At 35.4% G+C, this 144,179-nt stretch overlaps 4 protein-coding genes and 1 long non-coding RNA gene across 8 annotated transcripts; 3 read left to right on the forward strand and 2 right to left on the reverse strand.

Annotated features, from left to right (window-relative positions):
- Positions 1 to 50,737: 50,737 nt before the first annotated feature.
- On the reverse strand, positions 50,738 to 53,347 carry LOC143555402 (uncharacterized). 4 transcript variants are annotated; one of them, XM_077044967.1, is made up of 4 exons: positions 53,136 to 53,347; positions 52,873 to 52,957; positions 52,274 to 52,376; positions 50,738 to 51,067 (listed from the first exon to the last, which is right to left on the reverse strand). In XM_077044967.1, exons 1-4 carry the CDS (start codon positions 53,298 to 53,300, stop codon positions 50,986 to 50,988), a joined length of 435 nt encoding a protein of 144 aa, XP_076901082.1. In that variant the 5' UTR covers positions 53,301 to 53,347; the 3' UTR covers positions 50,738 to 50,985. The 4 variants fall into 4 exon arrangements, with proteins under 4 accessions (XP_076901082.1, XP_076901080.1, XP_076901081.1 ...); XM_077044965.1 differs by having other exon boundaries at positions 52,873 to 52,969; XM_077044966.1 differs by having other exon boundaries at positions 53,127 to 53,347.
- A 19,495-nt stretch (positions 53,348 to 72,842) lies between these two features.
- Positions 72,843 to 73,745, forward strand: LOC143555411 (uncharacterized). Its single transcript, XM_077044974.1, has one exon. The coding sequence runs from the start codon at positions 72,843 to 72,845 to the stop codon at positions 73,743 to 73,745; it is 903 nt and encodes a 300-aa protein (XP_076901089.1).
- Positions 73,746 to 78,953: 5,208 nt separating this feature from the next.
- Positions 78,954 to 80,010, forward strand: LOC143555412 (F-box/FBD/LRR-repeat protein At1g13570-like). The gene is made up of 2 exons (XM_077044975.1): positions 78,954 to 78,975; positions 79,377 to 80,010. The coding sequence occupies exon 2, from the start codon at positions 79,396 to 79,398 to the stop codon at positions 80,008 to 80,010; it is 615 nt and encodes a 204-aa protein (XP_076901090.1). The 5' UTR covers positions 78,954 to 78,975; positions 79,377 to 79,395.
- Positions 80,011 to 80,042: 32 nt separating this feature from the next.
- On the forward strand, positions 80,043 to 80,887 carry LOC143555403 (uncharacterized). The gene is made up of 3 exons (XR_013139195.1): positions 80,043 to 80,185; positions 80,272 to 80,424; positions 80,507 to 80,887. It is a non-coding gene; the product is annotated as an uncharacterized LOC143555403 (long non-coding RNA).
- Positions 80,888 to 83,047: 2,160 nt separating this feature from the next.
- On the reverse strand, positions 83,048 to 87,774 carry LOC143555413 (protein HEAT INTOLERANT 4-like). The gene is made up of 14 exons (XM_077044976.1): positions 87,631 to 87,774; positions 86,949 to 86,987; positions 86,808 to 86,861; positions 86,623 to 86,686; positions 86,408 to 86,466; positions 85,607 to 85,731; positions 85,454 to 85,513; positions 85,184 to 85,242; positions 84,989 to 85,068; positions 83,934 to 83,972; positions 83,741 to 83,803; positions 83,612 to 83,659; positions 83,343 to 83,471; positions 83,048 to 83,252 (listed from the first exon to the last, which is right to left on the reverse strand). The coding sequence occupies exons 1-14, from the start codon at positions 87,772 to 87,774 to the stop codon at positions 83,205 to 83,207; spliced, it is 1,011 nt and encodes a 336-aa protein (XP_076901091.1). The 3' UTR covers positions 83,048 to 83,204.
- Between the last annotated feature and the right edge of the window lie 56,405 nt (positions 87,775 to 144,179).

Raw genomic sequence — 144,179 nt, forward strand, 5'->3', positions numbered from 1 at the left:
CATACAAATAGGTAGAATCCAACTTGTCGCACCATAGTGTGGGTCAAATTTTAGTTTTAATACCGGGCTCGTGTAGGAGAGCTTTTAACCAAATTATATATGTTCCTGTATCTGCAAGAACTTTATATTCTGATTCAGTAGAGGAGCGGGAGACCGTACAAGGTTTGTGAACGGTCCACGAGATAATATTATGTCTCAAATATATAGTGACCCCCCCTTGGACCGACAGTCATTTGGAAAGCCGAACCAGTCGACATCAGAGTAAGCTCGAAGACAGGTTAGTAAGCGAGCATCCGTGAAAGCATGGATGCAACACCCGAACACTTCGATGTCATTTATGACAACTTTAGAAGTTGAGGGAACCTTTGGTCATTTTTTCAAACTTGAAGTACAGGGTTCAATTTGTAATTTTCCAAAAGTTAGAATGAGACGAACCGTCTTATTATTAGACGATCCATATCAAACCAAACCCAGACCCGAAGATTTCCAGATGAGATGGGGTATCTTATGCACCGTATGGGGTGTCTCACGTGCCATATTTTTTAGACGAGGCAGGCCGTAATTATGAGATGGGCTGTCTCATAATTAAACAGTTCGTCTAATCCCATGTGTCAGCAAGAGGTGTCAAAACTCGAACCCGACATGTCAAGTACTCATTGCTGACTCACCAGGTCATATTGGCCTATAAAAATTCATGCTTGAGCGTCGATAACTTGCACACTGACTCAGTTTATCATACCACACTCGCAAAGTAAGTTAGTTTAGTGTTCTTAGTGTTTCAAGTGTTCATAAGCAAGTTCAAGCAAGACCAAGAGGTTTTTACCAAGTAGGAGGCTTTGACCAAGTTTTCGAGGTGTTTTAGAAGCAATTTCAATTCATCCCTAGGTTTTTTTCTAGCTTGGAGGGAAGGTAGGTACATTAAGCATTCGTTAAAGTTCGTTTATTTAGTTTAAACAAGTATTCAAACTTTAATCGATCAAACTTATGTCAAAACTATATTTAGATACAATATACATGTTTCATACTTGTACATGATCATACAATGTTAAACAAATCACAAGAAATGTTGAAATGATTTTCACCCTTAACGGGCCAAATAGTGAGATTAGACTGATCGTCTAATCATTATACAGTCCGTCTCATCTCAAACTTTGTTATAGATCATAATACAACTTGAGACGGCCAGTCACATATATATGGGTCCTCTAATAGTTATACGGTCCGTCTTAAATAGATTGCAGTCAACAGGTCAAACATGATGATACATACCGTCTCATCATGATACGGACATCAAATAATAATATTTAATATTTTATTTAGAATTAAGTTTTAAACCTATAAATCGAACCATCCTTTGCGAGGTTTGAAATGATAAAACCAGGCAAGTATAGTCTGCAACTTGATCAAGAAATACAATCCATGTATTTATACAAACCTATTTTATTATATGTTAACATCACACAAACAAGAAATGTTTTCAAATGGCACACGAACAAACAATTTTAGGTGAAACGTTAAACCTTTACACACAGACAAATATTTATGCTATATGATACACAGGTTATTTATCATAAAGAGTCAGTGAAACAATAAATGATATTACCTAATGTCTAAAATGTTACAATACAAAATAGAAAATTAAAGCAACTTAGACCGATTACATATATGTCTAGATCCAAACACAACAGACCAAGCAGGCATGCTATTAAGTTAGTCGTAACATTTTTTCCAACAGGTTACTAAACTCAGGGAACCTTTGAATTGTGGAATAAATCCCGGGAATGACAGACGTTCCAACTGAGTTTGCAACAGAAAACTATTTGTGTATTTAACGACTGTTATATAATCTTTTAAAGTCAGTCAAGGTTTCACCAGCATATCGATGGCGTATTTTTCTCCCACATTGCAAGTAACTAAGTACAATAGCCATAGCATAACACACCCCAACCTAAGGCGGAAATGCTGGGGCGCGAACTAATTGTTCACAGCCCTCAAGCTACTATCATGCAATAATTCAAAAGTGGCAATATCTATTTGTTTTAATTAAATATTCAAACAAATCCTAACAGTTGTCAAATAACCAAATACAATTCATTAAAGCAAAAATAGATAAGTTCAAAATTTGAGTCTTGTATATTATGTCTTGATAATACTCTTCTAACATAAGCAACCTTAATTCTTCACCAATAATGCAATCAACTCATTCTAAAACATGCATATGCGTATAAAATAGATATATTTTTGTCAACCCTAGGTTGAGTGAGTAAAACACCAGTTAATTCAATACAATATAATATGAGAAAAGAAAAAAAAAACATCAGCAAACTGTCCTTAATGCGGTATACAATTAAGCCAAAGCATGTAATATTGTAAGCAAATAACGATGAGTGGGCACGTTGCCATGCAAATCGGGCGTTGGTTACTATAATTGAGTTGTCGGTGAAACCATTGTCATGCGACTGGAGCCGGCCACTACGACAGTGGTATGATCATACTAATAGGTGAATATAATGGACCTCTCTGAATGCGTTCAAATAAACAAATCAATAAGTAGCAAGTTAGGCACATAATTGATAGCACACAAGGTTAATAGGTGCTAATGTGAATACTAATAGTATGTAAATATTGTAAGTACGCATATGTCCCCAAAAGTTTGGAAAACAAGTAAAAAGAAGGGGAGTGATTACTCACCTTATCGAATAAGAAAAGGTATGAGAATAGTAAATATTATGCATCACGCTCGTCGAGAGTTAACAAGAACAAATCCTAAAGAAGAGTGATAATTGAAGAATACTACGAATTAATAAATAGACTAATAAAGATTTTAGATATGAACGAGTATATGAGAGTTTAAAATAATTTATTTAAAATTAACTTTGTAAAGGTTATTAAAAATATATAATAGTAACAAAACTAAATCCTTTTAATTATAAGTATTAATTTTTATTTAACGTTGTAATAAATAATATATATTAATAATGATTTGAGATCGATCGGTATTTGTGAAATAATAATTTAGTTAGATTTGTTATTTATTAATAAAGATTACCTTTAAACTAATATTTTATATAATAAATAATAATATTTATATACAATATAATTTTTTATAAAATACTTAACCAATTTTTAATTTTAACATATAAAATAAATCTATATATTTTTAATTATATAATTTTAAACTAAAACCTTTTTAAGTCTTTATTATTAAAACTTTTATCAATACTTGCCTTCTTTGAATGTGGATTTTATTATTATTTGGATGGCTCCAACGTGAACCCATCCTAAAGTATTTCTTATTTCTGGTCTTACCTTTTGTATTTTTTCTTGAATATCCTTTTTAGATAATAAAGGTATCATAACTTTATTGGATGTTATATTAATATCTAAAGCCCTTTCTTGAATGTTTAATCCATAATATAAATGATGATCTCTAGGTCTTATTCCTAAATTGATTGTCAAAAATTGATTCCTAAATTCATCGGATACAGCCTCTAGTAGTAAAATAAATAACAACATAATCGATTGTCAAAATGAACAATTAGGAGAATATAAACAAGAAATTTTAATAGATAAGAAAATAATTTTAAAGAAAGATAAGATATTTAGTTTTGATAAAAGCTTAGAAGACCAAGTGAAAAATATAAAAGAATATTGTAGGAACTTACCAAAATTACAATTACCTAAAGAAAACGATGATTTGATATTAGAAACAGATGCTTCAGAATATTATTGGAGTGGGATACTTAAAAAAATAGACTATGACTCCGAAAATAAAAAAGTTGGTGAAAGCATTTGTAGATACTGTTCAGGCACTTTTAGTGACACTGAAACAAGATATCATATTAACGAAAAAGAGCTTTTAGCAGTTGTAAAAAGTTGTCAAAAGCTTTATTATTTTCTATTACCAGTTAGATTTTTACTAAGAACTGATAATACACAAGTAAAAGCTTTTATAAAAAACAATTTACCCTCTAAACCTGAGTATAAAAGGTTAATTAGATGGCAAACTTTACTATCCGAATATAATTTTGATATAGAAATAATTAAATCTGATAAAAATGTATTAGCAGATTTTTTAACCAGAGATGGAAGATCATGAGGTAGCCCAAAAAATGGATAAGCATATTGAAGACATGGATAGGCAGGTGGTGTCTATAAAAGAAACAATGAAAGATATAAAAGAGATGCTAAGTTATTTTAGCACTCTCCCTGAACAGGTCTCAGACCTAAAAGATTTGATCACAAGAAATTGTCTTCTTATAGACTCAAAAATAGTCTTTTATGAATATGATAGCATGATATTGAAATCTTTGGTAAAGCACCAAATAAAAGAAAGAGTGGATTTATCTCCTATATATAAGTAGGTGAAAATAGAAAAAAGAGATATCCCGTCATCTTCAAAGGGAGTTCAAACAATAGATGTTACTTCTGATCAAGATGAACCTAAAGAAAAACATTATAATTTTAAACCACATTCTGGGCAGACTTCAAATTTTGATAATACTTTCCAAAGGATACCAACTCAACAAGATCTTGTTGAGCAACAGTGGTTTAAAATGAGAGATTTATATAACCTTAAAAATACAGATATAAGATATGTTGATTGTACTGGGGTTTACCCCAGAATTAATTACTTACAAGGTAATTCCCCTGAAGAAATAAGATACTGGTATGATTTTGGATCAATAAATTCAATATATCTTACATCACCAAATTTCCCAGAAATTTCCTTTTTACCAAAATGGGTTAGGGACGGAGTAAGGGACAGTTATCTATATAACTCTACTATTACTCCAAGTGATGTTATGGTGTTAAAACTATTTTCTGCAGGGCCTGATTTTTATAAAAACAATAATTACCCTGCATATCATCTGATTATAATAGAAAAGGTTCATGCATCTCTTTCTTACAATATAGAGACAGAAAGATTAAAAACTTTTCAAAGTTTTAATGAAAATGATATTCATAACAGAAGAGCACTTGGTATGAAGATAGTTCTTTGTACTTTAGAAAATATTTTTAAAAGAGAATTTAGAACTTATGGAGGAAGTAAGATGCATTCCTCTGTTATGATAGCTCCAGCAAGGAGAACTCCTCCAGCAGCTAAAAAATATATAGAGGATATGTTATATTTCTTTTGTCTGTGGTGAGTCATCTTGTACGATCTGACATAACATAAAATGCAACTGGACACCTATACACGGGGGCGTGCCTCCTCCTACACGGGGTCGTGCTCGATCACCCAGACAGTCTATAAATGTAGGGGCATGTTGCACTCATTTGGTGTGCTTGAAGAAAACTTCTATACGGGTTTCTCTTGTAAAACACCCACTTTACACTCATATTGAAGGTCTTGTAGAGAGTTTGAAGGATTAGAGGCTATCATCATCATCATCATCCATCACCATTAAAGAAGAAAGATTCATCCACATTTTGTTAGATTGTTCTAGTTTGTTCAGTATGTGTTTGTTATCTTCATCTCTTTTGATGTTCATGATGATGACCGTCGTTCAAGTCAATCAAAAACCTAATTAAACTAAATAGTTAGAGCAAGTAGGGTATCGTATCACAAGGAATATGTGGACAATGCAATTCGTGTACAGATTTAATATTATGAAGTAACTAGTGTTTAGTGCTGATCACACAAGCAATTTAAGTAAATTTAGAGAACTAAGCAACGAACAAGTGAACGAGTTTTAAGCAGTAAACAAAACAAATCACACCCGGGAACTCAAGTAAGCAACCTACAGTTATCTCATGCAACCTAACAGATTAATTATTAACAATTAACTAAAAACTGATCAATCAGACAAAACCTTAGACATCAACAATTACTTTAAACACGACACTGGGTATCAAACAGTCCTTTCCAGTGTGACTCAGTTAAGGGCAATCGTATGTTTTATCGTATTCAATCTAACCAAAAAGTTATATGATTAATTATCTAGCAACTGGTAACAGATCGTTCAGACCAACGTAAACCTAAACCGATCGAACACACATAAATACCAAACATCAATAATCATATATCAACCATCAATAATTATACACAAGTGTTCTTAATCACATGAGAAAAACTGTAAGATTACAAACTATACATCCCTGGTGCGATTCTAGAAGATTAGCCGAGCCTTGACATCATTGAATCTTGGATATGGATGATATGAATCATATGTAGAGTCTTGGCACAAGCTATGGTGGTGAAAATCACCTCTTGTAGCTGCTGGAATCGCCTCTTGGTCACAAAAACGGAGTTAGGGTTCTTAAGAATGAAAAATATTATTTAAACCTAAAATTCCCGTCTGCACCCCCTATCGCGATACGCGATGGGTCCTCAAGCGAGCCCTTCGCGTATCACGATGGGTCTCGTCACCAGCAAACATCATTAAACTTCCTCGTTTCGCGTGCTGGACATCTCGGGTCTTCATACCATGTCACAACAGGTCCAAATTGAGTACTTTAGCATCTGTGACCTGAAAACCAATAATACACATATGAAGTATCGAAAGTTCTAGAATAAACAATTAAAACTAAATAATAAACGAACTAAAACATATACAAATTAACCGACCATCACATCCCCACACTTATCTTTTGCTTGCCCTCAAGCAAAACTCTAAAGCAAACATCAACCTCCATCATAGGTATGTAGATTATCGCCATTAATACTAGTAAGGTTTAAGGTCATACCCAGTTAGCCAGACTGACACTGTTTTTAGATTGACATCTCACAAATACGGTTAAGTGCTATAAATAAAAACAATAGAGCCGCCCAGACAAGTGTACTTTGTTTCCGGTTAAGGCACACATGCTCATACCCCTCGTAATATAACATCTCTCCTCTCGGTTTAATATATGGACTAGCAAAAGATGTGCCAGTATCACTCTGCTCTCAGTATCACTCATAAGCACATATCAAGCTGCCTTGACACAAATGCAAATCAAGAGGTCTTAAAAGGGTTGTAACAGGGCCAGGTGTAAGGGTATGGAAGGGAAATATTTAAGTAGCTCAAACGCTCTGACCCGGCTTATTACATTACGTCTAAAAACGAAACTACTATACGAACTAACTGACTTATTATATAACCTCTAAATAAGCAAACTAACATACAAACTGATTTCAATTTTTTTTCAAAAACGAACTTAGACGAACTAATGAATACATAACTGAATATAAACAGACATCCTTTTGGCTTTTTCCTCATTTTTTTAGCATAATAACGTGATGCTTAATAATGGAACAAATACAAATACAAAAACAAATACAATTACAATTACAAATAAACCTAGTAAGCCGGATCATCTCGTAACATAATGTCGGGGTTAAACAAATGAAAAATAAGTCCAAGAAAGGTTTTCTAAGGGACCCAACCCCCCGCCCCTCACATTAACCATCCTCATACGTATAATGTATAAGGCCCCAACCCCCCAGTACCCACACTCACTCTCATCCAGACGAGGCTTAACCTAATTGCCTCTATCACTTTTGAATTTTGCCAACTACGATCCCGTAATCCATGAACATCAATGAAAGCACTCAAATGACATGTGTGTACTATATATTATATGTGTATTATATATATTTGGGTCAACTCACACACGTACCGGAGGAATAGGGTTGGCGATATAAACATGTGTACTTGTCCCCATGACTCGTTATCCCCGCCTAAACGACCCCATTTTCAACTTCTCGCTATAAAAACATTTGTGAGTAAGATGAATGAGAAGCTGAAAAACCAACCATGACCAGAAACCTATGACTTGGCATTAATGGCAATAATTAACAGTTAACAACTTTGATTTCTGAACACTTTTCGAGGTACTATCGGGCCAAAATTTTTCAAATTTCCCCCATCCCCACACTTGAGGTTTACATTGTCCTCTATGTAAGAATACTTAACATTGTCCTCAAGGTTAAAATAGATAAAATTATTAATGAACATTTGAGGGACGGGGTTGAAATTGACTTTTTGACTATTAAGCAATTTTAAAATTCGGGGCTCAAATGTGGCGGTTCAACTAACAATTATACAATTACACTTTTAACGTTTAAAGTAATAAAAACAAAATAAATTATGAAACTGAAATCACCTGATATCAACGGGACTGGAGAAGGACCTGTCAGCTCGTGAACTCTTATAAACACTCGTATTCTCTCGTCTCATCCAATTACCAAACTGACAATCGAACCTGCAAAATCTCGAGATGTGTAGAAGCAAGCTTCTCACAAGTGTAAGACATAGGTCTTTTAAGAGTTATGAAAATGAATATTTTTTAATTTTATTAAAACAATTACCGAGCCAAATTAAGTAGTTTCATAATAAATTTTTGTTAAACAAGTTAAAGCATTAAAAGACCTAACTAACTTTCGTAGGAATCATGATTGCATTTAGCGTATGCAACAAGCCCTTTAAACCTCCCGGTAGCCCGGGATGACGAGTGGGGTCTCGTGAGGGTTTATAGCGAACTACACCCACAAAGTTCGATTACAACAAAATATACAAATAAATCAAACACAGCAGCAATCAAAAGATATATAAATATAAGCACCCAACCGGTTACCCATACAGTATTCCCCATAATATAATATAATATAATATAATATAATATAATATAATATAATATAATATAATATAATATAATATAATATAATATAATATAATATAATATAATATAATATAATATAATATAATATAATATAATACAGACCATGAGAATAATAATAAAAACAAAATAAAGTAAAAAGGTAACCAAAAATCTACTGCTGTGGCGGATCGTCCTCTGCAACGTCCTGTGTGTCCACTGGCTGCTCAACTGTAATAATCAACGACTGTGGGAGCGGTACATGTGAAGCAACAAATAACAAACGAAAATAGTCATCATGTCGGGCCAGGTGGGCCCACGTCTCCTCTCTGTGTGCTCTAGCCTCCTCCCTCTATGCCCAAACCTATGCTAAAATCTGCTAACAGATCGTCTCAAGTGTGCCTGGCTGCTGCGGAGGTGGTGGCTGTGAAGATGACGATGCTGATGCCTGTCTCAGTGGATGCTGCTGCTGAGGGCGCTCAATGTGCGGGATCCGAATGCGCTGAAGATGAGTCGGGATCCCCTTTTGCAAGGCCACAGCTGTAGCAGAACCCTCCGGCGGTGGTACCTGTGGGCCCTCTCGGATCGGGATGAGCCGAGGTGGATCGTCCATCTCACAGATCGTGGCTCTCCGAGCATCCAACAGATCAAACGTCACCGTGGGCGGTCCAGGGTTGAAGTAATCCTCTGAATATCTATCGAAAACCCCCAAACTCCTTGCAATCTGTGTAATATACGGCCCCAAAGATAACTGGGCCGACGCTCCCTGTAAACTCCGGCCTCTGTCGATCGATATGAGGAGCAGCATCGCAATGTTGGCCTCCCTGCGACTGATGATAGACAGGAGGCACAACAAATCGAAGTTGCTACACTTATCGTGGCTTGAATGACGGCCAGCGATAGTGTAAGCAACAATGCGGTGTAAGTATCGGTGGACGGGGTCCCGAATAAAGGATGCCACTACAGCACTAGAGTGGGCCCCATCCGCGATCTGCTCCCAGAACTGATCCAAATCACGCTCTGTGAGCCAAAACTGTCGGTCCCGCTGCTGCTGCGTCGTGTACCCGCGACTGCTCTGTAAGAATGCGGGAGTCTGAACATACTCCCACGTATAAAAACCAGTCGCGACAGCCAAATCGGGAACCGATATCTCATACAAGTGTCGTCCAAGCGAGAACGACACGGCATGTGGCTCGTCAAAATCGGGGGCAGTGTATGTGAATGTCGAGTAGAACTCGAGTGTGAGCTGGACATATGATCTCGAGTCACACTCGAGTACTGCCCGCCACCGATCTGACAACAATCTCTAGAGCGTGGTCTCCGCCTCCAGAGTACGTAATAAAACCCAATCAAAAGTCCTCAAACCCAAGAGCTGCATACCTCGAATTCGCATATACCTGGCGTACTCCTCGGTCGTAATCATAAATCGCAGCACCTGGTGCGGTCGGCGTCCATCGCCCATGATATCCGCTGGCTCGATGCTAGGGACAATCTGTACCTCCTCGCTGTCGTAGCGTATGACGCGAGGCCCAGTCCTCTGCCTCTTGCGCCGAGAAGACTCTGGCGCATCAGACATATCTGCAAAATCAATCAAGTAAGTTAGATATGTCAACGGTCGATGTGGCGACGATCGTATAGCATTTCGGTCGCGATCGTCCCACATAATAAAATAATATTAAAATATTAATAAAATATTAAAATAAAAATAAATAAAGACGAAAAATTCGGGGACACCCTTTACGTATTTCTCAAAACCGGATTATCTCGCCCGAATGGAGATTGAGTACGGGCGGGTAATAAATTTGCAATTCAAAAGCATCAAATTCAAACTATCAAAATGTTCCCGAGACTCGACATGACTCGATTAAACATACACAACCAAACAAAACGAAACAAACCAACTGACTCGAACTAGCTAACATACAAACTGGCAAACTGTCTCGAAAAACGTACAAAACAAACAAAAGATGTGTCGGTTCGGGTTTTGAAGTAGTAATAAAATATTTTAAAAATACGTTCACATAAATCGTTTAATATCAAACCAACACTACCATTAATTTTATAATAAAATAATGATTTTTAAGTGTGAACATCAGAAACCCGACTCGTCACATTGAACAATCTTAATTAATCAACTGAACAACCAACCCGAACAACCCGGTAACCATAAGGCCAAAGCAACAATTAATAACCCGAACCAATGTCTCGATACACCCAATAAACCCAACAAACCCGGCATCCCGACTAACCAACCCGAATTAACCTGATAATAACCCGACAACCACAATGAACCCGATAGTCCCGCTAACCTAACATCGACAAGATAAAATAATAATGTTACAGTAACATACCTCAACGTCGACAAACCAAAATCACTGGAATAATAATGACGGTGTATCGGTGGCTGTGGTCGATGGTGACAGTGGCGACGGTGGTGTATGGTGGTGGTGACTGTGGTGCTACAGTGGACGGCGGGTGGTGGTTGTGTGGGTGAGGATGGTGGTGGTGGTAGACGGCGAGACAGTGGTAGTGATGTAAACGGTGGTGGGTAAGTGGGTGGATGGTGGTGGTGATTGCTTCACCGGATAAGGGGGAACGAGGATGAAAGTGTAATGGCGGTGGTGAGGGATGGTGATGACGGAAGTGGTGGAGTAGTGGTGGTTGTTGATTTGGTCGCCGGAGAAGAAAGGAAGACGAGAAGACAGAGAAGAAAAGAAGAAAAAAGAAAAAGAAAGAAGATCTGTTTATATAACCATTTTTTCGTGTCAACCACGACCCATTGCGATACGCGATAGGTCAATTGGGTGGCATCGCGTATCGCCACCCAAATGTGGTTCAATTAGGGTTTGCACCCCATCGCGTATGTTTGCACCCCATCGCGATACGCGATGGGGTAGTTTGTGACGTCATCGCCTATCGCGATGACGTCACTTGCCAGGGATGCCAACCTCCATTGTGATACGCGATGGAGGTAATAACAAGCCCATTGCGTATCGCAATGAGCTCTCTTACAGAATCAAAATTTTTATAAAAATGCAGCTTTTTGGCATCCCGACATCACCTTGGACACGTACAAAATTCAAAATACCTTTACATATCTGGAATGACGTGTGCTTAACCAATGCTTACCGAACTTCTATATCTTCCAACTCTTCAACGAGCTTCCCCACACTTGGCGTTTACTGCCCAAAACTCAAGACGACACTAAGTAAAAGACTCAACAAAAAAAAAACAAAAAAAACTGGACAGACACTTACAAACCCGGGTTGCCTCCCGTAAACGCTGAATTTAAAGTCTACAGCTCGATGAATGCCTCGAACTCAGTTATCTACATAAACCAGTGAAGTCACAATAAAATTCACCGATTCCTCATCCAGCTCGTGTATGTCCTTCATCTCCAAATATGGCTTCAGTCTATAGCCATTTACCACTTGTCTCAAATGATCATCAAAATCTTCAATCTCTTACTGACTATGATTCCCGACTTCTACAATCAAATACGGGTCCGTCCACTTACTTTTCAACTTACCTGGGAAGAGCTTCATCCTTGTTTTGTACAGCCACACTCGTTGACCAACTTCAAAATTCTTCAACCGGATATTAGCATCATGAACTTTCTTCATCTTTTCCTTGTAAGCGGATGCGCAATCGTATGCCTCGTCTATCAACTCCTCGATCTCGCACAAAGCCAATTTTCTCGCCTTACCTGCATCATCATAATCCATATTAACCTGTTTTGTAGCCCAAAACGCTCTTTGTGCAATTTCAACCGGTAAATAGCAATCCTTTCCATACACAAGTCTATAAGGAGTGGTTCCAATTGGCGTTTTATAAGCGGTTCGGTAGGCCCATAGGGCATCGGTCAACTTAGTTGACCAATCCTTTCGGTTCGCCCGAACGGTTTTCTGTAAAATCTGTTTGATTTGCCTATTGGAAACCTCAACTTGTCCACTCGTTTGTGGATGGTAAGGAGTTGCAATTCTATGATCAACCCCATATCGTTTAAGCAATTTCCCGAATTTAAAATTTTGAAAATGAGATCCCCCATCACTTATGATGGTTCGGGGGACTCCAAATCTCGAAAAAATATTACTTTGAACAAAATTGCAAACGACTATGTGATCATTTGTCCTAGTGGCTATCGCTTCAACCCATTTAGAAACGTAATCGACGGCCACTAGGATATACAAATTACTGTGTGAATTCGGAAACGGGCCCATGAAGTCGATCCCCCGGACATCAAACATGTCAACAACTAGGATCGGGTTCAAGGGCATCTCGTCCCGCTTAGAAATACTCCCGAGTTGTTGACACTTTAAACATTGTGTCGCAAACTCATGAGCATCCTTAAACACTGGAGGCCAAAAGAAACCACTCATTAAAACTTTTCGAGTGGTTTTCTGGCCACTAAAATGACCACCACACGCAGACGAATGTGCGTGTTCCAACACCGATCTGACATCTTCCTCGGGTATGCATCGTCTGATCATTTGATCTGCACCAATTTTAAACAAATCTGGATCGTCCCAAATGTACTGTTTAGCTTGGGACATCAACTGTTTCTTATTTCTCCTTGGCCAATGCTCTGGTAAATTACCTGCAACTTTAAAATTAACAATATGAGTAAACCAGGGATTTTGTGAAACTGCCAGAATATGCTCATCCGGGAAGGACTCGTTAATGGGCCCATCTGTGTTCCCATTTTCCACCATAATTCAGGACAAGTGATCTGCAACAACATTTTCACTCCGTTTCTTGTCCCGAATCTCTAGATCAATTTCCTGCAGTAATAAAACCCATCTGATGAGTCTCGTTTTTGCATCCTTCTTATCCATGAGGTACCTAACTGCAGAGTCGTCAGAATAAATGATTACTTTACTTCCCTAAATATATGACCTGAATTTATCTAGAGCATATACTACTGCTAGTAACTCTTTCTCAGTTGTTGTGTAATTCAAGTATGCATCTGAGAGAGTTTTACTCGCATAGTATATGGCAACGGGTTTCTTGTCAACCCGTTGACCCAAAACAGCCCCGACCGTATAATCACTTGCATCGAACATTATTTCAAAAGATAAACTCCAATCGGGTGATTGCAAGATCGGGGCTTCAACTAATTTCAATTTTAGAATGTCAAAGGCCTTATCACATTCATCGTTGAAATCAAACGGGGCATCCTTAAACAATAAATTACATAAGGGTTTGGTAATGTCACTAAAACCCTTAATAATCCGTCTATAAAAACTGGCATGCCCCAGGAACGATCTACTGCCTTTGACATTAGTGGGATGAGGTAGAGTAGAAATGACTTGGACCTTAGCCCGGTCCACCTCGATCCCACGACTCGACACAACATGGCCCAATACAATTCCCTCTTGGACCATAAAATGGCTCTTTTCCCAACTAAGAACCAAATTTGTTTCGACACATCTTTTCAAAACCCTTTCGAGTTGGTTTAAGCATGACTCGAAAGATGTGCCGAAAATCGAAAATCACCCATGAAAATTTCCAAAGACTCCCCCACCATATCTGAAAAGATACTCATCATGCACCTCTGAAAGGTGGCGGGGGCGTTACATAACTCGAATGGCATTCGCCTAAACACGAATGTGCCATACGGGCACGTAAAAGTGGTCTTTTCCTGATCTTCAGGATGAATAGCTATTTGGTTATACCCGGAATACCCATCTAAAAAGCAATAAAATTTCTGACCAGATAGCTTTTCAACAATTTGATCAATAAACGGAAGCGGAAAGTGATCTTTCGATGTTGCCGCGTTCAGTTTACGATAATCAATACAAATGCGCCACCTGGTTACCGGGCGGGTGGCGACCTCGTTACCTGAGTCGACCTTGATGACTTGGATGCCCGCCTTTTTCGGTACTGTCTGTGTTGGGCTCAACCACGTGCTGTCTGATATGGCAAAGATAATGCCAGCATCTAACCATTTCAGCACTTCCTTCTTCACCACTTACCTCATATTCGGGTTCAACCTCCGCTGAGCATCGTGAGTGGGTTTGACAGCCGAATCTGTTAAAATTTTGTGCATCACAATTGAGGGACTAATTCCCTTCAAATCCACTATCGTCCACCCGATTGCTTCTTTATATGCAACCAGCACCGCCATCAAAGCATTTTCCCGTTCAAAAGATAAGTTAGAAGCTATAATAACAGGCAATGTATTATTCTTACCAAGAAAAGCATATTTTAAATGCTTTGGGAGCTCTTTCAGCTCGACTTTCGGTGCTTCCAGCATTGATGGTTTCAACCCGGTATCAATCTTCTCAGGAAGCGGTTCCACCTGAACTAACCATGGTGGACGGTCTCCTCGCACAACTGCGATCTCCATCTGTTTTTCCTCCTCTTCCTGCAACTTATCTGTCTCCACCTATAACCTGTCAAACAAAAAACACTTCTCCGCTGTGCCATCCGTGCTAACGACAGAGTCGTATAGCGGGATGCACTCGTCAATGACATCAGCCATGAAGCACTCGTCATAGGACGGAGAATTATCTCAACGTGTGAAAACATTAATTCTCAGCTTACGGTTACCGAATGCTATGTCAACAGTACCATTTATACAATTAATGTTGGCATTTGGTCCTTTCACCCGAAACATAATCGAGGACCAAAAAGTCAACTGGAAAGTAGAAGTCTTCCACCTTGACTATAACGTCAGTCAATATTCCTCGGGGCAATTTCGGTGTCTGGTCAGCCAAGACAACCGTGGTGGTAGCCGCACGAAGCGGTCTAAAATCGTATAGGTCGTATAAACTGCCCGGGAGAATACTGATGCTAGCTCCAAGATCAAAGCGCCCGAGTCATTTTAAAATCACCCACTTAATGGGTATAATGGGCGTTCCCGGATCTTGTAGCTTGGGTGGAAGAGCACCCGAAAGGATTGCACTCACATTATCGGTAAAATCAATCTGTTTAGGAATATTATGACTCCTTTTCTGTGTGCACAACTCCTTCAAATACTTAGCATATGCGGGAATTTGTTTTATGGCATCCAAAAGAGGAATATTAATTTTTACTTGTTTAAACGTTTCCCACATTTCTTCTTGTTGTGGGCCTCGTTTTGATGCCATCTTCGCCTTTGATGGCGCCAACAAAGCATCGGGATATGGAATGGTTTTCACCTTTTCCTTATCCTTAGAGTTTTTGGTGTCATCCTTCGGAACCGATTTGTTATTTTTAGTTTCACTTTTGTTAGGTTCATTTAATTCAATCGGTTCTGGCTCGTCGTCGCTGACGAGAGTCTCATCAATTTCTTCCACCACCCCATCAACCAATGGTGGTGGACTCCCAACCTTGTTATCATATTTCTTACCACTATGTAAAATACTTACCTGATCGACGTGCTTCTTCGAACTCGAGCTGTAGTGGTTCGGGTTGATTGTGGTGTCGCTCGGGAGTTGGCCCGCGTTCTTCTGTAACTTCGCCATATCCGTAGAGCTGACCAATCTGTTTCATCATTGCCTCTGACGACTTATCCCGTAACTCGGACTGTTGTTTCGTTTCGGTTTATGATTAGTCATGACTTTCAACAACGCATCCAACTTAGAGTGTACCAACTCATCCGAATTACCCGAGGACCCTTTCTGCTGTTCCTAATTACCCGAAAAATTTCCACCCTGGTTACCGTCTCTGTTATACCCCCGATTCTGATTATTCGAACCCTGCTGATAACCGCCCTGGCGGTAATTACCATATGATCTGTTCTGGCTCGATCCCTGAAAGTTCGGGTTCAACTGAGAAGACGCGTTCCTGTAACGAAAGTTCGGGTGGTTTCCTCAGGCCCGGGTGATATATGTTCGAATTGAACCCTTGGCCTTTGGAATCCCCGTAAGCATAATTGACTTCCTCGGTATCATCCTCCTCGTCATCATAAAACTCGAGGCAATTTTCTGTCTTATGCCCGAGTTCACCACAATCTTCACAAACCGGGAATTTAAAACCGACTTTCCCGACTTCTTTCTTTTTACCCCTTTTTAACCCAGCCAGCTCACGCTCTAATTCAGCAATTCTCTCATATTCACTCGTGACTGACTTAACTGGCCTGGATGAAGTACCCCGTCTTCGTCTCTCAGCTGCTGCTTCTGCCTTGGAATCTTCACACATAAACTCTAAAAATTCCCAGTCATCTTCCTTAGGCTGATTCAACAACTGACCATTACACGAGGCCTTAAGATGCTTTCGGTCCTTATATGTCAAACCATCAACAAAACACTTTACCAGTTCCCACAGTTCGATCTATTGACGTGGGCATTTTCTAATCATGTCTTTAAATCTGGTGAAGGCTTCATGGAAAAATTCGCCAGACAATTATGAAAAATTGCGAATTTCCGAACGGGCCTCGCTAGTCTTCGACTGTGAATAAAACTCGTTTAGAAAAACTTGCTGCATCTCGGCCCAATTTCTGATACTGTGCATTGGCAGCGAATTAAACCAGAGTTTTGCTTTGTCTTTTAGGGAAAACTGGAATAATCGCAACCAGATTTCATCCTGATCAAACGTACCATCACCAATAGACCCACAAATAGCCGAAAAATCAGTCAAGTGTGAATACGGGTCTTCCGAAACCATCCCGTGGAAATGAGGAACGAGGTTAATGTAAGATGGCCGGGACTTAAAAGTTTGTTGTCCCCGCACTCGTTCCTGTGGTACCAACGAGGATACTCCGTCCGAGATAGCCGGTCTGAACCGACTGTTAACACCATGAACTGGGGCCATATAATTCCTCATTGCCCCCCCCCCCCCGGGGTTCGCCAAACCGCCTCGGTTAACTGGAATACCACGAACTCTTTCGGGTCGTTCCGCCCGATTCACCCTGTCTCGACCACTTCTGTTTCTGTTAACTGGTTCAGCCCATCTTCGATTAATTGGTTCTTCTACCTCTTCATCCCAATTATCATCACCCACATCTTCCTGATCAACACCCTCGTTCTCGAGCTCAACTGCCCGATTACCTCTAACCCATCGGTCTACCTTGTTATCAATCTCCAAACCTTCGTTTCCATTATTATTTTCCCCCTCGTCTTCATCTTCTGTCGGAATACTGGGTTGAACATCATCGATATTTATCCGAACTCCGCGGTTGGGGTTATTATTTAGAGCTGATGGTCCGGCTTGGTCAAAGTTGAGGTTTAGGTTTCGGTTTCGGTTTTGATTTCGGGTTCTGGAAGCACGAGCTAAGTGATTTTGGTTATTGAAGTTTGGTGGGTCAGGTATGTTGTCTGGGTGAAACGTGTTATTTTGTGGAAGTGGGTCTTGGTTTTGATTATTGTTCTGGTTCTGTTTTCGTTTTGGTTCTGGTTCTGGTTCTCATGCAACCTACAGTTATCTCATGCAACCTAACAAATTAATTATTAACGATTAACTAAAAAATGATCAATCAGACAAAACCTTAGACATCAAAAATTACTATACACACGGCACTGGTTATCAAACAGTCCTTGCCAGTGTGACCCAGTTAAGGGCAATCGTATGTTTTATCGTATTCAATCTAACCAAATAGTTATATGATTAATTATCTGGCAACTGGTAACAGATCGTTCAGACCAACGTAAACCTAAACCGACCGAACACACAGAAATTCCAAACATCAATAATCATATATCAATCATCAATAATTGCACAAGTGTTCCTAATCACATGAGAAAAACTGTAAATATTACAAACTATACATCCCGGGTGCGATTCTAAGAGATTAGCCGAGCCTTGTCATCATTGAATCTTCGATATTGATGATATGAATCATATGTAGGGTCTTGGCACAAGCTATGGTGGTGAAAATCGCCTCTTGTAGCTGCTGGAATCGCCTCTTGGTCGCCAAAACGGAGTTAGGGTTCTTAAGAATGAAAAATATTATTTAAACCTAAAATTCCCGTTTGCACCCCCCATCGCGATACGCGATGGGGTCTTCAATGGTCCATCGCGTATCGCGATGGACCAGAAAGTCAACTCTTATTTTAAACCCCATCGCGATACGCCATGGGTCCTTAAGCAAGCCCATCGCGTATCGCGATGGGTCTCGTCACCAGCAAACATCATTAAACTTCCTCGTTTCGCGTGCTGGATATCTCGGGTCTTCATACCATGTCACAACAGGTCCAAATTGAGTACTTTAGCATCTGTGACCTGAAAACCAATAATACACGTATGAAGTATTGAAATTTTTAGAATAAACAATTAAAACTAAATATTAAACGAACTAAAACATATACAAATTAACCGACCATCACATCCCCACACTTATCTTTTGCTTGCCCTCAAGCAAAACTCTAAAGTAAAACATCAACCTCCATCATAGGTATGTAGATTATCGCCATTAATACTAGTAAGGTTTAAGGTCATACCCAGTTCCCCAGACTGACACTGTTTTTAGATTGACATCTCACAAATACGGTTAAGTGCTATAGATAAAAACAATAGAGCCGCCCAAACAAGTGTACTTTGTTTCCGGTTAAGGCACACATGCTCATACCCCTCGTAATATAACATCTCTCCTCTCGGTTTAATATATGGAGTAGCAAAAGATGTGCCAGTATCACTCTGCACTCAGTATCACTCATAAGCACATATTCATCCATCAAGTTTCCTTGACACAAATGCAAATCAATAGTTTTTAAAAGGGTTGTAATGGGGCCAGGTGTAAGGGTATGGAAGGGAAATATTTAAGTAGCTCAAACGATCTGACCCGACTTATTACATAACATCTAAATAAACGAAACTACTATACGAACTGACTGACTTATTATATAACCTTTAAATAAGCAAACTAACATACAAACTGATTTCATATTTTTTTTTCAGAAACGAACTTAGACGAACTACTGAATACATAACTGAATATAAGTTATGATTTATTTCTCTAGTTTTGATAATTCTGAAATAACATTGTTAACATGATTGCTTAGGTTATCATGCTAGTTAAAGAAATCATATGTTAATGGAATGTGTAATTATAACCTAATTAAATCAACCAAGGGGAGGTTGTGTGAGGTAACTACAATCACCCGAATTTGTTAGAATTAGTATTTGAGAAATCGAAGTCAATTCTAATCTTTCTGCTTTACCAAACTACTTGCCTACTTAAATTGGCATTCTCGTGATAGTATGAGATTAAGCAAGGATGGACTAAAAAATACGCATGCTACTTTCTTTTATGTCATAGAATATGTTCACTTAGAAATGAGGGGATATTCTATCATATATTATTAGGACAAGTCTATCACATGTTTACTTAATAATCATTAAGGAAGAATGGGATGGATTCTTGATCTTAGATGGTAACCTTCATATAATTGCTTTACTCATTTAGAATTTCTCTTCTTGTCACCTATATATTATATATAAGTTATTTTATAAAAAAAAGTTTAAAAATCAACCCCAAAATGATTATCCTACTCGATTGAACTAAAATGAAGATTTATTATTGGAAACATTTGTGTCCACGGATCTATACTTGGTTCTTACCAATACTATTCTACATATACGATAGGTACACTTGCCTATTTTGTGTGTGTTTAGTCGTAGTAGAAATCACTTTTATAAATTTAAAACATGATCTTGTGTGAAAGCTAGAATCCTCATTCCAATCATTTTAAGCACCCACGCACAACCACATCAAGTTTTTGGCGTCGTTGCCGGGGACACGGTACGTTTATAAGAACGATCCAAGTTTTAATTTAATCATTGTTTATAATTGTATAAGTTTTTAACTTTTATTTTATTCTCCTTTTACTAACTATTAGATTAGATTTTTATATTTAAGGTTAGCCTAACCTTTAGTTTAACTTTAACTAACCTTTACTTTAGTTTATTTTAAATAGTTTAAATTTGATCCCATGTATGTCCTCTACATTCAGACCTGAGCTTGTTTCTCTAATTTCTGAACCAGAACGTCTTTTTCGCCGACGAATGCGTAAACGGACTGCAGAAACCGCTGAAACAATCAAAGACGAGTCAGTAGACGCCACGACATCAGAAGAAAATCAAACCGAAGAAATGATGGAAACACAAAACAATGAACCAAACATGAGCTAGTATACCAAGCCAACCCTCGAATGCTATGGAAATGGAGTGGTTCCACCCAATATCACCGAACATTTCGAAATCAAATCAAGCACCATTCATATGGTGGGAAATTCAGTTCAATTTCACGGTCTACTCGACAAAGACCCTCATTCTCATATATCTCGATTCTTACGAATCTGCGGAACTTTTAAAATTCAAAACTGTTCGGAAGATCAGATCAAACTCAAACTTTTTCCTTTCTCTCTAAGGGGTCAAGCCGAATGGATAGAATCTCTTCCTTCTGGTTCCATAACCAACTGGGACCAGATGGTTGGACAGATTCTCCTCAAATATTTTCCGCCTGATATAACTGCCAAATATCGAGCCAGCATTACCGGATTCCAGACCGATGATGATGAATCGTTACACGCAGCATGGGAGAGATACAAAAGTCTTCTGAGAAGATGCCCACATCATGGACTGAGCGAATGGTTATAAGTAAAAATTTTCTTTGACGCACAATACAGTCAAAACAAACAGGCCATCAACCAAGTCGTCGGTGGACACCTGGGATCCAAATCACCTAACGAAGCATTTGAAATCATGGAGAAGGAAGCAAAGAAAAGTTTCGCTTATAATCCACCAAGATCTACTCCAACACATAAAGGAATGCACCATGTGGATTCCAACACTCTTCTCACAGCACAGCTTGAAGCACTCTCTAAATAATTCGAACAACTTCAAGCCGAACTATCAAAAACCAAGATCACCTGTGAAACCTGTGGAGGAACTGATAAGGCGAGTGACTACATACAAGTCATTATGGCTATGGAAAAAGTTTAATTCATCGCCCGTCAAAACAACGCTTTCAGCAACAACTAGAACACCCGAATTTTAGTTGGAATGACGGTGGTAAGACTCAAACTCTACCCAGATTTGAAAAGAGGCCGATAAATCAATCCTTCCAACCTAAACCTCAATTTCAAAAACAAAGTTCCAGTAGCAGTCAAAATCCGAGCAACTCATAAATTGAAGAAATGTTAATTCAAATCATGACAAAGACAAATGAAGCAGAAAAGAAGGCCGACACAAGAGCCGTTGATATTAGTGGAGTATTGTTAAAGCATGAAGCTGACCTAAAAGGTCAACAAGCATCATTGCAGAATCTAAAAACTTAGATCGGAAATATTGCCCGATAATTATCTGAAAGACCACCCGGCGCTCTTCCAAGCAACACAATAACAAACCCAAATGCAACAGCCAACGTTGTTACATTGAGAAGTGGCACAACCACTGTTGCCTCACCAACTTCAGAACCAATTATGGAGAAGAAAGTCCATAATAAGATGCATGAAAGACTGATTCCAACAGGCACCGTACAACCTAAGAAACCAGTCCTGTGACATTTGTCAAATTTGAGTCTCGAGTTGTATTCGTTTTGTAAACTTTTATTATGTAAACCAAGCTCAACATTCTTTTGAACCTTAATTAATTATTATATAATATTATTATATACCTCGATCACCAATAAATCGATGTTTTGTCATATTATTGTGTCGTTAAGAAAAACATAAGGGGTTCAAACTAATTTTCGTAAAGTTATTATAAGTTTTTAAAAGAAAACCTTTAAACTCATTTGAAACATGGATGGAAACATAAGGGTTTGTTTTGAAAATATAAAATACATACATATACTACCCAACCAACCCTAATCCTAAACCATCTAAACTTCCAGCCCCCATCTCTTTCTTTGGATTAATTTCCGGCGTTGTTTTCCGGCGACCGGCGACTCCGACCACCCCTCCTCCTCGTTTTTCTCGTCTCCGGCCGTGTTTCCCTCTCCCCGTTCTCGATCTCCGTCGCCACCTACCCCCTAGCTGTTTTCCGGCATCCTCGATTTTCCAGCAAGAGGCCGGCGACGCCGACCTCAGACCTCCTCCTCTTTCTTCGGCGGCCCGGTAACTCCTCCTCACCCAAACCGAGCCCTCCTTCCCTCCTACTCGTTTTTCCGGCAACCAACAAAAACCCGGCTCTCTCTCTCTCTCTCTCCGTCAATCTCTTTCTCTGTGTCTCACTCTCTCTCTCTCTCGGCTCTCTCACTCTCCCCATCTCTCTCTCACTCTCTTCGTCTCTCCCTCTCCCTCCCTCCCTCCGGATTTCTGTTTTCCGATCTCTGACGGCTTCGGCTCGGGTTCTTCCCGGTATAGAGCCACGACTCGTGAACATCTAAAAGGTAAATAATTTAGGCTTGGGTGTTTATGTTGTAGGGAAGAGTTTGGTTTTAATTTGTTATATAAAATATGGAATTGGATTGTTAATAGATTGTGTTTCGGAATTAGATTGTTGAGTCGTCTCGTCAAGACCCGAGTTCGAGTCCCACGTTAAAACCGATTTTGTGTTATCATTGTTAAAAGTTGTATAATTAGTATAAAACTATTTAAATATATAAAACTCATTATTTATAATTATTATTATTATAAATATTAAAGTTGCTATTATTAATAAAGATCATATTATTATTTATTGAAATCATATGTCTATCATTTATTTATTAACAATAATATTATTATATTTATTTTGTGAATTCGTTTAGAAATCGAACCAACATCGAGTATGATATCATTTTTACTATCAATATTACTTATTATTATTACTATTTTTATTAACAACACTTTAAATTTATACCAAGATTTTTATTCTTTAACTATTATTGTTAATATTATTAATAATAATTATTGTTATAATTATTATACTATATTAGTATTATTAGAAATAGTTATTGTTATTATTATTATCTTATATATCCATATATGTGTATATATATAGATAACATATTTTTAAAGTCATTATTATCCTTACTATCTTTATCATTAATAATATTATTATAAACTTTATTTTTAATTCTTTTTTCATAAAAACCGAACCCTTGATTTAAAACCCGTCTTGTTTATATTTAATATTGGTTTAGTTATTTAAAAGCCCAAATAAGATATTATTATTTTTATATTAATTATCAGTTAAGTACGAGTCCCTAATCGTTAACAAATTAACCGGTAACCTGACTAACGATCGAACCGTCTTGTCCAATATTTCAAATGTAATTTCAACTAAAGTTCAAGTTCATTAATATATTTTATTTATTCGTTTTCAATTAACTTTCAAGTCGGATTTGTTCTTTTCGCTCACAGGCTTTCTATATTTCGATCATTTATTAGTTCTCGATGCGTCAATCGAGGTGAGTACTTTCATACCCCGTTTTTCCATCTTTCGTTTTGGGGTGACATTTCATACTTATCAAACTAAATGCTTTATTTACTTGAATCTTAAACCCACAAACGTGATTGTATACTTTACTTATATAATTGCTTGATTTGGTGTTATATGCTTATATGCCTATGTGTTTATCGCTTTCGGTTGGTGGAATCTATAAATCCGTGAACTATCTGGTATTCTCTTATAGCAAGGTCTCGTTAACGTAATGCAATTAACGATAACTATAAAATCCTAAACTACTTGGCAACCCCTTGTAGCTAGGTGGTGCTAATGTGTTTAGCGATTGTCTATTTATCCAAATCTAGTGCTTTTATTTATTGTTTTGTATACAAGTTTTGTGGATTTTTCTTACTATATACTATTGGGAATTGGATTGTTAACAGACTGTGTTTCGGAATTAGATTGTTAAGTCGTCTCGTCAAGACCCGAGTTCGAGTCCCACGTTAAAACCGATTTTGTGTTATCGTTGTTAAAAGTCGTCTAATTAGTATAAAACTATTTAAATATATAAAACTCATTATTTATTACGATTATTATTATTATTATTATTATTATTATTATTATTATTATTATTATTATTATATATTAAAGTTGCTATTATTATTAATAAAGATCATATTATTATTTATTGAAATCATATTTCTATCATTTATTTATTAACAATAATATTATCATATTTATTTTGTGAATTCGTTTAGAAATCGAACCAACATCGAGTATGATATCATTTTTACTATCAATATTACTTATTATTATTACTATTTTTATCAACAACACTTTAAATTTATACCAAGATTTTTATTCTTTAACTATTATTATTAGTATTATTAATAATAATTATTGTTATAATCATTATACCATATTAGTATTATTAGAAATAGTTATTATTATTATCTTATATATCCATATATGTATATATATGTATATATATATATGTATATATATATAACATATTTTTAAAGTCATTATTATCCTTACTATCTTTATCATTAATAATATTATTATAAGCTTTATTATCAATTCTTTTTTTATAAAAACCGAACCCTTAATTTAAAACCCATCTTGTTTCTATATAATATTAGTTTAGTTATTTAAAAGCCCAAATAATATATTATTATTTTTATATTAATTATCAATTAAGTACGAGTCCCTAATCGTTAACAAATTAACCGGTAACCTGACTAACGATCGAACCTTCTTGTCCAATGTTTCAAATGTAATTTCAACTAAAGTTCAAGTTCATTAATATATTTTATTTATTCATTTTCCATTAGTTTTCATGTCGGATTCGTTCGCTTCGTTCACAAGCTTTCTATATTTCGATCATTTATTAGTTCTCGATGCGTCAATCGAGGTGAGTACTTTCATACCCCGTTTTTCCATCTTTCGTTTTGGGGTGACATTTCATACTTATCAAACTAAATGCTTTATTTACTTGAATCTTAAACCCACAAACGTGATTGTATACTTTACTTATATAATTGCTTGATTTGGTGTTATATGCTTATATGCCTATGTGTTTATCGCTTTCGGTTGGTGGAATCTATAAATCCGTGAACTATCTGGTATTCTCTTATAGCAAGGTCTCGTTAACGTAATGCAATTAACGATAACTATAAAATCCTAAACTACTTGGCAACCCCTTGTAGCTAGGTGGTGCTAATGTGTTTAGCGATTGTCTATTTATCCAAATCTAGTGCTTTTATTTATTGTTTTGTATACAAGTTTTGTGGATTTTTCTTACTATATACTATTGTTGCTCAAACTTATGAATTGCTCACCAACCTTTGTGTTGACTAACTTTATTTTATGAAATGTTACACGTTTGACTTTTGTTGACTCGAGGACTTGACGAAAACGTTACCAAGACTATTAGGATATAGTAAAACGAACAATATAATTGCTACTTGTATTCAATTTGTTTGTGTGGACGAGATGTGTTGTTTATTGATTCGTTGAAATAAATGATTTGAATAAATGTTGTCACTTTAAATAGTGTCTTGTGTATTTGTCCAATCACGTTGCACCCTGGCATGTTCCGCCGCCTTTGGTTGGGGTGTGACAGATTGGTATCAGAGCCACAAGACTATAAGATAGGTGGTTAGACGTAACGACCTAGTATAGTCTTTACTTTAGGGTCCTTATACGTGTTTACCCTACTTGATTGTTCAATACATTTGTTTATTTGTATACTTATATATTTTTATCAAATCATAAATATACACATACACACACTTTCATAGAACTCCAAGGTATCCTTACCTTAAAACACAAAAACATTAGATTTTTATTGTGTTTTATAAATTACGAGCTTAACTTGAATCCCATTGTTTTAAATCTCTTTAAAGATTGTCTCATATGAGATGACCACTTTATGTAGTCGAATGCGAACGTTCCGCTCGCCATCCTAATTTTCGGTGTTGAAACAATAGGACCGTGGTGGTTCCTGGACTAGTGTTTTGACATGACGTTGTATTCCGATTTATTATTTTTGTTACAATCGTTATTTGAGTCAAAAACATGAAAAAGACGCGGTGGTACGTGCACATGTTTAGACCTTAACATGGTAGTTTGTAAAAAGGTTTTTAGTGTCGGATATCAAGTCATGGTGGTTCATGCGCGATTTTTCCACCTTTAAATCTTAAAACATTATAATTACGTTTCAAGAATTTAAACCATTTTACCTTTATTTTGTTACAAATTCTTATCACAAGTCTTCATTTATAAATGTTATTTTTTTTCTTATTTGTTAATAATTCTTTTATATCTCGATTTTATATGGTAAAGTTTTAATACAATTCTCATTTTGATTTCACAAGGATTTTTATTGCAAATTTCGTTCATTAAAACCCTCTTCGATATAAGTCAAAAAAATAAATATATGTATATATATAGTTTGATATATTCATAATGATTTTTAATATGTCATATTCTCATTAAGACTATTTACAAACAAAAATCTTATTATATGAATTTCATCATATTAAAAAGGTTTTATGATAAATTTCATCTCAACTTTTCAAGTAAATTTTCCTATTGTATAGACTTTAAATTGTCTTTAAAGTCCTTGTACAAAAATATTTTATAATAATTTTATTTTTATAACTATTCCGTTTATTTTGGACTATCACTTCAAAATTTTAATTATTTAAACTTCTCACGACATTTTAAATTACACCACATTATACAATACACGTGGTAAAATTTTCACTACCCAAATTTATTTCCGTACAACTTTCATCATGCAATCTTTGGTTCGTTATAAATTTTCGCAAATAAAATTTACATCATACGATTTTCGCGTTTTAAAATTCTTATGATAGTTTTGCCATGATCATTCAAGAAAGTCACAAACTTATAGTTTGTAATCTTCTTGAAACTCTCATGCAAAACTTCATAAAAATTTTACTTTAAAGACCAAAAATCGTTTACTTATGATCTCTCGATTTACAATGCCGGTCATTTTAACTTACCATGATATTTTCGTTACACGATATTAAATAATGAACTTGGTAAAAAAAAATCTTTTCGCAACTTTATATTCCCAAAACGACACTCATCATTCAATGTTTGTTACCTCATAACAAATTTTGACATACAATTTACGTATTTTTAATTTCCTCATAAGCAAATATTTATTATAATCTTTATATAGAAAAAAAAAGTGTGTGATTCACACACCCGGATCTCAAAAATTCTATTTATATAATATATATATATATATATATATATATATATATATATATATATATATATATATATATATATATAAACTTGTAATTTTAATTATCAAAATTTTCATGGATGTTTCAAACATTATTTATAAATTATGATATTTTCGATTTAATACTTATTATTAGTCAGAAATCTCCCTAAACACGACCACAAGTTCCCAAACACCTGTATGTCATCTCAAACTACTGCCTTAAATCGAACCGCCCTTCCACTTCAAAAGTTTTCCCGAGCACTCAAATCTTTCCTCAATATGAACGAAACCTAACATACCAAAGTTATACCCTCACCAACTCCAACCCCACGTAAATCCAAGATGTACAAAATCAACCCAACAAAAAGCCATAAATACCAACACTTTTACACCATAAAAATCTATCAAACTCACTATACAAATACTTCAAAGACACCGACAAACACACCCACAAAATGCCTTGAACATATAATAACCAAAGCTTACCAACTGACGTGAGGTCGAAGACTCACTAAAAAATAAACCGATTACAAGTAATTAGATAGCGAGCGGTAAGCGGGTGTCAACACAGAGAGTTTGTGGAAAATGTGTTACTAAGTAGCTATGGAATTTATCTAAATTAAAGTGCAAAAAGTAAATTCAAGTATTTGGTTGTTTGGTTTGATTAAAAAAAATAACTGAAAACAATTTAACAAGTTTTAAAACAATACGAGAAAATATGTCTTCCCTCGGTTTCAGGTTTCTACGAATGCCAAAATAAATGTTTAAACTGAGATGAACGATAAAGATATAGTTCGTGCTTATGTAAACGATTGTGATAATTGAAGACTAAGTACTTGGATTGTAAATGCAAGGTAATCACTCAAATATCAATTAGATTATCTAACCCCGAATCCCTCCCGATTAATCTCGATTGCTTACAGAACCAAGAACTGACGGCTTAGAACACGAACTCAATAAACTAACAATCTAACAATCAATTCATAACACCATAATAATGAAATCAATAAGATCAAACTATTATCTCAGAAATCGCATAAACATTCAATCAACATTCATAAAAAAACCTTACAATCCGAGGGAAAACACAAAGAGAATTAGCCGAGCATGATCCGGTTCATCATCCCTTCGATTATAGTAATCATACAAATTAAAAACACCAAATCAACAATTGGAATCACCAAACTATTGTTCTTGGACCCAAAAATCGCCCCTAGGTCGTTCCAAAGTGTTAGATAGATGAAAAGACACCCAAAAACGGAATAAAAACAAGTATTTTCGGTATTTACAGCTCCACACCGTAGCCCACGGTTCCCACCGTGGCCCATGGTGGTCTCCACGGTCTCCAAAAGCTCACGGTACGGTGTAAACTGTCATTTTTGGTCAGTTAGACCGTGGCCCATGGTCCAGACCGTGGCCCACGGTGGAGCTCTTTCTCATTTTCTTGTTTTCTTCATATCTTTCTCGTTTCAACTCCGTTTTCTTCGCCGTTTTCGCCCACGTTCTCGTGATTTCATCCTCTATCTCCTCATACCTGCAAATAACCACACAACAGTAGTTATCTTGTTCCCATGAAATTAACACTTAATACATAGATTTTTATATCATTTAAGCACACTTACGGGTCATCCTCCGATGCACCCGTCACCAACTATGACACAAATCCTTCGACCCAAGCTATGTCAATTCACCAAACCATATCGCCACACTGTTTCCATCCAACCATAGAGTTGATGCTAAAATAGTAACCCAAACACTCCTTGCAAAATACATGTATAAACTAAATATCAACCTAAGCTAGTCAAGGTCGACTTACCCAACCCATCAACTTTACCCGAACTCAAATAAGCAAACCTAATCCTAATAGCCCAACCAATAGTCACACAAATCAGTTAAGCCTAACCCACTCAAACGACCAAAACTTAACAAACCTCGTCGATTCAACTCAAGAAAACTCAACTATCCAAGCCGACCTAAACACTCTCACTTACCACTAAATTTCCAAACCATTCACCATACGAAGCCTAAAACCCCTCCTTACACATGCAAGCTTCGTTTTTACCTAATTTTTTTTATTTATATATATACAACTAGTGTATTTATAACAACCTCATATGTTTAAATAATCATTTATGGATTATAAACTCTTTCAAGATTAACGATTTACATATTATGTCCAAATCTTATAAATCGTCTTTGAAAAATCTAAGATTGTCATGACAACAAAATTTTATTATGAGGATTTGTATTCAAGGATTATTAAACGATTATATGTATGATTTCAAGGCTTTAAATATTGTCACCTAAAGTGATAAATCTCTTAATAACTTTATAAATACGAGGTTTCATTCTGAATGTTGAATGTAAGTTTTATTCAATAACAAATTACAACTTTCATCATTTTTCATAAACTCAATGACCTTGGCTTTATGAAACTTTTTGGGAAGCATTTATAAATACTTTATGCTTCATATTGTGACCTGAATTTTGTTCAATAACGATTTACACGACTATTACCTCTTATTATCGCAAGCAACATCACTTTATATAATTTATTTTCATCACAATAACTTTATGTATACAAACTCCTTTAACAATTTGGGTTACAAGATTTAAATTCAATAATGATTTAAATATTTTCCCTAGCAATGTGTTACCGCGATGCTTTGTTATTATGTACATTTCTTAGAAACAATAAAACGGCCTTAGTTAAGACCTCATTTTTCAGTTTTAGTCTATTATACGCTACGCGATTTACATATTTCGACATTAAATTCGAGTCTCACAATTATTGCAAATTTCTTTTCATTTGATGAGATGTTTCGATGACAATATTATGCACATGAGATTTCATTTTTGTGTTTTGATTTCGCGACCGAATGCAAACTATTCAATAACAATTTGTGCAATACTTTCAAAACCTCAAATTTTCACTAAATATTTCGTTAGTATTTTAAACGATATTTTCATGACTATGTTATTTACATTCGAGCATTTATGTAAACACGATTCTATACATTATTTTATATCATTTCATCTAATCTATTGACGGCCTATGTGTGGCTGTCTACAAGTTTTGACGCTATTAGAAACCGTTATTATAATGACGATTATATAAATGGTTTCACAATAGTGGTCGTATTCACGTTTTATCACATTTCATTGATTGTTTGGGTTTTTAATCAAATACTATTTTATTTATATTGATACGCGTATGCGTCACCCCAAAGAAACTCACCTCGTTCTCATGATTTCACGCAATCGTATTCTAAATTACTTATAACCACAAGTTTGTACACGTATGAAACTCATTGTAAGACATTATTGTTAATTGTAACGTTGTTTACCCCGACCTCATGTACTCACTTATTGGGCTTCTCATTTATACCTATTGGATTTTTCACTCTTTGGATTCTCGTTTTCAATTATTGAACTTCTCACTTCCTTTTATCGGAGTTCTCATAATTAAAATTTCACTCATTGGATTTTTATACTAATTTAGTGACCCGACTCTCAACCATGGGTTTTAATGATTTTCTTATTCTTCACATTGAAGGCATTTGACTTCAAATCTCGTTCCATATTGTTTACCCTAAAATTTTTATTATTCGATCATCGTTACTTATTTAAACCAAATTAATATTTTTACCTTGGTTTATATTTTTTAGATTTAATTGTTTCAATTATTTATTTCATTTTCCTACTTATTTAAAAGCTCAACCCCAAAACTTCCAACCGCGGGTAGCATTTTAACAATATGTGTAAAATTCAACAGATTTATGCACGATTCAAAAGTTTAAGATTTCAAAAATAAATATGTCTTTTAAACCACACAATGGGACGAACCATGTGGACCATACGACGATCTAAATAATTATGGGTGCACACTGATTTATCGAAATCCCCGTATGAAAGCCATAGTAAATGCGTTTGTGTGCGAAAACTCAAACCCGAGAATGATAGCGGAAAAAACGGTAGAAATGCGAGTCATGATAATGGCATAGTGGATACGCCGCTGGTACATCCTATATATACGTGCTTTTAGTATGTTTCTCATTTGTTGCGTTTTTCGAGTCATGTGAGGATTTGACGTGTTTCTTTTGCTTAAAAAATTTTTCATGCAATTGTCTTACTAAAAAAACGATATTCGTTAATAATTACTTTTCTTTAAGTTTATTTTATTTTCGGGACGAAATTTCCAAAGAGTTGGGGATACTGTGACATTCGTCAAATTTGAGTCTCGAGTTGTATTCGTTTTGTAAACTTTTATTATGTAAACCAGGCTCAACATTCTTTTGAACCTTAATTAGTTATTATATAATATTATTATATACCTCGATCACCAATAAATCGATGTTTTGTCATATTATTGTGTCGTTAAGAAAAACATAAGGGGTTCAAACTAATTTTCGTAAAGTTATTATAAGTTTTTAAAAGAAAACCTTTAAACTCATTTGAAACATGGATGGAAACATAAGGGTTTGTTTTGAAAAAATAAAATACGTACATATACTACCCAACCAACCCTAACCCTAAACCATCTAAACTCCCAGCCCCCATCTCTTTCTCTGGATTAATTTCCGGCGCCGTTTTCCAGCGATCGGCGACTCTGGCCATCCCTCATCCTCTTTTTTCTCGTCTCCGGCCGTGTTTCCCTCTCCCCCGTTCTCGATCTCCGTCGCCACCTACCCCCTAGACGTTTTCCGGCATCCTCGATTTTCCAGCAAGAGGCTGGCGACGCCGACCTCTGACCTCCTCCCCTTTCTCCGGCGGACCGGTAACTCCTCCTCACCCAAACCGAGCCCTCCTTCCCTCCTGCTCGTTTTTCCGTCAACCAACAAAAACCCGGCTCTCTCTCTATCTCCGTCAATCTCTCTATCTCTCTCTCTCTCTCTCTCTCTCTCTCGGCTCTCTCACTCTCCCTCTCCGTCTCTCTCTATCCCCGTCTCTCTCTCACTCTCTTCGTCTCTCCCTCTCTCTCTCTCCCTCCGGATTTCTGTTTTCCGATCTCCGGCGGCTTCGGCTCGGGTTCTTCCCGGTATAGAGTCATGATTCGTAAACATCTAAAATGTAAATAATTTAGGCTTGGGTGTTTATGTTGTGGGGAAGAGTTTGGTTTTAATTTGTTATATAAAATAGGGAATTGGATTGTTAACAGATTGTGTTTCGGAATTAGATTGTTAAGTCGTCTCGTCAAGACCCGAGTTCGAGTCCCACGTTAAAACCGATTTTGTGTTATCGTTGTTAAAAGTCGTCTAATTAGTATAAAACTATTTAAATATATAAAACTCATTATTTATTACGATTATTATTATTATTATTATTATTATTATTATTATTATTATTATATATTAAAGTTGCTATTATTATTAATAAAGATCATATTATTATTTATTGAAATCATATTTCTATCATTTATTTATTAACAATAATATTATCATATTTATTTTGTGAATTCGTTTAGAAATCGAACCAACATCGAGTATGATATCATTTTTACTATCAATATTACTTATTATTATTACTATTTTTATCAACAACACTTTAAATTTATACCAAGATTTTTATTCTTTAACTATTATTATTAGTATTATTAATAATAATTATTGTTATAATCATTATACCATATTAGTATTATTAGAAATAGTTATTATTATTATCTTATATATCCATATATGTATATATATGTATATATATATATGTATATATATATAACATATTTTTAAAGTCATTATTATCCTTACTATCTTTATCATTAATAATATTATTATAAGCTTTATTATCAATTCTTTTTTTATAAAAACCGAACCCTTGATTTAAAACCCATCTTGTTTCTATATAATATTAGTTTAGTTATTTAAAAGCCCAAATAATATATTATTATTTTTATATTAATTATCAATTAAGTACGAGTCCCTAATCGTTAACAAATTAACCGGTAACCTGACTAACGATCGAACCTTCTTGTCCAATGTTTCAAATGTAATTTCAACTAAAGTTCAAGTTCATTAATATATTTTATTTATTCATTTTCCATTAGTTTTCATGTCGGATTCGTTCGCTTCGTTCACAAGCTTTCTATATTTCGATCATTTATTAGTTCTCGATGCGTCAATCGAGGTGAGTACTTTCATACCCCGTTTTTCCATCTTTCGTTTTGGGGTGACATTTCATACTTATCAAACTAAATGCTTTATTTACTTGAATCTTAAACCCACAAACGTGATTGTATACTTTACTTATATAATTGCTTGATTTGGTGTTATATGCTTATATGCCTATGTGTTTATCGCTTTCGGTTGGTGGAATCTATAAATCCGTGAACTATCTGGTATTCTCTTATAGCAAGGTCTCGTTAACGTAATGCAATTAACGATAACTATAAAATCCTAAACTACTTGGCAACCCCTTGTAGCTAGGTGGTGCTAATGTGTTTAGCGATTGTCTATTTATCCAAATCTAGTGCTTTTATTTATTGTTTTGTATACAAGTTTTGTGGATTTTTCTTACTATATACTATTGTTGCTCAAACTTATGAATTGCTCACCAACCTTTGTGTTGACTAACTTTATTTTATGAAATGTTACACGTTTGACTTTTGTTGACTCGAGGACTTGACGAAAACGTTACCAAGACTATTAGGATATTAGTAAATCGAACAATATAATTGCTACTTGTATTCAACGTGTTTGCGTGGACGAGATATGTTGTTTATTGATTCGTTGAAATAAATTGAGTTGAATAAATATTGTCATTTTAAATAGTGTCTTGTGTATTTGTCCAATCACGTTGCACCCCGGCATGTTCCTCCGCCTTTGGTCGGGGTGTGACAATTCCGAACTTATGTTCCACCTATTCCATATCCTTGACGGCTGAAACAGGAGAGATTGGAAGCTCAGTACAGGAAGTTTTTAGAACTCTTCAAACAACTTCACATCAATATCCCTTTCGTCGAAGCCATTGTTCAAATGCCGAAATATGCAAAGTTTCTTTAAGAAGTGCTGACCAACAAAAGGAAGCTAGAGGAGCTCTCGCATGTCACCTTGAGTGAAGAATGCTCAGCTGTCCTAAAAAACAAGTTGCCGCCAAAAATGACCGATCCAGGGAGGTTTACTATTCCTTGTTTAGAAAATTTGCCCATTAGCAATGCCCTGGCTGACCTAGGAGCTAGTATTAACTTAATTCCTTATGCGGTTTTTGTAAAACTAGGGATAAGAGAACCAAAGCCTACCCGCATGAGCATCCAGTTAGCTGACCGATCCGTTAAATATCCTCGGGGCATTGTTGAATACATGTCTTGCCAAAATTGATAAATTTGTTTTCCCAGTAGATTTTGTAATTTTAGACATGAAGGAAGACGAAAGTGTACCTTTGATTTTAGGAAGACCCTTTTTAGCCACTACAAATGCTATTATCGATGTTTGCACCGGGAAACTCACTCTTAGGGTCAATGACGAGGCTATCACTTTTGACATAGAAAAATCTATGCAACATCTGCAACATCACGATGACACATTATACTGTGTTAACATATTATGTAATTATTGGTTAGGATCGGCAACAAGTCGAGCCAGGCGAGCTTGGGTCATGAGTAAGACCAGATTAGGGTCGGAACGAGTCAATGCAGAAAGGTTAATTTAGTTTGGTTCGTGTTGGTACGGTTTTGAGTCGAAAGGGGTCAGATCAGAACATGTTTCAGATTAGAATAGTGCACTGCGCGGGAACCCGTCTAGTTTTATTAAAAGCTCCAGCTACTCTGCCTAACACCTAAATATTTCTAAAAAACTACAATTAACAGCCACCAACTAGTTTTGCCAAACATGCCCAATATCTACAAGTGTTTTAAAATAGCAAAGATCTCATCTTGTAATACTACTCTAGCTTTAACTTTAATGTTCTAAAATCTTGAGTTTCCATTTATACTCTCACAAAAAATTACCGCATCTATTTATTATTTAACATCATCTTTGATCTTTGAGTCGACATATTTTCAATTTATCTCCCATTAAAGAAAAATAATGATGAATTTTAAACATCAAGTAAACCCAAAATTTCTATTCCTTCCAATAACAAAATTGTTGGGTTTCAACGGTGGTCCGAGACAAAAACGGATAAACTATTTGACCCGTTTTATTTAATATTTCGGTTTCGATAATAATTAATCCATATTAATTATTAACCTCATTAACGAAACAATAAAGAAACGCAGCGGAATAAAATATTTAAAACGAACCATGAACCGAAACCCGAACCCGGATCCGATTACAAACGCGTACGAGTACAATAAACGATAAATAATAATCAACCATAGGAGGTTTATCGATATACCTCGGTTACGAGAACTGGGAAGACACCGAGAGTATACGAGTCACGCTAGATCGACACAATCAAAGAGCAATGAAGTTCCGGCGGCAGCGGCGGCGGCTAGCGACGGCGGCGGCGGAAGCAAGTGATAATGCTCAGATAATACTAGGTTTATGAGAGATGAGTTAGAAAGTGTTCCCTGGCTTGAATATGGCTCCAATCTTTATTTATACTCCATGTTTCTAGTATGATATTTTAGGTTTTTTAGATGATGGAATAATGTGTGTGTGGTGGTTGAGTGGTCTGCTCCACACCGAAACCAAAAGAGAGAACAAGAGTGTATGTTGGAGTAAAAGTCACACAAAAAACAACTAAGTCAGCTCTTTTAGTAGCCACAATTCAAACTAAATAAATAAAAGGATGGTTTGGTGGATTGACATGATGTGGCATGGATTTTGTAATGATATTGTTGATTTTCAACAACCCTTTGACATTGGCAAGATTTTGAAATCTTTAATATTCAGTCTGATTGGAAATCTAGCTTTTTATGTGTCGGGCCTAATTAACCTTTAAGTAGGCCTTTATCTCGTTACCCCCGGTGTAACTCTGTCCGGGTCACGTTCGGGTCGGTCACGTTGACTTGACCCGAAACGTCCATAAAATCCAACAGTCTCCCACTTGGACGTATTTGGGTCAAGTATCACAACGCTGACAGCCAGAGGCGTTCTAGCTACACATAGATGTCCCCAACCGAATGTGACATTTTTAAATCCATAACCAAAGTATCTTGGAATACCTTATTGCAAGACAATGAATTTATAGTAATCGTCGTCATCTATCCTTTCTGTATAAGAGATTAATTGAACTATGAGACATGGATCAAATCAATCTCATATAGTGTTCAATTATTTTAGTTCTCGATATAGAGTCAAAGTGGTCCAATCAAACACATAGTTAGTTTGGGTGAGGCCTCACAATTTACCAGTTTGAATCAACGAGGGCGCCAAAATGTCTAACTGTTACATTTGAATGTAAGAGTACAGAACCCCATCTTGACTACATACAACTCCCACTGAACTCCAGAACATTCCCAACCAGTGCCTTTATGGCTGGCAGTTACGCAACAGCGGTTGACATGATCAAAGAATATTCCTCGGTAAACGAAAGTTCTAATATGTATCTCAGGTCTAAGGATACTAAATGAGCATACTATTATCAAAACATCTTATGATCAAGATCCATGAAGATGATTTGATGCGAGTTACATCCAACGTCATTCATAATGAGGTCTGTGAGTTTGGAAGTCAACTTCTTGAGTCCAAAGTCAGAATAGTCTAAATTAAGAATCGTTCCCACGAGTCTAACCGACTACGGATAATTTAGAATATAATATTCATGGATTAAACGTATTAAAAGAACACAGTTGTATCATTCATCGTTTGCATTTAACCATTAAATCAAAAGTGAACTGAAAAGTACAACTGTTTGAATGTTCATACATCCAAATACTAAATCAAAATAAATTACTAGCAAGTCTAAGCCCGATAGCATCTCTATGCTGATCATGTTTGTCCTGAGTCATTGGCTTAGTGAACGGGTCGGCTAGATTTTGATCTGTGTTTACTTTGCTTATCACGATGTCACCTCGTTCCAATATTTCCCGAATAAGATGGAACTTCCTTAGAATGTGCTTGGTCCTGTGATGAGACCTTGGCTCTTTGGCTTGAGCAATAGCACCTGTGTTATCACAGAATATCTCGATTGGTTTGTGGATACTCGGAACCACATCAAGATCGGTGATGAACTTCTTCATCCAAGCAGCCTCCTTAGCAGCATCAGATGCGGCTATATATTCGGATTCGGTGGTTGAATCCGCTACTACACTCTGCTTGGAGCTCTTCCAATAAACAGCTCCTCCATTGAGAGTGAAAACGAAACCTGACTGTGAGCGAGAATCATCTCGGTCAGTCTGGAAGCTAGCATCAGTGTAACACTTTACAGTAAGCTCCTCTTCCACTCCCCCAAACACCAAGAACATGTCTTTGGTCCTATTCAAGTACCTTAGAATGTTCTTCACAGCAGTCCAATGGGCAATGCCAGGACTCTGTTGAAAACGACTGGTCATGCTCAAGGCATACGAGACGTCAGGTCTAGTACATAACATAGCATACATGATAGAGCCAACCGCTGAAGCATATGGAATTGCTTGCATACGTTTAGATTCAATGTCCGTTGCCGGAGATTGCGATTTGCTCAACACGGTTCCCTTAGTCATTGGAACAGCTCCTTTCTTGGAGTTTTCCATTGAGAAGCGTGCCATTACTTTGTCTATGTAAGTACTTTGACTAAGCCCTAGAATCCGCTTAGATCTATCTCTATAGATCTTTATTCCCAGAATATAAGCGGCTTCTCCAAGATCTTTCATTGCAAAACAAGATTCCAACCATAGCTTAACTTGTTTAAGCATAGGAATGTCGTTTCCAATGATCAGTATATCATCCACATATAAAATGAGGAATGATATAGTGCTCCCACTAGCCTTTCTGTAAACACAAGGTTCATCTTCGTTTTTGACAAAACCAAACTCTTTGATTTTCTCGTCAAAGTGAAGATTCCAGCTTCGAGATGCCTGCTTAAGTCCATAAATGGACTTGTTCAATTTGCAAACCTTATTAGGATATTTTGGATTGACAAAACCTTCAGGCTGAACCATATTGACATCTTCAGAAAGATGTCCATTAAGGAAAGCGGTTTTGACATCCATTTGCCATATCTCATAATCATAGTATGCAGCAATGGCAAGCAAAATCCTAATTGACTTAGTCATAGCAACGGGCGAAAAAGTTTCCTCATAGTCAACACCTTGAGTTTGAGTGAAACCTTTCACGACTAGCCGTGCTTTGTAGGTATGCACATTTCCATGCATGTCGGTTTTCTTCTTGAAAATCCATTTGCTCCCTACTGCCCGACAATCGGGGGGTAGCTCAACCAAGTTCCAAACTTGGTTATCATGCATGGACTGCATCTCAGCATTCATGGCATCTTGCCATTTCTTGGATTCCGGATCCAAGATAGCAGACTTGTAGTTAGTAGGCTCGTCCCCAGACTCGGCTACTAATAAGACTTCGGCACCATCTAGATGACATAAGTATCTAGCATTTGGTACGGGAGTCCTACTACTTCTGCGAACGCTTGTGTTCACGTCTGATGTATCAGCAACAACAACTTGTTGATCAGACTCTCCAACATCCTCAGCAGTTGGTTGTGGTTCTTGAATTTCTTCAAGATCAACAATGTTACTTCTAGTTCCTTGACTAAGAAATTCTTCTTCAAGAAAGTAGCCTTTCATCCTGACAGAAATCGTATTTGTATCAGGATGAAAAAAGTAATAACCGCTCTTGTAGTAGTATCCGACGAAAATAACTTTTTCGCCGCGGGGATCAAGTTTGTCATCAGACTCACTTGTGATATAAGCATCACATCCCCATACTCTAAGATAAGACAACTTGGGTTTCTTTCCCTTATGCCATATCTCATATGGAGTCTTGTCTATCTTCTTAGTTGGAGCTAGATTGACAATGCGAGCGGCGGTCATAAGGGCGTAACCCCAAAAGGAGTGAGGCAAGTTGGTTCTACACATCATCGATCGAACCATGTTTAGCAAGGTTCGGTTTCTCCTCTCGCTCACGCCATTAAGTTGGGGTGTGCCAGGAGGAGTGAGCTGTGAAACAATTCCATGCTCTTTTAGATGAGTGATGAACTCTGTGCTGAGATACTCTCCACCTCGATCTGATCGAAGTATCTTAATGGTTTTGTCAAGTTGGTTTTCCACTTCGCTTTGAAACTCTTTGAACTTTTCAAAAGTTTCGTGCTTGTGTTTCATAAGATACACATAAGCGTATCGACTATAATCGTCGATAAAAGAAACGAAGTATCTTTCATGGTTTCTAGTCATGGTTCTAAAAGGTCCACATACATCAGTATGTATGAGTCCTAATAGATCACTTGCTCGTTCACTTTTATTAGTGAAGGAGTCTTTGGCGAGTTTGCCAGCTAAGCAAGATTCACAAGTGTTAAAAGAGTCCGGTCCTGAGTGTTCAAGAATACCTTCGGATTGGAGTCTTTTAACTCTTGCCTTGCTTATGTGGCCAAGTCGGCAATGCCATAGAAAAGTATCGTTGACACTAGTCTTGATACGTTTTGAAAGATGATATACGTTATTGTCAGGTTGAACATCAATCTCATAAATACCATTTCGAGGTTTAGCCTCAAAATAAAAGATATCATTTAAGTAAGCAGAAATAGCCATGCCATTAAGAACATACTTAAATCCTTGTTCAAATAACAACGAAACTGAAATGATGTTTCTAGTCAAGCCAGGAGCATACAAACAATTATTTAAAGGAAAAACTAGGCCAGATGGACAAGCAAAATGAAATACTCCAGTTGCCAGAACTGGTACTCTCTTCCCATCTCCAACGATGAGTTCCATGCTGCCTTTATTCAGTTTCCTCCACTTCTCAGGTTCCTGCAAGACATTAACGATGTGGTAACCACATCCGGTATCAAATACCCATGTGTTGCTAGAGACAGTGAAAAGTTCAATAACGTATATGGAAATACCTCCAGAAGAGCCTTCACCATTGGCTCTCTTCTTTCTGATCTCAGCAAGGTGCTCGGGGCAGTTTCTCATCCAGTGCCCCATTTAGTTGCATTTGAAGCACTTGCGCTCCTCAAAGGGCGGCGGTTTTTTCTTTGCAACCACTTTGTTAGTGTTGGTGGCAACATGGGCAGCAACAGTAACTTTCTTCTTGCCTTTTCCCTTAAAACCCCGATTCTTTGGTTTTGGCTTCTTGACACCAGCAGATCGAATCATCAGAACTTGATTGGTCCTAGAAGGAATGTTCATCTCAGCCGTCTTGAGCATGTTATGAAGCTCCGGCACTGTCTTCACCCAACCATTCATGTTGAAATTCATTACGAACTGGTCGTATGAGTTGGGGAGAGAGTTGAGAATGAAATCCGATGCCATCTCATCGGGCATGGGATAATCAAGTTTCTTGAGCTGATCGATGTGCCCCTTCATCTTTAGAACATGAGCACTGACGGGAGACCCCTCTGCCATCTTGCAACTGATGAGTTGTTTCATGGTGTCGAAACGTTCTTGACGGGCTTGTTTCTGGAACATGCCCTTGAGTTGTTCAAGCATCTCATAGGCACCAAAGTCTTCCAAGCCTTTAGCAAGCTCAGAAGTCATGGTGGCTAGCATAATACAGGAGACCTCAGCCGAGTCATCCTTATGCTTGTCAAGAACCTTTCGTGCAGCGGCTGTGTTGTTTTCAGGCTTGGTTGGAACAGGTCCATCGAGAACATACAGGCGCTTTGCCATGGTTAGAACAAGTCTTAAGTTGCGGTGTCATTCGATGAAGTTGGTACCATTCAGTTTATCCTTCTCAAGGATAGTCTTAAGGGCGTAGGGTGAAATTTCGTTTGACGACATCTGATTAATTTAGCAAAAGTAAATTTAATTAGTATTTTCGATGTTGTAGTCCTATTATTAATGACCCAATAACATTAATTAATTAGGAGTATGAGAATCTGGCTTCCAGTTATTAAAGGCAGCTGTAGCACACAACATTAATAAGTGGTTAGGCAGACTGCAACGATTGCCAATTGTGAATAGAGCACAACTCTCGGTTATGAGGCTATAGAGACAACGATTGTCTGTATAGATACGTTTAGCCTCATCTTTGCCCATTTTAAGTCTCCAGACAGCTTTAGCACGTAACAGGAGAGTAAAATAATAGTTGTCCTAGTACCGTGACGTGTGAAGGTGCCGGATGTGTCAACGAAGCACTTTCACCTTGATGGGATAGGCTAGAAAACAAGTACGGTGCTGTAGCTCCAAATACTCGAAATTTCGCAGTATGCCTCAAGTGTGACTTGTAGTAGGATTGGCATAAACTATTGGTTTTAAATTGGGATAAATTTTTAAAATTACCAAATAGAGTAAAAGTTAAATTTTACTGTATTTATTACCGCGACGCATAGATGAACCCTTTCATCTCTCAGGACACTTAGTTTTAAATAACCTATTAAAACTAAGTTTGTAGCGATACGACTAACCAATTTTAAGTTATAATAACTTATTAGTTTTTGGAAATCAAAACGCTTTTAATTTGCAAAACAAAAATCGGTTAATAAAATGTTTATTTTCCAATTTATTTGGTATTTGGTTGGAGATATTATAATCCTATTATAAACAATCCAAGCAACCACAAATAGCAAATAACAATAATATGTAAATCCTTATGGCCAAAAGGTGATCGGTCTCGCTAGAGCCAATTAGGGAGACCGATCGAGTCAAGGGGTTCACAACACAAACAACCACAAGGATGGACTTCTCCGTGCATCCCGTCATCTTGTCCGAACTCCCACTAACTCCAAGGTGTCCATGAGCTCGTCCTCGGTTATCTTCGCATCTTCTTAATTACAAATTTATAAACTAACAATAATATGTCCTATTACAAATTTGAACCATCTATATGGCCAAAAAGAAAACCGAAAATTAAATAATAACCTTTTTACAACTTTTGAACCAACTGTATGGCCAAAACAAGCTCAAACACCGAACACAACCAATCAATCACAAAGGTCGGGGCCAGATTTACATATTCACAATAAACGAATTTCGGGTCGTTTAGACTTGGTCAAATAAAATAAACAAAACTTTGACCAATCCAAAATCACCCGAAAATAATTCTAGATCTATAAACTTTAAACGATTTAAAGTTTAAGATGGAGATCCGGTTTTAAACGAACCGGTATCGACTCGTGCGTTGTAACCGCGGCTCTGATACCACTGTTGGGTTTCAACGGTGGTCCGAGACAAAAACGGATAAACTATTTGACCCGTTTTATTTAATATTTCGGTTTCGATAATAATTAATCCATATTAATTATTAACCTCATTAACGAAACAATAAAGAAACGCAGCGGAATAAAATATTTAAAACGAACCATGAACCGAAACCCGAACCCAGATCCGATTACAAACGCGTACGAGTACAATAAACGATAAATAATAATCAACCATAGGAGGTTTATCGATATACCTCGGTTACGAGAACCGGGAAGACACCGAGAGTATACGAGTCACGCTAGATCGACACAATCAAAGAGCAATGAAGTTCCGGCGGCGGCGGCTAGCGGCGGCGGCGGCGGAAGCAAGTGATAATGCTCAGATAATACTAGGTTTATGAGAGATGAGTTAGAAAGTGTTCCCTGGCTTGAATATGGCTCCAATCTTTATTTATACTCCATGTTTCTAGTATGATATTTTAGGTTTTTTAGATGATGGAATAATGTGTGTGTGGTGGTTAAGTGGTCTACTCCACACCGAAACCAAAAGAGAGAACAAGAGTGTATGTTGGAGTAAAAGTCACACAAAAAACAACTAAGTCAGCTCTTTTAGTAGCCACAATTCAAACTAAATAAATAAAAGGATGGTTTGGTAGATTGACATGATATGGCATGGATTTTGTAATGATATTGTTGATTTTCAACAACCCTTTAACTTTGGCAAGATTTTGAAATCTTTAATATTCAGTCTGATTGGAAATCTAGCTTTTTATGTGTCGGGCCTAATTAACCTTTAAGTAGGCCTTTATCTCGTTACCCCCGGTGTAACTCTGTCCGGGTCACGTTCGGGTCGGTCACGTTGACTTGACCCGAAACGTCCATAAAATCCAACAAAAATACCATATTAAATTTCGGGAGCAAGCAATTGACCTTCTGGTCTAATGGCGTGGACGTAATGGTCAATGCCTGAGGCCGTTGAGGTCAAGGTCCAGGTTCGAAACATAATTCAAGAGGTTTATCAATAGTGATGGGTTTACTTCTTGATGGTGTTCCTGAGTGAGTTATACTTGAAGTGTCAAAATCAGAAAGACTCAATCGAATATTATTTAGGGGGCTTTCTGTCCAGCGCTCCACCTAGACGCTTGCGCGCCCAGGAGCAACGCTGGACTTGGGGGGCTTGTAGGGGTATGGTACTAAAACCCGGTTTTACGACCCTAAATTTATTATGTTTGACTTATTTTATTATATGGACTAATACAATGTTATTGGGCTGAGGGGGTTTTGTGGAGGTAACCCTAACTGGGCTAGGCCCATTAGGGTACCATGATGGTGGCCATGAGGCTCTCTATATAAGGAGGTCTCCACCTCCTTGTTATGGGGTCATGCTCAATAAGAGCCACCACCACTTTTTTGTGTCTGTAAACAAGAGATCTTTGAGATTTCTTAGCAGTCACCTCCACTCCCCCGAAAAACCATTGCAGGTCTCAAGCAATCGAAGAAGAAGATCAAGTCGTGGTTCGTTCATCTCAAAATCCGTGGAAACATCGTCATGGATCAGGTCAGATTCATTTCATGCTTCGACATTGGCGCCATCCGTGGGACGGCAACGAACTACCCTTCGATCTTCCTCTCGGCTGTCAGATCTCTCCCAGGAAAAACCCAGATCTGGAAGTTACAGAAAAAGGCTTCAAGGCTTGTTCTATCAAAGCTCAAAAAGATCCATAGATCTAAAGGAGGCTTCCAGATCTGTGCAAAAAAACTGTCTGATTCGAATGATCAAGTCTCCGGATCTGTGATGGTTTTAAATCCGCTCCGAGTCTCAGATCTATCCAGATCTGATTTACAGATCTAGATCTAGATTACAGACCTGGATTTTAGGTTTAAAATTGCAGATCTAACTCTTAAATTGCAGATCCAAAAATTACCAGACTCCCGCCGCCATGTACGCGTTCCCGCGGATTCTCACTCCGCAACCATGCATGTGCCGCCGCGGGAACCACCATGTGGGTTTCGCGCAAAAGACCTCCACCATGTGGGTTTTGCGCAGAAGACTGCCATCACGCATGCTCGCCAACGGGTCACCATTCCGCCAACATGCGTGAGCGCCCGTGGAAACCACCGCGGAAACCATCATGTGGGTTTTGCGCAAGAGACCTCCGCCACGCACGCGCGCTCGCGAGTCACCACTCCATCGCCGTGCATGCGCGCATATGGCTACGCGCCATACTTAAGGTTGGGAATCTTCATAATATCCCATATGGCTACGCGCCATACTAAAGGTTGGGAATCCTCATAATATCCCATATGGCTACGCGCCATACTTAAGGTTGGGAATCCTCATAATATCCCATATGGCTACGCGCCATACTTAAGGTTGGGAATCCTCATAATAACCCATATGGCTATGCGCCATACTAAAGGTTGGGAATCCTCATAATATCCCATATGGCTACACGCCATACTTAAGGTTGGGAATCCTCATAATATCCCATATGGCTACGCGCCATACTTAAGGTTGGGAATCCTCATAATATCCCATAAGGCTACGCGCCATACTTAAAGGTTGGGAATCCTCATAATATCCCATATGGCTACACGCCATACTTAAAGGTTGGGAACCCTCATAATATCCCATATGGCTACGCGCCAAACTTAAAGGTTGGGAATCCTCATAAACCCATACGGCTTCGCGCCACATGCTCACACATATCACACAGTCTACGCGCACGCGCATGCAACATCTGCGCGTGGCGCATAACATAAAGCCAGAGCCTATGGGCACGCGCATGCAACATCTACGCGCGTCGCATGACGCGCAGCCTACGCGCACGCGCAAGCTTCATTATTATTATAGCTCGTAAGCCGCAACTCGCGCAAGCTTCATTATTATTATAGCTCGTAAGCCGCAACTCGCGTAAGCTTCATTATTATTATAGCTCGTAAGACGCCTCGCGCGCAAGCTTTATTATTCTTATAGCTCGTAAGTCGCCACGCGCGCAAGCTTTTATTATTCTCATAGCTCGTAAGACGCCTCGCGCGCAAGCTTCATTATTCTTATAGCTCGTAAGTCGCCACGCGTGCAAGCTTTTATTATTCTTATAGCTCGTAAGACGCCACGCGCGCAAGCTTTTATTATTCTTATAGCTCGTAAGACGCCACGCGCGCAAGCTTTTATTATTCTTATAGCTCGTAAGTCGCCACGCGCGCAAGCTTTTATTATTCTTATAGCTCGTAAGACGCCACGCGCGCAAGCTGTTATTATTCTTATAGCTCGTAAGCCGCCACGCGCGCAAGCTTTATTATTCTTATAGCTCATAAGACGCCTCGCGCGCAAGCTGTTATTATTCATACAGCTCATAAGACGCCTCGTGAGCATGCTGTTATTATTCTTACAGCTCATAAGACGCCTCGCGCGCAAGCTGTTATTATTCTTACAGCTCATAAGACGCCTCGCGCGCAAGCTGTTATTATTCTTATAGCTCGTAAGACGCCACGCGCGCAAGCTTCATTATTCTTATAGCTCGTAAGTCGCCACGCGCGCAAGCTTTTATTATTCTTATAGCTCGTAAGACGCCACGCGCGCAAGCTTTTATTATTCTTATAGCTCGTAAGTCGCCACGCGCGCAAGCTTTTATTATTCTTATAGCTCGTAAGACGCCACGCGCGCAAGCTGTTATTATTCTTATAGCTCGTAAGACGCCACGCGCGTAAGCTTTATTATTCTTATAGATCATAAGACGCCTCGCGCGCAAGCTGTTATTATTCTTATAGCTCGTAAGACGCCACGCGCGCAAGCTTTATTATTCATACAGCTCATAAGACGCCTCGTGCGCAAGCTGTTATTATTCTTACAGCTCATAAGACGCCTCGCGCGCAAGCTGTTATTATTCTTACAGCTCATAAGACGCCTCGCGCGCAAGCTGTTATTATTCTTATAGCTCGTAAGACGCCACCGTAAGTCGCCACGCGCGCAAGCTTTTATTATTCTTATAGCTCGTAAGACGCCACGCGCGCAAGCTTTTATTATTCTTATAGCTCGTAAGTCGCCACGCGCGCAAGCTTTTATTATTCTTATAGCTCGTAAGACGCCACGCGCGCAAGCTGTTATTATTCTTATAGCTCGTAAGACGCCACGCGCGCAAGCTTTATTATTCTTATAGCTCCTAAGACGCCTCGCGCGCAAGCTGTTATTATTCTTATAGCTCGTAAGACGCCACGCGCGCAAGCTTTATTATTCATACAGCTCATAAGACGCCTCGTGCGCAAGCTGTTATTATTCTTACAGCTCATAAGACGCCTCGCGCGCAAGCTTTTATTATTCTTACAGCTCATAAGACGCCTCGCGCGCAAGCTGTTATTATTCTTATAGCTCGTAAGACGCCACGCGCGCAAGCCTTATTATTCTTATAGCTCGTAAGACGCCACGCGCGCAAGCTTTATTATTCATACAGCTCATAAGACGCCTCGCGCGCAAGCTGTTATTATTCATACAGCTCATAAGACGCCTCGCGCGCAAGCTGTTATTATTCTTACAGCTCATAAGACGACTCGCGCGCAAGCTGTTATTATTCTTACAGCTCATAAGACGACTCGCGCGCAAGCTGTTATTATTCTTATAGCTCGTAAGACGCCACGCGCGCAAGCTGTTATTATTCTTATAGCTCGTAAGACGCCACGCGCGACGCCTCGCGCGCAAGCTGTTATTATTCTTACAGCTCATAAGACGACTCGCGCGCAAGCTGTTATTATTCTTATAGCTCGTAAGACGCCACGCGCGCAAGCTGTTATTATTCTTATAGCTCGTAAGACGCCACGCGCGCAGGCTGCATTATTCTCATAGATCCGTAAGTCGCCTTGCGCGCAGGCCTAATTATTTTTACAGCTCGTAAGTCGCCTCACGCGCGCAAGTTTTATTTTCATATAGCTCGTAAGACGCCTCGCGCGCAAGCTTCTATTATTCCCATAGCTCGTAAGTCGCCTCGCGCGCAAGCCTTATTATTCTCATAGCTTGTAAGTCGCCTCGCGCGCAGGCTTTTATTATTCGACGTGCTATAGCTTATTCATGCCAAGGCACCATCATTATCATAAAAACCATAACATGTCACCATCATGAAGAAAACCTCCCAAAACTCAAAGACAATAAAGACAAGGCCGAAGAAAAGGGAAAAAACCGCCTCATGGCCTAACACACCTCATAAAGTCCAGCGCTCCACCTAGACGCTTGCGCGCCCAGGAGCAACGCTGGACTTGGGGGGCTTGTAGGGGTATGGTACTAAAACCCGGTTTTACGACCCTAAATTTATTATGTTTGGCTTATTTTATTATATGGACTAATACAATGTTATTGGGCTGAGGGGGTTTTGTGGAAGTAACCCTAACTGGGCTAGGCCCATTAGGGTACCATGATGGTGGCCATGAGGCTCTCTATATAAGGAGGTCTCCACCTCCTTGTTATGGGATCATGCTCAATAAGAGCCACCACCACTTTTTTGTGTCTGTAAACAAGGGATCTTTGAGATTTCTTAGCAGCACCTCCACTCCCCCGAAAAACCATTGCAGGTCTCAAGCAATCGAAGAAGAAGATCAAGTCGTGGTTCGTTCATCTCAAAATCCGTGGAAACATCGTCATGGATCAGGTCAGATTCATTTCATGCTTCGACAGTTTCAAATGCTATGAAAAAGAATTCTGAAGCATGCATTAAATGGAAACTGAAAAAACCGTATGATAGAAGAAAACAACCAATAAAGTTAACTTATAAAACAATCATAAGATTATGAAGAAATGTAGAGCACATGAGGAGCACGATCCCGGAGGTGACGATTGTGGAAGTCAACAATTTATTTTCTAAGTAAACGTTTGCCACTTAGCCTTCTAGACACACACACGTATAGATGTTATTTATGTAACTTTATTGTTGTATAATCATATCATTGTTGACTTCAGCGTTACCGTGAATTACATGATCCGACTACAATAAGCTATCTAACTTGGTTTCCTTTCTATTTTAAGATCTGAGTGAAGCCCTTGTAGAGAACGATTTCAAGTTGTGCAACCGTGACATGTCTGTGTATGATCAAATATCAAAATGGTTTTTTTAATCATACATTTTATATGTCTTTTTACTCCAGTAGACCCGTTTTCTTAAATAGCTAATGGTTTGTATTTATAGCTAAACGCAAGTAAAAAAAGAGTTGGTTCGTTGAATTCAGCAGATAGATTGACTCAGGAACAGAAGTGATCAAATGACTCAAGAGTTACTCAATAATTAAAGTAAAAAGGCTTAAGCACCGAATGAATGGTTCAAAGAAATAAAGTTGCGATTATATTCTAGTTCATAAACTCCAAAATGTAAAACCCAAAGTACATATAGTGTTTCGAAATAAATAGATAATGCAAAATTCAAAACAAATGATAAACACAATGTTCAAACTTCAATCAATCAATCAATCATGCCCAGTAAAATCTCACCGACAGCAAAGCTATAAGTAGGGTCTGGGGAGGGTGGGATGTAGGCACACCGTACCTCTATCCAAAGGAATAAAGAGGTGGCTTCCAGAGAGACCCTCGGCTCTAAGTACATGTGTATGAAGCAAAATAAAGGAAATCAAAGTTTAACAGTTATATAAAAACTACTACTAATTATAACAATATTAATAATAAGATCACAGTTTAACAGCTATATAAAAGCTAATAATAATTATAATAATAATAATAATATATGTAAGGGAAATACCAACAAAAAAGATTATGCATGACTTTTGAATTTAAAATTGAAACACCGTTATCTGGACCTAATTCGTCACCCAGGCATCATAGATTTAGGGGTGCCCAAATCAGTTTGGGTTGAAACCGGGTCGGGTTAGGCCCAAGAAAGTCAAACTTGGTTTCTGGTCGAACCAGCTCAGTTTCCAACCCGGTCTTTTAGGGGGGAAGAATCGGGTTTTAACCCGCACAGTTTAGAATTTGATCAGGTTCATACCCCTTTCAAAGTATAGGATTACAGCCAGATTTCAACGCTACGATTCGTTTGGGTTCAAACTAGGTTCAGTACCCAACCCGGCATTTTATGCGCATTCAAGATGGATTCACCTCAAGATCAAAAATGTTAAAAAAATGCAAATTTCACCCAATCAAATGCAGTTTTTGGTCTTTCAAAACTTTTTCGGAAGTAATGGGCCGGGCCCATGCATCATCATAGCATCATCACAATCCATAGTAATTAAAAGCGCAGCGCCTAGGCCGCTAGGCGGTTTTTTTAAGCGAAGTGCTCCTTAATCGACTCCCTTGACTACAGGCGTTTTTTAGGAAATTAGTCGTAGTTCCCAATTTTTTTGATTTATTTTAGCTTGATTTCTTTTTGAGTTATCACTTAACCCAATTAAACAACTTACAAAAAATCAATCGGATTAATTATAGTAACTCCAATATCATTATGATCGACAATTGGGATAGGCAGTATCACAAAGCAAAGGCCAAGAACACAGTTAACATAGTTCACGTTCCAAAATGGTCAATAAATTAGTAACAATAATGATCGATTCTCATGTTTTTTTTTTAATTTTTAATTACTTACTGATGCATGTTTTTTGTTAACGAATATGAAGTTGCTTTGTTTTAATAATGATGCAAATTCATGTCATCATCATCGTACTCAGTATATCCCACCAATAGCAAAGCTATGGTAGGGTCTGAGGAGGATAAAATGTAGACAGCCTTACCTCTACCCCATAGGGATAGAGAGGCTGCTTCCGGTGAAACCCCCAGCTCAAATGCAAATTCGTGTGTATTATTTATGATTGACTTGAATAACAATAATCTCTGGTTAGTGAATCTCACACTTTAAATGATATATCAATTACAAAATACTTTTTAGAATTTTTATTTAATTGCGCTTTTTTTATTTGAGGCCCACGCTTTTTTTGCACCTTGCGCCTAGGCCCTCGGAGAGGCCTATGCGCCTTGAGTGCGCCTAACGCTTTTGATAACCATGTCACAATCACAAGCCAAAATAGCAAAGGGAGAAGATCACTAACTAGTAACTACCACATTTCAACAATGTTTTCTGATGTTATGTACATAACAAAAGAGAATTAGGCTGCTAAACATTTTAACAAAATGCAACTCCTAAAAACTTACGAATTCGTCTGTCAAAACTTAAAACAATCAAAGAGCTCGTAACTTGGATACGCAACGATCCTTGAATTTCTAAAAGTTAGGTTACAAAGTAAAGGTAAGTTCAGCCTGAATGAACTGAGGTCTCGCCCATTTGTCTAACTCTCAATGTCAGATAAATAAGTATCATTGTTCCCAAACTCGACCTGTATAAACAAAGGGGACAAAAGACAATTAAGATAAACCTGTTATAAAGAAATCCTGTTAATATTTAGCGTGTTAAAATCATTACAATATATATATATATATATATATATTGTTACACTAATAAGCTAAATCTTTGTAAACATTTTTCATTTTTGTTTAACCCGTTACCCTTTTAGTTATTTTCTTATTTGACCTATTTGAAATAAACCTGTACTGTTTGATCCATTGCCCTTTTAGCTAATTTTGTTATTTGCCATTTGTAAGGTCTGGAATCCTATTAGTTCAATTTGAACAAGCATGTACTCTGCACCTCACAACTTGTGCTAAAAGAGTTTAATCTAACATCCCTTCAGTCGTGTGTAAATTTCAATTACACAAAAATGATTGTTAACAGTGGCGGATCCAGAAGTTTTCTTCGGTGGGGGCAAAAAAATGGGTTCATAAAAAACGAGTCACAATAGACCGGGTTTAAATGGATCGGTTAAGACAACTCAAAGCTGACAACCGGGTTCAAACAAGTCAGTTAAAACAAGTCAAAGTGAAGTCAGTTAAAGTACAATCCTACTCTGAAGAAGTAAGAATTAAGATGTCATATTGAGAATTTTAAACAGATAGATCATGAATTAAAAAAGATTTTAATAAACATGGATACACGAAGTAAGTTAACAACTAATAAAATAAAATAAAAAATACTTAATCAATTTTGGTACACCTTGGAGCCAGCTACACCTCAACTAATCTGTATTGCTATACTATATTGATTTTTACTACTCGCATCTCTTCGGCTCGACGATGACGATGACGATGACGATGACGATGACGATGACGATGACGATGACGATGATGATGTATTAGATTTTCTTGAGGGCCTGATCCATTTAAGAGAAAGAAAAAGTTGGGCTTCATCCATTTTAAATTGGGGTCTAATGATCTATTTCAGTTGAGGGTCTGATTCATTAAGTCATTGGTTAAAAAACTTTTTTATTGAGTGAGAAACAGTTGGTGCCTGATCCAATTTAAAGTGAGCAAAAACACAAATTTTACACAAATTGGGGTTATTTGAGTCCCCCTCCCTCTTGATTGTTGACACGAAAATCACAAACATGGGTTGTTTGGGTCTTTTAAATGGCAAAAACAAGGGGCGTCAATGGTGTCGGGTAAAATTACATTTGAATTTCTAAAATCATGAAAAGCTGTGAACTTACAAGACCGAGAACAGGAGAACAACTTTTCTTGAACTAAAAGAGGCGGCACGCTTATACTTCCTCGATTTCGGAGCATCCAGAAGTTTCTCAGTTGCAATTCTATCTGCCAAACAAAATCACACACATCATCAGACAGAGTTACCATCGCGGTTTCAAGAAGACTTTCAAGTGGGCCCCACATTGAATAGGCTTCTTGTTTAAGTGGGATGGGGTATTTTGGTCATTTCACACACAACAATTAACAGAAAACTTTAACATCCATCCATTTTAGGAACCATATGTATTACGTTTTAGCAAATAGTTGGACTTAATGAACCTTTGGGACCAAAGCCGGAATATGGTCAGAACACAGGGACAGTCCGTTTAATTAACTCTTGAAATAATGATCCGAACTATCTTACATAAAGGTAGTTAGAAGCTTGTAAAACCCTGGAATTTTAACACTTTTGGCTTCCCATATTTACTTTATACTTTTTTAAACTTTACCTGTTTGACTAGTTATTTACCAAACAAATATGTTTTACATAGATGGGTCAAAATAGTAATTTACTAACAAGAAATGTATTCAATAGGGCATGAGTTAGAAGGAAATTACGTACCTCGAGAGGAAAACTTGGATAGCATCAGGCTGTGGTTCATCAACAGCTGCATGTATTTACCTCCCATATCGAAGCTGATCTGTTTCTGCAGTGATTTCTGCAAAATACATTTATTATTATGTAAATCAGAAAGAAGAAGAAACTACAATTATAACATTGTTTATAACGCTACTAAAAATTAAACCCTAATACTAATAATCTAATATATATTTAACAATTATGATATACGTAATGTAATAACTTCATCCACTCACAGTCAAAACTTGCTCATTGCATTGACTTTTTAACTTTTCGCCCTTTTCAATATCATCATCTACGGTGCATGTTGAATATGCAACTGCATCTTCCATCAGCAGATTGCCCAATCGCGCATCCAATGACAGCTGGCTTTTCAGTGGAATACAAACTACTGCTGTTGAAAGAGCCATTGGTAGTTGGCATTCATCGGATAATACTACAATACTGTAAGCATCAATTTCCTGCATACATACAACATAACCATTTCAAATTAAAATAAAAATAATATCAAGGTTCTAATTACCTATATTATTGAAACATGATGAGCTTCCATTTTGGGTTACACAAAAGGGGTGTTTGGATTTCTTTTTGGAAACTCGTATGTTGGATGAATTTATGACATGGATGGTACAAAGAAAGGAAAAAGAAACAAGAATGAGCAATTGTAGACGAAAAGAGGACCATGTTTTGCTGGTATGCATACATACATAAGACTTGTAAAAATATGAAAACATGTATTTTGTAACCAACCACAAGATAAGATGGATGTATAATTAATTAATTAATATCTCGTGTGTGTCACAATCTCAATTATTGATGTGAACAAGATCACAAACAGCCCTAAATCTGATCGGATGAAAGTTGTTATCTCCAATTCCAAACCCTAGAAATCACAATGAAGAAGACTGAAACTGAAATAACTGTCAACAAATCCCCTAAATCGCATGTATCCGATTAACTTTGACGGAATGAGATGAATCAGAAGGAGATGAAGTTAAATTACATACAAGTAGATGCAAAATGTAGGGGGTTAAAGAAACAAGTTAATTAATTAATTAACCTCTTCTTCTTCTTCTTCTTCTTCTTCTTCTTCTTCTTCTTCTTCAGTAGAGTTGTTGTTGACTGACATTGATTGATTGATTGATAATTAAGTGTGAGTGGTGCTATGAATCTAATCTAACTAACAGCAAGAGATGAGATGAGAAGATAGATTAGTATATTATATTATTATATTTTGAAAGTGGGGTTGAATAGTATATAGTAAGTAATTAATAAACAAGGTGGGAGGGTAACGTATTTGTATTGGCCTCAAAATCACATTGTTGAAGACGACAAACATTTCTCTTTTTCACAAAACCAAAACCATAATAATGATAATAATAATAATAACCCCCGGTCATCACCCCACCGCCTGACTAGCTACCAGCGATTTCTATAACATTGTTCTGTTCTATATGGGCGGAAGCACGTTGTACCGATGATTCTTAAAATACGCATGTTGAATCTTGGTGATTTTCGGGTGGGCTAATGTGAGTTCTTCCGTTTGCTGACCGGTAGTTGCCCCGTCCAAAATGTGCTGAAATGACGTTTTTACTCTTGAGCTTTCAATTATAATCACCAGGCATCGTCTTCGTCTTTCGAACCCACCGATGATATCCAGGACCTCGTCTTCAATCTCGACGACCGATTTGGAGCTATAATGGCTCAATCTTCGTCTTCTACACAATCGAGGTCTCAAACATACGATCGACCTGAGGCGATATTCTTGTGTTGAGTAAGTGTAATTGTTAATTTACGATTCAATTATGATTGTTAAATTTGATTCAAATATGTTAAAATTTTGGTTAGTTCTCTGTAACTTACGATAATTAGGGTTAGGTCAGTTTTAGGACAGATTTAGGCTGATTTTCTGTTGATATGTTAAATTCATTGCAGAAGGGGATTTGTGGATGGCTAAAGTGGGTTGATAATCCTAGTCCTCCCACACTTGTGAAAAAGCAATCGATCTTGTGATGAAGATGATGAACAACAAAGATGAGTCTGCAAGAACCAAAACCAAAAAAGTTACAAGATTGAAGACTGTTTTAGAAGTAAGTTGGTTGTTGTTCCTTGTATATGTATGTTTGTGTTTGTTGATTTCTAGTGTAGTTTGTAATTGTACTATAGGATCCTGTAACGGTTGTAATTGTCATTGTAGTGTGTTATTAATGTAACATCTCGAAAAATACCATATTTATTTGCGGGTTAAAAATGTCAACTTTGAAAATAGAAGGACCCAAAAATATTTTAATAATAAATATGGTAAAGAAATAATAACATATATAGATTTTATTAAGTTGAAAGAATTTCATATTAAGGAAATGGGGGAAAGAAATCCATCACACATGGAAAGAATGAAGAAAATGGAACTCCTTCATAAAGTCCATCCCATATAGAAAGTAGGAAATATTTGGAAGCTCTTTATAAGAAGAAGAGTTTTTATGGTAATATTCTTATATGACATGCGTGCACCAGTGGTCCTAGCGAATGGCGCGAAGCACCCAACGCGCATGAGCACGGGCAATGGGCGCAATGTGACGCACGGGCACGCTCACATCACCGCTTAAGAGCATGCTTTAGTATTTTTGGAAAATGGAAGTGTGACCAAGAAGTGACAAGTTATCAAAGTTAAAAGGACTAAAATGAAAATTTTGGATTTCAAGACCCATCGCTATACGCGATGGATCAGAAGATGACCTCGTGATATGCGACGGGTATATCACATTGCCCCAGGATGGGCGGTATCGCGATACGCGATCACCTAACCTTTTGGGTCATCGCGATATGCGATAACCAGGCGAAGTAATCGTGGACACGTGTCCAACCATGTGGCACCACGTGGCAGGTCTACTAGGTGACCAATCAGACCTAGTGGGCGGCTTCGCGATACGCGATGGCCAAATCGAAATTCCATCGCGATACACGATGGAATATAATATATTCAGAGGCGGTTAATCAGTCCATCGCAATACGCGATGGATCCCCCTTTTAGCCATCGCGTACCACGATGGGTCATAATCTCAGCCCTATAAACAGGGGTGTCGGGCTCTGCCTTGTGCATCCCAAATCAAACTTCACTTATATTATCTCGATATTCGTGCCTCGATTTTGACGTTTTGACGATTCGTTTCTCGAAGTACGTACAAGTGTTGAAGCTTTGTTTGTTTGTATTCACTATTACCCGCCGACAAGTAGAAGTGCTGCTGGCGTCAAGCTTAGACATTTCATATAAGCTAGCCATACAAGGTAGGGGTCTTGCCCGATTATTTTATTATGTAGGGCTTAGACCCTAGTCGGGGGGTATGCCTTGATGAGATAATAAAGTGAAATATAGTTTTTATAAGACAAGGGTATAGATAAAATATTATTTTTTTATAATTATAAATATTTATAATGTTTTTTAACAAATGGGAAACTTATTATATATGTTTCTTCATGACGAAGAAATGTAGTGTTTTATTAATGAATGTTTTGGACTAAAGGTCCAAGTATAAAGAAATGATTATCAAGGTAATGATTATGCAAATAGACTAAAAGTCTAAAGCTAGATCGTTGATCTAGTATTTATACTTGGTTATTCTCGTACTACAAGTCTGAGGTAACTTTAAAACAAAATCAGTGAAAGTGCTGATCAAAACAAAGGTGAATACGCTCATAACTTAAAACTCTTTAATCGAGTCATTTACCTAGAAACCAAAGTTTACATGGGATAATGTATCATTAAAACTTTAGTATTTGCTGGCAATTAGGCTAGTTATACGTGTGGTACAAGTTCCCGTCTCATTGAGCCAGTGTATAGTAATGTGAGGGCTTGACTAATGTGATATAATTAGTACTCCGATCTAGAGGTTCGCTGATTTTTTCGAGTACGAACTAAAGGTTTTCATAAATGTTTTAGCGTCAGCATGTTCATCAGCATGTGTTGTTGACGTATTTTATAAACTGTTTTACAGGTAACCAAGAGTAGATGTTTGGAGTTGGATTTTAGTCTTTAGACGATCTAATGGCTCATGAAGTTTTATTATTAAAATATTATAAATTATGTTTTAAAACTTCAACTCTTTTGTAGCAAACTAACGGGTATTTAATTCCGTCTTTTGGAATATATTAATATTTTAATCATAACTATTGCTTTACAACCTTAAACTCTGATAAATTTACAAAACAGGTACCAACTATTTGTCACACTCCTAGACCCTAAGTTGGGGTGTGACAATAATCTTCACATTTTGATGTACAATCTATTTACATTATTTGTTTTTGACTTAGCAACCATGTTGCAACCATGATGAAGTTGTTGAGGTTGAGAAGGATGTTGGGCACTTGGAAGAACATGAAGAACATGTTGGTAAGGTTGGCACTGAAGCTGGTCAATTGCAAGAACATGTTGGTAATGTTGACAAAGAAGCAGGTCTATTGGAAGAACATGAACATGTGGTCAATTTATGTAACATCCTAAATAATATAATATTAAATAAAGAAAGATTGTGTTAAATTGTCGAGCGTTAAATAATATTAGCTAGTGTTTAATAAAGAAAAGATCATGGACTTGGATTAATTAAGATGGATTAAAAGGTAATGGGCCTTAGGTCCATGGGCTTCAAGGGATATAAATATCCTCTTAAACCACCCTAAAACCCTAAATCCTCATTTCTTTCCATCTTAATCTCTACACACTCCAAACACACACATACCACCTTACACGGCCGCGAGCAAGGGGAGAGGAAACGAGACCAAACGAACGCTAGTTGGTGATTAGATCTTTTTTATACAAGATTTAGAGTCCCTAAACAAGCTAACCAAGACCAAAGAACACATAAAGGTATGCCTTTTTACCTTTAAAGTTTACGTTTTATAAACGTTTAGTCTTGAAACTTAGAACAAGAGTAGATCAGGCATAAACGAAACGCAAAGTAACAAACTTGACGTTAAAAACGAAATTAATAAACCTACGGCTAGGCACGGCTCGTTTAAAATAAACCTTTGATCTAGTATTGAACGTTTAGCTTAAAGGTCCAAACTTTATGCTTATCCGGGCCGAGTCTTATCCGAAAATGACCTTGGGAATGTTTACGGGATTGATTAACATCATATCAAGGTTCACATGTTGATACAGAGATGTTTATGGGTTAAAAAGCAATCTCGTCGATGCTGCTGATAACTTCGCTAGTTAAGTTCGCCCAAGGTTAAGTTTGCTTAATGTTAAGTTCACCCAAGGTTAAGTTCGCTAAATGTTAAGTTCGCCTAAGGTTAAGTTCGCTTAATGTTAAGTTCGCTTAATACCTAAGTAAAAGTAACCTGATACAATAGGACGAGTATTGATACGTGAAACTCATATACAGTTAGCAGAGCTCAATTGAATAAGGGAATTACAATTAACGGAGAAAGAAACAGAATCCAGATGAGTTTCTAGCCCCATTTCTGTGTTATGTTTTCCGGGCTGTGTGCATACTCGACGTGTTTGTTAATACACTTATCCTAAGCGATAAGTGTATGCCTTATGTGATTATGTGAAAGTATGAATGATTACTTGTCGGTGCGTGAATGATCTTCGAATATTGCACGTACTGTCAGGTTGTAATGCTATGTATAATGTAAGTATGATATGTATGCTTATATGTATGAATGTTTTAAAGTAAATAAAAGAAAGTTAATGTATGGTCACGAAGAGGGAACCGGGACCTAATAATTCTCGAGGTATGATGTATCGTTGTATGGTCACGAAGAGGGAACCGGGCCCTAATAATACTCGAGGCATGATGTATGGTTGTATGGTTACGAAGAGGGAATCGAACCCTACTAATATTCGAGAACTAAGGAACCGAACCCTACTAATATTCGAGGAAAGAGGGTATCGAGCCCTAATAATACTCGAGGAATGTAGGGTACCGAGCCCTAATAATACTCGAGGAAGGAGGGTACCGAGCCCTAATAATACTCGAGGAATGTAGGGCGTAATGCTCTTTATAACGTAAGATATGAATGTATGTAGGTATGAAAGAAAGTATGAAAGTATGAAAGTATGAACGAAAGTATATAAGTATGTATGTATGTATTGTATAATGTATGATTAACTAGAACTCACTCAGCGTAGCTGACTTTTAGTATGCACGCAGGTGAGTAGGATGAGGCAGCTCGCTTGAGGGGAACACTTGGCATTGAATAAGAGACTGGCATCGGAAGACCCAAGACGTTTATTTAGCTATGTTTTAAAGACAGTATGTTCATTAAGACAAGTTATGGATTATTATGTATGTTTTATGAAAATTTTTATATTCTGCGAATGTTTTTATTAACTCTGATTATTAGAACTATGTTGATTAGTAAATCCGACGTCTAAATGTGAGGCACCAGTAACGGGCCTTACAATTTAGTGCAAGAAGATGAAATCTTCAGACCAAATCAAGAATATGAATTGCAGTCAGAGTATGATTATGACCCTAAGGTTTTGAAAGGTGTTATGATTATACAATGGATCCGGAGGAAGATTATTACCATGATCCATACGAAGTCAAGCATGATTGGGACTTTGATTGGTAAAATGATGATGGTCATTGGAAGTAGTCGTGTAGTTGGTTTGTAGTAATGCTTGACTTGATTTGTATTGTAATGTTTGACTGGGAAAAAGGTTGTTTAATAAAACAATTTGATAGATGTTGATGATATATGCTATAATGTTTGTCAAACCATGAAAGTGCATAACATAACCTCAAAGTCTGAAACATATAAAATGCAAAACTAAAATGATGCGGTGCATGCGTGGTTGTAAAATATAAAGGATGGAATGATTTGCTTTTGCACAAGATCGTGTTTTAAATTTTTAAAAGTGATTTCTACGAAGACTAAACACACACAAAATAGGCAAGTGTACCTATCGTATATGTAGAATAATATTGGTAAGAACCAAGTATCGATCCGTGGACATAAATGTTTCTGATGATAAATCGCCGTTTTACTTTAATCGGAGGTTTTAATCAGTTTGGGGTTAATTTTTGAACTTTTATAAAATATAAATACTTATATATAATATATAGGTGACCAAGACGAGAGATTCTAAACGAGTTGTTCTATTATGCGAAGGTTACCATATAAGATCAAGAATCCACTCCATTTTAGCATTGATAATTAATATTTAAACATGTGGTAAACTTGTCGTAGCAATATATGATAGATAGCTCCTTAAACCTTAAGTGAGCATCTTTGGCAATAAGGAGATAACATGCGCATTTTAAAGTTCACCCTTTCCTAATGTCATGCCATCTCAATGATGTCAATTTAAGTTGGCAAGTATATTCGTAAAGTAGAAAGATGAGGATTGACTTCGATTTCTCAAATACCAATTCTAACAACTTCGGGTGGTTGTAGTTCAGTCACACAACCTTCCCTTGGTTGATTTATGTAGGTTATAATTACACATTCCATTAACATATGATTTCTTTAACTAGCATGATATCCTAAGCAAAGCCATTTTCGGATTACCAAGACTTAGAGAAATACATCATAACTTATATCTCATAATTTCTAAGTACAATATAAGGATCCGTGTTTCGATAATGTATCAAAGTATTTCTGTCTTTCAAGAACATGAATCGATCATGAACGATTGCCAATAGAATTGACAACCACCAACTTTGAATTAGTGATTTAATATGGTGAAACATTTCTCATCAAAGATAATTTTAATATAACCATGTACTTTACTAGACTACACCACATATTTTATATAATTATCAAGTAAAACAAAGCTTCTTCATAGATTTTAAATGGTAAAAGGAATTTAGCTCATAATGAGCATGATGATAAACATTAATATGAATGATGATAACAAATACATGATTAAACTTGGAATGATCTAACCAAATGTAGATGAATCTTCCTTCTTAATGATGATGATGATGATGGATGATGATAATGGTTGATGGTGATGACCTCCAAGCCTTCAAACTCTTCACTAAATCTTCTATGTGAGTGTTAGTGTGTGTTTTTATAAGAGAGAACCGGATAGAATTCTTTTCAAGGCACACTCTTCAAATGGCACAAGAGCCACTATTTATAGGTTGTCTGGAGAGAGAAGCATGGCCCCGTGCTTTATTAAGCACGGCCTCGTGTCTACGTGTCTCAGTTGCATGTTGTCAGATCATACATGATGACTCACCACGACCCCGTGCTTTCTGAGGCACGGCCCCGTGTCTTTTTATGACATGTGCTAATTCTTTTTGTCTTTTCTGAAAGGTGACCACGGCCCCGTGGTTGAGAGGCACGGCCCCGTGCTTTTTTATTGGCATGTGCTAATTCTTTTTGTCTTGTCTGGTGTTCAGAAGCATGGGGGCGTGTTTCTTGAGGCATGGGGGCGTGTTTCTTTGTTTTTCGTGTGTTTTCTTCTGTTTTTCTTCGTCTTTTCGCTTGTTTCTTCGTTTGGGGCTTGGTTTCACCTGAAATTACATTTTATTATGATAAGTAGTCTTTTATGCTATGTTATTTAATAGAAATTGCAGTTTTTAGAGATTATTTGATGCCGAAAAGATGTATAATTTTATGTACATCATAAAACAACAAAGCACAATTAACATACCATTTAAATTGTCAAACATCAAACCTTCATAACACCTAAATTGTCAAACATTCCTAACACACAATAAGTTAAGGAGGATTGTGTAGTGACAACTAGAGCTTGGGTGAGTAAATTGGTTCAAAAGGTTAGAATGACGAAATACATTTGGCTATACAGCCAGTGGAAACAAATCTGTCACATTGGCTTTAAATCTGTTGCAGATGGTGGTCGGTGGTTGCATACGGGTGGTGGTGGAGATGGTTGGTGGTTGCAGGTGGGCGGTGATGGTGTAGGTGGGAGGTAGTTGGTGGTATTGGGGGACGTTAGGGTTTTATGTGGAAGAATGAGGATTTAGGACCCACTGACTGCTTTTTATTATTAAAAATATGTCATGTCAGCAATACAACTAACGGAATTATGGTCGCGTTAGTTTGGGAGTGCCAAAAAAATAAAATGAAAGTTGAGACTAAATATTTTATGTAGTTGGAAGTGTTCCCAACCAAAAAAATGAAAGCCGAGAGTATTTGAATCCAATAATTTTTTTTAAGTGTAAAATCTTATTGTTTTGTTTATTAAATGTAAAATCTTATTGTTTTGTTTACTTGAATGGTTTTTTAATAAATTTCATACTTAATTAATTGTAATATTTTAAAAATATAATACTTAATAAAATTCATATGTACCTATTATAATTTATGCTAATATGGTTCTTGCTCACAAAGTTATTATTTTTTTGTTGTTATGTTTTATTGAATTGTACAATTTGTTCTTTGTTTTGTAATTTGTACCATATCTTACTATTTCACTTTTCTTCTCTTAAACTTCAGTGAGTTTTAGTTTTCTTCTTTTAGCCTATTTATAAGCTTACATTACAACCTAATGGTTTTGTTTGAATTTTGATAAATCATATCCTTTATGCTTTTAAATTTAATAAACTGTATACTATATTAATTAACTATTTGTTGTTGTTTTTGTTGTAGTAATATTATATATTTATTCTAATATGATTGTGTAATGTTCTTTATCAATTGATTTACTTATTCTTTTGTGTTATGTTCTTAACAATTTTGAGTTATTGACTAGTTTCTATGTTTTACGTTTTTATCTAATTTTCGTGAGTTAACACGTGTACATCGTTTAATGCTTTTAAGTCTATTTTTTTCTTCAGTTTAACAATCTCACCACAACACACGAGTTTTTTTACCAAAATGGGGAGTGGGGGAAACGTATTTACCATAATAGGTGATTTTGAAAACATTTATTAAAATGGGGATTTTTTGTTTCTATCACTTTTTTTATTTATTTATTTTTAGTAAAGGGTTTTAAAAAGAACTCCACAGTTATTATTTTGTTTTTGTATTATTTGTTTTTGTAGAAGATTTTTCATGACTCTCAGCATAGGTTCTTCAATAGTAAATTGTGATGTTGGGTTCTATTGATTATTATAAACTCAAGTTTGATATTTTAATTTGATTTCTTTAATATTTTGTTTGATTCTTGCTTGTTGTATTTGTTCATAGCGTTACTTAATTCTAGATTATTGAGGTACTTGGTCATCTGAGTTTTTTCTGATTCCTTGTGAAACTTAATTGGCCATCCACATCTTTTAGAGAATTACTTTCAGTTTCGCATTTAAAGCCGGATAAAAAGAGTCATCCTCGCTCAACAAGGCTACAAAATATAATGGACATTAAAGAAGTAAAAGTGCTAACAATTATGGAATTTGTAGAAAACCCGGTTATAATCGGTCAACATGTCCCTCTAAGCCTAAAAGAATGGATGCTTAAGCGATTTGAGTCATTTCGTCATTTTTGTTATAATTTGTATTAAGCAAGTCGACTTTATTTTACATTCTTATTTTTGTGTATTTAATATTGTGACCATTTAATTTGAACGGTTATTTAGTTTTTTTTCTCCATTTCTTATTTTTTTAAGTTTATTTAGATTACTAGTTGTAGTTAAGAAAAGATAGGAAAAATAGTTTTAAAAAAATTAAAATTATAGTTAGTTGCTTTAAATATTAATAAAAAATATGTGAGGATACCTGTTTAAAAAAATCGAAACAATCAGTGTTGGTTTACTCAAACTCCTTTTATTTTTTTTCAATCGCCTAAAGAAAGAAATAAATAAAAAGTGATAGAAACAAAAAGTCCCTATTTTAATAAATATTTTCAAAATCACCTATTATGGTAAATACTTTTCCCCCCTCCCCATTTTGGTAAAAAAAACTCCACGACACACAAGTCTAAAAACATTTTTGATCTACCTATTTAACAAGGTGTGACATCTCATTAAAAGAACCTAGTATGGTCTTTTGTGGGAACACGTGAAAACATTGGAAAAATAATTAATTCATGATATCCCATTGAAAATAGTATGGTTTTTCTTTATGTGACGGCACGAAGAAACTATGAAAGGATAATTTATTTTGTTGGTCTTAATTTCATAAGATTGGTGACTATATTAATGAGCAAAGTCATACAAATTGATTATATATAATAATAATAACGTGTTCTCGCTTTTTTTCATAAGATAAATTTCCAAGTAAATAATGTATATTCAAACTAAAGACAGGAATCTCTTGGAATAATATACTTTCACAAATTAATTTTTTGAATTAGGTAGGAACAGAAACAATAATTGAACAGAATATATAAAATTGGAAAAAATAATCTTTTATCACTCCTTCGTGGAACTTGTAAACGTATATGTTTATAATAACATTAGTTTTTAGCCGCGTATTACACAGATTTATTTCGGTTTTTTGTTTTTATCATTTTGCAATATATATTTTTTTTAAATAATTGTTTTATTTTTCAACAGAGTTATGTTTTATTTATATTTTTTTGGGAAAATGTCATAGAATAGTACCAACTTTTCTCCAAATCAGGTCATTAAGGGTATGTTTGGCAAAATTAGTTGTAGCTGGAAGCTGTTAGCTGGTGGCTAGAAGCTGATGGCTGGAAGCTGGTAGCTGTAGTTTTTTAGATATATTTAGATGTTTGGCAGAGTAGCTGAAGCTCTTAATAAAATGTATAAAATTACTAAAATTGGCATAATTATAAACAAAAATAGTAAATGTATTTATTTTGGAAGGTTATTTCAGTAAATTAATATACTAAAAGCTTGTAGCTCTTTCTAAACGCTACTAGTAGAAGCTTTAAGCTTTAAGCTTTTTTTCCTGACCTAAAAGCTTCAAGCTCCTTGAACCAAACAAGACTTTTAATTGAGTAGGAGTTTTTTCTTAAAAGCTTGAAGCTTGTAGCTCCTAAAAGCTCCTAAAAGTTTCATGCCAAACATACCCTAAATCTTCAAATCGAGTCTCACCGATTTTTTGTGCGTCAAGAAATTGATGGAGGATAAGATGCGTGAGTTGGAATTTGCAATATATTTAGTTAAATTTAAAAAAATAAAAAAAATTAATCATATTAAATTTTAAAAATAAAAAATAAAATTCACGTCACCGCTCAACGTTAACATAAAAAAAATGATAAAAAGATTTCCTATGTGAAACAACAACAACAATCATACCCATTATTTCCTACAAATAACCTAAGTTATCAATAGGGTCTAGGAATGGTGGGATGCAAATAAACCCTACCTCTATCCCTAAGGATACAGATGTTGCTTCCGACGAGACCCCCAACTCGAAAGTAAATAGATAAACAAACCAAGCACGAGTAGCTTAATTAGTTTAATTATACTGGTCAAGCCAAACACAACCCATTTTTTTAACGGGGAGATTTCCTGTGTGAAACAAAAAAGAAAAATACTAAAAAAACATGTTAAACCCCTTAGTTTAATAAAATATGAAAATTAAGTGACTTAATTGAAACACTTTTTAAATATGAGTGAACTAATTGGAACACTTTTAAAACTTGGTTACTATATTCTATAAATTACCCTATTTTTTCAATAATTATTTAGACATAAATAGGTTAGGATTATAGGTTGGTTGGACTTATGATTTGGACTAAGGATGAGGGGTGCGGAGCGCGAGAAAGGGCGCAAGAGGCGAGACGGTCGCGCCCCGGGGCGCGAGGACCACACCACCGAGGCGCGAGAGGGGCGCGAGAGGGGCGCGAGCGCGGAAAAAGAGGCAGGCGCGGGTGGGGTAGCGGCTGGGGGAGCGTGAAGGAGGTCTGGGAATGCGTGAAAAGAGCCGTTGGGCTCGTTTTTTATTAAAAAAAAAAATATTTTTACTCTATATAATAACATACATTGCAACCAATATCAAACCAAAATCAAACCCGATTTTTTCTCTCCATTCAACCTATATCAAACCCAAACCAACACCAATATCACATACCAATATCACATACCAATATCACATACCACACCCAAAACCCAAAATCACTCCATCTTCCAAACCTTTTTTTAAAAACATGGCTGGAAATTGGTACCCAAACCTAGATTCAGATTACAGTTACGAGGATTTATGGTCGGCACCGGACCAAGCGATGTTTTATTCGGGGTCGCAACAACCATCCGGCTTTCAACCATCCAACATACAACCGTCTCCTAACTTTGTAGTTCCGGAGACACAAGAACCAGAAGGTGAAGCTGCGGGACAAAGAAGACGCGTCCACCGGAAAAAACAAATTGCAACGGACGGGTCGGGTTCGGCTTCGACCGGAAGGACGAAACGGAAAATCACTCCGTGGTCATCGGATGAGAAGGAAGCCCTGTGTCGGGCTTGGATAGTCACTTCTGAGGATCGGCGTTGCGGTAATTGTTTTAACGTTTTTAAAAATGATTTTTAATAAAAAAGTTAAATGACTTACAAATTTATTTATGCATTTTGCAGCGGACTACCAAAAGAGCAAGGTCTTTTGGACAAAGGTTAGGGAGACGTTCTATTCGCTCGTTGGGAGTACAGAGCGGAACGCCGATATGATTTCGGGTCGGTGGACCGAAATCAGAAAATTTGTCGGCTTGTTTACTAATCTGTTCAACAGGAACGCCGGTCGTATGAGACCAAGTGGCAGTGACGATTTGGCGGTTTATAATTTCACTGTCGAAGAGTGGAGGCAGGAGTGCCTGCGGAGGTATGGGACGGTGAAGACGTGGGACGATGTAAAGGTGTGGGAGAGGTTGAGAAGGTGTTCTAAGTGGGTTGAGCTGGTGGCGCCGGACGTTGATGCGGAAGTAGGGCCGAAACGGACTAAAACTAGTTCGTCTGGAGCGTACAGCACTTCCGCCGGGTCGGATTGCCGGGTTGGATTCGACCTAAACGTTGCGGGGGAGGAAACGTCTTCACCGCCGAGAAGGCGGCCATTGGGAAGGGACGCCAGGGGCAAAAAACCGGCTGAGGGGGAAGCCGTAAACATCAACGATCTTGTTGAATCCCTCAATAAATTCAACAAAACCATGGAGGTGGTCTCTAATGACAAAAAGGAAAATAAAAGAATGAGAGATTTGGAATTCCTTACAAGAGACTTCAGTAACCTAAATCCGGTCGACCAAATGCTGATGGAAAAACAAAAGGAACGTATCCGGAAGAGGTTGATCGAAGAAGACCAAGCCGAAGAATAAGAATAATGTTTTTTTTAGTACTTTAATTTTTTTTTAGATATTAATGTGTTTTTTTAATTAATGTGTGTTTTTTTAAATAATTTATGAGTTTTTTTAATAATACGTTTTTTTAATACATTTATAAAAAAATAAAAAAAAAAACCACTCGCGCCCCCTCTCGCGCCCCTCCACACCATGCCCCGGGGCGCGAGCACCACTACCAACACCCATCTTATCAAGTTTCTCTCTCTGCCACACGTCACAATATTATTGGCTGGCGCCCCCACTCGCGCCCCCTCTCGCGCCCCCCACACCCCTCAGCCTAAGATGGTGTAGGTTTAGATTGGTTGTAGTATTATTTGTACTTCCTTGTTTGCCACATCAAGTTTCTTATGAATAGTTCAGAGTTCTTGTAAAAAGATTGTGACCATACTATTGGGCCATTTAAAGGGGATTCAGATTCACTATAAATTTCTCATGGAGCTAAAGACAATTTTTTGAAGATCTATATATATTATAATAACTTAAGGGCCGTTATTACAATAATTAGCAATTTACATAATCTTTACTTTAGTATACAAGTTTTCTTAGAAAAACTAATTAACAATTATATGTTGTTAAATAATTAATATTTATCAGAATATGAGATATAAATAATTATAATCAATTATCAGAATCACTTATATTTGACAATTTAGTGACAATGGTAAATTCATAACCTGAAATGCAAAACTCAATAAATAAAACAATTACATGTCTGAAATCGATAGACCTAAAAAGTGAAATCTATCAATCAAACACCATATCAGAAAACAGACATTAACGATTACTTACAAGAGGTACATATGGAAAATCGAGAGAGCCATCATCGCCCAACACCATCACCATCGCTACTGATCGTAGCATTTCAACAATTAGCCCGCCACATTCAATATCAATCATGATGACACATGAGCTGACTTTTCAAATGGTTTTAATAATTGAAGCCCATTTGACATAAGATCGACTGGACTGGTTAGCTAAACCCTCAAGTGAAGAAACAATTAACTAAAAGACATCATGTGCACAAAAGAAGAGTTCTAAATATACTACATATATACATATATCAAATGGTGTGTCAAGTTATGGTGTACCCTCATTTAGTCATTATGATAGGGGGCATTAGGAGGCAAGAGCTGTAATTCTTGTTATTTCACTTATGCAAGAAGCAACTGAAAATTTCACATCAGCATGTTTTGAAAAATTGTCATTTTTCAACGCCCTCATTGACGGTTCGAGTGAATCGAGCATTGACTTTTCGGTGACTGGTCAACCTTTGATAGAAGTTTCTTCACTTTCTAATAAGCACAAACAAAAGAAAGAAACAATCAGATTAACCAAATGCAATTTATATTTATAAAAATGTAAAAACTGCATGCAGTCAATTAATAATCACATTACTACAAATGAACCTCAAATCCTTAAAATGGGATGTCAAATATCATGTTGAAATATGCAAATTACTAAACTTAAGGAACATCAAGAAAAGGGAGGAGTACATCAACAGACTCCTTCGGAGGATCTTTCATCAATTATAAAGTAAATATAAAAAAGTTACCTCATTCACTGAAAGAGCCTGGGTGAAAAACTGAAACCGCTTCAATTGATGTGAATGTTTCCAACATAGCAATACTACCTCGGTAGTTGTAAAAACAAATGGATTTATTAAATAATGAAGATGCATTTAAAGTAAAACGATTATAGTTTAGATGAAAACCGAAGTCAACATCTTAGGGTTCGTACTGTTGATGAACACGGACCGATTTTGTCACACCCCGACTTAGGACCTAGGCGTTTGACCAATAGTTGGTACTTGTTTTGTAAATACATCAGAGTTGCGGGTTTTATTTTAGCGGAAGTCTTTAATAAAATATTATCATATTGAAAGCTTATTAAAAACTCGGGTTTGAATACCCGTTTGATATTTTCAAATACATTTCTTTTAGAAAACATAACTCTTTATAATATTTTGAAATAAAATATCTGAGCCATCAGATAGCATCTAATGACTATAACTCCAATCTTCTATTCCTTCTTGCTTGTCTGCTCTAACATTTCTTGTTTTCCTGTAAAATTGTTAGAAAATACGTCAGCACACAGCTGGTGAATGACACTGACTCTTAAAAATCTTTTCAATACCTTTGTGAAACCAACAATAATACCTTTGTGACTACTCATTAGGCACCCAACTAAATTGGGATCAAATTACCCTAAGTACCGTGTACAATTAATTATATACACAATATCATTTATCTGAACAGTCCCGTAGACCTTCAGAGGCATGTTGATGATATGCATGGCCTCGAGGAACTCCGAGTCACCATGTATGTTTGGATCCAGACACATGTATACTCTTAATCAGAGTGTCCGTTTCTTATTATTGTAACACAAAGTTTTAAGGATTCGTAAATCCTATGCAAACATTATGACTCAATATAAAAGGTTTGGGGCGTATTCACCTTGTCTGTTTATAATCAGTTTCTGATACTGATTCCTGTTTTCTGATTCTGCTTTCTTGTTTTGTTACCTCGGACCTATAGTACGAGAATAACCTTTGTATAAATAACTAGATTATCGATCTAGCTTCAGACCTTTAGTCCGTTTTGTATAGCTTTAACCTTGATAAAATTATTTGTTTGTATAAAACATTTGGACCTTTAGTCTCTTTCTTTATTTACCAATTATATGCTCGTTTCTTCTTCAGGAAGAACATCTATACTGAGTTTATTCTTCAAGAAGAAACATTAATTTATTATCTATAATCTCTTGTATAAATATATTTCTTAGTCATAAAGAAATACTATTTTTGACTATAACCTTCGCCTAAGAAAAGTTATATTATACTAATTTGTAATCAAGGTTCGGCTATATCTCCGACTAAAGTCTAAGCCATTTATAATAATATAATAATAACTTAGGCAGAACCCTTACCTCGCACGGGTATTCGAAGTTAGATATTCCTAAGTTTATACGGGCAGCACTTCTACTCTATGCACGTTTATCGAGGCGTTCTTGATCAACCTTCCTTGGCACACAAATCGAGGCGATGTTCACTTGTTGCCGGGTCGTGTACGTACTTCGAGGCGGGATGTCGGGTTACTTTTTGGGTGGTACGCACTTCGAGGAAAACATCGGATATTTGGCACGGATTACGAGATGATGATTGTCGGGTCGGTGGTACGCAAAACGGTGTTCGTCACGTAAAACGAGGTAGAGAGAGTGTAAATCTAGAGAGAGTGGAGAGGTGTGAGGGAAATGAGCCGTTACCCCTCCCTTTTATAGCTGATTTTGTGTCCCATCGCGGTACGCGATGGGCTCGTCTTTTAACGATGTCGCGTATCGCGACGTCCACCTTTCTGAGCTCGCGCCACGTGTCGCCACATGGCCTGACACGTCTGCCACGTGTCCTGCCATGCTACCACATGTCACCCGAGTGTGACACGTGTCACTGAGTCATCACGGACCATAGCGATACGCGATGGCCGTCTCCTTGGACTCATCGCGTAGCGCGATGGGTCCATGTACATATTTGAAGTGCAAAGTGCGCCATCAAAGCGCCACATTGCGCCCAACGCCCTTCGCCGTCGCCTTCGCCATCGCCGTCGGCATCGTCCTCGCCTGAGCCCGTGCGTGTGCGCGTAGGGTGCTAAGCACCCTCCGCTAGGTCCACTTGGTGCATGATATTCATAAAAGAATATTACTATGTAAAATCTCTTTCTTAAAAAGAGCTTCCATTTCTTTACCACTTTCCATGTGGGATGAGATTTATATTCCTTATTTATACCCAAGTAAAGTGCTTCCATTTTCTTACATCATTCCATGTGGGATGGAGTTTCCCTTTAATTATTTCCTTAACTTAGGAAATATTTTTATTTTCTTATTTTATATTTTCTCATGACTTGTCTTTGATATTATTTTTGATCCCTCAACTTTCCTAAGTTGTCAAATTTGGATTGAAATTTTGGGGATGTTACAGATTTAGTGTTTAGATGCAACACGTAATTGAATATTTAGGGTTAATATACTATTTATGAAATAGAAATCAAACATATCTTATGAATCGTTTATTGGAGATCGATGTCCTGAGGAATCAATTAGAGCCATCTACTGCATGTCCGAATCAATTGAGGAATCTACTTATTGAATGGCCACCGATCGTAAAGCAAATGACCAGTTGAAAGTTGAGAGACGGCAACGACCATTAATATGAATTAGACCTCTAGAGGTTGTGGAGATAGATGGTGGCGGGGAAGGGATATGCCGCCAGTGATGGCAAGACGGTGGCGAGAATGAGAGTGAAGAAACGGGTTATGTTAGGAGGATCCGACGGTAAATCCCGTGACCCGCGAATTTATAAGGATAAATCAATGAGAGCTCTCCATTTAGAAATCAAGCAATCTAGTGGCTTTAAAAGGGCTGAGGAGCGACGTGAGAGTGACACGTAGGATTTTAAAGTAGACATTTATATAGATAGTTAGATTTTTAGTTCTAAATATATATCAAGCATGTTAGTTAACTCTTGCTTTATGTAACTTAAGTTGAGTCCTTATTTTCTTTGTACAACAAGATGGACTCTCCTCAGGACATGATGCCATGGGTGGGCTTGTATACCGCTTTAGCATCTTTCGTATGCACCCTTGCAATGGCGGCCGATGTCATACAAGGATTTTGGCAATGGAAACTTTGGTTTCCAAACAAATTTTTCACTCTTAATGCCACTAGTATCACGCTTATGGCAATAGCAATGAAGCCACCGGTGGATCTAACTATAGATACATATGACGACACCAAGTTTATACGAGAAAGCAGCAACGAATACACAAAGATAAGTAGCATCATTTTCTTGGTTACCATGTTAGCCAATTTTCTTCCTTCTTTAGGGAGTATCAATGACAGAGAGCTTCTGACGAACCTGGTAGCCTTGGGTCTACTAGTGATCACCGTTATTGTAAATACAATTATCCAAACTTTTGCTCATGTGCATTTAATATCTATTAGAGCAATCACTACTTTGATATTTACTCTGTTATGCCCATTTTCAGTAGCTTTGAGTGTTTCTACATCTAGAAAACAATTAGAACACGGGTACAAAAAGTTAGAACGATAGGTTTCTAGTAACCAAGAAAAAAGGTTTTCCTTCAAGGAACTCAAATGCTATGTTAAAAAGTATTGGATGATTGCGGAAACTCATAATCCACAATTTGTAATTGCTTGTTCACCGGTTTCTTCTGCTTTTGGGTTTATATGCCCAATCCTTGTTTACACTTCAGTTGAGATGGTAGTTGACATGAAACAACGTTGGTATGGTAGTTCAGATTATAAGTGGTCACTAAAGATAATTTTTATTGTGCAATCGCTTGGGGTTGTAATAGGCAGTATTGCACCAATTTTTCGAAGTTTCACATATATTGGTCATTACAATCTCTCCATAAAATGGAGCAAAAATCATTTAAACATGTTCCGAGTGGAAAAACATTGGATCCAATGGCTTCAGGAGTGGAAACATAGTCATGGTCTTTCAAATATTTCAGGTCGTTATTGCAAGATAGTTTTCCATAACCTTAAAACAAGCTTCTTGTACTTATGTATAGCACTTCATATTATGGTTTTGGTTATATGTAAAATAGTTTGTCTTTTTCCCATAACTATTTTGGTCTTACTATCTTGTGGTTTGGTTTTCTTAGAGCCTTTATTTAAAAGGTTTAAGAAGGTAGTAAACACATCTAATAACAACTAGAATTCAGAAATAGAAGAATGTGTCGTACAAGTTGAAGATGAGGAAAAACTTTCAAAAAGAATTTTAAGAAATATGTTTCATTCTATAACTCATCTCCTTGATAAGTGTGAGAAGAAAGAACCACACAATCTTATAAAGCTTTTAGAGAAATCTACAGGATTCAACGGAGTAGTAGAGTTCGATAATGACCAAGTCCCGCCTTTATATACAGAAGAAACCAACAATTGTTGGAGCCTTGTGGTAGTAACATTAACAACAATTGTCATTGCACTTCCTAACATCGCAAATGGCCGTGTCAAGGGGTTACTTGTGAGCATGAGGGAAGGCCTACAAATTGTAAGACATATTGAAAAATGTCTCAATACAGATGTTGAATTAGTAAAGGCTAGAAAAGCAGCAAGATGTGTGTGGACAGAAGTTGAAGTATACCGTAAGTGGCTACAAATTGATCTTCAAATGAAGGAGCGTAAGGGAAAAAAATCAAAGGAGATTCTTAGATGGTTGGGCGATGAAGCAGCGAAAACTGTGATAGAGTTTAAGAGCAACGAAAAATCAAGTATTGATCACTCACCTTATAAGTTTATACTTGCAAGTTCTATGTATAGAATTAGTCAGACTATATCGTTCCAATGCAATGAACAAGAAACTTTGTCAAATGATGAAGAACTTCTTGAATGGATATCAACTATTATTGCGGATGTATTACTCGCTTGCTTTACCAATATATCCCGCGTCATAAAAATGAAGTGCCATCATGATGTATTAGAGAAAAAGGGAGATAGCATCCGCAATGCAGCTCATCTTCTTGGTAAATCCAAAAGGATCCTAAAGATTCTTAAAGCCCGTCAACTACCAAACTTCGACTTAGACACAATGAAATACATTGATAAATGGCGTGTTTTACTAAGGAGTGAACTACCTAGTGCTTCGTCAAGTTCAGGCTGTAATGATTGTCTCTTAGTAAATATTATGTAATTGTGTGAATACGTTTATCTTGTCATGATTTACCATATGTCTAGAATAATTCTTCTTGTTATTGGCATATGTGTAGTGTCATAATCATTGCTACTATTTTGAATAGAACGTAGCTAATTGTAAGTACGGCGTATTCTCAATGCAAATGGTCTATAAAATATTACTGGTTAATTTATTTAACCCGGTTAAAATTGAACAGTTGCATAAAACAAAATACTATAGATGAGTTTGGGTATATTAACTTCACACGATGCTTAAATCGGACAGTGGAAGGGAGATTTGTTTGTTTGGTGGTCTGACGCCACGAATCAAACAGCCGACAAAAGAAGTGAAATTTTTGTCGCTTTTCAAGTGTGGGTTAGTTTTGCAAATCACTCATTTTGATTTTGGGTCTTTTAAGATTTACATATGTTTGATGTTAACAATAACACATTACACATATGGTTAATCTAATTGTCATTCAAAACAATTTACGTGATAAAAACGGTTTTAGATCGATGAAAACCAAATACGGAAAATAGGGTTTATCAGGTTTTAATCATAATCAATGTCTTCCGGTTTTAATTCCAGATTCAGGGAAAACGTGAAAAAATGATTAATTAACATCGCTATGTTACCATATGTTGATCAATTCTTCAATATAATAATAGAAAACATGATAATAGTAAACATGTGTACCTATTACATCATAGAGATCATTAATCGCGGTAGTGAATGATCTAGAGGACATCGTTATATTGGCCGAGTTCTCATTTAGAGTGTATAGTTGATGATGATTAGGAGTTCTTCAAGAACTCATTTTTAGAGAGAGAGAGAGAGAGAGGGAGAGAGTAGAACGAAATTTTGTGTTCGTGATATTTATGTTAATATAACTATCCCTCTTATATACATCTAAGAGGAAACCATTTATTAGTTAAAAAGTGCAGTTATGTTCATCAATAATTATAATTACCAACTAATAAAGTAGGGTATAATTATATACAAATTAGAACTTTGGTGTCGCAGGTGTCCTCATCGGGTCACTTGGCGACACCTTAGTGGTTGAAGGCATTTTGCTTCTTTTTTTTAGTTTCGGTACCATTACGATATAACGTAAACTGACGGTATGTCAATTTTTTTTAGTTCTGGTACCGTAACAAACATGACAAAAACCGCCATAATTTGCGTAGACTCGTTGCATTTTGTTTTTAGTTATGGTAATGAACGAACGCAACGTAAACAAACGAATGACAATTTTGCTTTTGTTTTTGTTTTTTAGTCCTGGTACCGTAAAACGGAGATCGATCGAATTTTCCTAGACTAACCGCCTCAACTCCCGGAATCGACAACGCTCGGGTTTTACCAATGCCCGAGTTTTACCGACCGACACCACCCCATCGATCCACCTCAATTTTTATATCTTTTGGATTTATTTTCTGTTTTAGTTTCGATACCATTTGTCTTATTCCGCAACACACCACACACCTTTAAATCATTATCAATTAAATAAGTGGGAAAATATGTGATGAGGGTTACTAGATGAGAAATAAAGGTTTTTTTGTACTTTGATTTAAAACAATTATGAACCAAATGGGGAATTAAGTTTGAAAATAATTTATTGTTTTTTTCAAAACACAATATGTTAAAAAAATGTTTTGACAATCACAAAAATCTTTTTTATTTTAGCTTTTTAAATTGGTTAAAAAGTTGTTTTTTAAAAGCTACAAATCCTGGCTTTTTGAAAAAATAAATAAGTTGTTTTGAAACTCAATCCCAAACACGCTCTAAAATTTGATGTGTTATGCGTGGCATTGATGGTTTGAAACAAAGGACAAGGACGAGTGTGTTGTGTTGGGTGTGGTGGTGATTAGGGGTGTGCATGGGTCGTTTTCGGCCAAACCCATAACCAATATGTCGGATAATGCATAACCTTGCCAATAACCGATCCATTATGGCGGTTTCGATTAATCAATATTAAAAGTTATGGAGAGTCGTTTTGGGTAGGTTACCGTAACCAAAAAAGTAATTGGGCCTAAAAGTTTGGTACAAAATATTAATTAAAAAAGGAAAAAATTCATATAATAGTAACAAACTTTAACCATTGTACCAGTTAGGTTACTCTAACTTTATTTGTTTTAATTAGGTTACTCACTAACTTTTTTTATCACAATTAGGTTACTTACAAACGTTTATTTATTTATTTATTTTGTCTCAATTAGATTATATGATAAATTAATTGGTTATCTTTTGAATTATTATATCAATCTTTTGAACGGCTAATTACTATATCATTTGACTAAATTAATGTTAAATGAATTTAATTTATTTCTTTTTTAGAATTTTAACCATACTTTTAACCTTAAATGGTAAAAAGTTAATTAGTGTATGAAATTTAAAAACTAAAAATATTTTAATAAAAAAGTATTTCTAATAATAACAAAATTGAAATATGGTGTTTTTCGAGAAAACAAACAAACTTAATTTTTTTTATATTTTAGTAATTAAAAAAGAACATATTTTTTTTAATTTATCAATTTCTTTAATTAGTAAAACCCATGTCACTAATTTTAAATTCCATATCTTCAGTCCACGTCACTGTTTATAAAAATCTTTAAATAAAAAATATGTCACGTCAACATAATTACTTACCTAAATGATAAAAAAACGTATTATTAGTACATAGGTTAAAGTTGAGTGCTCTAAATGAGACAATAAAAAATTGTGGGTAACCTAATTGAGAAAAAAAAAAGGTTTATGAGTAACATAATTGAACAAAAATAGTTTCAGTAACCTAATTGATGCAACGGTGAAAGTTTGTTAATATTATATAAAGTTGTCCCCAAAAAAACAACATAATATAATCCAACAAAAATATACGATCCATAATATAATAGAAAATATTAAAAAGGGGGCATTATAAAAATCCAACAATGAAATTCAAGTTAATTTAATAACTAACGTCAAATGGTATAATCAGAATGTTTGGTGGAATTTAATCTCAAACATATTGTCGGTTAAACATATTGGAATTATCTTTAACGAAAACCGACAGGATTTTGTGATTTCGTAAATTCATTAAACCTACCTACCTGTTATGTTGGTTATCGGTTAATATCAGTAATGGTTTGGTAGTAGGGATGGCAACGGGGCGGTTTCGGGGCGGGGAATGCCAATCCCATACCCGCCCCGGTTTATAAAACACATTACCAAAACCGTCTAAAAACCCGCGGGGACTAAACGGGGAATCCCCATCGGGGATTCGGGGAAAACCGCGGGTATTCGGGGAACCCGTCTAGCATAAATGGTTTTTAAACGGGCTAAATTCCCCGTGGGGATCCCCATTTAACCGTCGGGTTCACCGTTTAAAACCCGATTGTAAGAAAATGATACAAAATTACAATACAATATTAATACACAAAAAATTCAATATCCAAACACATTACACATACAAAAGACATTATTAATACATAAAAATGTTTATTTCTCCCATCACAACGGAAATTAACTTCCTTCTTACACGTCCATACCGCACCCATTCAACCATTCAAACACTTGTCACGCCGGATTGCTATGATAATCAAACATTAACATATTAATTGGAAACTATATAAGAATCAATGTTAAACCATATTAAAATGTAAACGATAAACCATATATATATGTATTACCTCAATACCATCGTCACAATCATATTCAATAGTTTGGCAATATGCCTCGGATTCTTCTGAACAAGTTGCTATATTCATATCACAAAAGTCAAAAGTTTATATAGTAGCTAAGTTAAAAATAAAAAATAAAATGTTTGTTTACCTTTGATTTCATTCAACAACCAACTTTGGGCGCACATTAACGCTTCCAATGTTTTTGGATGAAGACGGCTACGATGTGGACTTACCAATCTACCACTTGTACTAAAAGCGGACTCGGAAGCAACGGTAGATATTGGAATCGCCAATATATCTCGAGCAATCTTTTGCAACCTTGGGTACTTGACACCATTTGTTTTCCACCAAGCTAAAAGGTCAATCTCAGTTTCTTTTATCCAAACTTTCTCTTGTAGATACAAATCAAGCTCCGTTGTGACACCTAATATATAAATAAAGTTAATACAATTAATGAATAAAGTTAAATTAATGTAAATAATAAGTCATACCCGAATATAAAAATTATATTTAATAAATAATATATTATATATAAATATAAAAATTATATTTAATTAAACGGGTTTTAAACGGGTATACGGGGCGGGTATACGGGGCGGGTACAGGCTATACCATACCCGCCCCGAACCCGATTAACTTAAACGGGGAAAACCCGAACCCGGACCCGTCCCCGATTAAGTGTCCCCGAACCCGCCCCGTTCGGGGCGGGTTTCGGTTTTCCCCATCGGGTTTGGGTTTTTTTGCCATCCCTATTTGGTAGTGGTGATAAAAATAGAGGGACAAAGTGTGTATAGTATAAAAATTTGATTTGAGTATTGAACCCTAACCCTAGGCCTGTAAACGAACCGAACGTTCGGTGAACTGTTCGTGAACCGTTCGGCGGGAAGTTCGTTTATGTTCGTTTATTTAATAAACGAACGAACATGAACACATGTTCCGTTCGTTCGTTTATGTTCATGAACGTCCGTTTATGTTCGTTTATGTATTAATAGAAAATAATTAAATATTATCTGGATATGTCATCTGCTTAAATGTTTTATATATGTTAATTTGAGTTCGTTTATGTGTTTTCATTTAAGTTTATTTATGTTTGTTTGCGTTCACTTCATTCACATTGATTCATATATGTTTATTTATGTTCGTTTATCTTTGTTTAGTTATGTTTGTTTAGATTTTAAACAAACGAACACAAATGACCATTTTTAAATAATCGCACATGAACATAAGTATTTATTCGATTAATTATAAAGTTGAATAAACGAACATGGATATGCCCTTGTTCATGTTCATTCGATTCGTTTACGGGCTTTCAATATTCACATTGATGAATACATCGATCTTATTCTCTAGCCTCTACCGATTTTATTTGTGTTCGTTTGTGTTCGTGAACCGTTCATGAACACATTAATTTCCTTAATGAACAAACACGAACATAAAATCTCGTTCGGTAAGTGTTCGTGAACCGTTCGCGAACACAATATTTTCTTAATGAACGAAGATGAACAAGGCCTTGTTCGTGTTCGATCGGTTCGTTTACAGCCCTACCTAACCCCAAAATGTGAACGCTGGTGGTTATTCTTACTTGTTAGGTATGTATGCTTAACATCAATTAACATAAATCCAATCAATTTTGCAACACTAGTACATGCTCTGGGTTTTTGCTATTTATCTGAATACATTGACATTTTATTATTTGTTCGTTTTGTTGCATTTGGTGGGTGCAAGGGACCTTAATGTGATTAGAAATTAGACCCTGGGTGGTGTTTTAACTGCAATTTCATATGCACTAGCAATCACGCTACTTAAAGTGTAAAGGGTAGATTTTGTTTGTTTCTATACATTTGGAGTTTTGTTATTTTATCAATTGACAGCTAGCCTAGCTGCTATGTTCAGTATCAAAATCTTATGATATTATGCTTCTTTTGTGTGTGTGCGCGCGTTAAAGAGAGTTCATCTTATATAGATTATGTCAAAGTAGCTAATTTTGCAGCCAACAAGAATATCATAAGATGGATAGATTCAGCAGACTTCCTGTAGGCATATTAGAATCCATATTATGTTTCCTACCCATTCAAGAGGCTGCAAGGACAAGTATTCTTTCCAAGGAATGGAGGTACCACTGGCTCAAAATCCCTAAACTTGCGTTTATTCAAGACATATTACAAGAATCGACCGATGTGGCTGAGCCATCCGTTTTGGAGCAATCGTTCGACGGACCAAGTGAAAGGAAAGAAATGACGAGCAGGTGCAAACTGTTTTACGCTATATACCAAGTTCTGTTGATGCACCAAGGTCCAATCCATGACCTCACCATTCATATGTATGTAGATCGCTCCTGTGTCGAGATTGACCATATATTACTTCATTTGTTGAAGAAAAATACCGTCAAGATATTAAAACTCGACCTTTATGGGAACTACACGTTACCCTCGTCTTTGTTCTCGTTGCATCAGTTAACGGTTCTATATCTCAATGGTTCGGTAATTGACAATCTACCATCATTCACCGGATTTAGTAGCCTTACAACTTTGAATTTGCAAGAAGTATATATCAGTGAAAAAGCGCTCCGGCATCTTTTATTGAGTTGTTCATTACTTAAGAGATTGACTGTTTTAAGTTCGTAACAGAACTGAATGTTATGTTAATCCTCACGGACTTTCATAACTTGGCTCATTTTTGTAACTTTTGCAGGATAGTGACGATTCAACTATCGATGTTGATGGAGATTCAAAACTTGCTGATTTCATGGAGTGTTTACCAGTTATTGAATATTTGTCTATCTGGTTTTCCTTTTATGGGGTAACTCTATCCGCATGCTATGTACTTGATTATACCTCGGTCTGCTAATTTGTAATTACTAATCTTTGTTTTGTTTATGCTTCAAGTGTTTTATTCCACTTCCAGGAAAGGTTTCGACAACATTGGTCCACTTGAAATACTTGCGTGTGGAATATCTACCTTTCGGCCACATATGTTCATTACCTTTTCTCGTTCTTTTTATTAGAAGTGCCCCAAACATCGAAAAACTTAAGCTAGAGGTAAATAGCAAAAATTTATGTTGTATTCAACTTGTTTTTTATTCTTATGTCAAAATGCACTCACACAAGACGCTTCGTGTAGGTTGCTGAAGATCACTTGGATGATGCTGAAAGAGTTTTATGCTCCTCTAAACTCAAAAGGTTATTCAGATATTTCGTTGGAGCATCTTAACGAATTAGAGATTCTAGATTTTAGTGATCCGAAGAATGGTTTGGCTTTTGTGAAGCTTATTTTGGCCAAGTCACCTGTGCTAAACAAGGTTAGGATATCTCTATGGGATCAGTTGAATACGGATGAAAAATTGCAGGTCTTGAAAAAACTTTTAAGCTTCCCGTGTGCATCGCCGGTGGTAAAAGTCATTGTTAGTTGATAGTCAATTAGTCGCATCACTTGATGGATTTGTCGGTTTAGTGAAATGATCAGTTTTGTTTCAGTTTGATATGGGATGTCAAGAATCATGATATTTTTTGCAACTTGAATTTGTCTTACAAGTTACATTATCTTGCTAGTTTATTATTTTTGGACCAAAAAAAACTCTAAAATAAAATAAAAAATCATAAAATAAAAAATACACAAAAATCAAAAAAAGTAAAAAAACCAAAATTATTATTTTATCATCCTAGTTTCATAAAAAAAATTCGGTTTAAAAAAATTATATACACATATGTATAATATATACATATATGTACATTTACATGTTTTTTTGTACACATGTGTATAATTTAAGATAAATGATCTGTACATATGTGTATATTACGTAACTAAAGATTATATAAAATTATACATATGCGTATAATACGACGTTTTTTTATTTTTTTAAAATTTTTTTAATGAAACCGGAATGAAATATAAGAATTTTGGTTTTTTTTTACTTTTTTAAAATTTTTATTATTTTTTGTTTTTATGATTTTTTTAAATATTTTTTAAAGGTGTTTTTAGTGGTCCAAAATGGTTTTCAAAGTTCTCAATTTGCAAAGGGTTCTCTTAGAGCATTATCATCCCATTCTCCATCCATATCTCTATAAATACACTAAAAAAACACTACATTTCTCACTCCTGTTCAATTAAATAATATTTTTTATACCTTTATCATTACAGTTTTCTCTCTCCTCTACTCACAACCAATCCAACAAATATTAAAAAATAAATAGGGGCAAACAATGTTCCCCAAATGTTTCCCCAAATTTACAAAAAATCACTACATTTCTCTCTCCACCCTATAATTTACACTCACAATCACTCACAACCCCACCCTATAATTTACAAACTCCCCACACATAATTATAGGGGATGGGATGGGAATGTTCTTAGGATCCTTACCCTATATATATATATATATATATATTCTTACAATTTTGATTTAACAAAGAAATATATTTTCAATTCTTAACTAACAACGCCAAAAAAAAAAGATTGTTCGTTTAAATGTTTGTGTTTTTGTTTGTTTGGTTAAACACAAACACAAACAATCCTATGAATTTATGTCCGTTTCATTCAAGGTGTATGGGATTGCTTTTTTTAAGTAACTTACGAGTTATCAATTTTTGAAAAAGTTAAAAGATGTTTGGTATTGTGTGTTATTATGAGGGGATAAGTTAATAAGTTATAACTTATTAATCTATGAGAAAAGTTATAAGGAGGTAGAATAAAGAATCCCAAACATGTAGTATCAATGTGTTTGTGAATCATGATTTAATTCAGTTTATCAAGTAATCATTTATGTATGTAATCCTGTTATAAGTTTATTATGGTTCTTTTTATAACAAGTTAAAAATACATATATTAAGAGGTTGGTTGTTATTTGTGAAGAAGGGTAACTTACTCATCCATTGACTCGCGCGTTATGATATAATAAATAGACATTAAGTAAAAAAATAAAAAAAAAAAAATTGTTATGGTTATTTGAGAGGCGCTCCACGCCTCCACCATTTCCTTGTTAAAGGCCTTATTGCTATGTTAATTAACCCACCGAAACAACCTGGCGCGATGTAGCATGCGTTAAGATCGGGCCACGTCACCTTTGCCGTCCTCTTAAACTCCCCACAACAAGTAATATGAGGAACCACGCCATTCTATCCTCGCTTGGCCTAGGTAGAGAGTTGAATAACCACAACCCAAATATGTAGATTTCTTTTTTTTTGAACAGCCAACTAAGTAACGCCGGGTACTTCGTACCGGGTGAGATCAGGACTCGAACCCTGGCAAGCCAGGGTCATCCCTCATATCTCCCATATAAGTTGGTGGTGGTGAAGTTTGAACCCCCCTACCTCTCACTAGTAAAGTGAGTGCTCTACCATTAAGCCACGTCCAGCTTATCAAATATGTAGATTTCTATTAACATCAATCAGTTTCTTTCTTCTTTATTTATTTTTTAAAACTATATATTACCATTCTTTCAAATGTACACTCACTTGTGATATATAATTTATATAGAACGTCTCTTTTAATTTTATTTGTTTAATATAATTTGATAACAACGTTACATAACTTACATAAACATGGTGTGGTTTATAAATGATCAAATGTCAGAAAGTCTAGTTTAATTCACGCATAAAAACTTTTATACATTTAAAGGACAAAAGTTAACAACAATGTCACTTTTAAAGATAGGTCCAACTCTCATTGAAAAATTTAAGGTGAAAAAAACACTTCATAAGTAAACATATTATGAATTACATAATTTTCAAAATTCCTACAACTTAAAATATATGAGAATAGCCTTTTTCCTAGTCTCTTCAGCCCACCCTACAACCACCACCGCCACCAAAATTTGAGCTGCTCAGAGTACTTGATGCGCCTTGCCATAATACCTATTTATAAATGCAGACTGCAACAACAACGCATTACACACATGGTTAATCTAATTTGTCTTTCAAATATCAAAGATTTATGTGAAAATAACATATAATAATCAAACCTTCACTTGCGAGACATCAGGGCTGTCAGGTGTAGCAACTGGATAGAATTTGTAAAATCTCATATTCTCAAATGCAGCCACTTTCTCTTGGCTTAGTTCCTCTCGAGCTTTCTTTCGCTTTTCTCTTGCCTACATCACATAATTAAAAAATATAACTAAAACTATAGTAAAAAAAAAGCTTGTATTAAAAACTTTACAAATTACCATGCAATTAGCAAGTCGACTTCACAAATTACTTCTAAAACAAACAAAATAGTTAGAAAAATTACCTCACGGTTAGCTTTCTTTCCTTCTCGAACCCTTTCCTTGACAAACTCCTATATAAAAAAATATATTATTTAATAGTCACATAAATTGAAAAAAAACATAGTTTAGTTTAAGTACCCGAGTAAGCTTACCTTGAAGGCATCCTTCTGATCTTCAGACAACTCCTCAGCAACAATGAGCTCATTAGTAAAATCCTACAAAATGTAAAAAACTTTTCATTGGTATAAGTAGTAAATTTTTAAAAATGATACTTGTTTTCCAAAACCAAGTCAAACACTGTTTTTTATCTGGTCAAGTATTTTAAAACAAAAAAGTATGGCTCACCTCAAGGTCATCTAACTCCCAGTCAAACTCACAGACAACCTATACAAGATTCAAGCAAAATGATAAAGCAAATTAGTGTTGACTTTGTTCAAAAGTCATAGCATGAGTGCATTATGAAATATCATCGGCCTGTAAACGAACCGAACCGAACCAAACAAAACATGAATGGTGTGTTTTAATGTTTGTTTGCTTAACCGAGCAAACGATCGAATAATCACAATTAAACAAATGGAGTTCTTGTTCACATTTGCTCATTAAGAAAAAAGAATGTGCTTGTGTGTGTTTAATGGTACAAAAAAAAGACTCACATACGTAAACAAACATAAACAAACAGATGTAATTGAAGATAGATAACGAATATAAACAAGCATAAAATTAATAAACTAGACTAAAGTGTATATGATAATTTAATTTCATAAAAATGTACTAAATTGCAATGGACTAAAAATGATAGATGAATATACAAAAAAGGAACATAAACGAATATATATCAAACAATTAAATGAGCGAACATAAATAAACAATCACGAACATAAATGAACAAACGGGACATGTGTTCATCTTCGTTAAGAGTTCACTGAATGCTCGGTTTGTTACGGGCATAAATATCATATTGAGTGATATAGTATAATATACTTGCCATAAGAATAGTAACATGTTTAAAGGTGGTAACTTAGGAAAATGACAGATTGGATAAGGGTCAAAGCAAGTTCAAGTTTAAACATATATTATTTTACATGGATCAAAACGGGTTAAAGCAGGGTTGAAATTCCTTTTGTACATAATTCTAAACCTCTTTTTCTAAATAACTAAATTAACTAGTGTAAAACAGTATTAGTTACCAAACACTTTTTCATTCAAAAAATTAATGTGTATTGACATCTAGATGCTTCAATGGTGATTAGTTTGGGTGTTTTTTTAACATTTTCTGTTCATTAGTGTATTTAACTTTTTTAAAATATATTGCCTCTTCTAAGGTTATACACGTAATGCTTAAAAACTTAAAACCAATAATGTGATTGAGTGCATAAATTAAAGTGCAAAAAACAGCTTACAGGTTTTGGCTCGATTGGATACATGATATCCACAATAGTACTCTGTTCAGTTTCATCTTCTTTAAAAGGATGATAAAAGTCTGCAAAAAAAATATAGAAACAAGTTATCCACCACAAGATAATGCATATTAGATTGCCCTTAATTAAGTATTGAAGAAAAACTGATACAGTTAATGAATCTGCATATGTACTTACATGGTAAGCAGTACTCAAATTTCTTGACACGATCCTCCGTCAAAAATTTTAAACCGGCCCTGCGTTAGAAACAAGTTGTAAACAACATTATCTACCCATCTGAACACAAGACAACTGTAACAATAACATTAAAGTTTAAGGGTAAATAATGAAGCAAAAGACAAATTGAGTTAAAAGTAACTATCAACATGAGCTACAATAAAGCAAGGATGATTGAAGCATCCAAGATTCTCAGATAAACTTTATTGTGATTTTGAAGAGCTGAGATACCTTCTTTGACCACAGGTAAGTATAAAGATTTGAGATTTGAGTCTTTCAACTGAAGAACCCCTGTAAAGATTAAAAATATCAGTATCAGAGTTAAGATTATGATTATTAACTGAAACAAATTATTTATTAACCCTGGTCTTTCATATAAACTACCGTTGTGCTAATGGAATATATGGGACCCAGTCCATTTTCATCCGCTTCATATCAACAACCTCTTCAGACTCCCTTTGTACGGAGTTAATTCCAATCTTATCAGAAGGAGGAAATGGAGACACAATCTGCTCAAGAGTGCAATAACAAGCATAAGATTAAAATAAACAAAAACAATCAACCAAACACCTGTAAACAAACCAAGAGTTCAGTGAACCGTTGTAAATAGTTCAGCAGAAAGTTCATTTATGTTCGTTTATTTAGTAAACGAACGAACATGAAACCAAATTTGTGTTTTGTTAGTTAAATCAGCGAACATGAACACATGTCTCGTTCGGTCATTTGAATATTACATTCGTTCATAGATTTATTTAAACTTTTTATGCTCATTACATTTAGTCAGGTGTTGCTAACTTTTTAAAGCCAGCACAATTTTGTTCACAGTTAAATTTAATTAGTTTTAGCTGTTATGCTCGTTCACTTATGTTCAACTATGTTCATCCGTTTCAGTCCATGAACCATTCATTTATGCTGTTAGCGAACAAACATAAACGTTCATTTTCTTAGCAAATGAACACAAACAAGAAAACCCATTCGTTAATGGTTCATGTTTGATCATTGGCTCAATTAAAGTTAAGAACACAACACGCACCATCCGTGTTCTTTTGGTTACACAAAAGGGCCACTTATACCCTAAGACCACCAGGAATACGTATGCAAATCTTGCACAATGTGAACAGTAAAAATGAAAAATATACTAAAATTAAAAAAAAAAAAAAAAAAAAAAACTTGTGTTACACTTACCACTACCACTACAGGTATGCATGTGACTTTTGATTGACCATTATAAAAGAGCAATTGTGCTGAAAGAAAGATAAATAAAGTCACATAAACATGGATGATAGCATCATTTTCAACCAATAAAAAAAGTGCAACAAATCAGGCAATAATTTAAGCTTATAAGTCCACAAACATGTGAATTTCAAAATCTAAATATTTGAGTGCCATGTTCTACTTACGTTCTGTACAACTGAAGAGGTACACTTTCTTCCCATGTAATACCCCGCCCTCTTCAAATGTCTCCTGCACGGTTTGATGAAGAGATAAAAAGTTGCTTAGTTATGTGACATTTATTAGATAAATAAAACATTAAAAAATAATCAATTCTTTTTGATATTTAAACAAACGCTACAGTATTACTCACTTCTAGATTTGAGAAATTCCAATTGTATTCAGAAAGTAAGTCGAGTTGGTCCCACTGTCATGAAAATGTAAAACTCAATAAGTAGCCTACACCAAAAAAAATGAACAATATATAAAAATGAACATTAATGATCACACACACCTCTGTCCCAACAGGAAAGATCTGCTTCCATAAATCCTCCTGCAAAGACAAGTAAAAAAATAAAACCATTGAAAGAAAAGAAGGTATAATCTTAGTCATGACTAGTGAGAAAGTAAAAACAAGCATCATGTTTCAAAAAGATAACTAAATTCAACAATAAAAACAAATTATGACCAGGTTAAGCATTAATGCAAAACTATTATGATACATATTTTGATAAGAGAAAATTACAAGATTCATTATAAATCAAATACAACCTCTAAAACTATAGCATTATAGAAGCATCTGCATATAAATCTGTAACAGAGCCAGTATAAGTTTTAATCTCAAGATTCTGAAGATTGACATCAATTTGCAAAAGAATATACATGTCTAATTAATGATTCAACCTTGATGCATGCTAACAATTAACCAAAGTTACACAAGAATTGCTAACCATGTCCCCTGTTTCTCATTATCAGTAATTGCCTAATCTCCTACCTGCAACGGTGTAGCAGAATAGAAAAGTACCAATAAGTCAAATTCTCTGTTTGTGTTTTCAAATTAACTGTTTTAGCTTTTACGTCCATGTGCTACTATTAACCCTAGCATATTAGATAATCAACTAACCACCAGCAATTGTTCAACATCTGTTTTCCTCAAATTAACTCCATGTGCAAACAATCAACACATATATCCTTACCAATTCACGCTGGTCATCGAAGAACTCAGGCTCTGATTCAGCTTTGGAAGGCCTAGCACGCTTGGTTTTCTCTTCTTCCTGTTGAGTAACGGCCGCGGTGGAGGCTTCATCCTTACGGCGCTTGGTTCCTTTCTTGGTAGGCATGAGAAAGAGATTAGATTCGGTTGAACTGATTTATTTATTTATTTGTAAGAACAAAGAAGAAACCATCAATTTCTTTATTTTGGAATGAGAGGCGCCAGGGCCAAAATTTGTGGGGGGATTGAAATATTTTCAAAACCTTCTTTCTTTCTTTCTTTCTTTCTTTCTTTTGGGCCTATGCTTTTTTAACCTACTACTATTTCTTCAACAAACCCTACCTTCTATTCTTTTATTATTTTTCTTTATTTTAATCTTAATAATGTTTTACTTTGTTATGTATAACTCGTAATTTCATATATACTTGTGGAGACGACAACATGATATATAATTGTTGATAATGTCGTTAAACAAATAAAAGATTATTAAACATAACTTTCAACAAAAATAACATCCATTTTTATAATTATTAGATAGATAATTAAAACTTCAAAATGAGAATTTCATAAATTACTAAATAGTTTCTTATAAACCACATTTTTAGTTTTATGTGTAACTTTACATTCTTTATCTAATATAAGCATTTTAACACTGTCTCTACTATTCACTCGTGACAAAGCCACATATAGTTGATCATGTGTAAACACCGGTTCTCGCAAGTATATGCCAACTCTAGCTAGTGATTGGCCTTGACTTTTGTTAATAGTCATTGCAAAATAAACCGAAACAGAAAACTGTCTTCGTTTCAATTTGAATGACAGTTTCTTATCTGAAGGAGTTAGGCCACTACGAGTTATATAAGTGCGAAAGCCAATGTTAGTACCTGAAATAACATTTACTTCGATTAAACGCCTCCCCAAGTTAATTACTTGTAATCTCGTTTCGTTGCATAAACCGTTCTTCTGATCAATATTCCTTAGTAACATTATTGGCACACCAACTTTTAGAACCAATCAATGATTAGGCATGCCAGACATCTTTAAATCATTTAGAAAATCCGATGAGTGTAATATTGGATCGAAACCAGGACCAACACTATCAGACTTATTTATACTATTAGAACTGAGATATTCAACTTCTTCTCCGGGAAACAAAGACAAAAATCTGTCATTAACGTCCTGGACAACCTCATTTAAAGGTGCAAATACGACACTTTCTTGAAAATATGAAATATCATTAAAATTTTCCAATAATGCTGGATATACAAAATCAATCAGATCAAAAATAGGATCGGATGAATTATCAATCAAAAGATCATCTGGTATATCTATAACGGGGTTGTTGTATTTATAAATAATGAAATGCAAATGTTGTATTTATTAATAAATGATAATTTTACATGAATTATAAGTATATTTTAAAATTATGTTACAAAACAAATTGTTATGACAATCTAAAACCTAAATTTAGTCTTTCATAATACTAAAATTAATTGATATTCAAAATAAAGTCATAACCAATATTCAATAACATATAAATTTTAATTCAAGTATACTTGATATATAGTTGATTCCTAATATATATTATTTTGGAAATTAGGCAAAGCTTTCTCATCCATTTTTTACAACTCCTTTGTGGATAAATTATGTTAAATAATTATTGAATACATATAATAATAATAATATAATATTGTTTTAATAGATTGTGCTCTTTGGTTTTTATGTTTATTTCAATGTGTATCCATTTAACCCATTTTCTTTGTAGTTGTATTTTTTTACCCATTTAGACAAGGTGCATTTACTCAGGAGATTAAACTTTTCGTCATATTTCGTACATGCTAATTTGGTGGTGATGAAAATAGAAATTTAATTTTGTTAAAACTTAAATATATAAATGATTAAAAAATGTTTTTCATTATGGGAATAATATGAATAAGCTAAGAAAACATTCCATGTTCACTAATGGTTATTTTGCGGAGAAAATTGTATAAATTAAGGAGAAAACGTGTTTTATTTTTAGCAACCACTATTTGTTTGACAATTATGTTAAAATCATTTTATGCATTATTTTTAGGTGTTTAAAAATTTAATATTTAATATAAATTAATGTTTGCCAACTTAAGAATTGATTTAAAGTCAAAACTTATATTAGGTCAAAAAAGTATTATCATTTTGTACAATAAAATAGTGATTAAAATACAAATTAAAACATAAATTAGTAGATGTATATGAATATGGTTGATGACTATTAAAAAATGTTATAATTAATTGTATTTAAACGATTATAAGTTGAAAGTTACAAATAATTTTTATTTCTAGTTAGGAATAAGGTATTAATTGATACCATAATTAAAAGGGTAACAATTGCTAAATAAATAATTAATTAATAAGAATAAATTTTTTTAAGTAATTGCATTTAATATAACGATACTTTTGATAATACGATTATTATTGATATAAAACGAAGATTGATTTTTGACTTTAACAATAATGGTTTTTTATTTTATAAAATATTGTAACAATAGAAAGTGAGTTAATGTGATAATAATGATGGAATAACAAAAAGCTTAAGGTACAGAAATTCAGTAAGTCATTTGATGTTATTTTTAGGCATACGCATCTTGACATTTAAACATATTTATAAAATTGTCAAATAAAAAAATGTAAACTTTTCTAAGATGGGAAAGTATCAAAATCTTTTAAATGTTAATGAGAATTGATCAAATAATGTTTGCTGAGTTTGAAATAAAGAAAAAAATACATGCTTTGTATATGAACAAAAACATATAATTAAATAAAAATTGTAATCAATAAATATACAAATTGTTATACAAGAATTTTTATTTTAACTTTTAACATTCAATAACTTTTTTGTCATATCTATAAATTCAATGCTAGATTTCACTTTTATAAATAAAAAAAATTATTAGTAAACTTCAAAAAAATATTTAGTAGAGTTGTATTGTAATAAATAATTTTGACATAATTACATTTAATATCAAATTCGTTAATTAGTCAACTTTTGACATTAATATGTAAAAAAAAGAATTTTTTTTATTTTTTAATATTAAAATGGGGGTTTATTTTATACATTAATTCTGACATTCAATTTGTAAAAGTTTGTATTTAATTTTTAAAATTCCGTATTTAATCGATTATAGAAAATATGTGGGTTTTACTAAAGGTATGAATCTTGAAATTTAGACATAACTAAGAAATGTTCAAATATAAAAAATAGAAATAAGGGTCTTAATATGTTATGAATATTAACCATAAATTAAAGGTATTATATAAAAACTGAATTAAATAAATGTACATTTTATTATATATTTTATTTTTGATGTGTAGGAATAAATATATTAATAGATTTAGTTGAAATTGACATTAAAATCATAATAACTTGAAATATTTAGAAATCGTTATTAAAAATATTTTTTTATTATTTAAGGCATTAATATTGAAAACTTATGAAATGGTCAAATTCGTTAAATTTCGGTTTTTGAATAACCGGTAAAAGTCAAACTATATAACACATTTTTGTAAACTTCATATAAATAGTGAAAATCCGAATTTGAATGGTGAAAATCGGTTTCTAAAATGTCATATTAAATGTGTATTATTTTAAAATGTTAAAAACGATAATATTAGAAAAATGTAATAATGTTTTAAACTGCGTTGATATTAGTGATTTAATTGAAATTTAACCAACAACAATATAAGGTTGATTATCTTACTATAACTAATTTAATGTCTTATAGAATGATCAATTAAATTTCATTTTCGGATTATATAATAATCAATTAAATTATATGAATTGCGAAAAATAAATAAATACATGAATCATAACAAATATATACATTAACATTAAACAAAATAAAAGACATCTTGTCAACAAATCCTCAATCCATTATATCAAGTTGGGGACATGTCACACCCCCATCTAGGGCCTAGGAGTGCGACCCATAAGTTGTTATCGTGTTTGTAAATAAATCAGAGTTGCGTTATGTTGCGGAAGACTTATAAAACTTTAAGGATCGAAAATGTAATTTATATATATATATATATATATATATATATTCAATCAAAAGACGGGAATATAAAATACCCGTTTAAAGTTGTTAACAAAAGATTACTTGTTTTATGTTTACAAAACCACCATATTAAACTTATACAAAAATGAATCCGAGCTATCGGATATTAGTACTTCGTCATTTCCAAGCTCTAACTTTGCTCACCTGCAAAATGTAATAAAATACGTCAGCAACGAATGCTAGTGAATACGCTGACGCAAAAATATTTCTTTTACTTTATTACCCCTCGAGACTACGCCTTCCTCGGCCCAACGTGGCTTAGGAATAACAAAGTCAAATAGCACATTATAAATATGAGCCTCTACGCTAGGTCACCTCAGCAAACACCACAGCATTCGACTTAGTTAAGTACCCGTAAATATACACATAAGGTCGTACTCCCTACAAAAGAGCGTCCTACGACCAAGGGTGGTGCGATCATGCCCGTCCATCGCATAGTACCACCTATGTAAGGATCCAGACATACGTATACCACAGCCTGAGGGCTAGGTTTATACCCTTATTCATAACGGTTTTAGGAACACATAGTTCCTTGTAAACAATTTCAAATAACAAGTTTGACTCATTTTAAATAAGTAAAAGCTTGGGGGCGTATTCACCTTGTCCCTTTAGGATCGGCTTCACTCACCGTCTAAGGGTCTTTCCCTTTCTTTATCTCGCACCTATAGTATGAGTATAAATATTTGTTAGTCGGATACATGATCCGGCTTAAGACCTTTAGTCTTATATCTCAATCCTCGATTGAACCTTTAGTTCAATTCTTATTTACTTGAAAACCTTTAGTTTAAAAGTAAGTTATAAACCTTTAGTTTATATTCAAGTTGGGGAGGATGTAACAACGTGAAAATTTTGAGTTCAAAGTATCAACTTTCCAAAAGTCTAGGGACTAAAATTGCCAAATTCCAAAGTGGAGGGTTTAAAATGTAAATTCTGATTTTCCTCGAGATTGCTTTACTCGAACAAGTGGGGTATTTCTTTCTCATTTCCGATTCGAGTTCCCAAGTATATTCGGGCCCTCTACGCGAGTCCCATTTTACTTTCACAATTTTCAACGTTCTTTTCTTTAACTTCTTTGTTTTCGAATCTTCAATTTGAATTGGACGTTCTATGAATTTTAAGTTCTCATTTATTTCAACGTATTTTAATGGCATAGCCAACGATTCATCGGTCAAACACTTACGCAGATTCGAGACGTGGAATACATCGTGTATCCCTTGCATTTACTCAGGCAGTTGCAACCGGTATGCAACAGTGCCGATTCGTTCGAGTATCTCAAAAGGTCCAACGAATCAAGGACTTAATTTTCCTTTCTTACCGAAGCGAACAACGCCTTTCCAAGGCGAGACTTTCAATAACATTTTGTCACCGACATTGAACTCTAACGGCTTACGACGGACATCGGCGTAACTCTTTTGGCGATCACGTGCCGTCTTAAGTCGTTCTCGGATTTGATTGGCTTTGTCGGTTGTTTCTTGGACTATCTCGGGTCCAGACAATTGATTATCTCCGGTTTCAGACCAACACACGGGCGTTCGACACTTTCGACCATATAACGCCTCGGACGGTGCAGTTTGAATACTTGTGTGATAACTATTATTATACGAGAATTCCATTAGGGGTAAGTGGTCATCCCAACTTCCACCTAGATCGATCACACAAGCGCGGAGCATGTCTTCCAACGTTTGAATCGTCCTTTCGCTTTGCCCATCGGTTTGTGGATGATAAGCAGTGCTAAGGTTCAACTTTGTACCGAGGGCTTGTTTGAAGCTTTTCCAAAAGTGAGACGTAAAACGACTGTCTCGATCAGATATTATAGACAGTGGTACTCCATGCAAGGCAACAATGGTGTTTACATAGATACGCACTAATCTATCCATAGAGTATGACTCATTGATGGGTATAAAGTGTGCAGATTTCGTTAAACGATCCACGATTACCCATATAGCATTATGTTGTCGAGTCGTCTTCGGGAGTTTTGTAATAAAGTCCATGGTAATTAATTCCCACTTCCATACGGGAAGCTCGGGTTGCTGAAGCAATCCCGAGGGCCTTTGATGCTCAACCTTAACTTTTAAACAAGTCAAACATTTCGCAACATACGAAGCGACATCCCTTTTCATTCCGTTCCACCAATAATTCGCCTTTAGATTGTGGTACATCTTATCACTTCCGGGATGCATCATATATTTAGACTTGTGAGCTTCGTTCAAGATTTTCTCACGCAAACCTCCAATGATTGGTATCCAAATCCTATTGCCGAGTCTAAGGATACCGTCGTCGCCCTTGACTAATGAGTTAATGGTGCCATTGCGTTTTTCATCAGAGGTTTGATTTTCATTGATTGCTTGCGTTTGCGCGGATTTGATTTGCTCAAAGAGATCAATTTGAAGTTCTAGGCGCAAAGCTCGGACCCTTTTGGGTTTTTCATGCTCTTTGCGACTTAAGGCATCGGCCACGAAGTTGGCCTTGCCTTCATGATACACAATCTCACAATCATAGTCGTTAAGAGTCTCCATCCATCGCCGTTGGCGCATGTTGAGCTCTTTTTGATCAAAGATGTGTTTCAAACTCTTATGATCAGTGTACACAGTAAATCGTACTCCATAGAGATAGTGCCTCCAAATCTTAAGTGCAAAGATTATGGCGCCTAACTCTAAATCGTGAGTCGTGTATTCTTTTCGTGTATTTTCAATTGACGAGAGGCGTAAGCTATTACCTTCTTGTGTTGCATTAGTACGCATCCCAAACCCGAGTGGGATGCATCACTAAATACTACAAAATCTTCAGTACCTTCTGGCAGAGCCAGTATCGGTGCTTGGGTAAGTTTTTGCTTGAGTATGTCGAACGCATCTTGTTCCCCATTCATACTTGATGTTTTTACGAGTTAACGAGGTTAAGGGAACGGCGATTCTTGAGAAATTTTCGATGAACCTACGTTTGTAGCCGGCCAAACCTAAGAAACTTCGGATCTTACTTGGCGACTTCGGGATCTCCCACTTAGAGATAGCTTCAATCTTTGCGGGGTCCACTTGAATATCGTTGACGTTAATGATATGACCAAGAAATTGCACCTCGTGCAACCAGAACCCGCACTTCGAGAACTTGGCGTACAACTTCTCGGTTCTTAGAATTTCAAGTAATGTTCGAAGATGAATTTCATGATTGGCCTTTGACTTTGAATAAATAAGTATGTTCTCGATGAATACGATAACGAATTTATTCAAATAAGGTTTGCAAATACGGTTCATCATATCCATGAACGCGGCCGGAGCATTAGTAAGTCCAAACGGCATAACCGTGAACTCATAATGTCCATACCTTGTTCGGAAAGCAGTCTTTGGGATATCTTCGGATTGGACTTTAAGTTGGTGATAGCCGGAACGGAGATCGATTTTTGAAAAGAAGCTAGCACCTTGAAGTTGGTCGAAAAGATCATCAATACGAGGGAGTGGATATCGATTTTTGATTGTGACTTTGTTTAACGCACGATAGTCAATACACATCCTCATGGAACCGTCTTTCTTTTTAACGAATAAAATTGGCGCTCCCCAAGGCGACGAACTCGGTCGAATGAAACCTTTTTCAAGAAGTTCATCGAGTTGTTTCTTCAACTCCTTCATTTCGGTCGGCGCTAAGCGATATGGAGATTTGGCGATTGGAGCAGTACCGGGAATCAGATCGATTCTAAATTCCACCTCACGGTCGGGAGGAATACCGGGGAGTTCATCAGGAAAGACGTCAGAAAATTCAGAAACGATAGGAACGTCTTTGATTTCTTTTGGCTTAGACTCTTTAGTGATATAGATCATGAATGCAAGGCATCCTTGATTTAAACATTTGTTGGCCCTAATCATAGAGATTATGCTAACTTGGCCAGCATCTCTGTCCCCTTCAATTCGAATCGTTCGTTTATCGGGGGCTTGAAGTTCAACAGTTTTGCTATTGCAAATAATACGGGCATGGTTATTGGATAACCAATCCATACCAAGTACAATATCAAAACCATCCAGACTCATGGGTAACAAACAAATAGGCAACAAATAACCGGCTAAAAAGATTTTTCTGTTTTCAAGAGCTTCGGAGATCTTAACAATTTCACCGCTAGCAGTCTCGACGCTTAGAGTTTTATCTAATTTAGTTAATGGTTTGTTTAATAGACTACAAAAATTATAATCTATAAAACTCAAGTTGGCACCAGAATCAAATAAAACTCTAGCATAGGTGTCGTTGACTAGAAACGTACCAGTGATGGTCTCTGGCACATCAGCGGCCCTTTTTGTGTCGAGTACAAAGACTCGAGTGTTTCCCTTTTTGTCCTTGCCACTACCACCCGCACCACCAGCAGCAGGCTTGTTCTTCGGGCATTCAAAACTTAGATGGCCCATCTCCTTGCAGTTAAAGCAAGTCATCCTCTTCTTCCAGCAATCCGTAGCATCATGACCAGTGTGATTGCAAGATTCACAAACTTTAGGAGGCGGGGCGAAGTTGCAACGGCTCTTGTGATACCTCCTACAAATATTTCATTGTGGGGTGTTTGAATTAAATCGGCTTTGGTTTACGCCCTTACCTTTGAAGCGATTATTTCCTCCACTCGTCCTTCCTTGAGTTGTTGATGTCGTAACCTTCTTGTCTTCTTCTTTGTTACGAATCATGCCGCCCATTAGATAACCGACTAACTCCATTGCAGAGTCGGCGGTTTGTGGTAGGTGAGACCTTACCATGTCGCGAATTTCCTTCGGAAGTCCCCAAATATATCTCGTGACTTTGCTGGATTCAGGGTGAACCAGCTGGGGAACAAGGCGACAATACTCATGGAATTTAGTATTGTATTCGCGGAGGTTTGTCCCAACGACCTTGAGATTCAAAAATTTCGTTTGAATCTGATCAGTCTCATGCATAGGACAGAACTTAGCCATCAACAAGGCTTTAAAATCTTCCCAACTCATACCATACATTACATCTCTTCCTTTGCTCATCAACAGAGCATTTTACCATTCCAACACTTCGCCCTTGAACATAAGGGCTGAATACTGAATTTTCTCAACCTCAGAACACTTACTCGTGATAACAATAGTTTCCATTTCCTCGAGCCACCTCACGGTTGAAATGGCTCCCTTATCACCATGGAACTCTTTCGGTCCATAGTACTTGAAATCCTTAAATGAACAACCGCTTATTTTGAGTTTCTTGAACTCACGTCTAACTTCGTCGTCGGCGTTAGACTCATGCACTCTCTCTTCAACTTAAGAGGGATTAGGACTGGATTTAACGGGTTTAGAAGGGTTAATAGATTGAGAATTTCGAGATTGCCTAGAATGAGACCTATTCATAGATTCTTCCCTCACGGCATCTTTTATCATCTTTTGGATTTTGTTCATGTATTTCTCGGGAATATCTTCATCTCTCTCATTTTCGGGGCCTTTCCCCTTGGATTTTATCTCTCTCTCTCTCTCTCTCTACGAGCATTCTCGTTATTATTGCTTTGTTCAGACATTTTCTTTTTATATCTTTTCAATTAGTCTGAAAAATTTGATAAAGTTTCTTTCAAACACATATTTTATTTATTACACATTATATATATATCCAAAGGATATATATATTTTACAATACATATATATATATATATATATCGTTTCCACGATATATATAGCTAGTCTTATCATTACATAAGAACGTTTCAAACGTTCTTTTATTCATACACATATCATACAACACTAGTTTTACACATAAAAAGTCTTCACATCACACTCCACGTCTTCAGTCCTTCAAGAACTTCTTCACAACCTTCGTTAGTTTGTTGCATTTACGAAAGAGTGATTTTCCAACTTTCTTCTTTTCCTTCTCTTTCTTATCTACCTTCTTCCTCTAGTCGTCGGTCTCATGCAATGCACGATCCAGATGTTCTTCGTACGAATGCGGAACTATGTTGGGATACCTGTACTGCGGAGGCGGTCGCGATAACCCAGTGTTACCATCTCGTAATGGTTTCTCGGCTCCAGATATGGAACATAGTCCATGTCTGATGAAAGATAGAGGTAGGTCTTGGCAGCTTGGTTTTGTTCGCGGATCTTGTCGGCTTGTTCATGAATCGAAGGAATTTCTCCTTGAAACGGTGGGAAACTTGACGTAGTTTGGATCCTTAGTTTCTCCAAGTACTGAACATACGGGTCCACAGAACCATAGCTTGCATTATTGGAAGTGAGTGATCCATTCATCGGGCTTGATATTTCGTTCGAGTTCTCTGGATGCCCTTCTTCCATCTCTTCCTAGGACTCTTCCACCGGGTCCTCATCATCTTCCTCTTCCTCGGGATCGGAATTCTCCTCTTCTATTGGTTCTTCCTCTTCCATGGGTTCCTCTTCCTCTTCAGGTTCGTCTTCCTCCATAGGTTGTGGAGTGTCTATGTTCATGGAGGGCATCTTGAAACTTTCGAAAGGCATCATGATCTTCATTTTGGGCTTTCGGGATGGCCCTTCTCCATTGTTGGGTTTTGAACTGACTTCATTAAAGGTAGAATTTCCGGTAAACCATCGGCATGGGTCGGAATGACACTGCATCCAGTCAGAGGACGGGCTTCGTGGTTCTTCCTTTATGGGTCGGTTCAAAAGAAAGGCGTAGGATGGATGTGGATTTGGCGGTACATAACCAGTTGGGAAATGTTGTGGTACCTCCGTGGGCTGATAAGTTGGAACCTCCGTTGGGTGGTATATTGGTACTTCTGACGGTTGATACATTGGCATAGTCGGTGGATGATAGCTTGAATGCCACGGTGCCTCAGCACTTGGCTTCGGTGGACTATTGGGGATGTGGATCGGGTAGTGCCTACTTCCGGGATGGTATCGGGGTTTGGAAAAGTCTCGTTCCACGTCTTGATCAAAGAACGCTTCGTAATATCCATCGCTCATATTATCTTCAGGGTAGGGTTCGGCTATACCGACTTCCTTGGCCTTGCGTATGTAGTTTTCAATGTGAGCTTTAAACAACATCTAATATTTATAGGTGGTTTAGAATGTAGAGAGGGATAGAAAGGTTACCAACCTATCTTATCCTTAAAACAAATAATCAAACAGTTTCCTATACTTGGATCGAAGCTTGGGTATTGTTTTATGATACCCAATTCGCTAAGATCGATGGCTCTGATACCAAGCCTGTCACACCCCCATCTAGGGCCTAGGAGTGCGACCCATAAGTTGTTATCGTGTTTGTAAATAAATCAGAGTTGCATTATGTTGCGGAAGACTTATAAAACTTTAAGGATCGAAAATGTAATTTATATATATATATATATATATATATATATTCAATCAAAAGACGGGAATTATAAAATACCCGTTTAAAGTTGTTAACAAAAGATTACTTGTTTTATGTTTACAAAACCACCATATTAAACTTATACAAAAATGAATCCGAGCCATCGGATATTAGTACTTCGTCATTTCCAAGCTCTAACTTTTTTCACCTGCAAAATGTAATAAAATACGTCAGCAACGAATGCTGATAAACATGCTGACGCAAAAATATTTCTTTTACTTTATTACCCCTCGAGACTACGCCTTCCTCGGCCCAACGTGGCTTAGGAATAACAAAGTCAAATAACACATTATAAATATGAGCCTTTACGCTAGGTCACCTCAGCAAACACCGCAGCGTTCGACTTAGTTAAGTACCCGTAAATATACACATAAGGTCGTACTCCCTGCAGGAGAGCGTCCTACGACCAAGGGTGGTGCGATCATGCCCATTCATCGCATAGTACCACCTATGTAAGGATCCAGACATACGTATACCACATCCTGAGGGCTAGGTTTATACCCTTATTCATAACGGTTTTAGGAACACATAGTTCCTTGTAAACAATTTCAAATAACAAGTTTGACTCATTTTAAATAAGTAAAAGTTTGAGGGCGTATTCACCTTGTCTCTTTAGGATCGGCTTCACTCACCGTCCAAGGGTCTTTCCCTTTCTTTATCTCGCACCTATAGTACGAGTATAAATATTTGTTAGTCGGATACACGATCCGGCTTAAGACCTTTAGTCTTATATCTCAATCCTCGATTGAACCTTTAGTTCAATTCTTATTTACTTGAAAACCTTTAGTTTAAAAGTAAGTTATAAACCTTTAGTTTATATTCAAACCCGAAGTTTCTTCTTCTCCAAGAAACGTAATCATTTTATTTTATTATTTAAGAATACTCATTATTCATTAAATAATATTTTCATAACAAAGATTATATATACACATATACTTAGACACACATATATATGTAATCACAATATTCAATACACAATCTTTTATTCATTTCTTTGTTATGTTTATATTTCTTTTCTTTTATCGAGGTATCGAGTATAACATCGACTTAAGGCTTAAGCCTTTAATATAATATTGAATTATATTGAATTCATCATTAGGCCTAACCTTAGTGGCGTATAGAAACTCTAGGAACACGGGCAGCACTCGAACGCCACTTTACTTTGCTCGACACGTAAATCGAGGAACGCCAAATCTTTAATACTCGTTGATACGCTTTACGAGATTTATCGCCATTATAGCAAACACCTTTGCTTGAATGTGGGTGGCCGGTGGCACAAACTCCAAGGAAACGTTGGTACACAAATGAAGGTTCGGGACACACTTAACGATGGATTATGGCACGCTTATCAAGGTAAGGCTAGATAGAGTAGTGAGATGTGAGAGCAATGTTGGTGTGCAGAAATGAGCTGCCCATGGCCGCTATTTATAGGCAATATTTTGGATACCATCGCGGGTCCTTTGGCTAGCCCGTCGCGTACCGCGACGTAGGCCTGGCCTGTCATACACTAGACCTGCCACGTGTTGACACGTGGCGGCAGTGTTGCCACGTGGCGACACGTGGCGGCAGTGTTGCCACGTGGCGACACGTGGCGGTAGACGTTGCCACCGTGTGCCACGTGGCACACATGTCACACATTGTTAGTCACCCCATCGCGTACCGCGATGGGTGTTTTCTTCTGACCTGTCGCGTACCGCGATGGGTCAGGAAAATCAGAATTTATATTTTAAACCCTCCACTTTGGAATTTGGCAATTTTAGTCCCTAGACTTTTGAAAAGTTGATACTTTGAACTCGAAATTTTCACGTTGTTACAGGACAATAACCTGAAATGATAATATTAAATATTAATATTAATATCACATAATAAACAAATTACCAATTATGGAATATTTGAATTATGTGAACAAATGCAAACCTTACCGGAAAACGATATAACCTTAATGGAAAAACATATAAATGTGTATTAGTACAAAATCGGTGAAAACCTAACCAATAATATAAAAACATCCACCATCTAATAATTAGTACAAAATTGTGTGAATAATATACTAAAATTAATGAAGGTGTAATTTGGAATAAAAGTAAAAGTCTGGATGATGGTAAGCTAATTATTTTTATGTAGCAATATCATTTCGTCTTGAAAAATCATCTTTATCGACCAATCTTCTTCGGGCTTGTTATTGTCCTTGAGACGCTATAGTTTCAAAATATGAACCTTGAGGATATAGTCGTTGTTAAGCACATCCAATTGGTTCAACATTGTAATGTTTGTTGGCTCCATCTTCCTGGTGGTGAAAAATTAAAAATAAACAAACTATTAATTTTTGAACAATTATACTTTGAACTGAACAACTAAAAAACAAAATGAATTATATAAGCACGACCAGAAATATAAACCTTACAAACAAACAAATTCGATTATGCTAAATATGGTGTGATATGTAAGAATTCTTGTGTGAAAGTCATAATATTTATACACAAGTAGTAAAAGATTCAAATTTTGGAGACTTGCATAAGGAAGGAAGATATTAATGTAATTAATTAAAAGCATAAAATTAGGATTTTTTAAATGAGCTAAAATTATGGATGAAAATATGTAGGTTGCATTAGGGGGATTTTCAAAATTTGAAATACTTGAATGTAATCTTGTTAAATTATATTATAAAGACAAAATAATTAAAATTGATATATTTAAATTTACTTCATATTTCAAACTACAACACTAAATTATTAATGTAGAAAAATAAGTTACTAATGTAATTATTATCATTAATATAATTAATCATCAATGTTTTTAATTTCATATATCTAAATTGATTATTAGTTACCGTATATCTAAAATTATAATAAACTATGATATATTAAAATTCTTAATCATAAGGTTGAAATTTTTAAAAATAGTCAACATAATATAATTAATAAGCAATTGAATAATTAAGTAATTGATATAAGTTGTGCAAAAATAAGTTAGTAATTTAATTCCGTAAATAAAGTAATCCTTAATCAAATGGTTGCTTTTTTTTTCCTAATATACACAAATTGATTACAGATCTCAATTTATACTCCAATGGTTATATTTTTAATTAGTCAATGGGTCAAATTTCATAAATCTATAATTAAAATCAATTTTAGTAAAATTAAATCCGTAGTAACGTTAACCGGTATTAAATCAAAAATAAAATAAAGAATATGGTTTCAATTGTATCAATATACAAAAATTAAAACCTGATGATTTAATTTACCAGTAGTAACGTTGATGGATTGTGAAGACGGTCATACGTAGGCTGATATGTTGTGGATAAAACGTCCGGCTAGTGAACAGCTTCATCGATGGTAGACGATGAATTTGCTGGATAGATGAATTGAAAGTAGAGATCCGTGGAAAAAGATGGAGGCGTGAAAGAAGAGATAATTGATTTGGGTTTTTAAGTTAAACTATGAATGGTGTATACAGAATAATAGAAATAACATAAATAATAGAAATAATAGAAATTGATATTAATAATTATAAAATGCATTTGAATCATTAATTTTAATCATTAAAGAGATTAAAGAGAATTGATTGTATATAATTTTAATTTATTTTTGATTTATTTTATTCTCATGAAAATTAGAGAAGTGTTAGATATACATGGAAACTTTAAGAAACAACTAATAGGAAGATGCCAAGTTGACTTAAACTCTTTTGTTTTAATAGTATATTTAGATTAGATTTGTATCATTAACGAGGCACTAGTTCGTCTACATTTTACCGAAGACCACCCTTAATTAGGAGGATACCCATATATGAGAAAACCCTATGACCCAACTTGTAGCCTTCTATTTTGTGTCACGCGTTAAATTGAAGTTTTTGAGCGTCTCACATCAATCACTCTAGCTAAGGATCATTAGCATAAATTTGGATCTTTAAATGTAAAACTTGATGCGTGATCTCAAGGGAAAACTTGGTGGGGAGTTAAAGATCATGGACCAAGTTAAATAAATTGGTGTCTAAGTTATATTTTATTTATTTTTGTTATTTAGATTAGATGTGTAATTTGATTTTGTTTCCTAGTTTATGTTTCTTGTTGCTCAACTTATTAGTTGTTTATAAATAAGGCATTTTTAGCATTTTTTTTAGTAATTTGATTGTGTTCTTGTTTATTATTATTAAAAAGAGTCGCATAAGGTTTATGCAACATCGAATTTGTGTTTTTGGTTCACTTAATCGAATAAGTTCAACACTAAATAAATAGAGCCTTGGTGTAACTCCTCCTTAAATGCATGTTTAGTAGTATTTGTATTATTCTAGTTTGTTTGTTTTTTTTGTATGTAAGTTAATATTAACGTATTTTTAGTACATCTCGAATATTTAACCATATCTAAAAAATATTGAACTGGGTAAAGTTTAATTTAGACTAAGGTGGTATTTTTATACATGACTTGAAAGACGCATAAAGATGATAAGATTTTGGTTGTCATATTAATGCACACTTGTTGGGGTTGACATGCTTAATTAAGTAATTGTGTTCGGAGGACATGTTTTGCTTGTTTGATTAATCGAATTGACCCACTAGCCTGTTTAACTAATTTTACAATATTTTAAGACATTACAACTTGATTAATATTTATAACACATTTCACACGTTTAGATGTATGGGTTAAATGGGTTAAATGAGTTGTTTCAGGTTACATGTTTCACAAAAAATGAAAGTATGGATTATGTTCAAGATGAACATTTCAACTTGACAACCCGGCACGACTGACATCAAACCTTAAGACTATTTGCATTCACACTCAACTCAGTATTTTATTATAAAATTAATTTATCTCCCTTCTTCCTACACAATTCAACCAAATCTCAACTTTCCACACATGTTAACAACTCAACATTAACCACATTTTATAAGATTGTCTCCAATGCTATGTTTTAAGCGTGCACGTAGCTGAGTGAATGTGATGTCCGAAAGGTGGCGATGAAGGCACACGCACGTAAAGAAGGCGCACGTCAGGAAGAACAACAACTTGCGCGTGTATATGGGGCTAAATAAAATTAATACGTTTTAATGTGAACTATTATATTTGATATTTAGCAATTATTTATTACTAAATTTTAATTAGTTAAATAAGTTCTTTCTTTTACAATGATAAAATAAAAACAAAAGGTTTTTAAAATTAAAAAAAAAAAATCCAATAAACTACATATCTGAAACATAATAAAAACAAGTTTTTTTTGTTGTGTTTTGCGGCGCGCGGGTGTCACTGATGTACAACGAATAAGAACCCTTAATAAGATAATAATCCGTCATCGTCAAAGTAACAAAGTTCACAAGTTCTTTGGCATCCATCCAAGTCAACCATCATATGTGTAACTTCTTTGTCATCAACATTACCTGGTCACCAAAAATATGCCAATGAGTCATTATATAAGGCTCTAAGCCCAGTGCCCTACATTATCATTGGTTTTACTCATAAACATAGTTCTAGATATTATAGTGAAATAAAACTTTTCGTGAGGAAACATAAAAGTCAACCATTCATCACATACATTTCAAATCTTGTCTTAACATCATTCAAACTTGTCTTGCAAAATACAAACATAATAAAATATAACATCATAACATCATTCTCAAGATGTCAGCTTCTTCAGTCCAATGACATGTGTCTCCCTCAAGCTAGCTGTCTTAGCATATTTCCCTGCGTGCATACTAAAAGTCAGTTACGCCGAGTGAGTTCTATTAATCAGACAACATACATTACATTTACACACACATATATATATATATATATAGAGAGAGAGACAGAATTACAGAAATTGTCCTTTATCTTTGCACCAAATTTCAGTGGTTGTCCTTTATCTTTAAAAGTAACATAATTTGTACTTTACGTTTCAAAATGTTGCACCGTTTGTCCTTTGGCACTAACCCAGTTTGTTTTTCTCTTTAACTTTGATCATGTGCAAGGCACAAGATGGTAAGTTGGTCATTTTATCTATTGGTATAAAAATCATTTAAAAAAAACAATTAAAATTAACAAAGATCAATTAATATCTCTCACTCTCTCTCTTTCTTCTTTTCTTTCTTTCAAGTTTCACCCAATTCTCTTTCTATTTCTTCATGTGTTACCACCAACCCATCACCGACCAACCTCCGACAACCACCTTCATCTCCGACGACAACCATTGTCTCCAGCAACCACGTATGTTTGGGTTGTGCATGTGACTGGGGCTTTGCAGATCTAGGGTTTACGTGAAGTGGCAACCATAGACGAGGAAGACAATTACAGCCACAACTTCCTCCTGCTTCTCAATCAGATCTAGGGTTTGTTTTGTTGGTATATGACGATTCAAAACAAATGAATTATGAGATGAAATTGGAGGGATTTAAGTACAATTGATCCATGACACCATCCGTGGTGATTTTGCAATTGAGGGATTTAGTGCTAAAAACCTTACAGGTCGGCTCCAGCGCCATCCGTGGTGAAGGTTATTGTGTATGTCCAGTGGTGTGGTGGTGTTGGTGGTCGAGGTGTGGTGGTCATGAGTGAGAGAGAGATGACACGTCAGCAACATCCGAAGCCTCCGGCACCGGTGCCAGAGTAGGAGTTAGATATGACGCAGGTGGAGGTGACGGTGGAGATCCGGTAGACGGTACGGCAGCTAGAGGAGGAAGTGGGGGAAAGTGGCGGTGAGTGACGGTGACGGCGAGGTCCGGTGGGACGTGAAGAAAGGGTTATATTGAGAAGAATAATTATTAATTTTCATTATTATAATATTTTGTTTGTTAATCTTAATTGTTTTTTTTTAATGTTTTTTAAACCAATAGATAAAATGACCAATTTACCATCATGTGCCTTGCACATGACCAAAGTTAACTAGAAAAACAAACTGGGTTAGTGACAAAAGACAACCGTGTAATATTTTGAAACGTAAAGTACAAATTATGTTACTTTTAAAGATAATGGACAACCACTGAAATTTGGTGCAAAGATAAAGAACAATTTCTGTAATTCTGTCTATATATATATTGTCACACCCCCACTTAGGGCTTAGGCGTGTGACCACAAGTTGGTACATGTTTTGTAAATATATCATAGTTTATGGGTTAATTTTAGAAGAAGACTTTAGGTTGAATATAATATTAATTTACGTTGAAAATTTACTTGGGAATTAAATACCCAAGTATCGGTTTACAAAATATATGTTTCATATTACAAGGATTTTATATAAAAAATGGAGTTATCTTGTAACGCGCTTCTATCTTCATAAGACTCCAATCCTTGCTATAGATACTGACACTTAATTACCTGCAAGGGTTGGAAAATACGTCAGCTATATGCTAGTGAACACGTATGACTCTATAAAACATTTGAATGACAGTTACAATACAATTATAGTTTTCTGTACACTCAGCAGAAGTATTGCTACTTCTGGGCTTTGTACCACTACCCTACATACACACAAGAGTTCCCCGAGCCCTGTGGCCCCTGCATGGAGAACTTAGTTATGACCGTTAGCCCGCGGCCACGTAGCCTTTGACTGATTAGGCTGAACAATTATGTTTGGATCCAGACACATGTATAATAGGTCTGAGTTGCTTTTTATTTTATATCTTGTATTAGAACGTTTTAAAGATCACGTAATCTCATGTAAACGTTGACTGACTCGTTAAGACAAACACCCGTTCATCTTTTCGAGTATAAATATGTTTTGACTGATTGAAAAGGTTAACGTATTCACTTGTACCGTCGGTGTTGAAAACCTTGACTGATTGATTGAGAATGATATTTAACCTATACATAAATAGGTTTGTATGAATGTTTTGAATGGTGTTTCTTGATTAAGCTATGATTGCTAAGCTTAACCTTGAAATCGTTTATCTTTAAGTGTGAATGAAAACACTTGGTTTTATGTGATGTTTGATATAGCATGCTTTGGCTTAATAGGTTATAAAACGTTGGTAAGTTTCTCCAGGTAAATAAACGGGTCCCTTGGTTGATTGGGATTTGTACGAATTACTTTACTTAGGCAAGAAACTTACTACTAGTGATATCCCCCTTCAGTTTACTACATGCCCGTCAAAATATATCTTTTGTTAACATTACTTTGCTATGAAGTAACGTTTATGAAAAATCGTTTATGAATGATTATAGAATGTTTATAAAATACTTTCAAGGTTAAAGGCCATAGCCTTGATTAATTATCTAAGTTATAATTTGAATAACTTAAACATAATTGAAACACCCTGGCTTTAAGCGGAATACGCTCGGGTGTAACGTACAGATCACTCATAGCTCGTAACACTATTTAAAGCAACAATAATTATATCATTTCATTTCGTAACGTAACAAGTACACAATTATTCATAATTAAAAATAAAATAAAAAAAAGAAACACTTCATCAAAACAAATAATAAGTTCTTTATTCAAATATCCTAAGGTATATTAGTGATCTTCATCCTTAGCATGCCATCGATTCAACCTGTAGCACGTTGAAAATAATATATTTGTCAACAATTAAGTTGGTGAGTTTTCATAAGTTTTTGAGTATACATATATATGAAAGACACGATTCAACATTCGTAATGTAATAAATATCCAAGCGTAAAGTAAATGAAATCAATTAATTTCGTCCTCCCGTTCCTTTAGCCGAGGCCGTAGTAATAGGGGAAATGAGAACCACCTTACGAACAACCGAAGTCGTAACGTTAGACGGCATAGGTACGTCCCGTCGGACCCTCCCACTATGTGTATGCGTTTGCGTAACTTCCACCATAAGAATAGTAAACACGTTGCAAGCAAGTTCACGTATAATCATAAACAATATGCAAGAATAATATTAACATGTACGCAAATTGTGAATCGGTTTGTAAATAAGCACAACGAGGTAAAAACTTGTGACATGCTACACCCCAAAAATATTAAAAGCGTTAAAATGGGGTAATGAAGAACTCACTTGGAATAGGGAATGCGGTAATGAGGAGATGATAACAATTAACGCAACTAGATGGTTCCGCGAGAAGTCCCGGTTATTTGTCCTAGTTATTAAAGTATATACGAAATAAATATCTAAAACAATGTACACGAACTAAAGACGAGAGTAAACATGGGTTTATAATCTATTTGGGATCGTTAAAGGGTTCACATAAAATTTATGTATAAGAAAATTTTATTAGTTTAAATATTTAAAAATTCATTTTTATTATTATTATCTATGTTATTATTATTATAAAAAAAATGAAAGTATATATATTTTTAATTGATTATGTATATATGTATACATACATATATACTCGAAAAACGTTTAACGAGAATTTATTATTGAAAATTTAATGGTGTTTGGTTCGTTAAACAAGTGTACATTTTATTAGGTGTTAATGTAATTAAAGTTTTAAGTAAAAAGCATACATTTGATTAAATAAATAATAATAAAATGAAAGAAATAAAAGGAATAACAAAAAAATACCAAAAACCGGACCAGGGGGGATTCGAACCTGCGCCCCTGGCCGGGTCTCGATAATACAACCTGAGTGTTGGCCAACTGAGCTAGTGGCTTATTCGTTTAGTTTATGAAACACAAAATATATAACCAGTAATTCCAGTTATCTCTAAACCATAAGAACCCTAGGAACGAAATTAATCCCAAATCAAGATCATTTTGCCCTCTGTCACATGAAATTGACAAAGGGCTTTTAATCCCTACTGAAAATCGATCTAAAAGCATGTAACAATTACTTTGTTCTTGTATGAATTGAACGCAAATGACGAGTTAGGGTTTACGGCCAAAAGACAAAATCAAACGAGGTCAAGAACTGCTTATTTGCTGCAGTTATCTTAGGGTTTTGCTTCTGGAATGTGAGGAGGTGGTGTATGCACGTTTAATTGCATTTTGGCTGTATATTTATAGGGTTAAGGGTCAAATCAGTCCGCGGCCCTAATTAACGGAATTGATTCAATCCGATGCGAATTAGCTGTCAATTTACGCGTTATACTATAATAGGAAGGAGCGTGTATGATGAGGATCATTCTAATTAAACCAAAACCCGCGATTTGGGGGTCAAACGAAATCAAAATTGGAAGGGGGGGGGGGGCTGATGGTGGTGACGGGAATGGAAGAGGTAAGGAGGGAGTTTGAATAATATTTGCAAACAAGTCCTTCAAGATTGGTTTGATGGTCAATTGTGGTAAACAATATAGTATAGGGGTTAAAAGTGCAAACAATAAATACTTTAAACGATTTAGAATACGCGTAATTATAGTAAAGACAAAACCGAAAGACATAATTAATAAATGGATGTTTTATTAAATATAAAGATCCGATTACAAAAGGGTAATAAAACGGATACAAATACGACACCGAAACTTGACGAATGTCACAATAATGCCTACCTTAGTATGGATACTTAGAATGATAATAAGAAAAGGCAGGATCTTGATCTACTCGCTTATTTGGTTGTTACTTGATTATGACTTCAAAACTTGCACAGACTTCGAGAAAATGACACGTCGGCTTGACACGCCACGCCTTTCTAGGTTAAGTATGTGAATATGGAGGTGTTTTGGGATGAGAAGAGCTCTAAACCCGTCACCCCCTTTTATAGGCGATTTTTGGAACCCATCATTATACGCGATGGGTTTTCTCAACTCCGTCGCGTATCGCGACGCTACAATTTGACGCCGCCTCATCATAACGTGACACGTGGCCTGTCATATCGTGCCACATGTTGACACGTGGTTGGAAACGTGTCAAGTGACTCAGCATGGTTATCGTGATACGCGATGCCCGTTATGATTTCGGTCGTAGCGTATCGCTACCGCCCATTTCTGGGTCAATGTGCAAGTCCATCATGCTACGCGATGGGCTTATGTTTGCCCCGTCGCGTATCGCGATCGGTGAAGTTTTCAGAATATTCAAATTTGGTCCCTATTCTTTATAAGTTTACAAATTTAGCTATAATTTTATAGGGTTAAAGACGCGGTGTTACGTATATGTATCTGAAGACACATATTGTATACTTAACTTACCTTTCATTCATACACATACATTCTTACTTCATTACTTTCATACTTTGATGTTTTCATACTTTCCTTCTTTCTTGTTTTATCTTACTAATACGTACATAATCATTTCTACTTTGCTAAGAGCATTTCACCCTACTTCCTCGAGTATTATTAGGGCACGGTTCCCTTTATGCCTCGGATATTATTAGGGTCCGGTTCTCTTCTACCTAGAATATTATTATGGTCCGATTCCTTTCTGCCTCAGAAACTATTAGGGTCAGTTTCCTTATGCATCGGATAACCATATGATGTAACACAAAGTCTACATCTTTTAGCATCGAATTAACCTCTTATTTTGGTAAAACTCCATGCAATTTCGTTGTATTTAGTACTTATCTGAGTTGTTTGGAGGATATTCCATACGTCGATCCAGTGGGAAGTCTTATGCAACTCATAGTATGTAGAATACCATATATTGGTTATGTGTGAGTGTGGTTAGCATGCTTTTAGCTAATCCATCATTGGTGTATTGGGAGGCTATTAAGTGGATTTTGAGATACCTAAATGGAACAACGAATATTGTTCTAGTGTTTTGGAAGTCAAATGATGAAGAAAGTACACTTCTTGGTTTTTGCAAAATATCCCGACATTATTTTGGTAAAACTCCATGCAAATTCGTTGCATTTAGTACTTATTTGAGTTGTTTGTGAATTTACAGGTATGGCGCCAGCCCAACAAAAACGACGAAATCATGGCGCTTTTCAGACAAAAATCAAGAATTCGCCAAAAGTACATGAACATGCCGAGAAAGTGCATGGCCATGCCAGTGACAAATGCATGACCATGCACTTTATGTGCATGATCGTGCACATCCAAGAATGATCTAGTGCACTAGTTGGTATCGTGACAAGATGAGTGTGCACCATCATGCACTTTTAGTGCACCGCCGTTCACTTCCAAGGAGACGAGCCTATGCACTAGCTGATGTCGAGAACAAGACATATCAACTTTGAAAATGCACTAGCTAGTGCCGGTAATGCACGACCATGCACTTTTTGTGCATGACCGTTCACTTTTTCCAAAAGCTTATATTCACTCATTTTCTTTTCATTTTGGTGTGTGGAGTCTTGGTTCTCTCAATTCTTGGAAAATATTTTGTGTGTTTCTTTGAGAGGTTAAAGGCTTCCACCATCCTCAAGATCCTCCATTCCATTCTTCAATCCTTATTTGATCTTAGTTTACTTTCCATTGTTCTTGAACATGAGTTGTAATATGGTTCTTGATAAATTGGTGTTTTTTCAAGAATATGGTTGAGCTTATAAGTTGATATTTATGGTGTTCATACTTGTTAGAATTGCATAATCTTGTTAGTTTTACAAATGTTTAGGCAGTCATGTTGGAAGACTATCTTCTAGATGTTTGTTTGTAAACTTTGAATGTTCATATTTTCTTTGTTTACATTACTAAGTTAGAATGACTAGTAAAAATTAACTTGGTTATAATATTATTGATGAGTATGAAACTCTACACTTAATATTGAAAAATTGATGAGTGTTGTTATAATTCTTTACTTGGTGATGACTTGTTAGTTAAAGTTTCATAAGTTGATATTAATTTCATTAATTTGGCTACTTTAGTGTAATCTTAGGTGGTTAGAATGTTGTTCATGCTATCTTTCCTTTGATTACGAGACTTTGTTATTTTGACAAACAAGGTAGTATATGTTTATATCTTGATTGAAAATCCCATCATGATGATTATTTGCTAGTATTAGGTTTCTTTATATCTAGTATTTATGTTTAGATTCATGATGTTTTACCATATCATTGCTATTTTATCATATTAGTAGAGTGAATTCATGTCTAGGTAGTTTGTTGGATTGATTGTATTCTTGTGTTTTTACTTGCTTATTTTCATTGTATGCTAATTTAGTTAATTAAAATTCAAAGTGAGATGTACTTGTTCGGTTAATTATCTACAAAGATTTAGTACTAGAAAGTTGCCGTGTCCATGGATTGATACTCAGTTCTTACCATCACTTTACTACAAACGATAGGTACACTTGCCTTACGTGTGTGGTTTACTGGTAGGTAAAAATCTATTTTAAACCCCGATTTGTGTGGAACTTTTACTTAAATCTTTATGAATATATTCACACACGTCACCATACAACCATACATCTTCCTTGAATATTATTAGGGTCTGGCTACCTTGTGCATAGAATAACCATACAACCATGCGATAGATATACACATGTTCATATACGTTTACTTGTATACCTCTAATTATTTCTACATTCATTCATTATTTCAATATCATTCATAAACATTCATATGGCATACACTTACCACTTAAGGGAAGTGTATTAACTAAGCACATATGAGTATGCACACAGCCCCGAAAAGCATGACAAGGAAATTGGGGCTAGAAACTCACATGAGTCTTGTTTCTTTCTGAGTTAACTGTAATGCCCCTCCTTAGTTGTGCTAACTGTGTAACAATTATAAGTATAAATTAATTACCCCTAACCAGATCATATTCTAAGTAAGAGAAACCCCTAACGAGCAGGGGTCCTGCCCATGGCAGTGGAGTTCTAGGGGCGGTAGCCCCTAGCAGGGTCCACGGGCAAAGCCCCTGGCTAGGGTCAAGCTATCAGGTCAACTTGGAAAAAATTTAATTTTCGTTAATAACCCTTTACTAAAAATACATCAAAAAACTGAAGTTTAAACAAATCGAATTTCATTTGAGTCGATTTTTCATTCTAATCGAATCGAGTTTTCGTTCTAATCGAATCGAGTTTTCATTCGATTCGATTCATTTCAATTCAATTCGATTCATTTCAATTCAGTCTGATTCGTTTCAATTCGTTTTGATTTGTTTCGTTTCGTTTCGATTCATTTTTCCTTCAAATGAATCGAGTTTCTCAGGAATTCAATTCAAATATGGTCTTTCACGCCTATCCATTCTTATCACTTTCTTACATCCCGTTATGCTTGTTTTACTGACGAAACGATATCAGGGCCATAAAAACTTCATTTTCTTCTCTAAATCGGTCCGAACGTCACTAGTTCATTCCGGCTCATCCCAAACAACTTGTTTATAACAAAGTTTGTGTTTTTCAAACATTATAAGGTCCGCTTTTTCTTCGTATCAAATCTTAAGACAAACCGATGTCTAAAACCTAACCTTTATATCAAAAACATACCTTTTGGGTTCCGGTTTGGGTCGGGTCTGGACCAACACGTGGATCTAGACGTGTTTCTTGTTTGATGATGATGTGAATCACAAAATCTTCCTCTCTTCAGTCCATATCTGAATCTGGGTTGTAGGGGTGTGTTTGTGTGTGTTTTTGAGAGTGTATGGAGACAAGATGGTGAAAATGAGGGTTTTGGGGTTTTAGGAAGGGTTTAGGGTGTTTAAATACCCCTGAGCCCATGGACCTAAGGCCATCACCATCCCTTATTCCATCTTTTATTGTCCAAGCTCACACTATATTATTATTTAACTTAATTAAATAATAACACATCATTAAGTAAACGAGTTTCTTTTATTTATTATTATTAAAAGTAGGATGTTACACATTAACCAAAAAATATAGTTAAAGCAAATAGTTTATACTAACAACCCATAAACACCCTACATATAATATATTTGTTTCAAAAACCTCAAATCTTGTATTAAACTTTATTAAAACCATCACCAAATATTAAAGCTTTGATAATGAATATTGTTATACCTTTAAGTAAAGGTTCAAATTATTTGGCACAATATGCTTTTATCACCTCTAAATCAATCATCAAAAATAACCACAGGCCCATCTGTTGCAATACCCCAATACAGTTTCACACCTCCATCTGAACTCTGCAAAACACAAAATTTCCAGCCAGACATTTTATCAACCACTTTGCAAGCAAGCAAAAAATTTCATTCGAACATTTTCACAGTTTTTAACTTTTAAAGAATTCCAGTAATACCTTTGGCCTTTGACCTCACTATTTGTACTTTAGCGTTTGACCCCATTTTTACTCCTTTTGCATGGTAGCATTATTATAATTTGCATTACCTTTTTCATTTCAAAACTAAGGTCAGAAACATCATTACTATGCATTGTCAAATCAGTACATTTTACAACATGTGATAACAATTGAAGGAGTTTTAACTATAATTAGAGCTTGAAATGAAAGACCCTAAAATAAAATGAGTGTGAAATTCATGAAACCAAAAATACATTAAACTATAGTGCACTAACAATTACAAAGGCAACCTACATTAACAAAAATTATTGCGCGTGTAATAATAAACGAAGACAACAAACACAAAAACAAAACTCTTGTGTAGTGAAAAACGTTAACAAATTCATTATACAACTACAAAAATTAAACAAACGACATGTCCCAATTCAGAAAAACACAAACCAACTAACATGCAATTTAAAGCATAAAAACTTAATATAATTACCTGATAAGCAGCTCATGATACAACTTCAACAATTGACCAACGATTCGAATGGATGACCCTGAGATAAACAAATGCAAGAAACATATGTACCTACATTAACAGATACGATTAGAAGCATAAAAACATAAAGTAATTACCTAATTAGTTGTTCACCAGTTTGAGATTTTAATGTGTTTAAAGTTTTCGTTTGCACCTATGAATAAAATAAATTATCTTAATTATTAGAACCAACACTTTCTAAGAGAGGACGGGGCACCCATATGGGTAGGGTGTATGGCTTCCAAACCACATGGCAACACCACCCCATCATATGTGGGGAAGGTGCATGGCTTCATTTCATGGCAAAGGTTTGCCACACAACATTGATTCATTATTGACCATTGAATAATTAAAATATATTAATGAAGTTCTAGGGTACTTATGGGTAGGTGTTGCCTACAAGTTTGTGGTTTGTGGGTAATTAAGGGTAGAAATTAGGTGGCGATACATGATTGACCAATGCATGGGTAATACCCATGAGTGCCCCCTCCCCTCTAAAACAAAAGGCTATGTGTTGACTTTCCCTTGTTCAAATCTGTTAAGATAGTCAATGAACAAAACTATATAAAAAACTCTGAGCGGTCGAGTAGGTAAACAAAATGTTTTAAAATATAAGAAAAATATTATTTTAACGGATGTGTTGTATAGAAATAAAGTTAATGGTTGAAGATAATATGTTATGAAATATGTCACACCCCAACCTACGGTGGAATAGCCGGGGCGTGAGCTGATTGCTCACAACTATCAAGGTACTATCATGCAATATTTAAATGACAATATCTATTAATCAAATTTAATTTTCAAATAAATCAAATGCAAACAAGTACATAACCCATAAATACAACAATACAAATTTTATATTTCTAATGATTTTGATTAAAATATTCTTCTAACTTAATTCTTCATTAAGTCTTCACTAACCTTCATTAAAATTCTACGATAACCTGTATATGCGTATAAAATAGAATTTTGTCAACAATACATTTTGAGTGAATAAAACACCAGTTAAGTAAGATATAATATAATATATAATAAATAAAGAAAAATGCAAATTGTGTCAAGTGAGATAAACAATTTAACCCATGAGCAAGTATATAATGAGCTGTCGGTAAGCATGATGGCAGATGAACTGAACGATGGCTATACGACAGACGTAACGTCCCGGATTTTCAAAGAATAATATTTAAATATATTATTTATTTATGGCTTAAAAGAAAATTTCTCGGCATAACAAAATAAAAATAAAAATTATAATATTAAATAAAGAAAGTTACGTTTAGTGTTTTCGCGTTAATAATTAATTAATATCAAATAAAGAAAGGTTCATGGACTTAGATTAATTAAGACGGGTTAAAGGGTAATGGGCTTTAGGTCAATGGGCTTTAAGAGGTATAAATACCCTATTAAACCATCCTAAAACCCTAACTCTCATTTCCATCTTCCATAATCTCTACACACACTTAAGAACACACACATACACCTTACAATAAACGGCCAAGAGAAAGAAAGAAAGAAGAAGCAAGATCGAACGCTAAATATTACTAGATCGTCCATATACAAGATAGATCCAAGATTAAAGTCCATAACTAAGCCAAACGACAACAAACGAACACGAAAAGGTATGTTCTTGATCTTTAAAGATTACGTTTTCATTAACGTTTAGCTTTGAAACTTGGAACAATAGTAGATCGGGTCTAAACGAACATTAAAGTTGAAAACTTGATGTTAAAAATGGAACTTAACGAACTCGTAACTATGAACGGCTCGTTTAAGATGAACCCTAGATCTAGTCTTGAACATTTTAAGCTTGCAAGATTCGAACTTTATGATTTCCCGAGTCAAGTCTTACTCGGAAATAGTCATGAGAGCGCTTAGGAGAAAGATGGCTTCATGTTAAGGGTTTATATGTAAATAATAATAATAATAATAATAATAATAATAAGAATAATAATAATAATAATAATAATAATATGGACGAGCTGTGGGTGGAGACCCAACCCGTGACCCACATATGGTCCAAAACCCATCTGCCCAGCCCAACCATGGCTACTATACACCCAAGAGACCCCCAGTAATCGATTACCCGGACCATCGATCACACTGAGCTTCGTTTACAAATGAAATCAATCAAGGTGCACCTCAAGTCGCATACAATGTCCAAGCTGCTAACTTAGGACTTGATCGGATACAACGGAGAGTCGATTACAGTAGTTAATCGCATACAACTGGTATGTTCGATTACAAATTAAGATCGATTACAAGAGGGTTTTCGTTTACACTAAGTGAACTCGATTACAATCAGTTCACTGCCCTAAATCGCAAACTCTGTGACTCGAATACAATTAGAATCGCACTCAATACAATTGATTACGAGGTTACAATTAGTTACAATGGAGCCGATTACAATCTATGTAATCAGTTAACATCAATTCGATTACATTGTAATCGAGTCCCGTGACTCCGATTACAGTGCCCACAGGCTGATTACACTAGAACCAATTACAATAAAACAATCCTCGTGGTCGCTTTCAAGTGACTCGAATACCCTGATTACACCCGCTTACATCCTAAGCTCGATCACAATTAGACGAAATGAGAATCGATTACAAGGAGTAGTCTTTATAACCAGTCAATATCATCATCGATTACTTTGTAATCGATTCTGGAAACTCAGAACTGCTGGTAGCGGCTGTAGGGAAAAGAAGAAAAAAAAAGAAAGAAAAGATAGAAGAAGAAAGAAGAACGAGCTAAAGGTTAAAAGGGGAGGTTGGGCCTTATTTTATTCATCAATATATGGCCCAATTCACGAGCTCATGGGCCCATATCAGCCAAAACTTATTTTTGGGTCTGGGCCATATTTTAATAAACCAAAGCCCGAACCTGTCTATCTCGTTAGCAAAGCCCGATAAATATAATGAATCTATATGACTTAATTAGCCCTGGTTAACACCGATAATCAGATTAGATAGTTGAACCTGAGTGCATATACTAGTAAAGACACAACCGCTTACATAAGGGTATACATGAAAATCCATATACATAAGGTAACCCGTGTAACCCGTGTGTCGTATATACACACACATACGTTTTTATAAATACCCATAAACACACCTGACGGTTTACGAGGAGGGACGGGAGCTCAATAAAGAAAAGAAAGAGAGAAAAGGATATTAAAATAATTGAAAACCTATTACCTTAAGATTTAAAATAAAATCTAAGTATGTGTAATCTAAACGAACCACTAGAGTACACCAGACATAGCCATTTTTCTAGCTAATATACAATAGAACAAGTATTGATATGTGTAACTTATATACAGTTAGCAGGGCACAATTAAATAAGGGAATTACGATAAACGGAGAAAGGAACAGGATCCAGGTGAGTTTCTAGCCCCTTTCCTTGTTATGTTTTCGGGGCTGTGTGCATACTCGATGTGATAGTTAATACATTTACCTTAAATGGTAAGTGTATGCCATGTATGATATATGCGATAGATACGATTGATTGCTTGTTGGTACGTGAACGATTTTCGGATATTGCACGTATTGCCAAGGGAAGAGATTAGTTCCTTACATGGATATTAAATAATAGTTTATATACAGTGCTCCTTCTATGGATAATATAGTGTTCGTTCTTTGGATAATGTATAATGTTCCTTCTATGGATAATATAAAGTTCCTTTTATGGATAATGTATAATGTATAATGTTCCTTCTATGGATAGTATAGTGTTTCTTCTCCGGATAGTATAGTGTTCCTTCTATGGAAAGTATATAGGGTGTTCCTTCTATGGATAATATATATATAGATAGAGTGTTCCTTCTATGGATAATATATTTATAGAGCGTTCCCTCTATGGAGAATATATATATATAAATATATATATATATATAGTACGGGTAATAGTAATAGTAATAGTTCTTTTAATAGGTATTACGTGACTATCTTCCTATGGATATTTATACAAGATTAAGGTAGCAATACGTGTCTTCGGATATGGGAAGAATGTATGAGAATGAATTGTATGTTACGTGATTAACTAGAACTCACTCAACGTAGCTGACTTTTAGTATGCACGTAGGTGAGTTGATTGAGGTAGCTAGCTTGAGCGGGCACATGGTGGGCGAATAAGAGACTGGCATAGGAAGACTCGAGACGTTATCGATTTATGTTTAATGTTTGTTTATTTTAAAAGACGAGGATGTTTGTTTAAGGCAAGTTATGTAATATTTTATGAAAGTTTTTATATTCCGCGAACGTTTTTATTAACTCTGATGATTAGAACTATGTTGATGAGTAAATCTAACGTCCAAATGTGAGGTACCAGTAACGGGGCCTTACAACATATGATCATACAATACTGAGATTATGTTGGACCTCTCTGACACGTATTCAAGTAAATCTTATAAGCGTATAAAACATTAGGTATAAATCGTTACACACACAAGACTAACAACTCCAAGTTGAGCATTAAATAATAGGTAAATAGATAAAGTACGCATATGTCCCCAAAACAGTTAAAAAAATAAGTAAAAAGGGGAGTGATTACTCACCTGATCAAATAAACAAGAGATATGATTCGTTAAGCTATAAAGGTAGTTCAAGCTCTTCGGGAAAAAAAAATACCGTCGAGGAATCCTAAGTAACAAATAATTGCGGAATAAATACTGATTGAATAAATAATCTAAAACTACATAGAGACTCGGGAATTGATGATTGAGTGTGTTCTTGCGAAAATTTACTTTAATTTATTATAAATTTTACTATCAAAGTTTTATCAGAAATATTATGATTTAATTATATAACATACATAAAATACTTAAATAAATATTTATAAAGGTTTTGTAATCTATATAAAGAGAATTGCTTTTTAAATATTTCCTTTAGATAAAAAAATACATTTAATATATTTATATAAATTTATATTTGTTGAAAAAAAATCTTTATTGAATCTAATATATACATATAGTTATAAATACATATATATAGTTTTATGAAAAGACGAGAAAGCGATAACAAAACGATGTCGGTTTAATAAAATAAAAGTAAAGTTTATTTATCATTTATATCAAAAATCTTGATTATTTATTAAACAAAACCAAACCTTTTTAAATCAAAACCTTTATCAATTTTGAATATCTATTATATAAATATATATATATATATGGTTTAACTAAAGTTCAGAAGAAAAACGAATAGTTTGTGGCGGTTTTAGACAAAATATATATTAATTATTATATAGATAATATAATATAAATAATTAAATGAGTTACTATGATAATTAAATAATAATTAATAAAAACAAAAACAGCGCAGCCTGGCCGGCACAATCCAACTCACACACCCACAAACCAACTGAGCCAGACTACACGTTGATTTTAGAACAAGAAAAATAAATTAAATACAACAGCTCTATTTAACCCCCAATTCCTATAAACCCTAATTCTTAAAATCGATCAATCCGTTATTGTTTATTTAATTATGCATAGGGTTAATGTAGTACATATGATGACGATCATATCTGTGTAATTAGTTACCTGGTATTACGTTGATTCGACGACCAATTAAGTCGATGAAAGCTGACGCTGAATTGATTAAGAACGTCATAAACGATCTGAGTTATAGTAATTAACGTTAGGGGTTAGATCGGCGATACAAAGAGGGTACTACATGAGCGTTTAATTGAATTATGATATTTGTTTTCTTGTATAATAGTTAATGGGTTGGCGTCAGTGGTTAATATAAGATATACGTATATCAAACGATTCTCGTTTCCTAATTCACTATGTTGGTTAGGACGTTTATGGTATGAAGAATCATAATCATAGATAAATTACTATAATAAACGAAGATTAGGCTACAAGAAACGTAAACGGGTTGCGGGTTTGGGTTTGGATACGGGTTAAAGATCCGGGTTTGGTTTGGGTTATAATATAATATTAAAACTTTATTCTAGTTTGTAGATTGGTCCATATGGTTTAAGTGTGGGTGCATAAGAGGTTAAAACTATAGTTCATGGTGAAAATTGAATAATCTTGAAAGTGGTTTATATATATTACATATATAATTAGACAATAATATTAAAATAACTAATTAACATGATAGACACGATATTTTTTTATTGGATAAATTTCCCGAATATAAAACGGGTCGAGTTATGTTTAATAAATATTAATTTATAAAATCCGAGTTGTTAGAAAATATAGTTTGCATTTACATATTAGAGAATTATCGAGGATAAGGATTGTTAATGTTCATAATATTCTGATTTTGGCCATGCTCCTCTAGTCTCATAAATGGAAAATACTCCTGAGGTACACGGGGGTATAATAACATTGCTAAAGACTACAGAGTCATGTCTCAAAATGACTTTATATCAATACCAAAGCTGTATTAGGCTTGAACCCATTTAATACAGAAACTAGGAAATCAAATAAGTTCTATGATCTTATAATCACCAGGTGATGCTAGATTGTCGTTGTCTAGTAAAAAACAATTAAAACAAGTTCCTAATCACCTAAGCAAGCTAGGGTAAGTAGGGTATCGAACCACGAGGAGTGTGTGCTCAATGTAATCGTGTAAACAATTTCAAATATTATGAAGTATGAATGGTAGTGCTGATCACACAAGCAAATAAGGTTGAGTTTTAATACTGATTAAACACTCTAACAAATTCAAACAACTAATAAAAGCAAATCACACCCGAGGTTCAAGTATATGCATACAAACAGTAATCTCATGCAACCTAACAGATAACTATCATTGATTAACACATACTGACTAACGAGCTAAACCTTAGGCACCAACAATCGCTAACACACGGCACTGGTTATGAAACAATCCCTACTAGTGTGACTCAACTAAGGGCAATTACATGCTCCATTGAATTCAACTAGTCAAAACAGTCCTATGAGCAATTATTATAGCAATCGACAAACTAATCGTTCTGATCAACGTAAACCTAAACCGACCAAATGCACAGCAATACTAAACATCAATACTCATAGATTAATCAATAATAGTTACAAAGTATTCGTTCTTAATACATGATAAAACTGAAAATAATACAAACTTTACATCCCGGGTATGATTCGGAGAAGACTAGTTGAGCATCGTAATCGATAGATCTTCAATTATGATGAGGAAGGCCATTAGGATTGATCAAGAGATGACTGGTAGCCCAGGAATTCACCCAAAATCATCTAACAGCTGCTGGAAGTTGTCATAACTGATTAGGGTTCGTAAATAGAAGATATAGGTCAAAACCCGATTTTTCCCCTTTTCCTATGTCCATCACGATACGCGATGGTCATAACCTCATTCCATCGTGTAGCGCGACCTAAGAAAACTTCATGTTTAGATTCCTCTCGTCGAGAAACCCAAAATTCATATATTATGGGTTTCATAACTCATTTTCTAGCCCTGGATATGCCCGATTTACTTCTTGGTCGCGTTTTGTCAACCCATCTTGTTCAGTTTTAGCATCGGCTTATGATTTCTCGTCCATACTCTTCCCGAATCCTTGTAACACTTCCCAAGACTTCAAATCATGCTCCGTTCTTCCCGAGATATCATTCCATGCTCGTACAAGTCTCCAATTTAACATCTTTAACGACCAATGACCTGAAATAAAAAAACACATATGAAGTAACAAAGTTCTAACAATATACTCCATAAAACTACATAATTAATACACTAATATATATAAATACCCGACCATCACATCCCCACACTTATCTTTTGCTTGCCCTCAAGCATACTCTAAAGTAAACATCGACCTCCATCATAGGTATGTCAATTATCACCATTAATGCTAGTAAGGTTTAAGGTCATACTAGTTTCCCAGACTGACACTTTCTAGATTGATAACCCACAATTATGATTAAGTGATTCTATAATAACAATAGATCCGCCCAGATGAGTGTACCTTGTTTCTGGTTAAGGCTTACATGTTCATACCCCTCACACTATCAACACTCCTCTCGGTTTAATATCTGGACTAGCAAAAGATGTGCTAGTATATGTCTCTGCCCTCAATTACCAAATATGAGTCACAACTTAATATGCTTGCAGGCCAGTCTTATCTACACCCATTACCCATCGGTTGCATAAAGACTCGGACTAAGGTTTTGCTGAGTCTTAGGTTTGGGTGCGGATTAGGCATATTTAGTGACTAAGGTGGATGAAACCCAGTTTTACAAATACACAAAAAAATAATCAAAAACAAACAAACTACTAATTACTCAGACTGAACCTAAACTGAAAACTTCTTTTTGGATTTTTGCTGATTTTTTTTGTTTACTTTTTTTTACTAAACTGATAAACAATACACTAAAATGAATATATACAACTCTAACAATCATAAATTTACAACTCTTTGATTATATACAACTCGATAACGAACTGGATTTCATCACATAGGGTTAAAAATAAACTGAAGGCCAAGGCTGAAATAGTGTGTAATGTTTGGTTGAGCAAATAGAAAAGGAATAAGGTCCAAACGGCTCATAGGGGAATAATGTTAGGCAAGGAATTTTATTTAGTGGGGGAAAGATGTATGTACGGGTTTTCTAAAGTCCTAATCTCCATACATGTGGTGATATTAAGATCTTGATAAGAATATGATAAGCAAGTTCTAATTCTGTAAAACATACCAGTTTCCCTCAATAAATGATAAGACATGTTGTATATTTATTATATAATATGTGTATTAAGTATAGGGGGCCCTCTCACAATATGTCTGGAATTATGGGCTGCCGATATGAAGCATGTATACCCATCCCCTAGACTCATTATCCCCGCCTAAACGACCCCATTTCAACTTCTCTTTTTTTCGTAAAAAAATTGTGAGTAAAACTATCGAGAAGCTGTAAAACCAACCATGACCAGAAACCTATGACTGGCGTTAATGACAATAATTAGCAGCTACTAACTTTGGTTTCCGAACACTCTTAGAGGTACTATCGGGCTAAAAATTTCAATTTCCCCCCATCCCCACACTTGAGGTTGACATTGTCCTCAATGTTAAATATACGAATCGATTGAAGAACATTTTGAGGACGGGGTTGAAATTGACAGTTTAACAATTTTAAAACCGGGGCTCTAATGTGATGGTTTTGACACTAAATTCTACAATTATACTTCTAACATTCAAACTAAAATAACAAAAAAAGGAGTTATGAAACCGAAGGCACCTGATATATATATGACTATGTGGTGTGAAACGCGGCTCGTGAACACTCGTCTTCCCAAATATCATATGGAATCTGCAAAATCTCAAGACGTGTAGAAGCAAAGCTTCTCACAAGTGTAAGACATAGGTCTTTTAAGAATTTTGCAAAAATTAATTTTCTATTAATTTCATAAGACGATTACCGAGCCGGAGTAGTTAATTTCATAATAAATTTTGTTAAACAAGTTAAAAATTGTTAAAAGACCTATCTCACTTTCGTAGGAATTACGATTGCATTTAGCATATGCAACAAGCCCTTACCCCTCCCCCCCCGGTAGCCCGGTGGACGAGTGAGGTCTCGTGAGGGTTTATAGTGAACCACACCCACAAAGTTCCAAATACATAACTCAATAAAATGAAAACAAATTGGAAAGACACTTACAAACCCCGGGTTGCCTCCCGGTAAGCGCTGAATTTCATGTCTACAGCTCGACAATACCTCAATTCCTCATGGTGGTCGAAGTGCACACTTGCCCACCGAGTTTCCAATATACGCTCAGTAGCTCACATGCCAATTCCATAACCGCTTTACAGTGACTGGCATGCTACTTGAATGATTGTCGCGAGGCCGCTTCATAATTATTTGTCTAATATCATGCAAGCCTACTTTCTTGTTATTCGTTACCAAGCCTTCATCCCCACACTTGTTTGGAATAATAAGTACTAGAGAAGGCATAGGATTCACATGGGCTACCTTTGGCTCTTTCATACTCTGAATGAGTTGTGTCTTCTACTTGAATAACAATTTCACTTTCTTGCTTTAGAAGATCAACAACCTCATCCTCATCATCACCATCAGACACAGTACCACTAGCCAACTCCTCTTGGTCTCGGTTGATTTCAGTTTTGGCCTCAATATTCTGCTTGAGCGAGGCCAAAGTTCTTTCATGTCTTAGCTCATATTCCTTTTCTTCTTCCATCATCCATCTCTTATGTTCCATTAACGTGTTCATGATGGTATCAAGCTTAGAGTGCATAATATTTTGTTGGTCTTCATCAACCGACTGAGAATATTCATAATCATATTCTTCATGAGAATATTCATAATCATCTTCATTCCAATTTGGTTCAGTGTGTATAATCACTTCATTATTTTGATTGGTCCACTTAGCCTCAAGAGATTTAATTTGCTGCTCTGCTTCCTTGTGATGCTCAACTATAATATTTATCAATTTGTCAAGTTTGGATTCTACTGTGTCTTGGGAACTTGAGAAATAGGGCATCTCCGGTTCACAGTTATCATAACACGGCTCTTGATCATATTGGTCATCCATGTCTAATTGATTATCTTCAACATAATTTGGTGATGTGTGTTGTTTAGAGTGTGAATAATATGACGAAATCTCTTTATCTTCATATCATGTCGTCATATATCTTCGCCCATGGCAATGCTCTTGCCAATTTTGTGAAGTTGCTGGACAATTTTGATAGTGATACGGGGCTTCACAATAGCAAAAACCACCATAATTACTCATGATGACAATTGTGTGCTCGGGTTTCGGGATGGGTTTTGGTTTTGACCCATAAGCGGTGACTGTCTGCCCGAGTGGCGGGTGTGCATAAACATCTTACCTGTACAAACAACACACCCCGCGTAAAATGAAAAAAAAAATAAAACTAAAAACTAAAAATTAAAAATTAAAACTAAACTTAAAACTAAAATAAATAAAAATCAATTAACACGAAAACACTAAGCGCACTAACTCCCTGAAAACGACGCCATTTTGATGCTAGACTGTCGTTGTCTAGTAAAAAACAATTAAAACAAGTTCCTAATCACCTAAGCAAGCTAGGGTAAGTAGGGTGTCGAACCACGAGGAGTGTGTGCACAATGTAATCGTGTAAACAATTTCTAATATTATGAAGTATGAATGGTAGTTCTAATCACGTAAGCAAATAAGGTTGAGTTTTAATACTGATTGAACACTTTAACAAATTCAAGCAACTAATAAAAGCAAATCACACTCGAGGTTCAAGTATATGCATACAAATAGTAATCTCATGCAACCTAACAGATTAACTATCATTGATTAACACATACTGACTAACGAGCTAAACCTTAGGCACCAACAATCGCTAACACACGACACTGGTTATGAAACAATCCCTACTAGTGTGACTCAACTAAGGGCAATTGCATGCTTCATTGAATTCAACTAGTCAAAACAGTCCTATGAGCAATTATTATAGCAATCGACAAACTAATCGTTCTGATCAACGTAAACCTAAACCGACTGAATGCACAGCAATACTAAACATCAATACTCATAGATTAATCAATAAAAGTTACAAAGTATTCGTTCTTAATACATGAGAAAACTGAAAAATAATACAAACTTTACATCCCGGGTATGATTCGGAGAAGACTAACCGAGCATCGTAATCGATAGATCTTCAATGATGATGAGGAAGGCCATTAGGATTGATCAAGAGATGATTGGTAGACCAGGAATTCACCCAAAATCGCCTAACAGCTGTTGGAAGTTGTCATAACTGATTAGGGTTCGTAAAATAGAAGATATAGGTCAAAACCCGATTTTTCCCGTTTTTCTATGTCCATCACGATACGCGATGGTCATAACCTCATTCTGTCGCTTAGATAGACCTAATAAAATTTTCATATTTTTAGATTCCTCTCGTCGAGAAACCCAAAATTCATATATTATGGGTCTCGTAACTCATTTTCTAGCCCTGGAATGCCCGTTTTATTTCTTGGCCGCGTTTTGTCAACCCATCTTGTTCAGTTTTAGCATCGGCTTATGATTTCTCGTCCATACTCTTCCCGAATCCTTGTAACACTTCCCAAGACTTCAAATCATGCTCCGTTCTTCCCGAGATATCATTCCATGCTCGTACAAGTCTCCAATTTAACATCTTTAACGATCAATGACCTGAAATAAAAAAGCACATATGAAGTACCAAATTTCTTACAATATACTCCATAAAACTACATAATTGTAAGGCCCCGTTCCAGGTGCCTCACTTTAACGTTGGATTTACTCGTAAACACAGTTCTTACAATCAGAGTTAATTAAAACTTTCGCGGAAGCGTTAACTTAAATCATTCATTACAAATCATTAAATCTTTTCTTTAAAACCGTAACATAAAACATTGTATTAAAACACCATTTCTCCCATCATCAGATGCCAGACGCTCAATCCATGCCATGTGCCATCCTCATGCTAGCTCTTTGGTCAGATCACCTGCGTGCATACTAAAAGTCAGCTACGCTGAGCGAGTTCTAGTTAATCAGGCGACATACAATTTATTCTCATATATTTCTTAACGTATCCGAAGACACGTATTAATACTTTATCTTTGTATAAATATCCATAAGAGGAACGTCACGTAATATCTATTAAAAGAACTATTACTATAGCCCATGCTATATATTCTCCATAGAGGGAATACTCTACACATATATTATCCATAGAGGGAACACTCTATATATATATATATATATATTATCCATAGAAGGAACACCCTATATACTTTCCATAGAAGGAACACTATTCTATCCATAAAAGGAACACTATGTTATCCATAGAAGGAACATTATACATTATCCATAGAAGGAACTCTATATATTATTCATAAAAGGAATACTGTATATAAGCTATTATTTAATATCCATGTAAGGAACTAATATCTTCCCTTGGCAATACGTGCAATATCCGAAGATCGTTCACGTACCGAAAAGAAATCAATCGTATCGATCACATATATCATACTTGCCATACACTTACCATTTAAGGTAAGTGTATTAACTGTCACATCGAGTATACACACAGCCCCGAAAACATAACAAGGAAATGGGGCTAGAAACTCACCTGGATCCTGTTTCTTTCTCCGTTTATCGTTAATCCCTTCTTTAACTGAGCTCTGCTAACTGTATAATAGTTATGCGTATCAATACTCGTCTGATCTAATCTAGTGGTCTAGTATTAGCTTACTTAGCATTTTTATAGTTTTCCATTATCTTAACTCTCTTGAGTTCGTACGCGGACATAAATGTAAGTGAACATACATGCAAGCGAACTTAACTTAAGCGAACTTAACTTTAACTTAAGCGTACTTAACTTAAGCGAGCTTAGCTTAGGCGAACTTAGATGTACGTGAACTTAGCTGCAGACGAACTTAACAGGGGCGAACTTACCAGTAAGCGAACTTAAAAGTGGCGAACTTAACTCCAGCGAACCTGTAGCAGCGAACTTGCTCGGCGAACCTGTCGCAGCGAACTGCTGCTTTCCAGGTTCGTTTATCGACCAAAACACTCGTTTTAGCGACCTTAATCCACTTACTATAGTTCGGTCTTAAACACACGCGTTCCCTTGACCGTTTGTGGTCCAAACTTGACCCGAACGAACGTAAAGCTTGGATCTTTTAAGCTAAAAATGTTCCAACGAGATATATGGTTCATTTTAAATGAGCCGTTCATGGTTAGAAGTTCGTTATGTTTGTTTTTAACATCAAGTTTGCTACTTTAACATTCGTTTATACCCGATCTACTCTAGCTTCAATTTTCAAGACTAAACGTTTATAAAACGTAAACATTAAGGTAAAAGACATACCTTTACATGTTTTAAGGTTACGATTTAGCTTGGTTATGAACTTTAGGTCTTGTATCTATCTTGTGTATTTAAAAATCTAACAAGAATCATGTTCGTTTGGCTCGGATCTCACCTTTCTTTGTCGGCCATATATATGGTGATATGTGTGTGTGTTTTTGAGTGTGAGTAGAGATTATGGAAGATGAAATGAGAGTTAGGGTTTTAGGATGGTTTAAGAGAGTATTTATACCACCTAAAGCCCATGGACCTAAAGCCCATTAGCCTTTAGCCCACCTTAATTAATCTAAGTCCATGATCTTTTCTTTATTTGATATTAATTAATTATTAACGTGAAATCACTAAACGTAAATTTCTTTATTTAATATTATAATTTTTCTATTATGGCGAGAAATTTTATTTTAAGCCATAAATAAATAATATATTTAAATATTATTTTTTTGAAAATCCGCGATGTTAAAATATTTAATACACTAATATATATACAAAATAGCTTACCATCACCAGACCATTATCAAACATGCATCGGTAACAATTTGGTAATCTATATCTGAACTCATACGATTGTAAATTTTGCTAATATTCCCTAATTTACTAATCCGAAAAAACCTGCATATCGGTATTAGTTTCCGAATCACACATAAAACCTTAAGACGCATGACCAACAACAAATACTTACCAAAGATGCAGATGCCTTAAGTAAGTTGGATACTGTTAAGAAAACCACATATCCAAGAAACCATTAGAAAGGAGAAAAAAACCAATTAATGAGGTTTAAAGCCCTAAAATTAAAAGAAAGAAAACCATCGGAAGCTAACAGAGAATCACAGTGGTCAGGGAAGATGAGTACCTTGGTTTTAAAAAGCGCGCTTAAAGCGCAAAGCGCCCTAAGGCACAGGCTCCATCGCTTTTGTGTACATAAGGCGCACTCTGTACAAGAAGCGCAGCAGAGGCGCAAAAAGCGCACCAAAAAGCGCACAAAAAAGCGCAAAAAGCGCGCGCTTCATGTACACGACAACGTTTTGTGCATCCGGACGTTGTACACTAGGCTTTTGAGCCTATACTTATAGGTAAAATATATACTAAATCATATATAAAGCTATATATTGGGTAGTGATGCTAAAAATATATGGGATACATAAAAAAAATTTTACATGAGCAGTTTGTGCCTCACGTACAGAAAGCTCGCCGCTTTTGCGCTTCACGCTTTGCGCCTTAGTTTTTGACCCTGTCGCTTTTGTGCGCTTCACGCTTTTTAAAACCAAGATGAGTACCTAATTGCATGAGCTGTGTTGAGCCGCATAGAGATGATGGGTTGTTTGTTTGAAGGGATAAGAGTCTTAGCTGTTGTTTGTTTTTTAAGAGATAAAATGTCTGCAGTCTACGGACCACATCTGTAAATCTCTAGAGAAGAAGAGGTGAACCAAAGGTCTGCAGTCTATACTAAGAAGAGTGTTTGTTTTTAACATATGCCTGCCTACTCCTAAAAACCATATCAATCTAACATTATCAACACCAAAGAACAACACAATCAATCTAACATTAACATACCAAACAACAACATAAACCAGGAAAAAAAACATATCTATCTACTATTAACAAAACCGAACAACATAAAACCAAAAAAAACATATCAATCTCCTATTAACAAAGTTACAAAACCAAGCATATAGCACAAAAGTACAAAGATAATCAATCGGAAACATGCCTATTGGTGGAGGGTTGTATAGGGCCGACAGGGATGGCCTGGTTCGGGGCTGGAGGTCCGACGAGGTGGAGAGGGGTGGAGGGCTGCCCGCGGTGGAGAGTGGTGGAGGGTCTCCGGCGGTGGAGAGAGGTGGAGGGTCACCGGGGGTGGAGAGGTGTGAGAGAGATCAATGGATTGGAGAGGTGTGAAAGAGATGATAATATGATGATTTTGGTTTTAAGAGAAAATATATTATGAAATACCTAACGGTATGAAAGAGTTAAAATATTTGAGAAGTGGGTGGTCCATGTCTGCGTAAGGAAGAGGGGGTGCATACCTTTTTTTAATGAATTGTCTTCCAAAAAACAAACAATCTGCCATATAAGTGTGTGCGCGTAGTTTGCGTGGCGCAGACAAAAGAGACCATGAAGATCTTTTGTGATAAAACACACACCCCCTTAATGTATGGTGTAGGGAGATGGATGGATGGAGGTGTGTCAGGATAAAGGAAGATTCAAGATCCATGTGTATGGATATAATATCAAGGTTTCATGAATAGTAATTATAGTGAGTGAGTAAAACTTTGATTTTTAATATATACAAACCTATTTAAACATAAATTGAAACATAGTTAAACTAAAACAAGTAATATGTGACATTCATTATTTTTTAAGTCTGAAATCCGACCCGTTTTAAAATTTTGCATTTTAATGAAAGATTATTATTTACGATATTTATCCTTGATGGCTTGATTCATATTTGTTCAGGTTACAACCTTGATTAAAAATGCCATTTTATATATTTTATATTTTAATTGCATTTAATCAAAGTCCATGGATCAAAATTGTCAAAATCTAAACTTTTTGTGAAACTCAGTCTGTCGCGATACGCAAAGGATTCGTCCTTCAGGTTTCACAATACTCAACGATTTTAGGGTACAGACAATATACATTTGGGTCGCGTCACGCGACAGGTCTCATCCTCAATTTTCACGATACGCAACCAGCCTCAAGAACAAATAGAATCCATTTGTCTTGCGATACGCAAAGCCCAGTCTCTCTGTTCTTCGCAATACGCAATGCATGTATCTGTGTCGCGGAATTTGGTCGGCCCAACGGCTAAACTTCCGGATTAAGCCAAATCATTCCCCCAGTTCATTTATTGATATCTTTTACCGACCTAAGATGATTCTAGACCTCTCCCCATGAAATATCCCTTATCTTTCTCTCTAGTATTGCTCAAGTTTTTTTTTATTTAGCTTCATTTTTGCCTAAATTAACCTTTAGGGTAAATCTTCTCAGTTAATCAATTGTGATACGAGTTGTTATATAAACCCATAAATTACCTTTGCTTTATCACTATCTCTCACAATTCACGATTTAAATCTTCAATTTGGTGTTCTTGCTTGTTTGACTTTCAAAAGTCTTAACACGATTTTATTTTTCATCTTTCTAGCATCATATCTGTGAAATTGTTAATTTATTGTTCAATGTTTACATGATTGGAACGAAGCCCTTCTTTCAACTCCATTTGAATGAGGTGTATCAATATCCAATTTAGTTAATTTCGAATCTAGGGTTTATGTTCTTCAAAATCGGGGATTTTCTAATATGATTCATAATAGTTATATAATCTAATGTTTAGACATGTTAAAAGTTTTTTTAATATGCTGAGTTTGTTGGAAATGAATCTGACATATCTCTGGGTTCAAGTCTAATAAAACCGAACCACTGATTGAACAAACTTTATTTCTTTAAATCATTTGGTTTGCTTATTTTGACCAAACCATCTAAAATTTGATTAATAATTATGCATACCTAACTTTGATAATAAAAACTAAAGCTTAATTATATATACTTGTTAAACTTACATATTTAGCTAAACTATAATTTTCTTAGTTCGTCTAAAACCCCAATTAGAATAATCGAACACGTGGATTTTCATACTTGACACTATATTCTTATCCACTTTATTTAAATCTAGTTAAATTTTAATAACCTAGGATAACTCACCGAACCGAATTAAATTGGTTCACTTGCTTAACTCGTATTTTGGCTTCTTTTCTACGTGAATGTGTTCATCTTAGTATATCATAACCCCTTTTTATTCATTTTCATTATTTTGGGGTGTGACATGTATATGCATAAACTAAAAATCTATTTATTTCATTTTTTCAAATTCAATTACGATTCATGCTATGTCAATGCATGTTATCTTTCCAAAATTGTTCATGCTTTACATGTTACCCGCTTTGGTGGTGACGATTACGATTACAAATTTCAGTAAATTTCTTTTTGGAGGTGCTACCAAATACCAATGGGACTTCACTATTTTGGTGTTTCAGTTATGAATATTTCCAGTTTCACTGCAGAAGTAGTCGTGGACTGAACCCCAGTATTCTTTGGTTTTTTGGTTCTTGCCTATGATTGGGTTGTTTGTGACATGAATGTAAGCTCGTGCCAAAGCTTCTTCTTCTTCACTAGACCGCTTATGAATTTGAGATTTAGACTTCGAAGAGCCCACACCATCTTGTTTAATAATTTTTTTCGAGTATATGACGGAGTAGCAACCGGTGATGTAGTTGACGTACTGATTGATGTTGAAAGGTCAATCAAAAACATATATAAAATACCTTTACTAGCAACGGCAAGTAAGGTGTCGAATCCACAGGGAATCCATGAAAAATACAAATCAAACTCATGATTTATGAAATATAAAACAAAATGGACAGATAATATAAAGCAGTTTAAAAGATTTGTTAAGTGAAAACATTGTTACTTTGATTTGTAAAAAATTATGAGGAAATAACCAATTTTTAGATTTCAAGTCGTGAAACAAGTTGGACAATTAATTAAAAGTATTTGGAAATATCTTTGTTTGAATCAATAAGCAAAAGACTAAATATTTGGCTCTGTTGATTATCAGAACTTAATTCGAACAATTGGCACCGCTGAATAATAATCTAATTGATTACAAGTTTTAGGTTTTGATGAATGAAATCAATGTTATGGTTAATGATAAATGGGTCAATAACGATAATAGGTCAATCCTAAATGTTGATGACCTAAAATCAATTAACTGATACAATATTAAGCATTAAATTACGAAAAATGTTTAAGCACACAAGCAAATGTAAAGATTCAACTAACCGAATGATTAACCAAATCCAAATCCAATATTAAGGTTCAATATACCAAAACGTCTAACAAAAAACGCAACCCTACTTCCGGAGATGGTCACGAATGAGCTAGCCTTGCATCTTGATCATAGATGTCTCAATTCTTGGTTGGGAGGATGAAAGCATGGATGTTTATGGTGATTAGAGGGTGTTAGGATGGTGTATGACGACCCTAAAATCGTCCCCTAGTGATAGGGTATGAAGAATAATCGACCTAGGGCTTTACCGGGCTTAAATATGGAAGAAATAACCCAAAAACCAACCTTCCCCGTCATACCTCTGCTTTACGGTGACAACTCCACCGTACGCTACGGTGGAGCCACCTTAGCCTACGGTGGCTACAGTACCAAAACACTGTTTCTTCATAAAATTTTCATTTCAACTATGTTTTCCTCCCCGTTCGTGGCCACACCTTCGTATTTAAACTCTCTATCATATCATATATCATTACTTTCATTTCCACTGCATCCTAAATGCTCCAAATTAGTTTCTTTAATCTTCGAACACCTATAGAGATAAAACCACTCAAAGTAATTGTGTTCGATATATGAAAACGACTATCATACACAAAGTTAAACATTTAAAAGACATTCTTTTACTCACACATAAGGTACCGGGCGATTTGGTGTTAGCCGGGTTGTATGCAAAACCCGATTGAAATGTTGGTGCGAAACGCGAATTGATGTATGAGTATTCGGGAGGTACAACACCATGTTGTTGAGTATAGCCATAGTTTGGGGTGTGGGGAGGTACTGTAACATCCCCAAAATTTTGGTCCAAATTTGACAACTTAGTAAAGTTGAAGGATCAAAATTATTCTCTAAAATTAGAAAAATAGGTTCATATATTCCACATAAGAAAGAGAAAAACTTCTATCACATTGATAAATGATAAAACATATGAACTTGTTATGAGAAGATAAGTTCATATTACTAGTTGAATATTTAGTAAAGAAATGATCTTTTAAAAATAATAAATTAAAGAAAGATTCCATTCTTGCTATGAATCTACATGGATTTTGTTTATAAATATTCCTTTATATATTTAAACAAGTCCATCGTCACAAACTATAAATAAACATTTAAAATCATCAAATATCGTACATAATATTAAGACAAATAAATAACTACACATGATACAATATAAGTCTCAAAATGTATATGTATATTATTAGTTTACTGTCTATTAGATTGTATATATGTTTTAAATAAATAAATAAATAAGCATATATCTCAATATATAACAGTATGCTATAATAAAATCAATATTTAGCCATATGAATACACTATGGATAAGTCAAAGGTGAATTAATATTTAACACCACTTATAATAACCAAACTCCTCCACGTATTTTAACTAATTGCCACGATATGGTTAAATGCCACTAACATCTTACAAACATCCACGTAAAGAGCAAGTCGGTTTAATCCCTCCTTTATATAGTAAGCTATTTAGCATAAATATGACATGAAAAGATACCCACCGGAAGGGGTGTGTTTTCTTGTATTAAGAAATAGAGAGAGAATTAATATTAGAGATGGTGGTGTCAAAATAGAATCTATGCAACTAGCCCATGCTTTAATATTATTGCTAGTTAGTTGTATCAAATCCGATTGAGAGAAAATAAGGTGGCGGACACGGGGTTTTGATTAGTTGGATCGAGAGAGTTAGAAAGAAAGGTAGGCTTGTAGTCAACCGTTATGGTGGCACGATAAGGTTTAATGGCGTATTCTTGCACTTTGCACGCTCGCATCACTGCAAGCCATTTAAGAGCCGCCTTATTATTTTTGGAAAATGAAATTAAGATCAAGATGTGACAAATAAGGGATCAAAAAGGAAAATTTGAACTCAGTAAGCCATCGCGCTACGCGATGAGCCCAGAACACAGGTCATCGCGTATTGCTATGGACCTTGATGAGTCAGCGGACACGTGGCAGCTTCTAGTATGGCGGCGGAGGAATTGCGGCGCCGCCATACGCGACGGGATTCCCAAGACTCATCGCGTATCGCGATGGGTTGCAAAATCAGCTATAAAAGGGGGGCTCACGGCTCATTCATTCTCACACCCAAAATCCTTTCTCTCTCTAGATCTACTCTCTCACTACCTCGGTTTCCGTGCCGACCCGACAAATCGTCACCTCGTAATCCGTTCCATACACCGACGATACCTCGAAGTGCGTGCCATTGAAAAATAACCCGACAGTCTATCTTGAAGTACGTGCACATCACGACGACCACCATATTTCGCCTCGTTTTGCGTGCCAAGCATCGTAGTGCGTGCCAAGCTCTAAGGCTTCGACAATTTAAGCTCCAGTACGCGTTAGAAAGTAGAAGAGCTGCTCAATCAATCTTAGTAATCAAACTCCGAATACCCGTGTAAGGTAGGGGTTCTGCTTAAGTTATTATTTTATTATTATATTATATGGATTAGACCATAGTCAGGAGTATAGCCCAAACCTTGATCATAAATATGTTTACATAAGCTTTAACATACAAGGATTATAGTAATGTTTCTTTACAATTAAGAAACATATATTTTCATTCATAAGGATATAGTCAAAATATAGTTTCTTAACGATTAAGAAACATAGCATTTCATACGCAAGGAATATAGTAAAAACATTATTTCTTTGTGATTAAGAAACATAAGATTTTGCATGCATAGCAGTCAATGAATGTTTCTTCTTGAAGAAGAAACAGATTATAGATGTTTCTTCATGAAAAAGAAACTCATCATATGATTAGTCAATAAATAGAAAGACTACAGGTCTAAATATTTTAACAAATGATCAATCAAGGTGTAAAGCTATTTAAACCAGACTAAAGGTCTATAGCCGGATCAAGAGACGATCTGGATATTTATATACCTATTTTATTATAGGTCAATCAATCAATCAGTCAGTCAATGAATCATTCAGTCACAGTCAAGGTTTCAAATGAGATCACCATATCATTCAGAACAGACAATCACAGGTGAATACGTTCAAACCTTTTATAACGTGAATACATGAACCTTTTCAATCAGTCAAAACATAATTATACTTGATAAGACGAACGAGTGTTTGTCTTAACGAGTCAATAAAATGTCTATATGAGATAATGTGTTCTCTAAAACATTATAATACAAAGTAGAGAATAATATCAACTCAGACCGAATACGCATGTGTCTGGATCCAAACATAACTGTTAAAGCCCAATCAATCAATCAAAAGCAAAGAAGCCGCGGGCTGCAACGGTCATGACCAGTTCTCTGTTCAGGGCCGTTTGGCTCAGAGAATACCGTTATGTGTGTAGGGCAGTGGTACATATACCAGAAGTAGTAATGCTTCCGCTGAGGTTGTCAAGAAAACTATGTTTGTATTATAATGTCATTCAAATATTTTATAGAGTCATACATGTTCACCGGCATATAGCTGACGTATTTTTCCCCACATTTCAGGGAAACAGATTAGTACAGGTATCAAGACATTCATGGAGTTAGATGCTCGCAAGGTAATGATGGCTCAGTTTTAAATTATTAAAATATTATAACAAGATTTAAACATGATTAATAAATCAAGCACTTGGGTATTTATTATCCGAGAAGTTTTCAAATAAATTAATATTTTATTCAACCAAAGTCTTCCGCTAAAACAAACCGCAACTCTGATGTATTTACAAAACAGGTACCAACTTGTGGTCACACGCCTAGGCCCTAAACCGGGGTGTGACAGGTACGAAACCAGGTTGTTGAGTATACCCGTAGTTCGGGACGTGGGTAGGTATGACATCGGGTTGTTGATTATACATGTAGTTAGGGACGTGGGAGGAACAACACTAGGTTGTTGAGTATACCCGTAGTTCGGGATAGTTGTGTTTGGGTTCGAGTTTGAGCCGACACCCAACAAATCTTGTAAACAAATTTCATCATTCATGGTAATGTGAATGAATGGAAGATAATTACAAAGTGTGAATTGAAAGAGTTATAATGGAAACAACAATAAAAATATTATTCAACCTGCAGTAAATATGTCACCTAAACATTGCAATAAATATATCACATAAAGGCATTATTCAACCTGCAATACTCATTAATTATTTGATTGTATTACCGGCAACTTTACTACTAAAACATTGCATGAAATCTATTGCCTGCAAACTTTATTTATCATTAAAGGTTATTTAACATATAACAAACCAAACTTACACCTAGGAAATTAAATTTCACAAAAAAAATTAAACGAACAACTTTATATAATATATATCACACCAAATATATACATTGAAAATTAAATATATCACACCTAAAATTAAACATACACTTAGAAAATTAAATATATCACACCTAAAATTAAACATACACCTAGAAAATTACTCTTGCTCCGTATTGACCAAAGGTGCTCGACTAAATTGTGTCGAAGCGTATGCTGAGTTTCTCTAGTACGTAAATCCCTGATTCGTTGTAAGCTTTCGGCGAAATCTTTTGTTGGTCCATGGTTCGTTGGTGGCAACTCCACATCCTCCTCATCCGACCACTCGAATATTGCGTAGCCTTCAACTTCAACAATCATGATGTGCAGTAGTATGCATGCATACATTATATCGGTTATGACTCTTAAGCTCCAAATCCTTATTGGCTCTCGTATAATGTTACATCGAGCTTGGACGATACCGAATACCCTCTCGACATCCTTTCTTGTCGACTCTTGTCTTTCTTTGAAGTATACCATATTCTTGTCTTTTTTGGATGAACCGAGAAGCTTTTTACAATTGATGTCCATTTTGGATAAATTTCATCCACAAGATAGTATCCTTGATTGTATTCCACCTCGTTCACTATAAAACCACATGGCGGTGTAAACCCGTCTAACACCTCATTGAATTTCGGTGACTAATTTATGACGCTTATGTCATTGATCGACCCCGCAACTCCAAAAAAAGCTTGCTAAATCCAAAGGTTACATGATGCAAATGCCTCTAGCATTATGGTGGAACATCTATGATCAACTCGGGTATATTGCCCTTTACCAAGCAACTAGACAATTTTTCCATGGCCAATGCATGCAGTCTATACTACCAAGCATTCCTGGAAAGCCGTGTCGGCTTTCATGAGTCTCGAATAACTGTTGGATGTCAATTTCATTAGGTCTTCTAAGATATGTTTTCAAATATAGTTTGATTACATACCGAAAAAATATTGTTAAGCATTCCATGGCTGTAGTTTCACTGATCTGTGCGTATTTATTGGTTGCGTCAACTCCCGTGCCGTATGCTAACTAGCGTATGGCTGGTGTGCATTTTGAATAAGAGAAATACCATTGTTACCAAATGCACCTCTTCTTTATCTATAGTATTGGCAATTGGAAGTCACATCATTGACAATCCTAAGAAAAAGTGTACGACTCCTCCGAAACCGACATCTAGTTATGTGTTCGGGGTACACCAGTATCAGAGAAAAATAGTCGCTCCAAAGACGTGTACCTCCCACATCTCAACCTCTGTATATTATTTTGCGCTTTCGCTTTAGACGTGGTGTAGAACTTGAGCCTGCCCCAGTACTTGGCGGACTATAACTGCCATAAACATGTTTATGACGTCGTTGGACAAAAGTTTCTGGAACAGTTGTATGACGCATTGCATGGCCATATTATATTTAGTATAATGAGTAAAAATAGGAATTGTGGGTGGAGGTTGATGAGGTGATTGAGTGTTTTCTTCGTTACTCGAGTCGTATGTGTCTAAAAGACCACGTGGAGGAGAAGAATGCATTGTTTTGTCGTCTCTCGAGCTCATTGTTTGCGTAATGGAATGTTAAATAAGTAAAGAGAAAGTAGAGCTAGGGATTATTTGTTTGTGTGATATATGTAAATGAAGGTGTGTATACATATACACATATGGTAGATTATAGGGTTTTATCTATTAATAATTTAACAACTTCAAGTAAACAATAAAAAGGTATTTGTTAAAATTGTTGGCATGCATTATAAATGTGGTTGTTGGCCCCATCTTCAAATAAATTAATTGTTCGTGCTTCCGAGACAAATCAATTTTGACAAACACCTACAATGGTACAACACACTTATTTGAAATTTATAACAATTCCACGTGGGATTCCAACACATCCACCGGAGATGCCCTTAATTTCTATTACAATCTCTAGGTCATTTCTTGTCTTTTCCCTTTAATATTTCCAATGAAAGAAACTAATTATGTGAGATCTTGATAAGATCTTGGTCAACCACAATAAAAAATACATATGGTTCTCCACCTTTATAAGGAAACTTGATTTTTCTTTCCTTAGCCAGTTCTCACTGCCCAAAGGGGGTGTAAGATTTGATGTTTTGACAACTTCAAATGGACTAAAACTAAGGCTATAAATGTATGAGTCTTGTGTTATAAGTGCGTGACGCGAAAGGAAGATTGTGTTCTTGTTCTTGACATTTCTTGGTAGCCTTGAAGCTTCTAAAATGCAAGCTATTGTGAATAGCTTGCCAAAATGCAAACTGCTTTTCTTTAGACGACAATAATTGCTTTTGAATCCGTGTGTTCAAGTGCATAAAATGTACCTCTTCTATTTCTTCTCTTCCTTTTTTCTTATTCTTTTCTTTTCCATTCCTATATTTTTTTCATATCCTTTCTTTTTACCCCCTTTATTTCTTAAGTTTGAGTCTTTTTTCTCATGAGCTCAACTTCATTGTCTCTAGTAAGCCTCATTACATGAAATTTTTCAACAAACTCATTATAAAATCTTACATTTTCCTTTTATTTTAGTTGCATCTCTACCAATTGGATGCTAAATTGTTGAACCACCACTAGTTGGCGTATCCGGGTTGAAATTGTCACAATAGTCTCCATCTTCGGCATTCCTTAATATTTTTTTGTGCTATCACCACTATCTTCCTTTCACATTCAGGACGAGAACGTCTTATGTGAAGGTTTTTCTGTAAATCCCAGTTTGGATGCTTAAACATAACTACATTAAAAGTAACATAATCTGTTAAACTTGGTTTTACCTTGCTCATAACTTTTATGAGCTACACCCACAATATCTTTCTGTCTCGCGATATGCTTTTTCGTACCTAGCAACCCACTTGTTGACACTTTCTTTAATTCGTAGGTAGCAACACACTTATTTGATTTTCATTCCTCATACTAAGCTTTTCTAGAGTTTTTACATGAGCTACATCGTACAATTTCTTTACTCGCAACAACTTTGATTTCTTTTGGTGTTAGTAGTGCTTTGTAACATTCGTTAATTTTTAAACCCGGAAACTTATTTGTTTTATTAGTCAATGTGATCTATATAGTTATACATACAATCATATATTACATATTCGTATGTAATAGCTTTTCGTAGTTATTTAAATATATTAAACGTTACTAGTATATATATAAATAAAACTTATAACACTCATTATTTTTCTTTTTATTCAAATGTCACAATGATAACATTAGTTATGCATAACCAAAGTACATTTTTTTTATTTGATTATGTCATATTTGTTTTCTTAGTTAGTTTTAAAAGATGAAGGAAAATACATTCCTACTACATTAAAATTTTTCTCAAATATTCTTTATGATGATAATAAATTTGTTTGAATATAATTTGTATGTTACAATTTATTTTTTATGAGTTATGACCAATTACAAGCTTTAAATGGTATTCATGATCCATTAAGTATTTTGAATAATTTAATTCAATTGAATCACCTCTAGCTCAATTCACTTATAAATAGAGCTCCATTCATTCTCATTTTCTCACTACTCAATTTACAAAATATTGTTGTTATTCTCTCGCTTTGGTGATTTTCACCTACTTTAATTTATGAAGTCATATTGTGAAGTTCAAGATTTCTTCTTTTAGTATCTAAGTTCGTCTTCTAGGTATGTCATCTTTTTATTTTTTGCTTGTTCGGGTTGTTTAGAACTTAATGTTATATTAAAATTTATCTAACATTAGTGACAGTTCATCGAAAACGAACTTGACTCGCTTATGTATTTATTCGGTTCGGTGTAGTTATTTTCTTTATCCAACATCTAAAACTAATGTTTTTCATCTCACTCTCTGAAATATAATATTTTTACCATGTCGGAAACGAACCCAACCTAAAGTTGTGTTCGGGTCCAACCGAAAATGAACCACTCGCTTAAACTCGTTTTTGGCCGTTTCGGATTTTTCTCGAAATATATGCGACTTATTAATGTGACTAAGATATATTAGAACCCAACTTTTTATAAAACAATTAAAAGTAACCAACTTATAAAGTTTACGACGGAAAGCCTAAAAAGACCATTATAGAGAGAGTGTGTGTGTGTGTGTGTGTGTATATATATTATTTTAAAGGTTTAAAACACTAAACCATGAACCAAATTCTTTTAACTCTTCTATTTTCGTATGTTTCTTGAATCCTATATTGAACCTAGAAATATTTTCTAGGATCGCTCGTCGAACCGAACTCGTCCGGTTCAGCTCACTTAAACGCATAGTTCGCTTTTAATCGCTTACTTTAACAAGTCATTTCTCACACCCTCTTTTACTCTTTAGTTACTTTTAGGGTTAGCTTATATATCTTAGAAACTCAAGTATTTACGATTTCGTTTACAAACTACAATTCATTACATGGACTTGTGTGTTTACTTGATTACTTGCTCGAACTTACTTGCCCATGGTAGCCTCAATAAGTATGATTATATGTCCCGTCCCCCTTTGCACTCAGGACCATTTTTATGAGTGGAAAGGGGCATCATTATCTGAGTACGTTGGTTGTTACCAACTGGAAATACCTTACTTGCTCGATTATTTCACAAGTTTTATGGAATTGTATGATTTTTACGTATTTATATAAAAACTTGTGTGAACTCACCAACTATGCATTTAGTTGACTTTTATATATACTACATGTACCGTTATTAGAGGATGATACTCGAATAAGACATCAGAACTTAGGGTATTTTTAATAAATTGACAAGTTGTTAAATTGTTCTTGTTTTTCTTGTATTTCTTTATCTTCGAACTTGTGTATTTGATGCTTAAATTAATTAATGATAATATTGTCACTTAATAGTGTCACATGTATTTTGAGAAATTTGTACGTCACACTCAGACGTTTCCACTTAAGCCGGGGTGTTACCTGCTCATTTAGTATCTTCTTATGATTAATTTTCAGAATTTTTTGAGGTTTGAAGATTTTGGGTGATAAGAGCTTAACTTGGATTTGAACAACATGAAGAGTTTTGATAATACTAAGTATTAGGTTAATCTTCAGAATCTCCAATATTCAAATAAAGATTTGTATAAGAAGGATCCACGATAAATATATGAAACTGATATAAATTAGAGATAAAGAATGGCAATGTATATGAAAACATGTTAATATATATATATATAGAATGTGTATCATTACAGAACTGTTAAATTATTAAGAACTTGAAGAAACCTTTGAAAACTAATGTTTTTTATAAAAAACAATTGTATGTTAATGTTATTTAAGTGTAGCTTTATCATTTTTTATATCTATATATACGATTACAATTTTGAAAATTAGTTTTTATACATATTTATGTTTTGTTCTACACTTATGTAAGTTTGTTAGTACACAAATTTTACACATATGTAAACTTGTGATTAATATTTGTAATCAAAATTTTTTATATAAAATATGATAAGACTACTCTTAAATAATGTTAATATATACAAAAATTTAAAAAATGTTTGGTTGCTTAGAATTCCTAAGAGTTCTTAACTTTTTTGAGTTCTTAAATGTTACTAACCACACACACACACACACACACACACACACATATATATATATTTGGTTTGAATCAAATACAAATTAAATTAATGTGATAATTGTGAGAATCAAGTAGAGTAATTATGTAATTACATCATAGAGCAATTTACTCTATTTTGTAATTACATAATTATTCTATTTGTATATTTAATTACTCTACTTGATTCTCACAATCAGTACGTTAATTTAATTTATATGTTAACTTTCTCATATATATATATATATATATATATATATGATGTGTATCATTACAGAACTGTTAAATTATTTAAGAACTTGAAGCAACCCTTGAAAACTAACATTTTTTATAAAAAAATTGTATGTTAATGTTATTTGAAAGTAGTTTTATCATTTTTTATATTTATATCTACGATTACAATTTTGAAAAGTAGTTTTTATACATATCCATGTTTTGTTTTACACCTATGTTGTAACATCCTAAAATTTCAAGTAATAATATTATTTCTTATAATAATCAAGTTTACTTAAGATGGGAAATAAAATAATAATAATAATAATAATAATAATAATAATAATATGGGGAAAGATAAGTAGGCTAGATTAGGGGGATTAATCATGGACTAGAAAGGAAAGATGGGCCTTAGGTCCATGGGCTTAAGGGAGTATAAATACCCCTTGAACCCTAAATCTTTTCATTCCATACATCTTATCCATCTTATTCTCCCTACACCTCCATAACACACACAACCTTTCTATTTTCGGCCGCAAGAGAAAGAAACGAGTTCCAAGATCAAACGAGCATAGGTATTTGGTTTATCCTCCTTACTCAAGCTAGATAAATGATCCAAGCTCATAATAAAAGCTAGCCGTGACCTAGAAACATCATAAAGGTATGTTCTTGATCTTAAAGGTTACGCTTTTATGAACGAATAATCATGAAATTCAAACCTAGAGTAGATCGGGTCTAGTTAGTTCATAAAGTAGCAAACTTGATAATTAATATGAACGAAAAGTCTCATGGTTAGATACGGTTCATGAATGAAACTCTAGAACTAGCTTAAAGAACGTTTTAGGCTTAAAGGCTTGAGCTTTATGGCAATAACGAGCTAGACTTTGAGTCGTGGGGGCTAAGGGGTGTTAAACAGTTAGAAATGATGGTGTAAGGTAGCTAAAGGAGCAATTTTGGACCGTTAACTATTACTGAGCCAAAAATGGAATAAAAGATAGAAAGTTGAGCTGAAAAACGAGTTGAGCTAG

The sequence above is a fragment of the Bidens hawaiensis genome, unplaced genomic scaffold, assembly GCF_021521415.1.
Source record: "Bidens hawaiensis isolate Kalapana, Puna unplaced genomic scaffold, B.hawaiensis_p1.1 tig00018130_1, whole genome shotgun sequence".
Taxonomy (NCBI): Eukaryota; Viridiplantae; Streptophyta; class Magnoliopsida; order Asterales; family Asteraceae; genus Bidens; species Bidens hawaiensis.

Excerpts from the sequence above, each read along its gene's own strand:
- LOC143555412 (XM_077044975.1), top strand. The coding sequence starts at position 79,396 with ATGGATAGATTCAGCAGACTTCCTGTAGGCATATTAGAATCCATATTA.
- LOC143555413 (XM_077044976.1), bottom strand. The coding sequence starts at position 87,774 with ATGCCTACCAAGAAAGGAACCAAGCGCCGTAAGGATGAAGCCTCCACC. Across the intron at positions 83,804-83,933 it reads GGGAGTTAGATGACCTTGAG|GATTTTACTAATGAGCTCAT; the intron begins GTGAGCCATACT and ends TACATTTTGTAG. Across the intron at positions 83,472-83,611 it reads GAAAGAAAGCTAACCGTGAG|GCAAGAGAAAAGCGAAAGAA; the intron begins GTAATTTTTCTA and ends TATGTGATGTAG.
- LOC143555402 (XM_077044964.1), bottom strand. The coding sequence starts at position 53,300 with ATGGCTCTTTCAACAGCAGTAGTTTGTATTCCACTGAAAAGCCAGCTG. Across the intron at positions 52,377-52,872 it reads ATCCAAGTTTTCCTCTCGAG|ATAGAATTGCAACTGAGAAA; the intron begins GTACGTAATTTC and ends TTTGTTTGGCAG. Across the intron at positions 51,068-52,273 it reads GTTCTCCTGTTCTCGGTCTT|GTCGAGTTTGGGAACAATGA; the intron begins GTAAGTTCACAG and ends TTGTTTATACAG.
- LOC143555411 (XM_077044974.1), top strand. The coding sequence starts at position 72,843 with ATGTTTCATTCTATAACTCATCTCCTTGATAAGTGTGAGAAGAAAGAA.